The sequence below is a fragment of the Nomascus leucogenys genome, chromosome 19, assembly GCF_006542625.1.
Source record: "Nomascus leucogenys isolate Asia chromosome 19, Asia_NLE_v1, whole genome shotgun sequence".
Taxonomy (NCBI): Eukaryota; Metazoa; Chordata; class Mammalia; order Primates; family Hylobatidae; genus Nomascus; species Nomascus leucogenys.
Window position 1 is genome coordinate 39,908,027 of NC_044399.1, and position 121,896 is coordinate 40,029,922.

A 121,896-nucleotide genomic window follows, 5' to 3' on the forward strand; every position below is an offset into this window, starting at 1 on the left:
CTCCTCCATTCTCCACCCCCACCCCCACCCTCTCAATCTGTTGCATTCAGGGATCTGGGGCTCTGAGCATTTGCTTGAATTAAACAGATTCAATGGCATGTCAGGGTTGGGAGGAGAAACGGAGAAGGTGGAAGAATGAGATGGAGCGATTAGTTGGTAGTCAATGCACAGATGCCTCCTCCTGGAGAGGAGACGAGGTCAGACAGACAGACCTGGAATGTTCCCTTGGGAACAATCATATTATTAATAACTGTGATAACGATGCATGCTACTGAGTGCTTCCAGTGCCAGGCGCTGCTCTAAGCCTTCACATAGATGAGAGTATTTAATTCTCCCAATCCCCTAAGGAGGCAGCTTCTATCATAAACCCCATATTAGAGCCCAGAGGCTCAGCAGGGAGCAGTGACTTGACCAAGGGCACCACCGCCAAGAGGCAGCCTCCTGCCTGGAGCTTGCACTTGTCCTATGGTCTTCACACAGGTGCCTGTGACATTGTGAGACAGGTGAGGTCAGGGTGGGGTATACAATACCACTGCAGCCTAGTTGGAGTTTAGAGCAGAAAGCATGAGGTCGGACTGGTGGAGTTTGAATCCTGGCCCACCATGACCAACTCTGTGACCTTGGCCAATGTCTTTCTATGTCTCTGTTTTCTTATAAATGAAATGAAGATTTAGGATGGTGATGATGACACCACCTCCTGGAGTAGTTGTAAGGCTTTAACACAATTGTGCATACATAGGGTTTAGCAGGGCCTGCCCAGCAAGCAGGATACATGGCAGGCATCCCTGAGCTCATGATTTGTCCCTAGGAGAGCTCGCCCTGCCATCATCCAGGCAGATGAGCTCAGGCTTCCGGGCTTCTGCACTCACAGATGAGGGGGCCAGCTCAGGACAGGCAGTGGGAACCTCAGAGGGAGAAATGCTAATGAGAAGTGACCCCACCCATGGAGCCTGTCCCCAAACTGATGAGCGTGTTGGGAAATGTGCCCAAGTATGGCAGGACCTGGCCTGTGGAAATGAATTGGACAGGGGCAGCCGATGACTGGCCACGGGGACGCTGGAGGACATCGCCTGGCCTCTGCCTCCAAGCAGGGCACTGTCTGGCTGAGGACAGAAGACTCTTCACACGAACCAATGAGTGGCCCAGGTGGGGTCTTCCCAAGGGTCACCTGCAGCATGTGGTTCTGGCCATCAGAAAGCAGAGTGACCAGTGAGCCGTGGGCTGGGAGCAGGTATGGGCAGAAGGCCAAGGGGCTGTAGGAGGTGGTGTGTGTGTGGGATGCTGTGACTCAGCCACTCACCCCAAGGACTAGCTTCATGTCTGCCTGCCCCACCTTCACTTTTGACCAGGCATTTCTGATTTTCTCTCCTTTTCCTCTTTTTGATGAGGGGCAGCTCTGTTGTCATAAGTGAGGCACAGCCAAGGCCAAGGTCTTCCTTTCCAGAGCTGTTCTGGGCTGGGCCAACTCTGCTGTTTGAATGTACAGGGCTCATTCTACAGTATGCCAATAAATGTGCCCATGAAAAAGAAGACCTTTAGAGATGTGCTCATGCAGATGATTCTATCCCACCTGTCACAGAGGGAGGCACGGCAACCATCTGCTAGATTCTCTATTCCCACCCCACCCCTTACATTTTTAACCAAGGATTTTCACAGTTTGCCTTACTTATTTAAATCTGTTATTTAGAAAGACACATGTATTGCTAAGTAAGGAAACGGCAGCTTTTGCCCATTGAAGCCTGTTCTTCCCATATTCTGTAGCTGGCTGGGGTCTGCTGAGAGACCCTTATATGTGCAAGCCTGGGTGTCCTTTAACCAGGCTGGATTTAGGACTGAATCCACTCCAGATTATTGAGTGCTCTGTACTAGAGGGGGAGGAGAGCTGACACTTAATGTGACTTATCTTTCAGAGTAACAGTGAGACCCCAATCTCTTGGTCTCTACTGCAGGGGACGTGGATCCCTCCTTTAACCTGGAGACAATACTGTATGTCCAAATGCTATGCTCTTGAAGTCATGCTGCATTGGCTAGACCATTGATTCAGTTATTTGGCACCTACCGTATGCCACACATCATGTGCCAGGCACTGGCAATGCCTTGGGATGAGATGAAGTCCCCACCCTCATGGAACTGACACTTTTGTGGGGAGAGAAGAGCTAGAAAGCCCAACACGGACAAATTGTGTTAAGTGCCCTGAAAGGAACAAACTGTGATAGAGAATGGAGAACAGCAAAGAGGACCAGGGAGAAGGAGGGCCCGCAGAAGAGTGATGTGGAAGCCAGGCCCTAGCCGGGGAGAGACAGGAAGAACTCAACACGTGCAGAGGGAAGGCGAGTGCAGTCCGGGAGGAGAGAGAGCTTTACATTATCTGGGAAGCAGGAGAAGAATCTGGCCCTGGGCCTCCTCCCTACCTCCTACCTGCAAGCCCCGGGGTCCCCCTGGCCTTCTCTGTCTTTGCAGCTCCTTAGAGTGGGAAGGACCAGGCCCTGTGCTTCTGCCCATGGCCAACAGAGCTCCCTAGAGAGCCTGGGCTGCCCGCTCACCCAGTAGTTCCAGGCTATGCCAGAGCCTGCACCTGGCCAGAGGCCCAAGGAGTTCTGAAACCTCCCCCAGCCCACCACACCCCACTCGAGTAACAGGGCTTGCAGCCTCACAGCCACTGCTGCCATCTCTTTGGGCCTCTGGTCACCTCCACACAGCCTCATCACCCTGATCATTGCTGCTGCAGCTACAAGGCACCACTCACTGCCCTGCCACGCCTTCAGCCTTCAGCACGCTCTCAGGAATATGCTACTGCCTATTCCCCTTCTTTCTGGTGACATCTGGTGACTTCTTTGAGATCTCTTCAAATGCTGCTCCCTTCTGCACCCCTCTCCCACGCTTTCCTGCCTCCTTCCCCTCTGTTCCTGGCACTTCACTATAAGGCTTACTTACCGTATTGTTAGCTATTTGAGTCTCTCCCCAGCTTCCCAACGGCAAGGTCTGAATCACTTTTATACTTGCAATCCCAAGAGCTGATGCAGAGAGTAAATCATCAATACAGCTTTGTTGAATGAATTGTTCATGTACCCTTTAGAATAATAATCTCCTTCATGTATTCAGCATTTAACAAGCTCATCCAAAACTTTGTGCCATTGTATGCTTGCAACACCGTAAGACTAGGTGCTGACCTGCTGCACAGGTAGGGAAATGTGGAGAAAGGTTACATGATTTATGTTAGATCGCACACAAATTGGTGGCAGGGCTAGGGCATGGTCCTAATATCCTTACTCTTAGTTCACTGCTCTTCATTAACTTCAGAGCACTCAAGCCTGGAGTCAGGGAAAAAACACAATTCTCAGTAATACATCTTAAGATATAAGCTGAGTACATACCTGTTTTAACACAAACTTTAAAAAAAAACTACACTATATTTGATCTTAGACTTCCCAAGCCAAATAAATAAATTAATTAAATGTACACTATAAGATATGAGGTAAGCCTTTATTGAGCACCTATTATATACTGTTATATACGGAACTCAGTATTCTGGGAGACACAAAAGAATTACAAGACTCTCTTACATAGTACTCACAATTATTCAGGGAAAACAACCCAGGGACAAACACAGCAAATGGAGATAATGTATGGGTGGGTAAATGCAGAAGCTCTTGGAGCAGAGTTGTTCCTGAGGGGCCCATGGAGAAGGCTCTGGGAAGTCATTCCCATCCATGGGAGAAGAGAAGTGATAGCAGAGAGGAGACGTGGGGATGAGGAGCAGGGGTGGGAAGGTGCACTGGACAAGGGGGTGGCCCAGGGGCTGGCCACAGGGAGGGGCTTTATAGGAACACTTGTGAGAGTGCTCCTCTGAGGACCAGAGAGGACCTAGATGTGGTCTTCAGGGATGTCTCATCCACAAGTAAAGCATGACTCTTTCTCAGTTGCCAGAAACAGTTTTGAGAATAACAAACTCAATCTCTGGCATCAGAAAGGGTGCCTCACCCCCAGGGATTCTAAGAGGGTAGGATTTGTCTTTCCAACTCAGCTCAGCTTAACTCAACTCAGCTCAGCTCAACTCAACTCAGCTCAATTTGACTCAGCTCAGCTCAAGTCAGCTTGGCTCAGCTCAGCTCAACTCAGCTCAACTCAGCTCATTCGGCTCAGCTCAGCTCATTTCAGCTTGGCTCAGCTCAACTCAACTCAGCTCAGCTCAGCTCAACTCAGCTTGGCTCAGCTCAGCTCAACTCAGCTCAACTCAGCTTGGCTCAGCTCAGCTAAACTCAACTCAGCTCAGCTCAGCTCAGCTAAACTCAACTCAGCTCTTCACTCAACTCAGCTTGGCTCAGCTCAGCTAAACTCAACTCAGCTTGGCTCAGCTCAGCTAAACTCAACTCATCTTCACTCAGCTTGGCTCAACTCAGCTCAACTCAACTCAGCTCGACTCAGCTCAGCTCAACTCAGCTCAGCTTGGTTCAACTAAGCTCTACTCAACTCATTTTAGCTCAGTTCAGCTCAGTTTAACCCGGCTCTTCATATTACCTCTCAGTCATGGATCATCACTTCCTATCCCCAACTGCCACAGACAAAGCTAGCGAAGTAAGACACACGAACAGAGGTTCCTATCTCCTCTCTGTCTAAACCGCAATCATGACATCCACTCCCCATTACCTCCATCTACGCCCATTGCAGGTGCTCATGACAATGTCCAAGGACCCAACTTTGTTAGTGAATATGGAATTTGCGGGATGGTTGGCAAAGGCTCCAGCCCTGATGGAAAGCCCTGGAGGAAACTTGGCTCAGCTGAGAGTGTGATGACTCTCCTCCCATTGCAAACTGAGACCATAGTGAAATGGACAGAAGGAGAGAAGGGGTTGTTGTAGGCTGATGGCCCTGCCTGCCTGGCCCCAACTGACCTGGCCATTGAAGTTGTGCTGGAACCCAGACGAGTGTCCAATGTGTCCCTAGGTGAACTTCTAAGGTCGTAAGGAGGTTTCTGAAGGACACGTAGGGGACTCATGGAAAAGTAGGTTTGGTGGGGGCCCTTCTCTATTCTCTCTTTCAAAGCCATGCATTGGGCTGGTTCAGGGCACCAGGCAGGGCTCTGCTTCTTTCACGCTGTCCTCAGGCAACACTACTGCATTTCAGCAGCTCTTTAACCTCAAAGACCTGTGAGTCAGTGTAGAGCATGTCACACACAGAGCATCTCTAGCTGAGCCCGCTGGCCTCATCACAATGCCTGTGAGCCGTTCATGGGCCTGTAGAGTTCATGCCCCTCTTCATGTCCACGTTGAGGAAAACATTTATTGTATCTTTCCCCAATAGAGTTTCTGTGGAGAGATTCTCCACCTATTTTCATAACTTCTCTCAAAGTTTGACAGACTTTGTTCAGCTGTAACCTGGATCTAACCTTCTACTACAACACAAGCCAGTTCTCTTTGGTCTGATCCTCAGAGACAGACTCTTGAGTGAGAAACTCCAGGATGTACACCATCACATTGGGAGTGGGAATGTGGAAGAGAGAAGAGACAACAGAAAGGGGGAAATGCCTACAGCCACTGCAAAACCAACAAGCAGAATGGTGGTAAAGAGTAGCCTGGCCAACATGGTGAAACCCCATCTCTACCAAAAATACAAAAATTAGCCAGGCGTGCTGGTGTGCACCTGTAATCTCAGCTACTCGGGAGGCTGAGGCAGGAGAATCACTTGAACCCTGGAGGTGGAGGCTGCAGTGAGCAGAGGTCATACCTGGGTGACAGAGCAAGACTCTGCCTCAAAAAAAAAAAAAAAAAAAAAGAAAACCCAAAACCATTTGTGGAGTATGTATTACATGCCAAGCATTATTCTAGGCATCATGAACATACATGAATACAAACACGTGGACAAATATCTCTGCCTCACTCATTTCAGAGTTGTTCACAGAGTCACAGCTGCAGTGGAGAGAAGCAATTATGCACAGATGGATAAGAGAGCCCAGGGATGCTGAGTGACATGCTTTTGGTCACTCAGGAAGTTGAAAGGCAGAACCAGGTGTCTTGTCTCTTGACCTCTCCTTGTTATTCCTCTCATGGTTGGAATTGAGCATTTCGTAGGAAGACAAAAGAATCTTTTATTTTCTGGGTTCCTAGCCAGGAAGTCCTGTTCACTGCTTTGGAGGGGTTTTCCTTGCCCAGGGAGACCCTGGCAGGTCAGCCCTTGTGTTCATGGTGCCTGCTTCTTGCAGAGAAAGTTATGTTTCTGGACCTTCATCTTCTGGAAGTATGTAAATGCATGACATTACTTTTTTTTAATGCTTGGTATTTATGAGGTCTTTTCCCCCTGAGGCTGCCCCATGTTCTGAAATGTGAACATGGTAGGCAGGATGGATACATTTTTGGAGCAGTAAATACAACCAGATGTGTGGACAGGGCTGAAGAAACACACCAAGCTTTTGTGAGGGATGCAGAGCTCAGAGACCCAACCTGTTTCTCTCCTCTCAGGGGAAATTAGTTTAAAACTGGCAAAAAAAAAAAAAAAAAAAAAAAAAAAACACAGGTCAAGGTATTACCTGCATACCAGTTTCACATACCCCCTGCCAGACTGTGAACCTGGTCTTGCACCCATTCACCCAGCTCTCAGTGACGGCAGATGGCAGCCAGGTGCTGACACAATTCTCTCATTTCACTCCAACAATACCACCCAAGAAATGGATGAGGAAGCTGAGGATCAGTTTGGCTAGGTAACTTGGCCAGGGCCACACAGGTAGGCAGCAGGAAGGGCTGAGATGCAAACCAGGACAGCTAGGCTGCAAAGGCAACCACACTGTCTTTGCAGACCAGCCTCTTTCCCCCAGGGGCTCTCTGTCCAGTGGCAGAAGATCTACAGGGTTCTAGCAAAGATGGGAGGCTCCATCCCAGGCAATGAGAAACAACTCCTGGCAGTATTGTAGCAGCCAGTGGTGAGGTTTCAGTGGAGAAAAACTAGTACTCATCCTTGCAGAATTCAAAAGCAATGGTGAAGCAAGACGTAGATGCATCAAACGAGTTGTGAATGACACATGTCACTACACAACCATGCTTAATTTTGGAGAAGCAAGTGGTGGATGCTTTAAGAGTTCTGCACTGTGACCTGGAGTAACCTGGAAAACATTCAGGCTGGAAGGATTTAAGCTGTACCTTGAAGGATGGGAGGAATTTGGAGAGGCAGAGAGGTATGAGAAGCATATTATGCTGAGAGTGTGTGAAAAGAGCAGGAACACAGAGAGAAATTAAAGAGGTGGTGCTGGTGAGATGAGAAATAATATTTGCTAAGCACTTATTGTGTACCATGAATGGTGCTGGGGGCTTGAGCATATTATCTCACTTATTAAATCAACTATATTTTGTTTTAATTTACATATATAAGAAAATACACACATTTGAAGTGTACAGTACAATGAGTTTTGGTAAGTGTATATACCTGTGTAATCATCATTACAATCAACATACAAGACAACATTCTGTACCTGCAGCTCCCCTTGTATGAATTCAACCAACTGCAGATAGAAAATATTTGCAAAAAATCCACAGTAAAAAATAACAATACCACGCCTATAATGCCAGCTATTTGGGAGGCTGAGGCAGGAGAATCACCTTAACCTGGGAGGTGGAGGTTTCAGTGAGCCGAGATCGCACCAGTGCACCACTCCAGCCTGGGCTACAGAGTAAGACTCAGTCTCAAAAAAAAAAAACAAAAAAAACCCAAAAAAACAATAAACAACAATACAAATTTTAACAACATAGAGCATAACAACGATTTCCATAGCACTTACATTGTATTAGGTATTTTAAGTAATCTAGAGATGATTTAAGTATACAGAAGGATGTGGGTGGGTTATATGCAAATAGCACACAATTTTATATAAGGGACTTGAGGACCTGAATTTTGGCATTGGCTGGGTTCCTAGAAACAACCTCTTTGGTGGATATGAAAGGACAACTGTATGCATTTCCATCATTCTCAAATTCCATCATTCTCATTTTTTTTGTGTGTGCGTGTGATCAGTCACCAGCTCCCTCCCTCCAGCCAATCACTGATCTACTTTCCATCACTGTAGATGAGGTTTGCTTTTTCTAGAATTCACATAAATAGAATCCTACAGTAAGTGGTCTTTCATGTTTGGCAACTTTGGCTCAGCATATTTCTGAAATTCATCCATGTCGTTGCATGTATCAGTAGATGTTCCTTTGTAATACTGAGTAGTATTCCATTGCAAGGCTATCCTCCTGCCTATTCGTGAACATTTGAGTTGTTTCCAGTTTAGGCAGTTAATGAATAAAGTTTCTATGAACCTTTGTGTGCAAGCCTTTGTGTAGGCATGTTTTGATTTCTCCTGGATAAACATGAAAAGGTGGAACTGTTGAGTCATATGATGAGTGAAAAATTTTATAACAAACTGATGAATTGTTTTCCAAAGTTGATTAATCATTTTATATTCCCAACAGCAATGTATGAGACTTCAAGTTGCCCCACCTACTTGTCAACACTTGGTATTGTCAGTCTTTTTAAATTTAGCAATTCCAGTAAGTGTGTAGTCGTAGTTTGTTGTGGTTTTAATTTGCATTTCCCTGATGATTAATAATGTAGAGTATCTTCTCGTGCTTATTTGACATTTGAATATCTTCTATGAGAGTCTGGATTTAAATTAGTTAAAAATAATTAGCCCTCTTTAAAATTGGGTATTTGCCTTCCAATAATTGACTAGTAAGAGTTCTTTAGGTCTTCTAGATACAATTCCACTGTAAGATACATGTATTACCAATATTTTCTCCAAGTCTGTTGCTTTTTTATCTCCTTAATGGTGTTAAAGAGTAGAAAATTTTAATTTTTATGAAATCAAATTTATCAATTTTCCTTTTATAGTTTGTGTTTTTTGTGTCCTATCTAAGAAATCTGTATCCATCCAGAGATGGCTGAAGTTTTCTCCTGTGTTTTCATCTTGCTGTTTTACAGTGTTAGCTTTTACATTTAGGTCTATAATCCATTTCAATTTAACTTTTGTGTGGTGTGGGGTAAGGGTCAAAGTTTGTCTTCTTCTATATGATATCTTATTGTCCTGGAACCACTTCTTGAAAATAATATCCTTTCCTCATTAAATTGCCTTGGCAAGTTTGTTGAAAATCAATTGACCAAATAAGTATGGGTCTATATTTGGACTCTATTCTATTCTATTGATTTATATTTCTGTCCTTATGCCAATACCAATAGCTCCCTGACAGACTAAACAGACCCATTTTGGCCAAAGAGACCCCCAAGAACCTTAAAAACTAAGTTTTCTGGCCATGATGAGATGGGAGGTTGGTCATGCCTCATTTACCCTCTCCCTTGCTAACCACCATTAGACTTTTTCCCTAAGAGTTAAACAGAAACCAGCCCTGGAAAACAAAGAACAGAAGACTCACTCAACAACCTGGTACCTTGGCCAGACTTCCCTCCCCTTTCAGTTTCAACAGAACAATCAACCAGCATTCCTTCCTGATAAGAGACTGCTGACCACGGACTGGCTCTGGCGTGTCCACGGAGGCTGCACACAGAGCACCTGGGTGTCCTTCGTTTTAACTTTTGATGTGTAGAGCCTAATTTTAGCTGCATTTTAATGTTAAGTCTCCACCCCAAAGTGAACATGGGACATACATAACACGTTTGCTTACTATGCATGCATGCAACGTCCCCTCATGCATATTCATAGCCCCTCCTGTAACCTGTTAAATATGTATGTCTATCCAATTGGCCAAGCATGAGACTCCTGTAACACACTCCCTCCCTCGAAATGCCTGCTTTCAGTCTCTGCCAGAGGCTACACCTCCAAGTCTTCAGGTTGCAACCCTTTATAAGAAATAAAGTTATCCTTTCCAAACTTATAAATTTTGTGATTTTAAGTAAACACTACTATTAAGTCTTGAAATCAGGGCATCTAAATTATGTAATGGTATTTTCTTCTCATTTTTTTTCCGGCTAAGGTCTTTAGTATTTTCTTATAAATTTTAGAATAATTTCCATAAAATAATAATTTTGTAGAAATTTTATAAATTTCTATACAAAAGCCTGCTAGGATTTTGATTGGGATTGCATTGAATCTATAAAGCAATTTGAGAATAACTGACTTTTTTTCTGTTTTTGTTTTTCAGACAGGGTCTTACTCTGTCGCCCAGGCTGGAGTACAGTGGTGTGATTATGGTTCACTGCAGCCTCAACCTCTTGGGCTCAGGTGATTCTCCCACCTTAGCCTCCTGAATAGCTAGGACTACAGGAACATGCCACCATGCCCAGCTAACTTTTTGTATTTTTTTAGAGATGGGGTCTTGATATGTTGCCCAGGCTGGTCTTAAACTTCTGGGCTCAAGTGATCCACTCACCTCGACCTCCCAAAGTGCTGAGATTACAGATGTGAGCCACTGTGCTGAGCTGACACTTTAAACACTATTATTTGTATTCATCCAAGTCCTCCAGAGAAACAGAACCAAAAGGATGTGTGTGTGAGCACATGTGTATGTCTTAGTCCTTTCTAGCTGCTATAACAAAATAACTTAGACTGGATAGTTTATAAACAACATAGATTTATTGCTGGAGGCTGGGAAGTCCAAGATCAAGGTGCCAAAAGATTCAGTGTCTGGTGAGGGCTTGCTTTCTGCTTCAAAGATGGTGCCTTCTTGCTGCATCCTCACATGATGTAAGGGACAAAAAGGCTTCTCATAGCTTCTTCTATAAGGTAACTTTTTACCTTTTTCTGTAAGACCTCATAGCTTCTTCTATAAGGTCACTAATCCCATTCAAGAGGATGGAGCCCTCCTGACCTAATCACCTCCTAAAAGCCACATCTCTTAATACTACCACATTGAGGAGTAAATTCTAACATGATTTTTTTGGGGGAAATCAACATTTAGACAATAGCATATATATATTTATTTAGAGAGATTTATTTTAAGGAATTGACTTATGCAATTATGGGGGCTGGCAAGTCCAAAATCTGCAGAGTAGCTTGGTAGGCTGGAGTTCCCGAGAAGAGCCAATGTTGCAGTGCAAGTTCAAAGGCCATCTGCTGCCCAAATTCCTTCTTGCTTGGGGGAGGTTAGTCTTTGTTCCATTAAAGTCTTCAATTGGTAGTATTAGGCCCACCCACATTATAGCGTATAATCTACTTTACTCAAAGTCCACTGATTTAAATGTTAATCTCATCCAAAAAGAAATCTTCACAGAAACAGCCAGCCAGTACACTACTAGCCCTCCAGTACAATGTTGAATAGGAGTGGTGAGAATTGATACCCTTGCCTTGTTCTTATTCTTGGGAAGAAAGCATTCAGTCTTTACTATTATGGATGATATTAGTCATAGGTTTTCCCTAGATTTTCTTTATCAGGTTGAGGAGATTCCTTTTTATTTTCAGTTTGCTGAGAATTTTATAATAAATGATGCTGAAATTTGTCAAACATGTTCTCTGCATCTGAGATAACTGTTTTTTATTTTTTACTTTGTAAAGATGATGAACTACATTGATTAATTTCTGAATGTTAAATCAACTCTGCATTCTTTAGATAAGCCCAATTTGGTCATGATGTATTATTTATTTTATATATTGCTGGATTCTTTATGTCAATGTTTTGCAGGAAATTTTGTGTCTGTGTTTATCAGGAATATTGGTTGGTAATTATCTTACAATATATTTTCCTGGCTTCAGTATTGGTAATGCTGGACTCCTAAAATGAACTGAGAAGCATTCCTTTCTCCTATATTTTCTGAAAGAGTTTGTGTAGCATTTGTATTTCTTCCTTAAATGATGGATAGAATTTCACCAGTGAAGCTGCTAAGGGCTATATTTTTCTGTATGGAAAGTTGTAAATCAAAAATTGAATTTTTTTTTTTTTTGAGACAGAGTCTCGCTCTGTTGCCCAGGCTGGAGTGCAGTGGCGCAATCTCGGCTCACTGCAAGCTCCGCCTCCCGGGTTCACGCCATTCTCCTGCCTCAGCCTCTCCGAGTAGCTGGGACTACAGGCGCCCGCCACCACACCCGGCTAATTTTTTTGTATTTTTAGTAGAGACGGGGTTTCACCGTGGTCTCGATCTCCTGAGCTCGTGATCCGCCTGCCTCGGCCTCCCAAAGTGCTGGGATTACAAGCGTGAGCCACCACGCCTGGCCTGAATTTTTAATAAATATAGGGCTACTTAGATTTTCTATTTCTTCTTAATTCAATGTTGGTAATTTGTATCTTTCAAGAAATTTATTCATTTTCTCTGCATTGTCAAATTTATTTAAAATTATTCATAGTATTTCCTTATTATTCTGTTTATAAGATCTTTTAATTTATATAGAATTCCTGATACTGGTAATCTATATTTTCTCTCTTTTTTCCTTGATCAGTCTAGCTAGAAGTTTATTACTTTTATTGATATATATGAAGAAACAATTTTTTCATTGATTTTATTCTATTATTTGTTCATTTCATTGATTTCAATCCATTTCATTGATTTCTGCCTTTATTGTTTCTTTGTTCTACTTACTTTAGGTTAATGTACTCTTATTTTTCTACACTCTTAAGCTAGAAGTTTAGACCACTGACTTTAAAGCTATTTTCTTTTCTAATATAAGAATTTAAAGCTATAAATATCCTTCAAACACTGCTTAGCTGCATCTCACAAGCTTTGACATGTTGTATGGTCATTTTCATTAGGTTCAAATATGTTTCCAACCCCTTTGTGATTTCTTCTTTGACCCGTGGGTTATCAGAAGCGAGTTTTTCCATTTCTAAGCATTTGCATATTTTCCACATCTTTCTGTTACTGATTTATAATTTAATTTCAAATTAGTATGACCATTCATATTAGTATTAGTGCTCTGGATTATTTAAATTATTGTAAATTTTTTGAGACTTACTCTCCATCTCAGCATATAGTCTATTTTGGTAAATGTTCTATGTGCACTTGAAAAAGTGTGTCTTCTGTTATTGTCACGTGAAGTGTACTATATATGTCATTTCTGTCAAGTTAGTTGATAGTGTTAAGTCTTCTATATCTTTATTTGTTTTCTGATTATTTGTTCTATCAGTTACTGAGAGGAATTTTGGGGTCTCCAGCTACTTTTGTGGATTTGTCTATTTCTTCTTTCAGGTCTGTCATTTTTTTGCTTCATGTATTTTAAAGTTTTCATATTGGGTACATATACATTTTGGATTGCTTTGTCTTCTTGATCTATTGACCCCTTTATCATTATGAAATGTTTCTCTTTATCCTCAGTACTACAATATTCTTTGTTCTGAAGTGTACTTTGATATTAACATAGTTACACTGGCTTTTTAAATAATTAATGTTGTGCATGGTATTACTGCATGGTATATCTTTTCCCATCCCTTTCCCTTAATTTAACTGTATCTTTATATTTTAGGGTTTTTTTTTTTAAGAGTGTATAGTTGGGTCTTGCTTTTATATCCAGTCTGACAATCTATGTTTATGAATTATAGTGTTTAGATAATTTACACTTAATGTGATGATTAAGTCAGATATATATCTACCATCTTGCTACTTGTTTTCTATTTGTCCCATCTGTTCTTTGTTCCCTTTTTATTCCTTTTTGTCTTCTTTTGCATTCATTGTACATTTTTTAGTATTCTACTTTATCTGCGCTATTGACTTGCAAAATATATCACCTTGTTTTATTGTTTTTAGTAGTTGCAATAGGGTTTAAAATATACATAATTAATATATCACCTCTACCTTCAAATAATATTATACTAATTCACATATAATACAAAAACCTTCCAAAAATATACTTTCATTTTTATATTGTTGTCATATACTTACTTTACTGCTGTATGTTATTAACATCACAATATATTCTTTTGTTTTAAATCATTGTTTTAAAAACTAATTTTAAATAAAAGAAAAGGAAAAAGGCCTTCTCTTTTTATCTACATATTTGCCTTATCCTAGTCTCTCCAGTTCTTTGTGTTGATTCAAGTTTCCACTTGACACCATTTTCCTATTGCCTGAAGAACTTTCATACTTTTTTAAGTCCAGTACTACTGGAAATGAGTACTCTCATCTTTTGTCTATCTGAAAAAGTCATCACTTCACCTTCATTTTTAAATTGGGTTTGTGCCATAATCTTAAAAGACATAATCCTAAATGCCATAATCCTGTTAAAATTCCAAGAGATCAAAAGCCCTAAAGTCTTGAAAATCATAATGCTGAAAGATCAAAGTCTGAAAATCTAATTTTGGGAAAACTAATTTCAAAAAATTCTTTAAAGACATTTATTTACATTTTTAAAGAGAGATTTACTTGAGAAACATATAAAGACATAACAGAGCACTTCACACTTTACCCAATAAAATAGGCAATCATAACATACATATTTTTACGAGAATAAACACTCAGGTATACTAACAACACATGGATATAACAGTCATAAGCAGATGAATCATATTCATAAAGGAATAGGTGAAAAAGCAAAATGTATAAACGCATATCAGTATGGTCAGTAATTGTGTGCACCCAGCTTTATAACTGCTGTCATTTGAAATAACACGATAGGCAACCTAAGTCTTTTGATGGTATCAATCAAAAACCTCAGTGGGTCATCATTGTATATGAAGTGGCCCAAAGAGCTAAGATTTTGAGACATTTTATCTTTCTCAAGTGCAGATGTACAAAAAGAACACCTTTTCATTTACTGAGGAAGTTTCAATATTTTACATACATGGACAATGCTTATACAACAAAGTCAATGCTGTGATAATGCACTTTTGTGAAATTACATTTGCAAAAATTTCATAAAACAAATTAGAACTCACTAAAAGTCTTTATACAATTTATACTTAGTACTGGAAATGATGTGAAGATGAAATACGTAGCATAGCAAATTGGTGTTATGTGTGAAGGGGCAGAAATCACACACAACTGAATAACTTAGCAGGGGAGATTTCTTGTATTTTTTGCCTGCATTTTCACTTCTATGATCTTTGAAACACTCATTGAACTTGCATTTGGAGAGTGGTTGTGGTGCACAAATTTTGTAAGTATATGATGTCCTTTTGAAATTCTGGTTATTGCTTGGCTGTTGCAATTAAGCAATTTTCTGTTTTTGCAGCGTCAAAAATAATTGTCTCTCTTTTTTTTTTCTTTCTTTCCCCCTGAGACGGAGTTTCACTCAGTTGCCCAGGCTGGAGTGCAGTGGCACAATCTCGGCTCACTGCAACCTCCACCTCCTGGGTTCAAGCAATTCTCCTGCCTCAGCCTCTGGAGTAGCTGGGATTACAGGTGCCCACCACCATGCTCGGCTCATTTTTTGTATTTTTAGTAGAGATGGTTTCACCATTTTGGCCAGGTTGGTCTTGAACTCCTCACCTTGGATGATCCACCCACCTCAGCCTCCCAAAGTGTTGGGATTACAGGTGTGAGCCACCACATCCGGCCATAATTAGCTTGTTTTTTTTTTTTTTTTTTTTTTTAGATAGGGTCTCACTCTGTTACCCAGCACTGGAGTGCAGTGAAAGAATCTCAGCTTACTGCAGCCTCGACCTCTTGGGCTCAAGTGATCCTGCCACCTCAGTCTCCCAAGTAGCAGCTGGGACTACAGGCTTATGCCACCAGGTCCAGCTAATGTTTTAAGTTTTTTGTAGAGATGAGGTCTCTGCCATGTTGCTCAGGCTGGTCTCAAACTCCTGGATTCAGATGATCCTCATGCCTCAGCCTCCCAAAGTCCTGGGATTGCAGGTGGGATTGCAGGTGTGATCCACCATTCCTGGCCTAAAATTAGCTTTTAAATTTGTACCTTTCACCATTAAGTAGCCTTGTACACTGTTAACTTTTCACTTTTTTTTTTTTTTGTAAGGAAACAATTTCACAGCTCTTTTCCATTGTTCTGTAAGGAATACGGTAAGAAGGAATGATAATACCAAATCTGTATTAGGCAGTGTTCTCCAGAGAGATAGAAGCAATAGAATATGTACATAGGTATATGAGAGGAATTTATTAGGGGAATTGGCTCATGAGATTATAGTGGCTGAGAAGTCCTACAACAGGCTATCTGCCAGCTGGAGACTGGAATATGGGAAGTGTGGTTCAGTCCAAGTCTGAAGGCCTCAGAGCCAGGGAAGCCAATGGTGTAATTCTCAGTCCAAGGCTGAAAGCCTTGGGACGCAGGCGGAGGCTGCTGAGGTAAGGCCTGGAGTCTAGAGGCTGTCACGTCTGGATCTCTTATGTCCAAAGTGGTAGAAGAAAAGCCTATCCTAGCTCTCAGAGAGAGACTCACTCACCTTCTGTATCTGTTCTCTCTGGATCCCTGGATGACTGGATGGTGCATACCAACAATGAGGGCAGATCTTCCCCACCTAGTCCACTCAGACTCACACAGCAATCTCCTCTGGAAACACCCTCACAGACCCACCTGAAATCATGCTTTACCAGGTTTCTAGGTATTCCTTAATCCAGCTGAATTGACACCTAAAATTAAGTGCACAAGTCCCCTTGTCAATCTGGCGCATACATGCATCTCTTTAAACCAGACTTAATTTCCAAATAAAGACAATAACAAGGTAATAGTTCTGCCTAACATGCTGCAACCAACATGATGCAACTATCTTGTGTACAACTGAAGATGCATTAATCCCTTCTCCAGAATTTGGCTTTCAGAATTTCAGTTTGAGATTTTAATCTTTTAGGATTGTGATTTTTCAGGATTTTAGACATTAGGGATTTTAATCTGTTTTTTTTTGAGACGAAGTCTCACTCTGTCACCCAGGCTGGAGTGCAGTGGTGCAATTTCAGTTCACTGCAACCTCCGCCTCCTGGGTTCAAGGGATTATCCTGCCTCAGCCTCTGGAGTGGCTGGAGTAGCAAGTGCCACCACGCCCAATTTTTTGTTTTTGTTTTTGTTTCCTTGTATTTTTAATAGAGATGAAGTTTCACCATGTTGGCCAGGCTGGTCTTGAACTCCTGATCACAAGCGATCTGCCCGACTTGGCCTCCCAAAGTGCTGGGATTACAGGCATGAGCCACCATGCCAGGCCAGATTTTAATCTTTGGGATTTTGACATTCAGGATAATGGCATTCAGAATTATTATTGGCAAAATTTTAAATTACATTTTTGCTAGACTTAGAATTCTGGGTTGGCTTTTTTCCTTTGCATACTTTAAAATGCATTCCATTGTCATCTGAACTGCATTGTTTCTGATGAGAAGTCTGCATTAAGTTTTATCTTTTCTCCTTTGTACAAAATGTTTCTTTTGTCTCTGGATGCTTTAAAGATGTTTTCTTTGGAGCTGTTTTCAGAAATTTGGTCATATATTAATAACACATTTGTGTAAGACATTTGGCTCTATAGATTTATATTTCTCATCAAATTTAGGGGGAAATTCACTATAAAATTTTGAAGCTTTTTTCTATTTCTTCCTCTCTCTTATCTTTGTGGCACTCCAATTTCATGGGTACTGGACTGCTTGATATTGTCCCACAGGTCATTGAGGCTATGCTGTCTCCCCCTACTCCCCCCTCAAATTTTCTTTCTTTCTTTTCTTTGGTTTAGATAAGTTTATATTGCTATGTCCTCAAATTCACTGTTATTTTCTTCTGTAGTGTCAAATACGCTGCTGTTAGTCTCATCCAGTGAAATATTCATTTTATCTCTTGAAGTCCCATTTGGTTCCTTTTCATATCTTCCATTTCTTTCTCATTACATTTATTTTTCTTTGCCTACATAAACTTATTTATAATAGCTGTTTTAAAGTTTTTGTGTGCTAATTTCATCATCTCTGTCATTTCTTAATTAATTTTTATCTACTGATTTTCTTCCTGGTTGTGGGTCACATTTTCCTGCTTCCTTTCATGCCTTGTAATTTTCTTCTGGATGCTGGACATTGCGGATTTTATTTTGTTCTGTGTTGGATTTTGTTATGTTCTTTTAAAGAATGTTGATCTTTGCTCTGGCAGGCAGTTAAGTTACTTGCAGATTAGCTTGACCCTTTTGAGGACTGTTTCTCAGCTTTGGTAGCACTTCCGCTAAGGTGTGACTCTTTTGTAGTCTCTAACTGAATGACCCTGGAGTTCATTGTGGTCTTTCTATTCTGGCTGGTTGAATACAAGTATCTTGTAGCCCTGTGTGACTGCTGCGAATTGTTCAGCTTATATCTCCCTAGTAGTTCTTTATTTAGTCTCATGGAGTTTCATCGTACTCAAGTTCAGCTTAGTGTTCAGCAGCAGACTCAAGGGGACCCCTCTGCAGATTCTGAAAGCTTTCTCAGCATAACTCCCTTCTTCATGGTACTTTGTCACACAAATTCTGGCTGACTCAGCCTCCCTGAACTCTGGTCTCTGATAATTCAACTCAGTAAGACCACCATGCTCTCCCAGGATCCTACTCCCTGCAACATGGTCCCAGAAACTGTCCCCAGGCAGAAACCTGGGGCAATTAGAGGGTTCACCTCATTCGTTTTTCCTCTCTCATGTATCATAGTCCTGGGCTGACTGTTGTCTAATACCTGAACACAGTTGTGGTATATAATTTGTCCACTTTTGTAGTTGGTTATGGTAGGAGGCAAGTTTGGTCCCTGTTTCCCCAAAACAATATTTATCATTTTTAAGAAAATGAAAAATTACAAGCACATAGAAAAATATGGAGAAAATTTAACCAGTGAACATGTTAAAATTTGCCATATGTGCTTCAGAATTTCTTTTAAAGAACAAAAGTATTCCAGATACAGCTTAAGTGCTTTAAATCTTTTTTGATTTTTATAACAACCCCTGCCAGGTGGTGATAATTACTTGAATTTTATTCAAGGAAAAAGAAACTTTCCAAGGATGGCATAGCTGGTCACAGGCAGAGCTGGGTTTAGACCTTTTTAGGCCATCTTCAGGCTACAGAAATAGACTCTCAGGTGACCTGCGCATAGCATGTTCAGGAGCAAGATGGTGTCTGGGCTGACCGGGTGGCAGCGGAAGGGTCCATAGGGAGTAGTGGGTGAAATGACTTTAGGTTAGCTGGGTGTGCCCACTGACAGTCTTGGAAAGCACACAGGAAAGTGGCTTTCTTTCTATGAGTCAACGATATGTGAACCTCTTTAACAAGCATATGACTGGGCTTTTAAAATGAACTCCAAAGCAGTGTGACTTAGCCAGGGCCAGATGGCTGTGGGAGGACATGAATAGCCAGTAGGTACGGATGAACTCATTCCTGCACAGGATTTTTCCTCAGGTGCTGCCATGAATCAGGTTAAATAAGGCTCCCTGAAACATCCCTATCATCACCTAAAGTGACCATCTGTGGCATCACTGCCAAGGGGCTCCTCTCATTGTCTGTGATTTAATGGCTGCTTTCTTCCAAATGGCTGCCTTGCTGCTCATGTGACCCACCCACAGACGGCATGGCTCAGGTCCATGTTGAATTTCACAGATTGTTTCATTATCAAATTTTAGTAGTTGGAGAGGAGGTGAAAGTTTTCACGCAGGTGTGCAAAGTTCTAAGGAGGATATAGGAGTGGGAGGTGTCATCTGGAGCCCTCCGTGGATGGAAGAACAATTCTTTTTAACCAAAGAGCCAGATTAAGCAAACACTAATAACCATGGATATCATGGAAACATTTTGTTTTGTTTGGGGTCCCCTCCCTACTTTCTGGGAACCATCCCATCCTCTCACTACACAGCTTCGGGGGGAGGGGGACAGTCATATTCTTATGTGGCTTGGCTCCTGGCCATAGTGGTTCTCTCAAGCTGGGCCATGAATCCCTCCCCAGGACCTCTGGATGTGGGACCTAGAGTAGCATTGGTGTCTGTCTGTGAAAAAGGAGCTGTGGGCTGTCAACTCTGTCAAATGTGGGGCAGTCTCCACATTTCCCACCCTGGGGAAGCAGAGGCTGCTGGTCAGCAGAGAGAAAAACGGAGCAGGTGCTTTAAGAGGTACACAGATAAAAGATGGAGAGAGCCCCATCCCATGGCTGAGAGCCTGGTTGTGTCCTTGGATCTTATGACACATCCCAGGTTGTTTCTTTTTTTTAAATCTCCATGTTGTGTAAATTCAATGTGAGATTATTTAACAATAAAATCTGCGATGGGTCTTCATAATAATAAACATTACCTACTTAATCTCACCTAGGGCTAACAGCAACTATAACATGGCAGCTGCAACGGGCATTAAGAGAATTGTTGGGGGCAGGTGAGAGGGTTTCCCTGGGGTGGAGTGGGGGCTTTAGAAGAAGGTCCATTTTAGCTGGACTTGTTGAGGCTCAGCATGCCTGGAGGCAGGAGATTACGTGTGTTGATTCCTTGAGACTTCAGTTTCAGTATTGGAACTAATTAATGTGATTGCTAAAATATCTACAGTTCTTCTTTCTAGGGTATTTCAGTATAAGGCAGGGTATCCAATAGAAATATTTAATATAATGTGAACCACATATGTAACTGTAAATTTTCTAGTGGCCACATTAAAAATGTAAAACGATACAGGTGAAATTAACTTTAATAATATCTTTATTTAAACTGATATATCCAAAATATTCTCATTTTAATATAATCAATATATAAAAACTATTAGTGAGATATTTTACCTTCTTTTTTTGGCCTTAAGTCTTCAGGGTGCAGTGTGAATTTTAGACTCACAGCACATCTCAGTCTGGACCAGCCATAGTGCTACAAGTGCTTGAGAGCCACATGTAACTAGTGGCTACTGCATTGGACAAGGCAGGTTTCTAGCATTATCCTCAACTAGCCAGTAGACCTGCCCTTGATAAGCAGAGGTTCAGAAACAGAGACTTCTCCTTGGGCTGGCTCAGAAAAGAGGGGCTTTGTGCAGGGATCTATGTTGAAGAGATGGTGTCTCAGAACAGGGGCCTTGGCCTGGGTGGCTCTTGTGGGATCTGGGGCTGAGATGGCAAAGCTGTCCCAAGCTAGGGCCACATTCCCACCTTTCCAGGAACCTGTGGAGCATTGACCCTGCTCTCTGAGCATCTGCTCCATTCTCCTGACTCTGCTCCTGGCTCCCTCATGTCCTCGCCTGCACATGACCATCATGGAGATGACCTGTTTCTCTTTGCTTCCCCGCTTTCTGCACCACAATCCTTCTGCTTTGGCTCTCACTTCAAATGTCAACAGCCGCTCAGTTTCCCAAACTTACGTCCTGAAGGAGGAATCTTAAGAGGCCTGGATCATCTTGTTCACCAGGCCACAACTCAGTGGCCTTGGGAGAGGCTACCCTTAAGTCACAGCGCACCCTGATCTAGCTAGTTACAGCTAAGAGGGGAGGAGGGGCAGATTCCTATGGGGGTGGTCTCTGGGGAGGTGACACAAGATTGGCCTCTCATCTGACATCTTTCTCCTTGTGGGAACAAAGGAGACAAAAGCCACTCTTTTGAGGCTTCAAAGACAGCCTTCTCACAATACTCTATCCAAAGGGAAGAGAAATGTCCTTTCTACAGGCCAGGTCAATTCAGTGGCAAGTCTAGAGGCTTCACAGGGAAACAGTCTCTGTATTGCAGCAGCTAGACTCAGACTTGAGGGTTTAAAAGGAGCGAGAGACGTGAATTCCCAGTCATCTGTGCCCTTGTGGAGATCTAGGCACAACAGCACGACATTCACAATAGACTCTTATTAGAGAGCTTCCTTTTGGTCTGATTCCAGCGGAAGGGTTTCATAACTTGTATTGTTGAGGCCTCACTTCCCTGGGAGGAAGATGGAAAGGTTAGAGGAAAATGCTGGTCAAGAAAGGTCGTAATTCCCTGGAGTTGTTGGATGTGACAAAGAAGCAGATACTTCAGTAGAAAGGGCACCAATTTGCCTACTCCTTGCTCCCCAGTTGGGAGGCTTCAGGCCACTCTAGGATTTGGAGTTTTCCCTCCACATGGGACTAAGCAGGACTGATCAGTGGGGCCAGGCCTGGAAGGACTTGGAGTCTGTGGTGGATGGATGGGGAAGGGTCCCCACTTCCGGCTCCACAGCTAGCCTTACCAGGAAGGCTTGGAGCTGCCCCCTGGCCTTAACCACCCCTGGGGAGCAACAAGCAAAAGGTTCTGAGCCAGGGCATCGGTGCTGCCGGAAGGCCCCCAGCATCCTGCCAGAACTGAATCTGACATGGCCACCCAACAGCCCACCTCCCCAAGGTTGGGGAAAGCAGCCTCAGAGATCACATTCATTCAGCCTCATAGACTACACTTTATTAGTATTGCTTTCATCATATGAACACAAGCAGTAACAAGTGCTTTCAACATCCTAAACCACACATCTGGAAGCTGCTCTAGCCTATACAGATACAAACCCTTCAAAGAACTGGCCACTTGTCCAGGCTTTAAGAGGCTCTGATGGATTTCAGGCCTGTCTCATTTGATCCTGAGCCCAGCCCCACATCACCATGCTGCCCTGCCCATGCACGGCCAGGCCCCACGGTCACGACTGCCCAGGCACCAGCCGAGCTCTGATGTTCTATCCAAACGTTGCCATCCCCAGAATCAATGGAAAAAAAAACAGGACTTGGAAATCTCCTTGGTAAAAGAGCTTTCTGCTGTTAGAAAGCCCAGCCGGCTGCAGTGGGGGCTCGGGAGGACAGATGTGTAGAAGAGAGCTGCATCTATAGGCGCTGGCTTTCTGCCCCTGGTGGGGCCAGCCCAGCCCACTCCTGGAATAGCTCTGAGTACGCCAGCAGAGGGCCGGCACCCTTGGGGCCTGCCACAGGAGCGAAGCCACGTTGACAGGCTCTGTGCACTCCCCCAACCCATGCTACTCACAGCTGGGGCGCTGTGAGCACATTAGCCGGCATCTCAGAGGCGGGCATATAACCCTCGCCTTGCTCATTGCACAGGGTGATTTTATCAGGACAAAATGGAAGAGCTATGTAAGTGGCTGGGTGCTCAAAAATGTAATGATGGCACTTGCTGAAATGCCATTTAACCTGGAGAACATATTTTATTAGCTGCAAAAGTGTAGTCTCCTCTAAGGAGTAAGGACAATGGAAATTCCAGGGCAAAAATGTAAAACAATAAATACTGGGCCAAGAGCAAGCCAGTAAATGGCATTTCCCATTCCACTCCTGAAAAGACTTGGCTGAGCCGCTGGGTGAACGTGGCCTCCCTGGCATTGGTCCTGGGGCCCACTGGCACAGTTCCCTTTGCTGATAGAGGCGGGTTCCCAGCCCTGATTCCTTCCCCACCACCCCCAAGGATGTCCACTGTCCCCAACCTCCCTCTTCCTCTCACACCTTCCATGCTAGGCTCCTGCCAGAAACGCCATCTGCCAATCTCAAAGCCTCACCTCATCCCTCCTCAAGCCACACCCTGAGTGTCTCCCACTCCTCCAAAACTCAGCCGTGAGCCCCGGTTCCAGGGGGTCCCTCTGGCTCAGATGTGCAAAACCTTAGGATGGGATTGCTGTCTTCCTCGGTGTGCCCCCAGAAGCAGACCCTGAGACAAGGATTCGGGTGCAAGTCGTTTATTCGGAAGCTGATTCCTGGAATCACGGAGAGGTGGTGAGGAAGGCAGCCAGGGAAGGAGGAGAGCTGCTGAGGGCCACGCGAGTGAGCTCTGGCCAGGGAGCCACTGCGAATCGGTGTAGGATGCACCTCGGAATCACACCACTAAGGGCACAGAGGCTGTAGAGGTAAGGAAGCTGGGGTATTTCCACTCAATCTGGGCCCTTATTGTTAGAGAGGTGCCTCTGGAAGGCATCGACCCCCTGAAACTTTCAGTCTAACCTGCCCATGTGCAGATGGTGTCAGAGAAAGCCCTCAGGGAGAGAGTCACAGGTCCTTGGGGAAGGAAGTCACCTGCATGTACAGGAACTGTCCTCCAGTAGACCAAGGGAATGTGTGCTGGACGTAAACAACACCACACTGACCAAGGCCCCAGAGGAGCTCTGGATCCGGCAGGCAGGTGCTCAGTGCTCGTACAGGTGAAGGCCTGCAGGATTCAGGGTTGGAAGAGCTGAGTGGGAATCCTGGCTCTGTTCCAGAGCAAATCTTGAGCAACTTCCTTTCCCTCTAAGCCTCACCTTCTTTGTTGAAATGGGATACTCATACTTTCTCCACAGGATGGCTGTGAGCCCTGAAGCCAAGACACCAGGTACTATTAGAAACTGGCTTTCAACCTTTCAGATAATGTCTTTTTGAAGTTACAAGTTGAATGCTTCCCATTCTTACCAAGAATTACTCATATTTCTGACTAACATTACTAATGCCGAAGCAATAATGCTGGGAGTGGGGAGTCTGAAGTTGAGAATTAGTCTTGGAAGTCATGTTTTAAATAAGCATTATTCCATGTTATCCTACAAAGAACTGGCCACCTGAGAGCCTGGTACTAAAATGCGTAGCAGCATGACACGTCAGTTCAGCTAGTGCCCACAATTATCAGTAAATTAGCTGATTCTGTCTCACCTTACTGTTCTGAACATATGATTTTTGCCCATCTCAAAATGGGCAAAATTACATTGGGATTAGTGGGGAAAATGACTAATTTTGCCATTATAAAATTCTTTTGGCAACAAAGATTTCTCATTAGAGGAAAATGGCTATATTTAGAATAAATAAGCCAACAGGTTGAAAATACAATTTGCTAATAATTGATAGACAGTATACTATTGAATGGAGAAAAGTAATTAAAAATATACATACACATATACGTACACATAAACATATATAGAGAGAGAGCACGTGTGTGTGTGTGTGTGTGTGTGTGTGTATTCAGCCCTGGCTGGGAAAATGTTACAGGTTGGATTCTCCAGAAACAGATAATAAGGCAGAATTTTGGGTGCAAAATTTTATTAGGGCTCAACACCTGTGAAGGAAGGAGGGAGTGAGTAGAATGGGAAAGAAGTTGAATGGCAACAAGGTCTTGGCCAATCTAGCAGGAACTCTGGAGTGGATATTGTCCTGTAGAGCAAATGAGATGGCTGTGCTTTCAGACTCCTGCCTCTCCATAACAGGATGCAAGCTGCCACCAGAAGAGCATGACCTAGTGCAAGGCAGCTCTTTGAGCAAGGCAGCTCTTTGCAGGGAGGCAGCCCTTTGCAACAAGGCAGGCCCTGAAAGAGCTGATAGCTGGAGGCTGGCTGCTGACCAAGCTTTCAGTGGATGGGCAGCCAGTCCTTTAGAGGAAGGGGATCTAGGCTGTGCATCCCTGCATCTATAAAGGCATTAACTCTTGGTCATTTTATTTCAACAGCTTCTTTTGGCCGACCATAACTCATCCTGGAGTTTCCCTGCCACCTCCCTCTGCTGCCCCCCACCATTTCTCTTGGTTTACTTTCGATCCTCCTTGCTAAACCAAAGGCAAATAGGGTAGGAGAGTGAAAAAGAAAAGAACTATTCCAGTCTGTTCCTTCACCTCTCAGCTCTGGATATGGCTGTCTGCAAATATTCACAGCACCAGTGACCTCCATTCCCTCAAGCTAAGCTCCATCTTCCTGCCTCTGTGCCCTCATCCAAACTAATATTCTCTTGGAATAACCCTTCTACTCTGCTTCTATCTATTTCTATTTATCCTTCAAGGCCTTTTTAAGTCTCACCTCTGTGAAAAACGAAACTCTTTTCATGGGCCCTATTCTCATTGTTTATAACCTACATTCAAGCATTTGAGGCAATATTTACCTACACATTTTCTTAAATCCCAGTCTGGAGTGTAGTGGTGCAATCTCAGCTCACTGCCACCTCTGCCTTCTGGGTTCATGAGATTCTCCTGCCTCAGCCTCACCAGTAGCTGGGATTACAGGTGCATGCCACCACACCCGGCTAATTATTGTATTTTTAGTAGAGACAGAGTTTCACCATGCTGGCCAGGCTGGTCTCAAACTCCTGACCTCAGGTGATCTGCCCACTTCGGCCTCCCAAAGTGTTGAGATTACAGGTATGAACCACTGCATCCACCCGCAAAAATTAATAATTGAAGAGTAGGATATGCACCTTTTGTATTCCCTTTAGTACCTGGATAGTATGGGTGCCTGATATGTACTTATGACTTTTTACATTGAATCAAAAGAAATTGCTTTTAGAAGCAATGCACAAAATGTAAAGTGATTAAATTCCAACCATATGCAACACTTCTAATTGCTGCAGTTTCCGCTTGAATGATCATGAAATGATCTGGAGAAGCAACATGTGGGAATTTAAATCCATTCATTTATCAACAGCAAAACAGCTATTTCCAGCTTTTTTTTTTTTTTTTTTTTTTTTTTTTTTGAGATACAGTCTTGCTCTGTTGGCCAGGCTAGAGTGCAGTGGTACAGTCTCAGCTCACTGCAACCTCCGTCTCCCAGGCTCAAGCAATTCTCCTGCCACAGCCTCCTGAGTAGCTGGGATTCCAGGAGTATGCCACCATGCCCAGCTAATTTTTTTTTTTCTTAATTTTTAGTAGAGATGGGGTTTCACCATGTTGGCTAGGCTGGTCTCGAACTCCTGACCTCAGGTAATCTGCCTGCCTCGGCCTCCCAAAGTGTTGGAATTACACGTGTGAGCCACCACGCCCGGCCTATTTCCAGCTTTTTAACAAGGACTGAATCAGGGCTTCTAGACTCATGCTGCAAAGGTAGAAGGATTTAATGGATCAAAATGAGAATTCATGGCTTTTGAACTGTTAACCTCTGATGTCTCTTACTTCATTCAAAGCATCAGCAGCTCCTGAAATATAATTTTAGGTTCTACGAGGTGCATCAAATAAAGAAAGTGTAATAAGCATATTTAAGATAATTTAAACTCATTTAAAACTGATGGCTCCCTAGACCAGTGATTCATCAGATGTAGCCTGGGGACTCCAGGGGGCGCTAAGATCTTTTCAGGAGGACTGTGAGGTCAAAACTGTTTTACAATAATATGAAGACATCATTTGTTTTTCTTACTTTCATCCTTTCTCAAGAATATGGTAGAGCTTCCATAGGCTACATGACATAGGATACTTTGTTCTGGCAACAAGTGCCTTTCGTATTCTTGTGTTCTTTAGAATTTTCTAAGGTAGTAGATTTAGAATATATATATGTGCATTTTCGGAGATTAACTCAGTTTGTTCTTAATACTTTGACTGCAGTATCTATCTTTCATTATACCTGCTATAATTTCTGTAACCTCATTATTGTCCAATGTATTGTTGCTTTGAAATCCCGAATTTCCCTTGCATCTATTTGAAAACTCAACAACAAATAATATACTGTGTTGTTTTGCAATATTTTAAATTTTTTTCAAAACTTCATAAATTAAAAAAAAATCATCTAAAACTGTTACTGCTTTAGAGTTCAATATTCTACAATAAAAAGAAAAGTTATTTATAGAATATTTTTCTTATCATTAAGGATAGATCATTGGCTTAAAAACAAAAGATAAGAAGGCTTGCTTTCTCAATTCCCACATGTAGCATCTACATATAAGATGCTGACATACCTGAACCTGAAATATCAGAGTTCTCTGACTCATGGAAGGGCGGATCAACTTCAAAAAAAAAAACTGGATGAAGAAATGAAAACACAATGAAAGATATCTTCCCCTCCCTTTGTGGATGCTAATAATTCCCCTTATTGTGTCTTATGCAACAAAACAATTTCAAATTGTCATTTTGAGACTGATAAGAGTATAAAGGAAAAGAAATATTTTTAATGTACACAATATGAGCTTTTTAAAAGCTAAATATTTCTTCAGGTTTTCAAACTAGAAATGAAAAAGACACCAAAGCATCCTATAGGGTGACTTATCATATTGCATTGGCTGGAAAAGTACACATACTAGCTGAATGACGAAGCCTTACGCAGCTGACGTTGCTCAATGCCTGCTGAAGGACAAGTTGGTAAAAGAAACCAGTGCCACTTCCCCAAAACATGGTACCTTGTCAAATTTCAGATTTCACTATAAACATGAAGACTAGTATACCATCTGCAGAATTGCACTTGTACTTTCAAAATGGACACATCTACAGATATGACTGTATTTGTTATTTTTCTTATTTTTGTTCTTATCAGCCCCACTTAATGACTGAAGATATTTTATTACATAAATGCTTGGCGACAAACACATGTGCTGAAATAGTCAAAGTGTTGAATAACTTTTTGAATCTTATGATTTATCCTGATACAACTGTGTTGAAATGTGCATGGATGGTGCAAAAGCAATTGTCAGCAAAAGTCATGCCTTAGCATCAATGAAATCAGTATACTAGGAGTTAACTGACTGTTTACTGCTATGGCCTGGCAAAAGCAAAAGAAAGCCAGCTTCACTCAAGAATATCCTGGGGCCAGGCATGATGGTTCATGCCTGTAAACCCAGCACTTTGGGAGGCCAAGGCTGGAGGATTGCTTGAGGCCGGGAGTTTCAGATCAACGTGGGTAACATGGCGAGACTCTGTCTCTGCAAAAAATTTCAAAAATTAACTGGGGTTGGTGGCGCACACCTGTAGCCCCGGCTACTCAGGAGACTGAGGCTGATCATGCCACTGCACTCCAGCCACTCCATGTCAAGAAAAGCAACAGACAGTATTTGTTGCTAATGATAAAATCTGAGTTTTCAACCAAAAATTGGAATTTGGGGGAAATTTGTATCCAATATTATGAGTTTCCCAGTACTTAAGGATGAGATCAGTGGTGCTATTATTAAATAGGACTTAAAAAATATTGTATACTGAAATGACTAAAAATTTGGAAGAACTGTGTGACTCAGTGAACCAATATTTTCTAAATGATCAATGCAATGCATGATGCTACAAATCCACTCAGAGAACAAGATAGACCAGTGCATTTTAATGTAATACATTTTCACAGTTCAGTGATAGGGTTTCAGATTCTACTTTTCAACTGGCCTTTAAGAAACTATGATTTGTCAAGTTTTGCTCTAATATCACTGGAGAATACCCACAATTATTTGAAAAGGCTATCAAAATACGCCTCTCATTTTCCAACTACATATCTCTGTGAAGCCAAATTTTCTTCATAGTCTTTAACCAAAGCAATGTATTGGAACAAATTGAATGCAGAGGCAGATAAGAATATCCAGCTGTCTTCTATTGAGTCAGATGTGTGTGTGTGTGTGTGTGTGTGTGTGTCTATGTGACAGGGTCTCTGTTGCCCAGGCTGGAGTGCAGTGGTGCAATCATGGCTCACTGCAGCCTCAACCTCCCAGGCTCAAGCGATCCTCCCACTTCAGCCTCCCAAGTAGCAGCTGGGACTACAGCCTCATGCCACCATGCCCAGCTAATTTTTTAATTTTTTGTAGAGACTGGGTCTTGCCATGTTGCCCAGGCTGGTCTCCAACTTCTGGGCTCAAGTGATCCTCCCATTTCAGCTTCCCAAAGTGCTGGGATTACAGGCATAGGCCACTGCGCCCAGCCTAACCCAGATATTAAAGGGATGTGCAAAGATTAAAACAATGCTGTTTTTCTCATTTGTTTTACAAAATATTTATTTTCCAAAAACATGTTATTTATGTTAATGTATGTTGGGCTTATTGTTATTTATAACCAAATATATTTTTCTAATTTGTGTTTTAATTTTTAATATGGTAAATATTGGTAGGTAAATCCACAAATAAAAGTGTTCTGGGGTCATCAATAATTTTATGGCATGTAATGGGGTCTTGAAACCAAAGAGTTTGAGAAGCACTGTTCTAAACTGATGGGAACCTAGGATATGTTGAGAAGTGGGCTCAAGTGACTTGAGGTGTGTATCAGTTAGAGGAAAGAAGTGAGTCCTCCTAATTCCAGAAAGAGACAAGAGAAAAAAGGCACAGGCCAAAGACCACATAACTGCCACACCTGAATATGTTTCTTGTTACAAATGGTGGGGACTAGAGCAGAGCTTTCAAGGGTTGGGCCAAGTTCTTTCTTGGAGGAGTCATTTACTGGACATAGAGGTGGCAAGCATGAGATATCCTTTTCCTGAGATGTGAGGTTCAGAAATTCCAGATGGATGATATTTTTTTAGCCACTTAATATATTTAACCAAAAAATTCAAATTAAGTATATTTTGGGCCATTAGATTTTAGCCTTTCATTCGATAGCAGAATAAAATTACCACAGAATCAAAGACTATATAAAGTTTTTAAACCTAAAAGAACTAGTCACCCAAAGAGCCAGCGAATCAGAGATAAAGGGATTAAGATTATTTACTTCTTTCCTCAAAATTTTTCTGATTTGATTATGTAACTCACATGACATTAGTTTTCTTTCTTCTTCTTGTTGTTTTGAGATGGAGTCTCAGTCTGTCACCCAGGCTGGAGTGCAGTGGTGTGATCTCGGCTCTCTGCAACCTCTGCCTCCCAGGTTCAAGGGATTGTCCTGCCTCAGCCTCCCAAGTAGCTGGGATTACGGGCACACACCACTATGCCCGACTACTTTTTGTATTTTCAGTAGAGACGGGGTTTCACAAGGCTGGTCTTGAACTCCTGACCTCAGGTGATCTGCCCACCTAGGCCTCCCAAAGTGCTGGGATTACAGACGTGAACCACCGCAACTGGCCTTTTTTTTTTTTTGAATCGAAGTCTCACTTTGTCACCCGGGCTGGAGTGCAGTGGTGCGATCTTGGCTCACTGCAACTTCTGCCTCCCAGGTTCGAGCAATTCTCCTACCTCAGCCTCCCAAGTAGCTGGGACTATAGGCGTGCACCACCATGCCTGGCTGATTTTTGTATTTTTAATAGAGACAGGGTTTCGCTATGTTGGTCAGGCTGGTCTTGAACTCCTGACATCAAGTGATCTGCCGGCCTCAGCCTCCCTAAATTTGGGATTACAGGCATAAGCCCAGGAAGAAATATGTGCCTCTGCTGGAATAGCATGCACCTGTGACACACCAGGACCTAAGGACAAACATGCACTAGAAATCACAAACCATTAAGATCAAAAGACCACTTTCTTTCACTTGATCTGTTTGGGTGTTTGGAGGCATTTCTTATAAGTGTAATATAGTTTTCAGGACATCCTGTTAGAAGCCTCTCCATCTAGGTCCTAAGGACAATACTCCAATACTCTAAACGTGCTGCCTTAGAGAATGAAAGCATGATTCTGGTATCCATCCGGTGTAAACAGAAACATCCAGGAGTGACAGCTATGTGGCCTTTTACCTATGTCCCACTGTCTCTTTTTTGGGGGGAAACTTTGTTAATAGGTAGAACTACTTTTCTCCATTTCCTGATACACAACAGGTCCCACTTCTCAACAAATGGTAGGCATTTCAAAGTAAAACAGAGATCTTCTAACTTCTAGCAGTTATAGAATCAAAGGATGTGAATCCCGTTTCTTACGGTTTAAAGGGGGTGTATAACCAGTAGAATGAAGTAATAAGGCCTAAAAAGGATGGGTCTCAATTTCAAAATTAATAAGGTCAGAAAAGACTTTTAACTATAAGGTAGTCAGGTGATTGAATCTAGAGTTAGAATAAAAGAATAAAGCATTACTTTTTTTTTTTTTAATTTTTTGCAACAGAGTCTCACTGTTATCCAGGCTGGAGTACAGTGGGACAATCTCAGCTCACTGCAGCCTCTGCCTCCCAGGTTCAAGGATCCTTCTGCCTCAACCTCCTAAGTAGCTGGGATTACAGGCGAGTACCACCATGCCCGGCTAATTTTTTTGTATTTTTAGTAGAGGTGGGGTTTCCGCGTGTTTGCCAGGCTGGTCTTGAACTCCTGACCTCAAGTGATTTGGCCCCCCGAAGTGCTGGGATTACAGGCGTGAGCCACCACACCTGGCCAAAGCATTACTTTTAATTAAACTTTTTGACATGAGGCAAGGTAAAACTAGCAGACAATATTATCTTATTCTTTCAATTATTTTGAATTGAAGTGATTTAGTTTTAGGACAAAAGACCATGTTTTATGCCTTTAAAATATTTGTACAGTAGATAATTAAATATTACTTTTGAAAATTAATTCATTTTTCAACAAATATTTACTGAGGGCCTACCATAAGCCAAGCACTGGGCTGGGCTCTCAGGATGCAGCAAGGGCGAGGATGGTAAGGTCCCCGCCTTCAAGGAGCTCCCCGAACAACGAGCAAGCATGTAAAAGGAAGGAGGGACTAACAGAAATTAGATGAAAAGGGACACTTGGGAATCTTCCCAGAAATTTCTGTTGTAAAAGGAAGCACACTGGTTTTCAAAGTCTTAGGCAGCAGCTGAAGACAATGTAGATTTCCCAGAGATGACACACCTGTGATGATTAGTATTAGTGGGAGAAGATGGTAAAAGAGCTCTTAAGGCTACTGTAGCCATGCCCCAGGTCATGTCGTGTGTGTGTGTGTGTGTGTGTGTGTGTGTGTGTGTGTGTGTGTGTGTGTGTGTGTGTGCTCGTCCTATACTCATAACCAAGGTTACAAAATAGGATGGTGCATTTGGAGAAGAAAATCAATGAAACTTTTATTTTTATGTGTATTGCTACATTTCTACCAGGATGTAAAAGCATAAACTAAATTTATAATAACTATATTTCTATTCATTCCAAAGATAAATTCTTTCACTTGATGGAAAACTAAAACATTTTATGAGTATTAAAATAAAAATTTGAATAGAATTATGGTTTGCTTTTATCATATCTGCTTCCTAGTCATTTTCTAAGTAAGATGTTTTATAGATTTTTTTTTTCCTATGAAGATTTGGAGATAATGTTTCAACATTTTGCCTCCGTCCTTCAATAAAACTCCACAGTAAACCAATAGTACATGGGAGAATTACCTGCTGAATATATATTTTCGCCAAGCCTTAGGCAGAAAAAAGAAAGACTGCAATTTTGATCAGGACCCTTGGATTCCAGGACTGCATTTCCACGAATGGACTAGCATGCATAGATGGATGTAAGCACAAAGAAAACGGTAACATTTACCAAGCACATACGCTATGCCGGGCCCTGGGCTACGTATCTCTCAAAGATTATTCAGTTTACATTTCCACACCACGATGAGGTAGGTGATGAAGAATCCACGCCTGGGAAGAGTTAAGAAACCCACCAGTTAATAAGTAGCTGGGCTGAGCACAAGCCAGGCAGTCTGACAGCAGTTCCACAGCTACGGAAGAAATCTGAGCTCTTCAGAAGAAAAATGTTACCGAAAGAACAGCTTCTCAGCTCAAAAATTATTTTAAGTAAATCTGCTCTGTCTTATATTAATTCATATACATATGTTACAAAATGTCCATTCTTCCCAAGTGTTAGAGTTCTAAAAACTAATCACTGGTACTTTATCTGTCATTTCTTATCTGAGATGATTTCCAAATAGAATTCAGTGGTGTAGGCAGGTATTGTTTTCTTCATGAGAGGAAGAAACAAAGGTCATTGGAAACTGTGATCTGATCAAGATGATGGGGGTGACAGCGCCCAAACCTTGAGTCAGCCCAATTTGCCTAATCCCAACATACCTCGATTCCCAAAGATCTCATAAAACTTCATCCAAGGTTTATTCAAGGGTATTGTTTTTCATTAAAAAATAAATAAACGACTTTCAGTATCATATAACTTAGGACCTGTAGTTAGTTTCACAGATACGGTTACCTCTAATTACATGAGCCTTAGTGTTTTCCAGTGTTCATTTGTTCTGTGTATTATCCACAGGCTTCTCCATTCATCACAGGAAGATCAACATGTTAGTTATCTACTTGTCTCTTTTTTAAAGACAGTTTTGTGTCCATACTGCGAGAGGACACAATACCCATACCTACATTTCATCCATTCAGATGTGAACATAGGGTTAGGGTTCCCTTGAGCCTCATTTATTAAGACTGAACAAAGAGTAAGCCTGCACCCGTCCACTAGAGGTCAAGATCAACAAATTGAGACTATAATCACAATCCACTTGAAAACATCACACCATACTTTTGAATATTTCTCCATTTCCAAAACAGCACTTTTTCACGGTTTTACTGAAGTTCTAAATGGTTTTAAGGTGCTAGTATAAAAGCAATCACTTTTTATTTTTGTATTTATAATACACATACACCGCTCTTTGTGTTGGAAGTCACAAGAAATTACCCAAATAAATTTGAAAAAGAATATGTATACATAAAAAATCTCTTAATGTGTCCAGGCGCAGTGGCTCACGCTTGTAATCCCACCACTTTGGGAGGCCGAGGCGGGAGGATCACGAGGTCAGGAGATCGAGACCACGGTGAAACTCCGTCTTTAGTAAAAGTACAAAAAAATTAGCCGGGTGTGGTGGCGGGCGCCTGTAGTCTCAGCTACTCGGAGAGGCTGAGGCAGGAGAATGGCGTGAACCCGGGAGGCGGAGCTTGCAGCGAGCCGAGATCGAGCCACCGCACTCCAGCCTGGGTGAGAGAGTGAGACTCCATCTCAAAAAAAAAAAAAAAAAAAAAAAAAATTTCTTAATGTATAAAGGAGAAAAAATATGAGTGTGAAAACAAGATTGAGGAAACAGGTGAAGAAGGAAAAACAGATTTGTTCATTTAATTTTATCACTCATCAGGCCCTGTATTCTGGATATTCAGGTAGAGAACACAATCTAGATTTTTTTTTTTCATATGAAATCTCTTCCTAAACACTTTTTTTCTTTTTCTTTTCTTTTCTTTTTTTTTTTTTTTTTTGAGACAGTCTCGCTCTGTCGTCCAGGCTGGAGTGCAGTGGTGCAATCTCGGCTCACAGCAGACTCTGCCTCCCAGGTTCAAACAATTCTCCTGCCTCAGCCCCCCGAGTAGCTGGGATTACAGGCACCCACCACCATGTCCAGCTAATTTTTGTATTTTTAGTAGAGATGGGGTTTCACCATGTTGGCCAAGCTGGTCTTGAACTCCTGACCTCAGGTGATCCGCCTGCCTTGGCAGGTGGGATTACAGGTGTGAGGCACTGTGCCTGGCCTATTCCTAAACACTTTCTAAAGTTTCAGATGTGGCAAATTTTCGATTTTCTAACTTCAGTGAAAAATACCACTCTGCATTCTTTTAAATATCTAGTTGTACTTATAGCAGCTACTAAAGTGTATTTTATCTTAAAATGAAGGCTTTTCAAGAGGAACTATTTTAGAATTACCTGTTTTTGCTAGGCTGCTGTGGCACATTTTAAAATGCACTTATAAAGATATTTGATCTTATTACCTTTGGGAAGTATTTTGATTACACACACACACACACACACACACAGGGTTTTATTTATGTCTGAGACAGACTATAAAGGAAATGGTAAATGATATAATGTTGATGAATGATGGAAAGCTCAGCTATCCAATTCCTATTACACTTCTACTTTTTCTGGAAAAAGGCAGAACAAAAGCTGGCAAGAAGGAATCAATGGTCTGAATGGGTGAAAGGATTCTAGAAAAAAACACAGTTACTATAAATATGTTACAATATCCTGGCCTGGATTCGTTTCTTCCAGAGAACTAAGAATCTCCAAATGAAGTCTCTGCAGGTTGTCATCAGAGGTGCTGAGGCAAATGAAAGGCAGGCTGGAAGACCAGAGAGAGGTGATTCTTATCTTTAAATAAGGGGAGTCAGGTGGTTCCACAACCTGCAGACTGATGAACTTGACATCATCCTGGGCAGCATTCTGTGATGGATTATTAAAGGTAGGGCCTGTGAGTATTTAGGGGAAAAAGTGTAATCTCCAGGAACCAGCATGGGTTCACCAAGAATAATTCATGTCAGATTAATCTTTTTTTCATAGGATAAGTGGGAGATTGTGGAAATATGTGAAGCAATCTAGACTTTAGAAGGACAAGTAATAAGGGTTTCATGATTTTGTGGGTAGACAGGAGAAATAAATACAAATGAATTAATTATTCATTCATTTAACAAATATTGGGTTGGTGCAAAATTGTGTTTTTTGAAATTAAAAGTAATGGCCAAAACTGCAACGTTGCACCAATCTAATAAATACCTGCTCTGTATTAAGCACTATCCTAGGCATTGAGGATAAAACAGCAAATGATAGATAGGGTCTCTGTCCTCAGAGTTTCTCAAGAGGGACAGTCAAAACCCAAAGGGCCAAATAAATAACATATGCGCAAGTTTTTTGTAATACAGACTATAAAGAAAACAGCCAGGGCAGAGATAAGAGAATAGGGGGCAATCTCCTTTAAATGGCGTGAGCAGGTCTCTCTGAGAAGGTGGCACTTAAGCTTAGGTGTAAAGAATGAAAGGAATCTACCTTGCTACAAGAACAGTGGGAAGATGACAGTTTCAGGAGGGGTAGCATGTGCAAAGGCCCTGAGGTGGGAAAGATAATGGAATGAGGGAGGTTTGAAAGGCGGCCAGCATGTCAGGAGAGTGGTGAGTAAGGGGGATAGTTGTACTAGATGAAGGTTGGAGACATGGGCAGGGGCACTCCCCAAATAAACTGCAGAAGATGAATGAAGGAGATTCTAGTGGCCGGTTCTTTCAACTCTTTTACCAATGGTTTAGAATCCATTTTTATCAGTTATGTATAGCCTATTGTTTTGAAATACAATAAAAGAGAACAAAGCATTGAAAGAAATGTTAATTTGGTTGATAAAATTAGAATCCAAAGAGCAAAGTACAGTGATCAGCACTTAGGCTCTGGTCTCAGACCAGTGTTCGAAAACTAGCTCTAACATTCTCTCTACGGTCTTAGACAAGTTATCTAACCCCTCTAAGCCAGGTATCAAAGACAATATAAGGGCTGGCACAGTAGCTCACACCTGTAATCCCAGCACTTTGGGAGGCCAAGGTGGGCAGATCACCTGAGGTCAGGAGTTCGAGACCAGCCTGGCCAACATAGCGAAACCCCGTTTCTACTAAAAATACGAAAGCCGGGCGTGGTGGTGCATGCCTGTAATCCCAGCTACTTGGGAGGCTGAGGCACGAGAACTGCTTGAACCCGGGAGGCAGAGGTTGCAGTGAGCCAAGATCATGCCACTGTGCTCCAGTGTGGGTGACAGAGGGAGACTCTGTCTCCAAAAAAAACAAAAATAAAAATAAATTAAAAAAAATTCAAAGCAGTTTTCATACTTAGTAAAATTGAGAAATGAGAAAAACTACAGTTATAATAGTGTTTTGGGGATTAAATTCAGTCACTCCCTCTTAAGATTTAAGATTGTGCCACCCTTTCTCAGCACTTTTGTCAAGTAAGTTTTTTTGATGTTGGTTTAACTTTTTTTCATGTTCCTATTTTCTCACGTAAACATAGTTAGCAGTGATAGTTTTCCTTATCTGATCAAATCTTATATTAATTTTTTGCATTAAAATGTGCCTTTTAAAATATCCATAATTAAAATGTTATCCATAGAAAAGTCATTCTATTTTCTCTATGTAAGCATAGTTAGTAGTGATGAAGTTTTCCTTATTTGATCAAATATTTTTTGCATTAAAATGTCTTCTAAAATGTTATCCATAATTGGATATCTATAATATCCAATACACGTCTTACTTTACTGTAAGCTTATGATTTACTTTACTGTTGGCTTATGATTTGCTTAAATTTGGAGAAACTATGACATATTTAACTAGAAGTCTCCTAGGCAAGCAAACTGCTTGTTTTTCCTTACTGAAAATTATGCTAATTTTTCTTCTGCATGTGCTCCTGTTTGATTCCAGTGCTAGCGACCTGATCTAGGCAAATTTCACAGGACTTCCTAACTCCAATCCCTCTTGGTTATAGGCTATCTTACACCTGCTGCCATAATTTCTAATTCTTCCTTGCTGCAGAGCCTAGATAATTTCAGACTGTTCAGTCCAGTGTATGCTACAATCACCTGATTCCTCCACCTCAATTCTGCTCCTCTTCTGTTGCCACCTGCCACTCTACTTCTGCACCTGGCCTCTCCATCATCTTCTGCTAAATGAAATTCTCATTCTTGTGATAAAAGAAACCCAATACCTTCCCAATCATCCGTACTCCACTTGGGTCACTTTTCTGTTTTTCCTTATCACCAGTGAAACCAGTTTTTACTTAATTACTTTATTTCCATATATTCTCATAACTATACATTTATATAATTGCCTACATCCCCACCAGTTTATAAACTTAGTAAAATAAGGGTCTTAATCTTCTACTGAAATCCTATTTCAAAAAAACCCTTCAGTAACTGATTCAAGATGTACAACTTTATCTTTCATGTGATTTTTTTAAACTGTTAAAAATACATGAAAAAATATGAAAGAGAATGTACCAAACATTAATAGCAGTTACCTCTGGAAAATTTCAAAACGGGAGTTGGAAGGGGAAGGGGTAGGGTTGGTAGTAGTAATGTACCTCAATATTTACCCATTACCTAAAATTGTGACTGGCACATGGGTCTTCAATTAATATTTGTGGAATGAATGAATGGTCAGAGTCTAAATATTCAGTCAACAGTATGAACTTTTTTTGGTAGGTTCTTTTATAATCTTTAGTACTTCTTGAATATTCCATAATGAACTTGGATTTATCATATAAAAACTCAAACTAAAAAAGACACACAAGCAAATTTGACATGGAAAGCATGACAACCAAATTTGACATGGATAAAGTTTTAAGATTCAGCGCAAGGTTTGATTCCAGTATCTTAAAAGTTTTTGGAAGACAAGTCCTCTATTGAAAGCAGATGGCTTTTAAAAACAACTAATGATACAGAATCTTGAACTGACAAACTAAGAGAAATGTTGTCATAATTATTTCCTCCAAAGAAATTCTTAATCCCATGCAAAATCCCTAGCTGTTGCATCCTGTTCTGTGGCTTCAAATACTATCAATATAGTGACTCCCCATTTCATTTTTAATATTTTTTTAGAGACAGGAACTGGCTCTGTCTCAAGTGATCCTCCTGCCTCAGCCTCTCAAGTAGCTGAGACTACAGGTGCATGCCAACCCACCCAGCTAATTTTTATTTTGTACGGATGGGGTCTTGCTACATTGCCCCAGCTTGTCTCAAAATCCGGGGCTCAAGTGATTCTTCTGCCTTGGCCTCCCAAAAGTGCTGGGACTACAGGTGTGAGCCACCATGCCTGGCCTAGTGATTCCACATCTTAATTTTCTCCCCTTAACTCTACACTCATATATCCAACTGCCTACTATGCAATGTCTCTGCTAGAATTAATAGGAATCTCAAAACTCAATCACCCTTCTCACACCAAAAATTGGAGTCATCTTTTGATCTTTTTCTTCTTGTTCACATCTAATCCATTGCCAAGTCTTATCAGCTCTACCACTAAAACATACCCCAATTCTGACTTCTCCCGATGACTATCACCCCAGTCCAAGGTCCCACCATCTCTCACCTGGATGACTGTAAAAGTCTTCCTTACCTTGTTCCACTAGCCTTTTCTCAACTGACCAGAAAAATTTACAACACACCACACATCTACTTTGCTTAAAACTCTCCAATGGCTTCCCATCACACTCAAAACAACATCCTAAATCCCTCACTATAGGCTTATAGCCCTAAATGATCAGGCCCTTGCCAATCTCTAAAACCTCATCACCTAATATTCTCCACACTCAAGGGACTTACCTTACTGGCATTCTTTCTTTCTCAGCAAGTAATTCCATATGTGCTTTGGGGACTAGTTTTATTGTTCTCTTCATCTCGAACGTTTGTTCTTTGGTCTTGGTCTAGTTTTCTTATATCATTCAAGGTTACGACCCTATAAAATTGTGCCCCAGTCCCTCCACCACCATATTCTGCCTCATTTTACTCATAGCTTTGGAAATTACCATTTCATTGCTGTCTTATCTACTAGAATTCAATAAACTCCGGAAGGCAGTAAAGCTTTGTCTTATACCCCAATGTACACCCATTACTTAAAATAGTGAGTGGCACACGGGTCTTCAATACATATTTGTTGACTGCATGGCTGAAGAGAGTCTTAATGTTTAATCAAGCGTCCAGGGCATGAAAACAAAACAGTTGCTCCAACTCATCTATACTTTGCAATAGCAACCTCTCTTCCCGTCCCCCACAAATAACCAGTTACCTCCCACAAAAATTCCACCCCAAACCTCTTTAGAATATACTATTTTAAAAGCCTATGTTCTGGATCAGCTGTTGCAAAATTATAAAACAAAACCAGAGCCTCAAAAATATGTAGCTTTTATGCACATGGGCCAAGCAGCATTGCCCTCTTTGGAAACTTTCTCACCCTTGAGTCAGCCCTTGGTATGCATTTCTATCTAATTTCATCAAAGTAAAACTGTATGTGCTGGGGTACAGGTAAGCAAACAAATTGGTGCTATTTGCTCTATGTTAACACTCTGAAAGACAGACCTAGCTCTGTATCCTTCTTAGGAGGGTCCTATGGCCAGGCGCGGTGGCTCACGCCTGTAATCCTAGCACTTTGGGAGGCTGAGGTAGGCGGATCACCTGTGGTCAGGAGTTCGAGACCAGCCTGGCCAACATGGTGAAACCCCATCACTACTAAAAATACAAAAATTAGCCGGGCGTGATGGTGGGCGCCTGTAATCCCAGCTACTCAGGAGGCTGAGGCAGAATCACTTGAACCTGGGAGGCAGAGGTTGCAGTAAGCCAAGACTGGGCCACTGCACTCCAGCCTGGTGACAAGAGTGAGACTCTTGTCGCAAAAAAAAAAAAAAAAAAAAAAGAGGGTCCTGATTCACTCACAGGCTCTTTGGCGCTACCAAAAAACAGTATTTGCTATAAAAATAAGAGATCTAAGACCAGTCTCAATAAAACTTACCAAATTAGTGTTTAGTGCCAGAGAGAAAAGAAAGCTTTGAAATAAATAGCAACCAGATCAAAATGTGAAATAAATTCTTAAGCTTTGGATTTTTGTCAAATGAAGCTTAAAATTCAAGTATCAGTTCTTATGGTTCTAGCCATTATAAATCTTATGTAAACATAAGAGCTAAAAACAGATTGGCGTGTGGAGAATGATTATTTGGGCTCGAGTTTTGTCTAAGAAACATAAATTTAATTATAACTCTTAGTAACTACTTAATCCAAGCTGTTTTTCTTCAAATACTTTGTACTGTGTTTAGCCAGAAAACGAAATACAGATGAACTCTTTCTCTTTGTAAGGTGACTGTATTATAAACAAGGCTAAAGTAGCAAGGCTAAACTTTTAGTGCAGATAATAAAATTTGAATAGTACAAGAATACTCTTTAGGTAATACCTATAGAATAAGATCTCTAAATGTTTTTGTATCAGGTGGAAATGCCATCTAAAGTAATATTAACAACATAAATGTATATATGTGCATACATAAATATATAATACACACTTATACATATGGGGAAGGGAGAGGTGTGTGTGTGTGTAAGGGAATGAAGAGAATGAATGAGAATGGGTACAAATCAAAGCAACCTTTTCTTGGGTTAATTATTTCAACTATAAAGATGTATCTCAACTTCTAAAGAAATTCCTGGTTTGTATTTAAATGCACTTTAAAAAGACTGTAACACTCAAATTTAGTTGACAGGCTACAATGGGATTCAGAAAAGGACACAGTGAATATAGACTTAGGTGCAAGTTCATGCTGGTGATTTTTCTTTTTTAAAATGTAAGCCACTAATATTTTAAGAAAAAAATTTAAACCAAAAATTGCATATTAATATTATACACAAACTGAAACATGTGACTTTTAGCACAGTGTATACATGCTTACATAAACTCAAACACATTTAAAACAACTTCCATTTAACATATGAAAGTTTTAAAATACATAAAAGCATTAATACTTTCTATAAAACTACAGTTAGAACATCAATCTGCTACAAGCATATAAAAACATCAAGTGCTTTCTTGGAGTTTCAAGTTTCCTCTCTAAAACACAATCTTGCTCACATATATAGTCCTTTTCCAATAATCAGTATGAACTTTTTTTTTTCTCAAGAGGTTTATTTTCCAGGTACATTATAAGCTCAAGAAAACAGACCCAACAATTACGCAATATAATTATGTCATAACAACTTAATTGCACATAATGCTTTAAAGTAGGTTTGGATGAAGTTCTCAAACACTTTGGTATATGATCTTCAGGGACTTTAATTAGAAATGACAGAAATTATAAGTCCCTTCAATCCCCATTTTGCTTTAAAATGGACAAGTCTTTGGTTAAAGTTCTACATTTTGGGCATTTATTTTTAATTAAGATGGTCCCCAAACCAATAAATGGTACTGATCTATTACAAATTCACAAGACTTCATTTAACCTGCTTCTGATGCAGTGGGAGGTTACAGATACTCGTTTACTACAGTATGTCATTGGATAGTTTCAATCTTTCACTTATAAGCAGAGAAATCAATAGGTTTATTACTTCTCTGTCAGTTTTCTGTTATAACCTAAACTGTACAGTAATTTGCAGTAACTACAGATACTGTTCCACAGTATATATAATTATGACTGATAAGATGTAGAGCATTAAATTTAGAGTTAGCTTATTCTGATAAGTCAATATTAGACTGTTCAGTAACTCTGCATTAACTAGAGAAAGGTTGTTAGTTAATGCTTATTTAAAAACCCCAAACCATTCCATTTACAAGAGAAATTGTTGCAAATGTATAAAACAGCAGATATACAAGGAGAACACCAAACATACTTTATTAGCACAAAAAAAGCAGCCATAACAAGGCACAGCAAGCAGAAACATTAGCAGTCAAAAGGTTAGTGTTGCATACAAATATAGCTTTTCTTTTTTGTAGCCTTGGCAATAGCCATAGGGATGCAAAATAACATCTGTAGCAGCAGGTAAGGAAACTATGGAGCACTCACCAGTGGTACAGAGCACATTAACGAAAAGACACGAGAGTGGATTCGGCTACTTTAGTGCAAAATGTCTAGGACGGAACTGTAAATACAGTTCAGTTACTAAGAAGCAAACACTAGAACTTGATATAACTTCCAAAAGAGCTCACTCAAGTAGTAGTACATATTATTCTAAGTGACAAAAAGGTGCTAAGTAAAGTTATTTACAGATATAATGGTTGTACAGTACCTTTTAAATCTGCAATTTAGGTTTCAGATTTTCCATCAAGAATTAACTGCACTGAAATTCTATAAATTATACTTAAGCAATTCAGCTATGAGAGTTTACAAAAAAAGATAAATTCTGCCGTCCAAATTATTAATTATAGTTCAACAATAATCTCAACATCAGCAACCATTGTAGTTACTATTATCTGACTTGTTTGGGCGTCTTCTAGTCTCATGTACTTCATGGTTCACAAAATCATCCTGGGCATAGGAACAGATCCAACTTTTATGAAACAACAATTAGACTGCACATCAACTTAAAAAAAAAATCACACGCAAGACTACATTGCAGCAGCTATTCCAAACGCCTGTTTTAAGTTAAAGCACTCATTTAAAATTTAGTACCTAGCGGCTTTCAATAAAATTCTACTACTAGCTTTGTGAGTCTGAAATTTTAAGAATGCCTATTTAGAAAATCTGGTTTACTTAACAGTACCTTTTGCAGAAGAGAAAAGGCATCTGATTATAAACTACATCAACACGTAAGTGAACTGCACTATGCCCTTGTGGCCAGAAAATTGCATTTTTTTTCTAAAAGGAAGGCAGTCTTTTATTCTTTTTGGACTTCCAAAGCTTGATTTATAGTAACTACAAACATCACGACTTTTGGAAGGTTATAGAAAAACTCTTAGAAAAAATAATTTCAAACATTAGTCACACTGTTGAAATACTCATCCAATATTAATAATTTGTTCTTCAGTAAGAAATAGAATTCTTCATAACAAATGCCCCAGAGTTGCCTCACTCAAATACTACAGCCATTAAAAACCAAACTGTTAGCGAAATCGGCAAAATGTTTTTGTAGTCTTACTGAACACCTGTAGCTCTATCCTCTGTTGTTCCAATAGGCACCATGTTTATCTGAATAAGTAACAGCAGGTAGCATCTGACAGATACTAACACTAAGCTTACATACTGTATGAAAAAGCCTAACACTGCTACGTGTGCTTGCTATAGGTGTACTGTCTGATGCACATGAAAGCGGACCTAGTTAACACCCTTTGGGGACCGGAAAGTTTACTTTGCCTTGACTGGTTCTCGTTCTAACCAGCGAACTCTAACTTTTTGTTTATAATGATACTCTTTTAAAAAATCCTGTAACATTGAGGGTAGAGGGAGCCCATCAATTCCATCATACGTAGTGCACCTGCAGATCACCGCGCGACAGATATACTGCAGGCTAAAAGGGAAAGTCCTGTTTAGTGATATAGTAAGCAATGGTTCAAAAAACATGCACGAACTGGGATCTTTATAATGTTCTAAAAGTCCTGTTACAGTGGAGGAGTGAAATACACACGGGTCATGGGCGTCGAAACTAAAGTTGTGATTCCACTGCTCAATTCGGGCATGCAGGGATCTGTTGTAGCGGCGGAAGCTCACAGAGAAGAGGTAGTCCTCTTGCGCAGAGTCCCTGAGCAAAAACGTGCCTTCAGGTTTCCCTTCGAGAAGGGCTTCTGCTTCATAACGGTCCATCACTCCCCAGTAACAGGGATTCCCTGTAATTTGAAGCAAATCAGGCACGAGGCAGTGTATGTAATCAATCTGTGTGTGGACTTTCCAAGCTCCCTGTCTGCTAACATGGGTATGGCTGTCTCCAGATATCTGACGCTGCTTCTGCCTCCGTGATTGCAGACACAGGGTGGTTGTATCCTCTTCCGAGTCACAATTAGCTTGTGGAATTGCAGAACTGTCCCCACTTATTTCAGTCATTCCAGGAGCTAACTTTGGTCCCAGTTTATATAATGGATTAACCTGTGCAGTAGCTTCAAATGTATGTATTTGTGCATTGGGAGGGGGATCAACCCCTTCTTCAATACTAAGCCGCCTTCTCTCTCTAAGCCTATCTTCTTCATCTTCTGTAGAAACCAAAGATGGATCAAATGTATCAAAAAATGTTGAATGTGGGCTCACAGGAGCTGTATGCTGTTTAATCAAATGCCATTTTTGGGCTAAATCTGAGCCAGCAGGAAAAGGGCATTTCTCAAGCATTAATTCAGAGAGATGGATTTTTCTTTTATTGGAAAAGAGAGGCTTTGACTGCTTGCTGTAAGTTCTCATGGGAAAACACAAGCCCACAGTATCCTGCAACCTCTGTCTTAGAGAGCGACTTCCTACAGTTCTGCTGGGAACACTGTCCATGTCGTGTACAGAACTTACGCCGTAGCGCCTCTCTCTCCTTTGAAGTCCACTTCGAGTTCTACCAAACTTTTTATCAGCATCCAATGAACTCTGGGTCTTTGTAGAACAGGAATGTTTTTTCTTCCCACCCCATGGAGCATGTCGAGAGTAGGAATCTCTTCGTGCAAGTCTTGTTCCTGGGGTAACACAAGAATCATTATCCTTTTCGATGCTTATTTCAACAATTTGAGGGATTTCTGTGGCACAATTTTGATTTCTCCTTGAAGAATTCTTTGAAGGGCTTAATCCCAGTTGTAAGGCAACATTTTCTCTTAAGGGACTGCTTTGTTGCTGAGGAGTTGAGTCTCCTATGCTGATGTTTTTCTCTTTGACAGACAAACATCTGTTGGAGTTCATGTCCACATTTTCACTACGGCTTCCTCCCTCATGACCGAAGAGATTCTGACACCTGTATTTGAAGTTATTCCACATTTTTCCCACTTTATCCATTGATTATAAAATCTAAAGACAAAACAGCAAAAAAAGAAAAATAAATTAATCAAAGTAGCATGTGAAGGTAGCTAAGGCAGTGCCCACACCCCTTCCCATTGGGAATTTCAGTGATACTGGCCAAGAGTTCACCTACACTGCCCTGCTGAAGTGATGAGGCCGTGTGTTCTGTTGGGCAGCAGGAAGGCCACCGGGCCTTTTAGGCACTGACCTTGTTCAAGCCAGTCCTTGCTTCCCAAGTCCTTTCAGGTAGAATATTCTGAACTCAGGTGAAAGGAAATAAACGCTCTTAAACTCTGGTTTCTTTTTCCCGTGCTTCAACCTGTCTCCTTAATTTGAATATTACAAAGGCAAAATATGTTCCATATTGTTGGAACACATTTGTATTCAACTTTTCAAAAGTTATAACTAGAACCACATTTGTGTAACACATTAAAATTAGTTCAAAAACCTTTCATTAGTAGCAATCTTCCCAATTTTACTTAACTGGTTCCTTGCAATTCTAAGGTTTACAGGTTTATCACTTGTAAAAACCCGTATCTTCCCTCCCACCCTATAATGTATCAAATTTATCCATGATTTTGAAGAAGCAGTTTGAGTAGAAAAGAAAGAAAAAGAATGTAATATTTAGGAAAGGTGTCTTTTTTCTTTTTTCCTTTTTTTTTGAGACGGAGTCTTGCTCTGTTGTTCATGCTGGAGTGCAATGGTGAGATCTTGGCTCACTGCAACCTCCACATCCCAGGTTCAAATGATTCTCCTGCCTCAGCTTCCCAAGTAGCTGGGATTACAGGTGCGCACTACCACGCCTGGCTAATTTTTGTATTTTTAGTAGAGACGGGGTTTCACCACGTTGGTCAGGTTGGTCTCGAACTCCTGACCTCAGGTGATCCACCGGCCTCGGCCTCCCAAAGTGCTGGGATTACAGGTGTGAGCCACCACGCCCGGCCAGGAAAGGTGTCTTTAAACTTCCCAATTCTTTAATCCTGGAAGAGTTGGGAAATTATAATAAAGTAATAGAGAAAGGCTATGATACTGTAGTACTCGCAAAAACAAAAACCAAAAACATACAATTTGGCATCTTTATTCTTGTTCCTTAAAAAAAAAAAAACTAAAGCAGTTTATGATACTTTACAAATAAATTCTTTTAAGACTACAATATCAACAGGCACACTGTCTAGTTCAGTAACTAAAAGTCAACATTAGAAGAAATGGAAAAACCTAAACTTAAAATTCAATTGGTTTTGTCACATTATGATGCAGAAAACTTTAGCTGATCTTGCCATAACTTCAACTAATTATTTTTGTCATAAACGCTTGTATTTTCAAGAAGTTAACTAGGAATAAGAGAATAACAGAGAATAAACATTCTTAGAATGAATTATAGGTCTTCCCATTAGTTTCTCACAGAAAAGGCTCTTGGACTAATGGAAACACAACACAGAAAATTAATGTCCATGATATTATAAAATATACTTTCAGATGATTTAATTCTTTATTAAAAGCACACTGTCAGGCACATAGGAAGTTTGCACAGTAGTTGGTATATATTAGAATAAAATGTATTAGAACTGTTAAATCTCAGTAAAGTCTATTTTAGAACACGGTCTCCTCTGTCGTGCAAAAATCTTTCTCGTAAGCATTTTTATGAGGTGTACGCCATTTGAACTTCACATGCCTTGTTATCATTTATTCTTCTTCTTAAATTAAGATTTCAGTTCCTTGCCCATAGTCCTGTTAATACAGCCGAATTCCTGCCATATTCTTGGTGACTCCATTATCTTTGTAGATGTTCTCTTCCAATATCCTAGCCCCTTTCTAGCCTAGTTTCTTCTCATTTATTTTAAAGTTAGTTTTTATTTTTACCTAATTCATATATTTGTAGTTTCAAGGTCAAATGCCACTACAAGACTCTTAACAAAAAATAGCACCACCCACCATGTGGCTACTAGAAAATTTAAAAGTAACATATGTGATTCAGGTTATATTTGTATTGAACATTACTGATGTAGAGCAAGGGCCAGCAAACCAAAGCCTGAAGGCCAAATCTGGCCCACGGCCTGTTTTTTGAAGGGATCCCAGCTCAGAAAAATTTTTACATTTAAACACACACACACAAAGAACATTTGACAGAGACCACATGTAGTCTGCAAAGCCTAAAATATTTTCTATCTAGCCCCTTTCAGAAAAAGTTTACTGACCCTAATCCACCTATTTAAGATAAACCATGTCACTCTAGACACTAGAAGAGCCATATTCAAGAAGTCCAAGAATTTAACTCTCTTCTCCGTGTTTATAAATTTTGTAGCTATCTAAAGATACTTCTCTGACAAGCAAATTATACCCAAAAAATAACTTTTAAAAAGTGACCTAACCTAAAACCACTCATCTCCTTATATAGTTCTTTATAAGTTGTATGAATTAGTATGATATGCAGAAAACATTTGTACTTGCCAGGGCACAAAAGGCAGTTTCTAACACTGAACCCCCTGGTTCAGTTTCACTGAGCATGAAATTTAGTTATTTCTCTATTCTTATTCTGGAGCATGTTATCGGACTGCATCTTACTCCATGCAGAAAGACAGTTGATTTTTCTTGACATGTGAAATGTGATATGGGCAGCTTTAATATTAGGAAGGAAAAAATACGGACAGTAATTCATAGACTAGTCGACATAACAATCAGGAAGGCATTTCAACTATCTTGGTATTAACAATGTCAGATTTGAAGTTCTTTTGTTTGTTTTGTTAAATTTTTAGAAATGTGTTTAAGATAGAGCTGAAACCCTTTGAGATCTAAATTACAACTCTACTACTTTATGGTTTTATATGAAATTATACAGGGCTAAAAAAGTGTTAAATTTTAATTGCATTGATTCTAGAATAAAAGTTTATCATCCATTACAATCTCTTACATTTCTACACATGCTTAGCTATTCTTAAAACTATCCAAAGCAAATTTCTAAAAAGTCATTATTTCTCCGAAGGAATAATAATTTAAAACTGATTTTACAATGCTTTTGGAAGTTAAAAATAGCTTTTGTTGAAAATTATATTTAACTGGATAAGCTACAAATTAGAATTATGGAAAATTAGGTCAAATTCTATTACTACATAAGTTTACATATATAAAAATGAAATAGTACAGTCAATGGCCCTTCTTAATGCCAAGTAGTATCTATTACAAAATTTACACAAAACAAAATAATTGAAATAGCTCCCAGGAGTTTATTTCAATGGGACTTAACCCATGCTTTATGAGAAATAAATTAAGTTTAACATGTTTTAAGAATACATTGAGAGAGAACTATTATACTTACATAATTATGTTATATTGTTAAAATATACAGTTATAACATAACAGTTATATTCTTAATGCTGAATGCCATAAAGAGGAAGAATGTGACAACTCAAATCCTTCCTCTTCTTCAGTCTATCTAGACTTCTTAGCCATAACACCTTTCCAATAAAAGTCCTTCAGTTACAGTAACAAAAATTGGGACAGGTAGACTGATTAAAAGTACCTCTGTATCAAATTCAGGTGCAAGAGGCAGTTTGGGAGACAAGTTTTGATTGATATTTTGGTGGCATTTCAATAATTTTTAGAAAAAGATAATACAACATTTGACAGTAAAACTGACCCAGAATTTCAGGAATGTGTGGCTGTCATAACTACAGCTTCTTAAAAGAATCTAAGAATCCCCTGGCCTTTTAAAAATGATTTATTTTTAATTGTTATTTACACATCATATTGTGACATGATCTATTATTATCTAATTGGATGGCCATTTATCCTTTATACTGTTATTTAATATTAGGTTGAACCATATAAAATTGCTATTTTGTGGGTAAAAAATAAACACATAATTCAACCTTAGAGTTACACTATTACAGTGTACATAATACATTAATACAGTAGACCATGTACACTCAAAAAAAGGTGCAGCCCTCTAATCTAGTATACCCAGACACTTCTGGTTCCCAGCAGTGAGTTACACTTTTAGTTATCTTAGGTTCCAAACCTGTTCATGCGATTTATATTAGTGTAACTATGTGATTTAATTAAATGTCAACTAACCTATGAAGTATGGAAGAGTGGGGAGTTTTATAAAGTTGAATGACTCTGAAATACTCAATAAAAGTGAAATACTTCTGCTGCTGAATTAGGTACAGGCCAAGAAAATAGTTCAAAGAAATGGAAAAAATATTGCAAAGATCTATAAGGATTTTAAACTAAGAATTCATCTGAAGAGCCTAAATTCTTGTTCTACGTAAAAAAACCCAAACTGGAATCTTACATGATACATTATGGGCATGGCTTCCCCAATACAGACAATATGGATCTATGACTAGTAGACCTACTCTGAAAGAAAAGGCCTTGGCTCTTTCGGAGGTGTTTGAACCAGAGCAACCCCATCTTGAATAGGGGCTGGGTAAAATAAGGCTGAGACCTACCGGGCTGCATTCCTAGGGGGTTAGGCATTCTAAGTCACAGGATAAGACAGGAGGTTGGCACAAGATACAGGTCACAAAGACCCTTGATAAAACACAGATTGTGGTAAAGAAGCCAGCTAAAACCCACCAAAACCAGATGACAACCAAAGTGACCTCTGGTTGTCCTCACTGCTCATTATACATTAATTATAATGCATTAACATGTTAAAAGACATTCCCACCAGCACCATGACAGTTTATAAACGCCACGGCAATGTCAGGAAGTTACCTTACATGGTCTGAAAAGGGGAGGAACCTTCAGTTCCAGGAATTGCCCACCCCTTTCCTGGAAAACTCATGAATAACCCACCCCTTGTTTAGCAGATAATCAAGAAATACCATAAGTATACTTAGTCAAGCAGCCCATGCTGCTGCTCTGGCTATAGAGTAACCATTATTTTATTCCTTTGCTTTCTTAATAAATTTGCTTTCTCTTTTCTGTATTGACTCACCCTGAATTCTTTCTTGCGCAAGAAAGAACCCTCTCTTGGGGTCTGGATCGAACCCCTTTCCGATAACAGCTCCTTAATCAAAAGACTGGCAAATGAACATAGTTATATTCTTAAAATTAGAATAAACTACTTCAGGTATATATCCCTTCTATGATTTATTGCTTTATTAGACTTTACAGACAACTGGTTCTGACTGAATCAGATAAGCCTTCCTCAACAATCATAATTAAAATTTATAGTAGTACCAGGATTGAGTAGCAAGTAACAAAGTCCTAAAGATAACAGGGAAACGTGACCTAGTTTCGGGGTTGGGGAGCAAGTAAGACTTTTCTGAGGAGGTGATGTTTCAAAATTTTATCCTGAAGGATAAGAAGAAATGAATCAGGACAATGTTCTATAGGCAGAGGGAACAGCATTTGCAAAGGTCCTGAAGCAGAAATGAGCATGACATGAACAATGGCTGAAGTTAACACAACCCAGTGAGTGAGGGGAAGAGTGTCAAGATGAAGTTGGAGAGGTAAGCCTCATAATCCATAAGAGAGCAAGGGTGGATGCTGATATGGCACTGAAGACTACCGCAGGAGTCCAAGTAAGTACCCGACTAGGATGGTGACAGTAGAGATGGCTATGAGATGTTCAGATGTCAAATCTACAGGATTGAAGATCAACTGAAAATGGGAAATGAGGAGAGAGTGGTGTTGAAAATGACACTAGGAGTCTAGCTTAGGCAAATGCATGAATAGAGATGCTGTTTCAGAGAGAGAAAACATGAAAAAAAAACAGGTTTTGTCAGGTAGGGGTTTGAAGACAGTCAACAAATTGAATTTTTAAATGTTGCTGTTGTGGCTGTCATGGAGATATGTAAGTAAATGATAATTAGTCCATTAGTATACATTCATACAATGGAGCACTATATAGCAGAAATGATCAACTATAGCTACTTGCATCAATATAAAACGTAACACTCAAAACATAATGCTTAGAGAAATAAATTATAAGAGATGAATATATCCATTATGAAACAATTTACCTTTTAAACAAGCAAACCCTCAAATATATTGTTTAGGTATACATACATATATAATAAAGATACAAAAGCAAGGGGATGTCAGCAAAGTTAGAATAATGGTTGCCTATTATGGGGAAGGGTAGAGAATTAGAAGAGGCACTCAGAGACTTCTAAAACAGCAGTCCCCAACCTTTTTGGCACCAGGGACTGGTTTCATGGAAGGTTTTAGGATGAAACTGTTCCACCTTATATCATCAGGCATTAGTTAAGATTCTCATAAGGAACACGCAACCTAGATCCCCTGTGTGCAGTTCACAACGGGGCTGAATCCTATGAGCATCTAATGCTGCCGCTGACTGGACAGGAGGTAGAGCTCAGGTGGTAATGCTCGCTCGCCGAAAAAAAAAAAAAAGAACAAAACACTGAACTAAATAGGTTTCTCTAATGTGGTACAGGGCTCAGCAAACATTTTCTCTAAAAGGCCAGGCAGTACATGTTTTAGGTTTTGTGGGCCGTACAGTCTCTATGGCAACTACTGAACTCTGCCACTAGCCTGAATGCAGCCATAGGCAACATGCAAGTAAATAAGCATAGCTGCATGCCAATATAACCTTATTTATGGTCAGTGACACTTAAATTTCATATAATTTTCTGCTGTCACAAAATATTATTCTTCTGATTTTCATTAACCGTGTAAAAACGTAAAATCCATTCTTAGTTCATGGTGGGCTGTACAAAAACAAGTGGTGGGCCAGATTTTGCCCATACGCCATAGTTTGCCAACCTCTGATGTACTACATAAAACATTTAAGATTATGTTTACCAAATCTAACAGTCATTCTACGGAAGAGTCTGAAGATCAATACTCTAAGAAGATTATCTTTTTTTTATTTTATTTTATTATTATTATACTTTAAGTTTTAGGGTACATGAAGTGCATAAAGTAAATGGATGATCACTAGAGCATAAAGTGATAAAACAAAACTTTCTTAGAAAAATAATATACACACAAAATAATTAAAATACTCTAGAAATATTTTTAAAAATCTAACCCTCACTTGAAGTCCCACCACCTAGAGATAATCACTGTTAATATTCTGGTGAGTATCTTTCCACATGTTCTCTTTTATGCAAAACCTGTACATAACCTTCTCTTATAATAAAAAAAAAAATGCATGTCTGTGTCTACATTCCTTTTTATTTCTTATAAAGTGTATTTTTTTTAAGTAAACTATGTCAGAGATGGAATCAGACTAGGAAAAGAGAAAAACCTCTGGCAATTACATTTTTTAACGGTAAATCTAAGATTCTTTGAAGTGAGTAATCAAAGAAATAAAACTCTGGAAAAAAGCTGAATCTTGAAAAAAGAGTAATAATCTGGACAGTAATGGCTGTGATGACAATTTACATTATTGGAGGCTAACAATGTACCAGGCTCTGACATAAGCATTTTACTTCTCCCAACAACCCTACGAGTAATAATTATCTTAATTTTATAGATGTAGAAACCGATATAGCTGAGAGATTAATAACAGCTTGGACTTCAATTTCTTCTATTATTAGTCTATTCAGCTTCTCTACCTCTTCTTGAGTCAATTTTAGAAAAGTATATTAATTATTCTAAGTCCAAGTACAATAGTGTCATTAATAAGTTCTTTAAACCTTCAGAGAATACATCATATCCATATTTTGAATTATTGGAGAGCATAAAAAGACGGAATATATCTCAAATTATTATACAAACTCAGCATCACTCCAACATGAAAATTTGACAGAGGTAGCACATGTATACTCAAAAGAAAATTTCTAGCCTATTCTATTTTAATTGTAATGAAACAATACTCTGACCAAAAGAATCTCAAGTATATTCATGGGCCTACCAACAATGTTTCAGTATCTGTACTTTATATGCCTATCAACTATTAAACCCATGACCCTTGTGTAGGCCTGTATACCGCTCAGAAATGTTCTGGTATTATTGTAACAAATGGTTCTATATTAGTAAGTTCTACTGCTTCTCTGAATACTACTTTTAATTATACGGTCAGTTAAGAATGTATTTTGTAATCAGATGCCTAATTTCAAGGGGATGGAGTTTAATAAGTTCTTGTATTTTTCTCTGTACATTAATATAGTGGTCCAGTTTTAAAAAGAAGAAAAAAGAAGACACAGAACCAAATTAAGAGTCATGTGTTATATAGTCCCTGCAATCCTACTCTCCAAAAAAGACAATTTTAGGGCTATTTCTTTTTCTAATTAAAAAAAAAAGTAAGTATTTAATTTTACATTTCCAATTCCTAAGTTTTATCCACACAATTCTAACTTCTAGTATCTTGTAGGAGGGCATGCCAAGCCTAGCAGAAATCCTATTCTTAAGCCCAAATCTCACGTACAGATACTGCCTATGCTTTGCTTAGGGCACCTGAATGAAAAGCAGATAGGCAATAAAATAATCAAACATTTGGGAGGCAGGAGCAGAAAGGATGAATTCCAGCATTACCATTTAAGAATGCTATAACCTTGAATGTCTTTCTTCATATTTCTGAACCTAAATTAGCCCCTTGGTACAATGATGATAATATCTACCTTATGGGTTGGATGTGATGATAGAAATAATATACATAAAATGGCTCATAGGAGACATTCAAAAGACAGAGAAGTTTTAAAAATGTTGCCAGCATTATCTAGCATCTTTAGCTTTTCTCTCTTTTAAAAAATACTTCTCTCTTTCAGTTCTTCTGGGTCATGCCACAAATGTCATTTTCCTATGTACAGTATCTGCCAGAGTGAAAGTTCTATCCATGACTCCAACTTCCATATTATATCCTAAGAAACACTATGGACATTTCAATGTTCCTAAGCCATTGACTCTACAGCTCATCTACAAAAACTAAGGATAGCTAATCTGTACAGTACTGGGTAAGGTCCAGGAACACAGTCCTTATTCATTTGGAGGGGCTTCTGATTCCTTTTTAGTCTATAAAACACTACCACAATTTAAATTTTGCTCTATAGATACCGAACACTAGAGAAGCCTAAAATCCTAAGAAGTTATGCTTCATTTTCTTATGGGGAAAATATCTTATGTAATATACTAACAAATACACCATTCATTGAAATGTTTCTTATTTGGCCAGCATTATTGGCAGACTGTGGTATAACATAAATAACATAAGCCTTAGATTTATGCAGGACCTAAAATCAAATTCAAGCTCCCACTAGCTGTGTAAGAGACCTAAGTCTCGGCCTTCCCAGGATAACATGACATAAGGTAAGAACAACTAAGTATATAACAGGGCCTCAAAAATGATAGCTTCTGATATACAACCAATCCAAAGCATGTTAGTTCATGTTAGTGACAGTAACAAAAAGTAAGGCTGTTTTATGTCTAGGGAGAGATTATTGCTGAGTCAGTTCTGCATTGATATCCCATCTCCAGGGAGACTACTTGTGTTAGGCAAACCAACTTAGTAAAGTAAATAACATTTTACTCAGCATTATAACCACATGTGACTAGTACTGTCAGCACTGCCTCTACTGATCACGCTTCCTAGAGCACAGGGCATCAATGCTTCCCACAAATCTCCCTTAATATAAAAGGTGGTTAAATATAAACAAAAAAACCAACAAAGTAAAACAACTCTCAGTTGAGGAATTTAGCAGACAGCTTAATCCAGAAAAGAGTCTCTGATTGGGGGAACTACTTAACAGTGAGCTCATTCTGATCCTGCTAATAATTTACAAATAACGTTCAGTTACCAATGGTAAGTGAGCAAATGGAATCTGCACCATTTCCTTCTCTAGGGAGGATAATCAATTTATAACCCCAGCAGTTTAAATCAAGTATCACAAGAAATACAAAGACTCTAAGGACTAAAACAAAATAAAATAATGTTTTGATAATAACAACTTTTTTACTTTTTATCTAAAACTGCTTAGACTACATTTACTAATCTTTAACAAACTTAAAAGATACTACTGTCTCCTATGCCAAATTTTAGCTCTAAAAAAAACTAATGGAAAATAATTTGACAACTTGTAATGAATCTAAGAAAGAAAGAAAGAAACCGATCAGGACAATGTGTGCCCCTTCCTGACACCATAAGAAAAAGGAAAATTTGTCCAGACACAGTGGCTCATGCTTATAATCTCAACACTTTTGGAGGCTGAGGCAGGAGGATCGCTTGAGCCCAGGAGTTTGAGACCAGCCTGAGCAACAGGACCCTGTCTCTACAAAAAGATTTTCTAAAATTAGCCAGGCCAAGTGGCATGCATCTGTGGTCCCAGCGACTCACGAGGCTGAGGTGGGAGGATCGCTGGAACCTGGGAGGCTGAGGCTGCAGTGAGCCAAGATCGTACCACTGCACTCCAGCCTGGGTGACAGAGTGAGACTGTGTCAAAAAAAAAAAAAAAAAAAAAGAGAAAAGACAATGGAAACATCTTAAAATTAGTCTTTAGCAGGATATTTGAGAAGGGTATCAGGAGAAGAGGCAAATAAGGATAACTTTTAATCACATAAGAAAACAAATGTAGAGAAGCATATTGAACAAAATCATCAACTAGAAACTCCAAGTAATACAGCTTAGTTTTGGTTTTACCAATTAGCATGTAACATACAAATTTAGTTTTTAGAAATCGGACAATCAAGAAATCTTTAGTTTATTAACAACTAAAATTAAACCTAACCTATCAAAAGCTGAGAAGCTGAAAATATTTTTTAAATATTCATTTTAACATTTGCTGAGTACCACATGTGGGCAATATGACGATAAAGTTCAAGCTCTCAGATGTAAATATTTAAAGCTCTTTCTCTATGCCTACTTACTCTAAATTGACCTTCAATTTAAGCAAACTTTATTTGCTAGACACCAAGTGCACAGTAGCTTAGAAACTGCAAATTAGAAGGGTTGGCATTGTGGTTATAGAGGAGTACTACGTGTAAGTACAATGACCACAGGAAGAGAAGAACAAAGAAACCTTAAAAAGTGTAACAGCCCAGGGCCACAGACTACATGGACACATTATGCAAGACATAAAAAAGGGAACACATGGAGATATAAAACAGAATTAAAAGAGACCAGCTGGGCATAGTGGCTCATGCCTGTAATCTCAGCACTTTGGGAGGCCAAGGCAGGCAGACTGCTTGAGCCCAGGAGTTTGAGACTAGCCTGGGCAACAAGGCAAAACCCTGCCTCTATATACAAAAGTTAGCCAGGTATGGTGGTGTGCGCCTGTGGTCCCAGTTACTCTGGAGGCTGAGGTGGGAGGATCACTTGAGCCCTGGAGGTCAAGGCTGCAGTGAGCTGTGACTGCACCATCACACTCCAGCCTGGCCAACAGAGCAAAATGCTGTCTCAAAAAAAAGTAAGAGACCACTATGAACAACTGTAAGCAAATAAATTTAAAAACTAAGAAGAAATGACTAGATTTTTAGAAAAACATAAATTACCAAAACTGACTCAAGAAAAAATTAAAAATCAATAGCCATTAAAGACTTTGAATCAGTAATTAAAATCTTTGCTCAAGGAAAACACCAGCCCATGCAAAGTGTTCTTCTAGGCAGAAGAAACAAATCTGTCTAGCAACCTTGATGTGTAATCACTGATGGCCAGAACAAGAGATCAAAAGAGATGCAACAGCCAGCTCAATAAGGCAAAAAAAAAAAAAAAGAAAGAAAGAAAGTCATGCAAATTGGAAAAGAGAAAATAAAACTCCATTTTCTGATGATGTGATTGTCTACATAGCAAACCCTAAGGAATCTTAGAAAAGAAAGAAAAGTAAACTAAGTAAGTGAGTTTAGCAGGGTCACAGGATACAAGATCAACACACAAAAATCAATTACATAACTATATACCATACTAACAACAAACATGTAGAAACCAAAATTAAAAGAGATGTAACAAAAAAATACAACCTTAAAGGAGACAGGCTGATGGGATCTTTTTTTTTTTTTTTTTTTTTTTTTGAGATGGAGTCTCTGTCGCCCAGGCTGGAGTACAGTGGCGCAATCTCGGCTCACTGCAACCTCCGCCTCTCAGGTTCACACCATTCTACTGCCTCAGCCTCCCGAGTAGCTGGGACTACAGGCGTCTGCCACCACGCCTGGCTAATTTTTTGTATTTTTAGTAGAGACGGGGTTTCACCGTGTTAGCCAGGATGGTCTCAATCTCCTGACCTTGTGATCCGCCCACCTCGGCCTCCCAAAGTGCTGGGATTACAGGCGTGAGCCACCCGGCCCTGATGGAATATTTCTACTCCAAAGGAGAAGATTCAAATGGCAGGAGAGAAAACATGCTAGATATTCTAGAGTTACCACTGCCTTTGTACTTACTCTGGGGAGTGGTGAATAATAAGAATGTGAGTCTATAGTCTACTTCACAACCATATCAGGCCTATCCCTCCTCTCCATCTCCACTGCCCCCTAACAGGTTCAGTCTTCATCATTTGCATGGATGAATCAGATGCCTAAACAGTCTACCTTTCGCCACTCTCACTCTCTTCTGGAGCATCCTTCATAATATTGATCCCAGGATTTTAAGCATCAAAGAAAAAAAAAAACGCAAAGGGCTCCGTGTCTGGCTACTTCCTCCACCCTTTAAAAACTGGGAAGAAAAAGTACAGCAAAACAACAGTTAATGGTATTATAATTTAGGAATATTGAGATAATATAGCTGGAATTATGCCATCTGGAGAATGAAGGTGATCAAATGTTTGTTTTTACATTACAGAGACTCTTTCTTTAAAAATGGGAATTCTGACTGGCCACTCTTCAATCCTTCTAAAGACCAAGACAAAGAAACTCTCAGGAAAAAATTAAATTTCAAATGGTTAAAAAGGTAAATAAACAACCGAAAGAGATTTGTGCAGAGTCTTTCATGGGAAATGTTAGAGAGGATAAACAACCCTCTGTCTCTAGCCAGCCCAAGTAGTCCTTCCTCTACAAGCAACTCAATTAGCTAACCTCAAAGATCTGTGATTTTTCTTTTAATATTAGAATTTTTAAAATAAGCAGAGCACTCCACAAATGGAATCAAGTTATTTAAGGTCTAACATAGCACAACAGTTACAACTAATTCTGATCATACTACTCTCCAATTAAATTAAAGAAAAATCCTAATGTAAAATACTGAGTTATTTAAATAGTCTCATACTCCATAGCTAGACATGTTTTCGATCAGATACAATTTTATGTTCAATTTAAACAATGTAAATGTAGTGTCAGCTACAAAAATATGTAATCGAAGAAATGCTATTCTTCCAACACAAACTTTCCTTTTCCTGTCTCCCCCTAAAAGAACTTCCTACACAGTTCAAGGTATAGTCATTTCCCATAAACATGGCTTAAAATTGAGACTTCTTTTGCAGATAAAGAAACGCAGGTTTAAACAGTCTCAAAGATGAACTGGTAGTTTAAAGCAGAATTCTCAGTATTCTTTGACAAGGATGTAGTGCTACATTAATATCCCCAAAATTCTTAGACATTCTCTGAGATCTGAAATGAATTAAGACTTACTATTAAACAGTTCGCATCATAATTGTTTGAAGTACAGTGGGTAAAAATCCTTTGTTATTGCTTGCAGGTCAATCCTGGAAATCCACTTAAATGGGATAATTCTACACCTTGTTATATAGATTTTCTAATTTTCACAATAAAATGTAAAACTTTCCAGGGGAAATACTTAGGTCTAGTATGGATGAACCATTCCACAACTATTTCCCAAGCACTAAATAGAAACCACAAATAGACGTAAAATAAAATCAGGTCAAAAATCTTGATTACGGCCGGGCGCGGTGGCTCACGCATGTAATCCCTGCACTTTGGGAGGCCAAGGTGGGCGGATCACCTGAGGTCAGGAGTTCGAAACCAGCCTGGCTAACAGGGTAAAACCCCGTTTCTACTAAAAATACAAAAAATTAGCGGGCATGGGGGCATGCGCCTGTAATCCCAGCTACTCAGGAGGCTGAGGCAGGAGAATCACTTGAACCTGGGAGGCAGAGGTTGCAGTGAGCCAAGATCATGCCATTGCACTCCAGCTTGGGCAACAAGAGCAAAACTCCATCTCAAGAAAAAAAAAAAAGCCTTGATTATTATTTTGAAAGAACTAGTTTGGAAATATCTCACCACCCACACTGATTTGCTATGTTCTAACTGTCATCAAATTACTTCACCAGAAAGATATATATGTGGTTTGTATTATTTTGGCTCCCTACACAAATACTTTACCAGAATTACAACTTAATGTTATGCTCTCAACTTCTTAAGAGTTTATCAAATAAGTGGTCTTGTATTATTCCATGTTCTATAAAAACAGTATCAAAGGGCTGGGTGTGGTGGCTCATGCCTGTAATCCCAGAACTTTGGGAGGCCAAGGCAGGCAGATCACTTGAGGTCAAGAGTTCACGACTGGCCTGACCAACATGGTGAAACCCCATCTCTACTGAAAATACAAAAATTAGCCAGGTGTGGTGGTACATGCCTGTAATCCCAGCTACTCGGGAGGCTGAGGGAGGAGAATCGCTTGAACCCGGGAGGGGAAGGTTGCAGTGAGCTGAGATTGCACCACTGCACTCTGGCCTGGTGGACAGAGTGAGACTCCTTCTCAAAAAAAAAAAAAAAAAAAAAAAAGGTGTAAAAGACATCACCACCCCTGATATAAAGACCCACACAAAAAAATTCCTCTTTGACTTTACTGCCAAGGTTTCTCTTTAAAAAACTGATATGCTTCCTTTATGCAGAAAATGAGAAAAACATAACTCATTGTGTTTCTCCTTTTTTCCTATTACCAACAGAAAATACAAATGGAAGGCCTTTGTTTAAATTTCGGATATATTTGGAGATGCCCCCCAGTCCCTTGTATGACGCTTAATCAATTATAATTATACTAAATGTTCAAGTATACACATGTTTGCCAGAGGCATGTGAACCATCCTGAGTAGCAGTTGGGTAAAATGAGGCTGAGACCTACTGGGCTGTATTCCTAAATGGTTAAGGCATTCTAAGTCACAAAATGAGATAGGAGGTCAGCAAAAAATACAGGTCATAATGATCTTGCTGATAAAACAGGCTGCATGAGAGAAGCCAACCAAAACCCACCAAAACCAAGAAGGCCACAAGAGTGATCTCTGGTCATCCTCACTGTTACACTCCCACCAGTGCCATGACAGGTTACAAATGCCATGGCAATGTCAGGAAGTTACCCCATATCGTCTAAAAAGGGGAGGCATGAATAATCCACCCCTTATTTAGCATACCATTAAGAAATAACCATAAAAATGGGCAACCAGCAGCTCACGGGGCCGCTCTACGGAATAGCCATTCTTTTATTCCTTTAACTTATTAATAAACTTGCTTTCACTTTACTCTATGGACTCGCTCTGAATTCTTTCTTGCGCAAGATCCAAGAACTTTCTCTTGGGGGTCTGGATCGGGACCCCTTTCCTGTAACATGTTGAATATAATATATATACATAGTGGAAAGAGGGAGGGAGTAGATGTAAAACTCATAAAAAGTTAACAGTCAAGTTTTCTGAAACTAAAAAACCATACTTTGGGGCCTAAAATTGAGTAATCTCAAATGTTCCCATAAGATGAATAGGTAAGAATTTCAACGGATTGTAAGAACATAAACCTTCCATTAAAAAAAGTAGTAAGCAGGCCAGGCGTGGTACATCACGCCTGTAATCCCAGCACTTTGGGAGGCTGAGGTGGGCGGATCACAAGGTCAGGAGTTCTAGACTAGCCTGGTCATCATGGTGAAACCCCGTCTCTACTAAAAATACAAAAATTAGTCAGGTATAGTGGTGTGTGCCTGTAATGTGAGCTACTCGGGAGGTTGAGGCAGGAGGATCGCTTAAACCTGGGAGGCAGAGGATGCAGTGAGCCGAGATCGTGCCATTGCACTCCAGCCTGGGTGACAGAGCAAGACTCCATCTCAAAAAAAAAAAAAAAGTAGTAAACATAAAAAAACTTATGACTTCTCAAATAAGAGATGAGAAGGTGTACTTAAGCAAAATGCTGAAGCAATAAACCAAAAGGCAATGATCAAAAGACTAAATGACATAAAATTTAAGACTTCTGTATATCAAAAAATGTCATAAACAAAGGTAAATGATAAGCTGAATAAAACATTTTCAACATATGACAGACATATGGAGACATGATATATGACAATGTTGTCATATGTTGAAAATTAATATATATAATTTTAATATATAATATATAACTTATAAGAAAAAGATATGCCAGACACAGTGGTGTGCGCCTACAGACCAGCTACTAAGAAGGTGGGGGTGGGAGCCTACAGACCAGCTACTAAGAAGGCGGGGGTAGGAGTATGGAGAGGATGCTTGCTTGAGCCCAGGACCTCAAAGTCCAGCCTGGGCAACAAAGCAAGACCTGTCTCTATTTAAAAAAAGAAAACAAGACAAAGAAAATGGTAAAACACAACAACTCAATTAAAAAACAGCAAAGGATATCTCTAGAATAATCACAAATCAGATGTATACTTGGCCAATAAAGGTCATTCTTGGAATTTGTCAAAGACATCCAAATTAAAATGTGATACAAATTTATCACGTATCAACCTGGCAAAGTTTGCTTTTATTTCTTTTACTTTTTAATGGTACTATCTAGTATGGGTATTGAGAAAGTAGCATTGTCACACACTAATGTGAGAACATAGATCCACATGACATTTCAAAAAGGAAATTGTATATTATGTACTAAAGCTTTAAAATTATGCACATCTTTCTATCCAAGGCTTCACAATTAGAAATTTATTCCAAGAACATAATCAGATAAGGATGGAGATTTATATGCAGGAAATTAGGAAATATTTTTCCTAATATAACTAATAGCATTAGTTATATTAGGAAAAAACGCAATAATCATATTGCTCAGTGCATAGAAGACTGGTTAAATAAATTCTGGTGCCTTTACATGCTGAAATAATAGACATAAAAAACCATGTTTCTGGAGCATTTAATATTCTGGTAATGTTCATGATATTAAATAAAAATGGTTATAAAATAGTACAGCTAAATAGACCTCAACACACATATATATCACAAACATTTTAAAAAATATATAGCTAGGAAATACCACTGTGATTATCTCTGGATAGATTCTATTTATTGTAATTTCATTTTTTTTTCTTTGTTGTACTTTCCAAAATATTAGATTCAATATTGTTAAAATGTTATTTAAAAAGGAAGTAGATCTTGGGGCCAGGTGCAGTGGCTCACGCCTATAATCCCAACACTTCGGGATTTGTAAAAATACAAAAATTAGCCCAGCATGGTGGCGCACGCCTGTAATCCCAGCTACTCAGACACTGACGTAAAAGAATCACTTGAACCTGGGAGGCGGAGGTTGCAGTGAGCTGAGATCGCGCCACTGCACTCCAGCCTGAGTGGTAGAGTGAGACTCCGTTTCAAATAAATAAAAGAAAAAGGAAGTCGATGTTGAAAAACATCAATCTAATTTCATATTATAAACTCAAAGATATATGCAAAATGCAGAAGAAATGAATAATGAAATATTTTAAAAACTTTGCAAAGATGAAGCAACGGTGAGGAAGGAAAGCGACACAAATAAATGGGTTAGAGGGGCAGAGAACACAATCCATGGAGAAAGGAATCGCAAATACAGGTCTCCACTCAAGCCAGCGTGACTTTCTCAAACAGTATTAGGAATTAGTGGTAAGTAATATCACTAATGAATTTCAACTCATTTATGAGTCTCTTCTGGTTGCAAGGTTCTGACATACTCAAATGTAGGTGTGTATGGCTGAGGAAGGATCCTGATTAATAAGCATGGATTTGATAAGGAAAACATGTCAGAAGTCCAAGAACAAAATCAGTAACACAACTGGGTCTGGGCCTCAAGGATACTGGAACTGAGAATGGGTCTGGTTCCAGGGCTGCCCTAGGAAGCAGCAAGAGGAGCAGTAGGCAGTGGCAGATCCTCATTCTAGAACTCTGGTTCTTACTGGGACCCAGCAACTCCCTGGGTATCAGCTTTAGATATGTGCTTTGCCCCCAGCCACCAGCTGGTATCTCTGCTTCTAGACTCTGTATTCTTCTTCTTCCTCATAGGTGCCACTTTCTCATACTTTTTGCTAATTCTTGGTCTGTCACAGGCCCCTCCTATCTCTCTCTTGATTTTTCAAATTCTGCTTCCAAAACTTAACTACCAATCTCTATTTCTTTTTGTGAGTTTTATGATACACATCATGTGTATCCTTACAGTAACCAGCACTCCACCGTGTCTATCTGGAGTACATCCAGACAGAAAATTAGAAGCAAAAGCTATATTTCTGTAACCAAATATAGCCAATTGTAAGGCCTGTCAGAACCTGATTGGTTAAGCTCATTCCCATGTGAAGACAACTTTCTGTGCTTCCACCTGGTTGGGCAGTGGCTGACCAATCACTGGTGACTTTAATTTGGATACCCATGCCAGTCCAATCACCTATGGCCAGGTAAGGTAACGTCATTCATGATCGAAAGCACAGCTACCTTGGTTTACTCCCTCAGTGAATGTTCTCCTTAGACATGATTGTAGGAATAGCAGGCACTGAAATTACTCAGTGACAAAATGTAATAACAAAAGGTCTTATCCAGTATTTCATAACTCATGTTCCCTAGAATTCTAGTATACCACATGATATTAACAAGTATTCTACAAATAAAGGTTTCCATTTGAATACGTTAATACCTTAGTTCTCTGAGAGAGGAGATCCTCCTGGGCATTATTTCCTAAACTGGTCACAGCTGCGTTTTTCAATATTATAAAGTAGAGCAGAATACATATCTTACAGTATATTGATACAATGGAATAATATATGCACAATGGATTAGAGAAATAAAAATATATACACAAATACTGTCATGTACACGTATGTGTGTAGACATGTGTACAAAAGAGGCAAAACTAAACTATACCATTTAGGGATGCACATATAGATGGTAAAAGTTTAAAGAGAAAAAATGATGTTCACAAAAGTAAGAATATGGTTACCTCTGGGGGATGAGATGGGGTGGGGACAGATGGAGTTTGCCTGGGAAAGGGCACACAGCAGGCTTCTGGTTCACTGGCAATATTCTATTTCTTAATCTGGGTAGCAAATATGCTTTATAATTACTCATTAAACTGTACCTTTATAATATATTCATTCTTTTATATATGGGTTACATTTTACTACAGAAAAGGAGAATAACCAAAAAGCAGCATATGCAAGAGACAACGAAGAAAGCAGAAAGCAGTACTGTACTTGTACTTGGAGGCACTTACAAAGTGCTACTAACAACCACCTCAGGTATCCTTCAGTGAAACCCCAATAATAGTTCACCCCTACACAAGACTATTATTTCTCTAATTATATTACCTTTTGAACTATCATTCCTGTAAGATATTACATCTTAGGACAATTTACAATCCAATAACAACGGATATAGTCTTCTGCCAAGTTTTTTTTCTCTTTGACTCCATATGGTTATGTATGTTTTGCTAATTACAAAAAGAGCCATTCTGAGAGAGATAGCCACACATAAAATTGGCACAGTTGACCCAATTAAATATTCCACCAAAGAAAAACATGAAGCACCCACTTTCTACTGGTACATACTTCAAATGTTGTAAAAATTAAATGTTAACTAATTCAATAATTTACAATATTTAAGAATATAATGCTCCTTGATATAACATTATTCTGCCACAATGTTTATTCTAAGATGTTCCTTAAAGAATCTGAGTTCTTATCCTGGTTCTGCATCTTACTTACTGCTAGCAAGATGCGGCTTACTAGCTTTCTTATTTCACTGTATGGGAAAAAACTTCAGTTTCCTGGATGTGATTGATGAACTTCATCTACTTAACCAACCTAGTTCCTTCAAGTGAAATGATGCTAATGGGAAAAAAATTTTATTTGACTTAAAGATTTTTTAACATATACATAGAAGCTATGAGAACATATGTTCCTGCCTTTACAGTTATAAACAAATATTCTCTAGGACCAATTTTCACCTCCTCAAATACAACTGGATGTGTATGGGAAACACACTTGAGTCCACACATTCAACACACTCTTCAGTCCACTAACAGCCTAAAAGTCTGTCCCGATCTGGCTATTCTCCATCGCACCTCAAATTAACTATATCCAAAATTAACAATATGTCTCCCCAGGTTTGTACTTGAAATGTTATTTACCAGGTTTGTACTTGATTTCTTGGGAAAATCTTAGAGTATCTTGCTCTTCCTCCACTTAATACCACCATATTTAATGTTACCTAGTTCAACAGTTTCTTTTTTCAAGATGTCCCTCCAACGTACCTTTTCTGTCTACTTTCACTGCCAGTAACTTTGTCCAGATTTCTTTTGTCTCATTCCTAGATTTCTACAACATCTTAGTCTCTCTACTGTCTTTCTGGACTCATAATACTGCCAGATTCTGTTTCTTTTAGGAACATTCAACAGTTAGAGCATCTTGCGCCACACATTCACTCATTGCTACCCATTATCAGGCCCTGCTTTATCCAAACTAATTTCTCCTTACTCTGAAATACCTCCCTTAGTTGGCCCTCTACCATTCAATTCTATTTTTAACATCTACATCAAGTTCAAATGTCTCCCTGTTGATTTCTCTAAAAGGGTTTATAGTTAACACCACAATTTGTTCTCATCTTTTCAGATCATTTCAAGCACATCAATTTTATCTCTACAATTGTTAAGATTCTAAAGATAAAAAATGGTCTTATATTGCTTCTTAAAACCCAAAGCACATAGGAGAGGGATGGAAATTTACATCCCAATTTTTTTTTTAGAAAAGACAGAAAGGTATCAGAGCCAAGGTACTATCTTCTATTCTGCTGCTTTGATCTTGGCTCAGGTAACTGATTATATCAACAGCTGGTGTGTGAGTTGGCCAGTAAAGCATGACTCACCATTTTGCCAAACAATCAGCTTCAATGGGAAAGCTTCTATGAAATTCTGTTTAAGCCACTGGATATATATTCTATGTAAATGCATGAATTATTTGAAAGCTTGATCAGATAATTTTAGTAGAAGAATCTGATTGCTAATTTGGGCTATGTGCCCACTAGAATACAGACCCCAAATCAGAATTTTCTAGGCATCAGGCAAATTATTAGCAACCAAGCATCCAAAAGTAATTATTGTCACCAAACTGATAATAATCAGTTATCAGATTGCTATCTGATAATAAAAGTCACGCAGTAGGAATGGAGTTAATTTTTCTTACTTTACCCATTAATAATCTTTTTCTCTTCAATAACAGAAGAATTTTATAAAAGCAAAACCATCAAGCTACAGCTATAATATTTCTTCTCATTGTCCAGTCATGATAAAATCTCCATAGTTCAAAAGAATAGAAATTCACAGATTGTATTGTCCTGTGTCTCTCACCAAATAATTAGGAGACTCTTAAAATCTAGTCTTTTATTGTGAAAGGCCGCTGTATTTCTCTAATTCCACTCTTGGATCTACTTTTAAGATTTAACACCTGGATAATGTTCTTCATAACTTTCTTAGTTTACATTTCAGAAGCTAAGATTGGGAGAGGTGATAAATTACTTGCTAGAAAAATAAGTTCTTAATATAGGTGAGTGTACTTTTCTTAAATTTCCTTTCAAGAAGCTATGTGAGTACAGGTTGGGCATCCCTAAATCCAAAAATCTGAAATCCAAAATGGTCCCAACTCTGAAACTTTTTGAGTGCCTACAAAATGCTCAAAGGAAATGTTCATTAGAACAGTTCGAATTTCCACATTAGGGATGCTCAACTGGTAAACATAATGCAAATATTCAAAAAAAAAATCTGAGATCCAAAACACTTCTGGTCCCAAGCATTTCAGGTAAGGGATACCAACCTGTATGTGGCTTGTGTTTGTGGGTAATAGGTGTTTGGGGGTAGCACAACAACCCAAGCATCCATCAACATATGCATGGACAAACCAAATGTGCTACATACATAATGGAATATTATTCAGCCTTAAATAGGAAGGATATTCTAACACATGCTACAACATGGATGAACCTTGAAGACATTGTGCTAAGTGGAATAAACCAGTCACAAAAGGGCAAATACCGATGATTCTTCTCATGAGGTTCCTAGAGTAATAAATTCATAGAGACAGAAAGTAGAATGGTAGTATCCAGGGGCTGGGGAGAGGAGGAAATGAGGTTAGTTTTTAATGAGTACAGAGTCTCAATTGGGGAAGATGAAAAAGTTCTGCAGATAGATGGTGGTGATGGTTGCACAATAATGTGAATGTGCTTAATGCCACTGAACTATACACTTAAAATGGTTAAAATGAGCCAGGTGTGGTAACTCACATTTGTCATCCCAGCATTTTGGGAGGCCACAGCAGGAGGATCGCTTGGGCCCAGGAGTTCAAGGCCAGCCTGGGTAATATAGTGAAGCCTCATCTTTACAAAAAAAGTTAAACATCAGCTGGGCATGGTGGCACACACCTACAATCCCAGCTACTTGGGAAGTCGAGGCAGGAGGACAAATTGGGCCCAGAAAGTCAAGGCTGCAGTGAGCTATGATGGCACCACTGCACTTCAGCCTGAGCCAGAGAGAGAGACTGTGTCTCAAAAGAGGGAGGGAGAGAGGGGGAAAGAGAGGTAGAGAAGGGGAGAGAAGGGAAGGGGGTTGGGGAAGAGAGAAAAATGGTTAAAATGGCAAATTTTGTGTTTTGTATATTTTACTACAATAATAAAAAAAGTATAACACAGAGAATCATATTACCTTTTAAATAACTCTATGTTCTGTGTGGTCAATTTTGAGGCATGCCCTCTACTATTGACTGTGTCTATTCTTTTCACATAATGGAGAAAATAGGAAAAAAATTAAGTATAAGACAAGACATCAATGTCTACATAAGCAATTATCTTTGTACACATGGGTATTTAAATACTGCCATCTGCTTATGTCTGATATTTTTGCTGTACTCTTCCCAAATGTCTTTATCCACTCATTCAACAAGTATGAACATGGACTATGTGCTAAACTTTATGTAAAGTGCTAGAGATAAAAAGATGAAAACACAGTCTCTGATAAGTCAGAATCCAGCAGAGAAAGCAAATGACAATATAGCCTAAATGTGAAATAATTAGAGTGCTCTGGGAACACAAAGCGCAAAGCAACTACCTCTAGTTGGAGTAATGTGGCAGACTACCAATTGTCCCCATACCTGTTCTCTTTTCTTCCATAATAATATAATCTTCCTTGTGGCCATGGACTAAGTTCTGGCCAATGAGATGCAACCAGATACATGGTGTTGGAGGCTTTAGGGAAGCTTTTTAAAGAAATAGCTGGTGTATGCCCTTTGTCTCTTTTTTCTTCCATACTGCTGCTTAAAACAAAGATACTTCAATTTTGAACCATGAGGAAAAGGGTCAAATCTGAGAGCTTCCAAAGCCACGAGCTGAAAATTACTTCGTGGAGTAGAGCTGTCATGTTAGCCCTACACTGCAAACTCTGAACTTTGACAGGAAATAAATTCTCATTTTTAGGCCATCCTTATTTTGGAGTTTCTGTTACTTGCTACCGTACCCAACTAATCCTAACTAATGCAGGGGGTCAGGAAAGGCTTTGCAGAAAAGGTGATCATGAGCTAGGTTTTAATGACTGAATAGCTATGTGCCAAGTGGAAAATGGAATTTCAGGCAGATATCGCAAAGGCATGGACTCAGGAAAGGGCCTGGCTCTCCAAAAGATGGAAAATGATTCAGATGGCTGATGTATGGGGTGGATGATGTCAAGTAAAAGAGAAAGCAACCTGAAAAGTGGGGAAGAGAGAGACTCTCAAGGGTCTTCCATGCCATGTTTAAAAGGTGCTTTTATTCCTGGATGTGGTCTTATTAAATGACTAAGACTTCATTTCTCTGCATATGCTAGAAGAACCAAACGGCTCAGCTGGAAGACAATCAAAGCAGTATGGATTAGGTATGATGAGGACAGGGGTTCAGGAAAAAAAAAATCTTATTCCTATAAGAGAAGGGTACATTATTATTTTAGTAAATATTGAGGACTAGAAGAAATATTATATGACATGAAGAAAGATGATGACTCTGAGAGTTAAGGGAGAAGAATATGGATAAATGTATACTTTGGTAATGGCTAGATTAAGTAAAGATTCAAATATCTGCCTATTAAAATGAACTAAGGCCAATGAATTATGGTATAACTGTAACCATCTGTCAATAATAAAACTCCTTTTTATTATATGCCTATACCTATATGCAGGTTTCCTTCCACAAATGGCTGTCATAGGTTAGTAAGTGATAGCTGAATAGTACCAGAAACTTGGTGTTTGATGATCTGACCCCTATCAAAGAGTTATAAAGAAAGAGCTTTAATTTTTATTCATACAAGTGGCATTCTTTTATTTTCCACAATGATTGTATATTATTTTTGTAAATTTTAGTTTTCTAATAAAAAAAAACCCCACCAGTGTCCTATTAAGAAAATAAAAAACAGCACCAACTATTGCTCCACAGAAGTATCAGAGACAAACTACTGAAAGGGTATATGGCCTCTGTGAATCCATAATCCATTAATTATACTCTCCAAAGTGTCAAAGATCAGAAAATTTGAAAAAGTCCCACAATGTTTCCATTATTTCTTTCTAACTCTCCCTTAAGTACTACATTTCAGTCTTTTAATAAATAGTTACTGCATACTGATTACATCCTAAATAGAGTGTGGGATAGTTTATTAACTAGAAAACTGTAGGACATGGTTTTTATGTTTTAACCTGATATTCCTGCTTTCAATTACTTCTGGTGTGTCATTAGTATCTTCAACCAGATTATGAGTTTTCTCAGCACCTTACTCTGTAATAGGCACCAAAACACTTGCTAAGGAGCACTGTGGGAAAATACTGATTTTTTAAAGAGTGAGATATATGGCTTTCTTCATTTAGATGTGTTATTCAAATCATTTGTATCTAACTGTAACTTTTGCTTGAAAGAATGTTATAGCTTTTTTTAACCTTGAATTTTACTTGCTTATTATTTATTCATCCCATACAATGGTTATTCTTTTTTTTTTTTTTTTTTTGAGACAGGGTCTCAGTTTCACTCTATCATCTAGGCTGGTGCAATCCAGGATCACCGCAGCCTCGACCTCCTGGACTCATGCGATCCCCCCATTTCAGTTTCCCACAGTGTTGGAATTACAGGCATGGGCCCCACACCCAACTAGTTATTCTTTATTATAAAATAATCTGGGATTGGGCATGGTGGCTCACGCCTGTAATACCAACACTTTAGGAGGCTGAGATGGGTGGATCACCTGAAGCCAGGAATTCAAGACCAGGATGGCTAACATGGTGAAACTCTGTCTCTACTAAAAATGTAAAACTTAGCTGGGCATAGTGGCATGCGCCTGTAATCCCAGCTACTCAGGAGGCTGAGGCAGGAGAATCACTTGAACCCAGGAGGCGGAGATGGCAGTGAGCTGAGCTCGCGCCACTGCACTACAGGCTGGGCAACAGAACGAGACTCTGCCTCAAAAAACAAATAAAATAAAAATAATTTGGGCAAAAATAGGAATCTAGTACATAAAGAGGCCTTTGACCCATGTAATTATTTGCCAGTGGATACACATTAAGATGTTAAAATCTCTCCAATTATGATTCACCACACGATTTTTAAACATTGTAAGAATAAAGCTAACAGTGAATAAAGCTATTGTGAAAGCTGATTATAAATTCACCTGACTCATCACCATATAAAAGGCTAACTCGCATGGCCCTGGCCCTTAATATCAAAAGATGAAATTACAGTGATACTGATTTCTAGGAACAAAGAAAGGACACAGTTGCCAGTGAGCATCTATAGCTTTTATAATATTCTCAAAGGGGTCAAGCCTATTAAAGATACACATTAGTTCTTCCTTACCTCCAGATTCTCAGAGCCCAGCTGGGCCTGCTTCAAACTATCTTCCATACTGTCTCCAGGAGTGCCACATTAATCAGCACTGGGAAATAGTTTCTGTTCAAAATTCCTCAGTGGTCTCTACCCCTTGAAGGATAAAATGTAAATTCTTTCAAGTGGCACATTGGGCCATGATGAATTTGGCTCCTGCCTAACCACTAAGTTTCATTAACAGTGTTTCTTTTTCTTTCCAAGTTCAAACTACATAGGAGTTTTCTGGAGACACCAGGCTTCCTTCTGCACGCTATTCCACAAGCTGCTGTTCCCTCTGCTTGGAATGCCCTCCCTCTACTTACACTATACCTGGCAAAAACATTACTACACTCATTCGGCAAGTCTCATCATCTTCCCTGTAAAGGCATCCAAGACTCCTCCAGGCTGACTGACAGCTCCTTCCAGTGGTGTGCTCTCGGAATGGAATAAAAGCCCTGATACAGTCAGTTCCACTATAACGTTTGTTTTGAAAACTACAATTTGTTTCAATGTGCTGGTTACACTAGGGCACAACATGAGCACATGAATCCCATTTGCTTATGTGCCATTTAACACTAGACGGATGAAATAAAACCGCATCCAGCCACAGAGCCTGAACATAGGAATACACAACACATATACTTCAAACATCTCCAGCTACCTCAGTACATCTCTTATGTTACCAGCCACAGCCATCCACATCTGGTGTTAACTTTTCCTCAGATTTCAGGCAACTGTCCTTCCACCATTTCATAGTAACTCACAAGAGGCAACTTTTCCCATGACTACCTTCACAAGCAAACTTCAGGTCTTTTTTAAGGTAAAGTGCCATATTTATTGTAGTTTTTATGTTTCTCTTATGTAAAACTGTTAAAATGGTGCTATCATTTTTATTAGGTTCCTACTTCTTTTAAAAATGTGTTACTGATTAAACTTTTATGTGTTGTGCCCCAGTCTTATTTCTCCCTACACTTGGTGATTTTTAAGAATGTATACATCTCATTACAGCAGAACTGACTGCACGCAGTATTTTGCTGTTTCTGTGGTATATGTACCACCAACAGTTCAGTTCTACTGGCCAAACCTGGCTCCAACATACCACATCCACAGTCCTTTGTACATACCTGTGTCATAACAATCACATTTTTGCATAAGTCCTTTCCTGTTTATTTCAAGACAGTAAACTCCTTGAGGGCAGGGTCCTTGTCTTAGTATTAGTATTTTCTGGCTGTCATAACGAAAACACCATAAACAGGGTGGCTTATACACAAAAGAAATGTATTTCTCATAGTTTTGGAGGCTGAAAGTCTAAGATCATCATAGCACTGGCAGATTTGGTGTCTGGTGAGGACCTGCTTCCTGGTTCAGAGATGGCCATCTTCTCACTGTAATCTCGCATGGTGGAAGGAGAACTCTCATCTTTTCAGCTCCGTACAAAGGCACGAATCCCATTCATGAGGGTACCACCCTCATAACTTAATCACCTCTCAAAGGCTCCACCTCCTTATACAATCACACTGGGGATTAGGTTTCAACATATGAATTTTGGGGGGAATACAAACATTCAGTCTATAGCAGCCCTTTCCACCTTAGTACTGATACTCCTTGAAGAGTATCCAGCAGATAGTATGCATCTTGCTAATGCAGACACAATGGAGTAATGGACTTGAAATCGAATACAAAAAGAATGGCTATAAAGCCTATTTCTACAATGGAGAATTAATAACATCTGCTCTGCTCCAAACCCCCACCAACCTTATTAGTAAAAGGAGAGCTCGGATTTAAACAGAAGTGTTTCTGACCCCAAAATTTAACACAAAAGAGACAATGGTCCATAATTAACCTTTGTATCTGAATATACCTACTAATGCAATATACTAGCCTACATATACTTCAACGTAAATGAGAATTATAGACTAATTAATAAAGCAGACTCTGGAAATGTGGTTGACAGATTTTTTCCCATCAATTGGCAAGTGTATATACAATGTCTTATAAGAATATGCAAATTAAATTTAGTTATACATTAAATATTTTGTGGGAAAAAACTGTATGAAATAGGACCCATTCTCCAAATATGGGCCATTTAATCTTTTTGAGACAGTCTCACTCTGTCGCCCAGGCTGGACTGCAGTGGCACAATCTTGGCTCACTGCAACCTCCACCTCCTGAGTTCAAGCGATTCTCCTGCCTCAGCCTCCCAAGTGGCTGGGATTACAGGCGCCCACCACCATGCCTGGCTAATTTTGTATTTTTAGTAGAGACGGGGTTTCACCATGTTGGCCAGGCTGGGCTCAAACTCCTGGCCTCAAGCAATCCACCCACCTCGGCCTCCCAAAGTGCTGGGATTACAGACGTGAGCCACCATGCCTGGACAACCTAATCTTAATCTGAGCCAATCTCAAAAGTTACCCTGAAATCTAGGACAAACAGTATTAATATCCTGAAACTTAAAATACAGGGCATTACATGGCATAGAAGTTACTAGACGTGAAGTGATTTGTCGGCCAAAATCCGTATCTAAGATTGATTTCTTCACATATACAGTCATGTGCTGCATAATGATGTTTGGGTCAATGAGAGATGGCATATATGATGGTGGTCCTTTAAGATCATAACAGAGCTGAAAAACTCCTATTCTAGTGATGTCTAGGTGATCCTAACCAAGTGTATGCTCAGGACAATGTGTGTGTTTGTATCTTAGTCTTTAACAAAAAAGCTAAAAATTTAAAAACAGAAAAAAGCTTATAGAATACGGATATAAAGAAAAAACATTTTTGTACAACTGTATATGTTTGTGTTTTAAAACAAGTACTACTACAAAAGAGGCAAAAAGTTATAAAGAATTAAGAAGTCTACAAAGTAAAAAAGTTACAGGAAGCTAAAGGTCAATTTGTTATTGAAGAAAGAGATTTTTAAGTAAATTTAGTGTAGACTAAGTGTACAGTGTTTATAAGATCTACAATAAAGTAATGTTCTAGGCCTTCACATTCACACATCACTCATTCACTTACTCACCCAGGGCAACTTCCAGTCCTGCAAGCTCCATTCAAAATAAGTGCCCTATACAGGTGTGCCATTTTTAAATATTTTATACCGTATTTTTACTGTACCCTTTCTGTGTATAGATGTTTAGATACATAAATACTTACCATTGTGTTACAACTGTCTAGAGTATTCAGTACAGTAACATGCTATACAGGTTTGTAGCCTAGGAGCAACAGGCTACGCTATACAGCCTAGGTGTATAGTACGCTATACCATCTAGGTTTGCGTAAGTCTTGTCTATGATGGTCGAACAATGAAATCGCTTAATGACATATTTCCCAGAACGTATCCCTGTTGTTAAGCAACATATGACTACTTTTGGATCCCCTATTATATGCATACATTTAAATTTTTTAAGTCACAGTATTTATATTTTAACTACTGTTGTCTTGAGTAACAGAAAAGTGTGAATTTCAAGCTGTATGTCAGTGATGTTAGTAAAAAATTAGATTTTAGCATACTAGCATATGTCTCAAACAATAGTGAAAAACTAGTTTCTTATATTAAGGTTTTGCTAAGAAACTAAACCACACATAGTGCTTGTGAAGTTATACAGCATGGAGAAATGTTTCTCAAATTAAGCATGTATCAGGATAACAGAGGGCTTGTCAAAACAAATTACTGGGTCCCACTCCCAGAATTTCTGATTCAGTAGATCTGAGGTAGAGCCAGAAATTTTGTGTGTCTAACAAGTTCCCAGGTTGATTCTGATGATGCTAGCCCTGGTACCACACTTTGAGAACCACTGGCATAGAGGCAAATGGCAAAGCTTTGGGGGTCAGAAATACAAATCCCTGGCCAGCGCGGTGGCTCATGCCTGTAATCCCAGCACTTCGGGAGGCCGAGATGGATGAATCACTTTGAGGTCAGGAGTTCAAGACCAGTCTGGCCAACATGGAGAAGCCCTATCTCTACTAAGAACACAAAAATTAGCCGGGCATGGTGGGACACACTTGTAGTCCCAGCTGTTCGGGAGGCTGAGGCAAGAGAATGGTTTGAACCCAGAGGTGGAGGTCGCAGTGACTGAGATAGCAGCACAGCACTCCAGCCTAGGCGACAGAGCAAGATTCTATCTCGAAAAGGAAGAAATAAAAATCCCTGCTTGTATTTAACATCTATGGACACAGGTTAACAGTTTTACCCTTAAATTTCCTAATGCCTAAAATGAGGAAAATTATTGGAGAATTAAACAAATAATATATGTAATAAGTGCCCAATACATAGTAAGCACTCAAATGATAGCTACGTGTGTTGGCTTATGAATAAATGAATGTCATACTTAACAGTACACATTGCTCCAATGCAAACCAAGATAGAGTAAAAACACTCCATCCTGTCTCTCCTACTGAATATAGCTATAAAACCCCAGAATGCTTGGAGCAGCTATTTAAAGATTCTGAAAAGTAAATGGTGGGAGGTAGATGGCAAAATATCAAAATTCAGTGGTAGCATGGAACCAGTGGTAAGTTTACTTTTTTCTCCTCTTGTATCCTGCCACCTGGACTTGAGGGAAACCTGGAAGTGGAAATCAATGCAGAGATCCAGGAGAAGCCCTCCAGTTCAGGCTTAAGAAACTGGGAAAAGGATCCTGGCAGTTAACAGTTGGGCGCCCACAGGTACCTAAAACTCTGAGGGAGAGAAACATTCCTCCACAATCCCAGAAGCTGTCGTTTCAAGAGAGTAGGCAACCTCTTTCCATCAACTTTTTTTCCTCTCTGTACTCCTACCACTTAGCCCTGGATGTGGGTGCAAACACAGGAAGTGAGCAGAGTAGAAAAAGACCCAGCTTTTCCTCTCAAGGACTGAAAAGAGGTCGGGAGCAGAAAGTATAAAGGAAATTGCTGAAAGGGAGGAACTCACAGAAAATTGAATCCATAAAGTTGATTATAAACTCCTGGCTTCATCCCAGAGCTGAACATGGCATGGATCTCAACCTAAACAGCAAACCAAAAACTATGAGAACTGAACTAAGACAGAGATTACCACCTATCTCAAACTGGAACAGTATCAAACTGATACTGCATATAGGACAGACCCAAACAGCGAAGCACTACAGGCTTTGAAAACAAACTGATATTGAAATCACCACCCACAGAGAGCTGGCTGCAACTTGAAGGTTGAACCCAACAGACTCAACTGACTGCTAAAACACAAATAGCAACATTCTCCATGGAATTTAAGTAAGATCCAGAGTCTTATAATGTAATATTGAAAATGCCCAGGATGCAATCTAAAATTACTTAGAATATGAAGGACCCAGAAAATATCAACTTGCATAGGACAATAAACAGACACCAACGCTGAGATGACACAGTATTTGAATTATCTGACGAAGACTTTAAAGCAGCTATTATAAAAATGCTCTGCTACTTGGGAGGCTGAGGCAGGAGAATGGCGTGAACCTGGGAGGCGGAGCTTGCAGTGAGCTGAGATCATGCCACTGCACTCCAGCCTGGGCTACAGAGCAAGACTCCGTCTCAAAAAAAAAAAAATGCTCCAACAAGGGAAAACACTCTTGAAACAAATAGGTCTCAACAAATAAATAGAAGCCATTAAATAGAACAGAATGAAAATTTTAGGCTGGGCACGATGGCTCATGCCTGTAATCCCAGCACTTTAGGAGGCTGAGGTGGGCAGATCACCTGAGATCGGGAGTTCGAGACCAGCCTGATCAACATGGAGAAACCCCGTCTCTAATAAAAATATAAAATTAGCCAGGCATGGTGGCAGGTGCCTGTAATTCCAGCTATTCGGGAGGCTGAGGCAGGAGAATTGCTTGAACCCAGAAGGCAGAGGTTACGGTGAGTCGAGATCACGCCATTGCACTCCAGCCTGGGCAACAAGAGTGAAACTCCATCGCAAAAAAAAAAAAAAAAAAAAAAAAAAAAATTTAGAACTGAAAAATACTGTAACTGAAATTAATCACTAGATGGGCTTAATAAGAAAAATGGAGATGACACAGGAAAGTCAGTGAACTTGAAGACAGACTGGTAGAAACGATCTAGTCTGAACAACAAAGAGAAAAATAGTGAACAGAGAGCCATAAGGACCTTTGGGATATCAAAAGGTCTGACATTCATGTCATTGGTATCCTGAAAGGAGATTGAAAGACAGCAATGGAGAAAAATATTTGAGGAAATAATGGCTGAAAACTTTAACAAACTTGGTAAAAGATACAGTGTATATCAGATTCTAGAAGCACAGAGAAACCAAGCAGAATAAACCCAAAGAGGGCCAGGCGCAGTGGCTCATGCCTTGTAATCCCAGCACTTTGGGAGGCCACGGGGGGTGGATCACAAGGTCAGGAGTTTGAGATCAGTCTGGCCAGTATGGTGAAACCACATCCCTACTAAAAATACAAAAAATTAGCTGAGCATGGTGGTGCACGCCTGTAATCCCAACTACTCAAGAGGCTGAGGCAGAAGAATTGCTTGAACCAGAGAGGCAGAGGTTGCAGTGAGCTGAGACTGCACCATTGCACTCCAGCCTGGGCGACAGAGTGAGACTCCGTCTCCAAAAAAAAAAAATAAATAAATTTTTAAATAAACCCAAAAAATCCATGCCCAGACATATCATAGTCAAACGGGTAAAAAATAAAAACAAAAAATTTTGACAGTAGCAAGAAAAAAAAAGTGATGCATTACTTATAGGGGAATAGTAATTTGACTGCCTATAAATTTCTAACCAGAAACAATGCAGTTTGAAAGGAAATAGCACATTTTTAAAGGGTTGAAAGAAAATAATTGTAAACTCAGACTCTAGGGAAGTAAAATGAGGACACTTTTGAATAAAGGTAAAATTATGAGAATTCATTACCAGCAGATCCACTCTGAAAGAGTTACTAAAGGATAGAAGAGAAATGATATCAAGGGAAAAAAATGTATTATCTATAATTAAGGAAGAACAAAGAAATGGTAACCATCCAATGGATGCTGAGGTTTAAAAAAACAAAAAACAAAAAAACAGTAACCATTGGGTTCAAAGCAGAAACTATGTAATTGTCTGATGGGGTTTTATATGTATATAGATGTAATATAAAAGACAATACAACAAACAAGGAAGAAGGCAGAGAAATACATATGGTGTTAAGATTTCTACAACCTACTTAGGTGGAAAAATACTTATTTTAAAATAGAATACTAAAAACTGTTTAAATAACTCAAAAGACAGCAGGAAGGGGGAAAAGAGGAACAATAAACAAAGAACAAACAGAAAGCAAATAAAGCAGCAGAGCTAAATCTAAACGTATCAGTAATTATATTAAATGTAAATAATCTAAAAATACCAATAAAAGACAGAATTGTTAGATTTTTTTGAAAAGGATGACCCAATTGTATGCCACCTACAAGAAATTTATTTCAAATATGATGAGATAAGTAGGTTAGAAGTAAAAGGATGAAAAAAGATATACCATAGAACTATTAATAAGAAGAAACCTGAACTGGCTATATCATTATCAAATAGGTACATTTCAAAGCAAAGAAAATTACCAGGAATAAAAAGAGCCACAACATAATAATGAAAAGGCCAATTCACCAAGAAAATATAATCCTAAATGTGTATGTACCTAACAACAGAACTTCAAAATATATGAAGCAAAAACAGACAGAACTGGAAGGAGAAACAGACAGATCTACAATGATAGTTGCAGATTTCAACACCCTCCTCTCAAAAAACTATGCAACAAAAATCTAATAGACAAAAATGTCAACCAGAAGATAGAACACCATCAACCAACTGTATCTAGTTGACATCTACAAAACATTCTACCCAGCAAGAGCAAACAAAATACACTTTCTTTTCAAGTACACGCAAAATGTTCACCAAGACAGATCACATCCTAGGCCATAAAACAAATCTTAACAAATTTAAAAGAACTGAAGCAACATAAAATATGTTGTTTGACCATAATGAACCTAAACTACAAATAAATAACAGAAATAATCTCCAAAAATTTAGATATTAAGTGATGTACTTATAAGTAATCCACAAGTCAAAAAGGAAGTCTCAAATGCAGTTACAAAATATCTTGAACTGAAAAGGAAATAAAAATACATCATTTGTATGATGTAGTTAAGCAATGCTCAGAGCAAAATGTATGGCATTAAATACTTATATTAACGAAAAAGAAACTTATCAAATCAGTAATCTAACTGTCCACCTTAAGAAGCTAGAAGAAAAAAAGAGCAAAACAAACCCAAACCAGGTAAAAGGACATGCCTACAGCTAGCGTCATGCTTAATGGTGAAAGCCTGAATGCTTTCACTCTATAATTGGGAAAAATGCTTTCCCCTCTATAATTGGAATCAATGATATTTACTCTTGTCACTTCTAGTCAACATTGTATTTGACGTCCTAGCCAGTGAAAGGAAGCAAGAAGAAAAAAAAAAAAGCATACAGATTAGAAAGAAATAAAATTATCTCCATTTGCAGACATATTTATTTACACAGAAATCCCAAAGACTCTACCAAGCAAACCTCTTAGAACTAAAGAGTAAGATTACAAGGTCACAGGATACAGGTCAACACACAAAAGTCAATCATATTTTTATATATTACCAATGAACAGTCAGAAACTAAAAATTTGAAAAACCAATCATAATAGCTCTGAAATACTGAAATATTAAATCTAACAAAACATGTACAAGAGCTTGTTTGCTAAAACTAATAACACTATGAAAGAAATAAGAAAAGATGTAAATAAGCAGAGAGAGATACCACATTCAAGGGCTGGAAGACTCAACACAGTAAAGATGTCAATTCTTCCCATCTGATCTACAGATTTAACACAATTCTAATCAACCCCTCCCCAGGACATTTTTCACTGATACAGACAAACTGATTCTGAAACCAAAGGCAAAGGAACTAGAATAGCCAAATAATTTTGAAGAGGAATAAAACTGAAAGAATCATAAATCATAAGGTTTAAAAACATAATAAAAACCAACGGTAATTAAAACATTCTGTAGTATAGGGAAAGGACAGATACATGAAACAGAATAGAGCTGAGAAAGAGACCCACACAAATGCGACCAATTGATTTCTGACAACAGTGCAAGATGACTCAAGGGAGAAAGGGTAGTCTTTCCCTAAACAATAGGTGTTGTAACAATTGGACACCCATATACCAAAATACATGAACCTTAACCTAAACTTCACACCTTATACAATAACTCAAAATGGATCATAGATCTAATGTTTTGTAAAATGCAAACCTATAAAACTTTCAGAACATGAGATAAAATCATTGTGACATGGAGTGAAGCAAAGAATTTTTAGACATGACACTGAAAGTAACATCCATAAAAGAAAAAAAAATTATGAACTGGACTTCATCAAATTAAAAACTTTTGTTCCATGAAAGATAATGTGAAGAGTATGAAAAGCAAAGTATAGACTGGGAAAAAATGTTGGCAAATGACATATCTGACACAGGATTTGTATCCTGGATATGTAAGGAACTCTCAAAATTCAACATTAAGAAAGCATATAACAGCCATTAAAAAATGGGCAAAAGACTTGAACAGAGTTCACTGAAAAGAACAGATGGAAGGCAACTGAGTACATAAAAATATTCAACGTTATTAGACATTAGAGAAATCCAAATTAAAGCCAAAATGACATAAGAACAAATAAAATAAAAAGTGGTGATAACACAAAATGCTGGCAAGGATGCAAAGCAACTAGAACTCTCATAACATTGTGAGTGGGGCTGTTTTCAGCTATTCTTAAAAACAGTTTGGCAACTTTTGGTAAAGTTAAACATATATATGCCATATGACCCAGCAATCCCAACCGTTGGTATTTATCCTAGAGAAATGACAACTGTGTTCACACAAAAACCCATATATAAATGTTTATAACAGTTCTATTCACAATTGCTCCAAACTGGAAATAACCCGTATGTCCTTCAACAGGTGAATGGATAAACAAACTGTTAGTGCAGCTATACAAAGGAATACTCTTGAGCAACAAAATGGAATCAACCATTGATACATGCAACAACCTGGCTGATTTTCAAAGACATTATGATGAATAAAAGAAGCCAGCTTGAATATACCCGCTAATCTAACCTACTGGCCTACATATACCTCAAGTTAAATGTGAATGACAGACTAATTGAAAAAGCAGACTCTGGAGACGTGGTTGACAGATTTTTTTCCCCCTTGACTGGCAAATGTATACAAAATGTCCTAAATCTTTTGAGTATGTGTGCATCAGTGAAACAGGAGAATGAAGACAGCTGGAAGGAGACTTTAAAAAATTACTTACAAAGATATGACATGGGTATAAACTCTAGACTGAGAAACAAGTATATCTTTCAACCACCCACAGAGGCTATTAATATCAACTAAACACAAATATTTAATATCACCATGTAAAAAAGAGAATTTAAGACAAAGCAAACAGTATATACAATCAAATAGAAGTTTAAATAAAGATTATATATTCATACTAGATATTCATTGGGTCCTTGAAATAGAAATGACAATACTGTCCATTATTAATATGGAATGTGCCTGTTTTTTCTAATAGTAGTTACAGATTTATACTAATCTATCCATATTTTTTTCACCCAATTCCCTCTGACACCAAAAACATGCACTTTGAATGCGGACTGCGATCAAGTACTAAGACTGGTCACAGTTGCACCCCTCTGTAAAACCATCCTAAGAAGGCATGAAATATTTCTTTTTCCTCCAAGATAAACCCACAGCAAATCAGTAAAACAAAACACACAGAGGATTATAATTCAAAGACAGCTATTCGTTATTTGTAACTATATATATTTTGGGATGATGCCATAAAAGTTAGTAGACTAACCAGATGACTAAAAACTATTTAAATAAGTGACCTATCTCACTCTTCCTAATTTTAATTCTTAACGTATTAAATATAAGTCTAATGTGGAAGCACTAGGCTCCTTTTAAATGACAACAGCACTAGATAACTTCTCTATCTTAAACCTTCTGAGGATATGAGCTTTAAGTAGCAAATCCAGCTCTTCATATGTTTTCCATTATGCTAAAATGTAAAATTTGGTGCAATTAAAAAACTGATAACAAATATTTACCTACTAATCAAGTTAATTATTGAATGTTTAAAATATCCCATGCCCTAAGGGTCATACAAAAGAGAGATCAAAATGATACAGGGCCTCAGGGACTTGGCTAAGGAGACAATGCAGATCTGAGATAATTAGACACCAGGACTGTGCATAATAAAGTACTATGGAGTACAGTCAGGGAATAACATCTAAATAGATGTCAAAACATTCTTTAGTAAGTCTCCCATATAAATCTCTTCCATGGAAGAGAAAATAAATTCATTTAAAGTAGAGAGGCACTGCGATACAAAGGAGTCTCAGCTCTGCCATGAAAATGCTCTTAGATAAGTCTCAACTGCTGTAGTGTCTAGGTAGTAGACATGACACCTGACACAAAAAGGACATTTGTTCATTCACCTCTGATTTGGATTTGGCTAATCAAGAAAGCAGGGGCAGGCAGGGGTTCCCCGTAGAACGGACTCACTCAGGATGTCTGCACCTCGGGACAGCAAGCTCGCTGCTTAATTCAATACTGCTTTCTCAGAACCGTGTGAAAGAAAGGATGCTGACACCCAAAAGGAGGACTTGGCTCCTCTCCTTGCCTCCTCCAGAGTACACACACTTATATTAAGGGCTTCACTGTCCTAGGCCCAGCTGCACTGGCACCTCACAGTCCCAGGGACCCCCTATGATGCATCGGCTGTCTAGCTTAGTTACAGAGAACTCTGGTTCTCTGTAAACTCATCTGAAAAACAGGGAATTGGACCAGATCTCTTACAATACCACAATCTACAAATACAATGAATTAGAAACACTAACCACAGAACACTAATCTTACAAATTTGTCAGCTATTAGTAAAAACAGCTTATTAAATTTGCTACCTGGATTTTACTTCTGGTTTTATAAGAAATATCAAGCTGTTTTAGAAATGCCAAATTGGAAAAGCAAATACTGCTGAATTCTTTAAAAGAGATTCTTACCATAGACACAAAGTAGTAAAATAGCCAGCTCTCACAGTAGGACATAATCTATGCAAAAACTCATCATAGTTTATTATTAAAGTTTTACCATTCAGAACAAGGAATGTACTAATCACTTTACTTGGATTATCTTTAGTTCTCACAATAATCCTATGAGGTACAAGTTTTTATCACAGTTTTAATGATGAGAACATTGAGGCTCAGGTTAAATAAGACTTCAGAACAACATGCTCTGATCAGTGAACCCAATCACTCACATCCTTTCAGCAGATATAACCCTACAATGAAAAGATGGGCCATCAGACTATCATAGCTTGATATTGTTTCTTAATATAAATTTTTAAAATTAGCTTTGCTTTATCAGTTTTCCATAAATCTGCTTAGAATAGAATCAGTTCCCTGACCAAACTGAATTTCTGGATCTGCGACTGCTGAGGAATAGACTCTAGGCCACTTAGGTTAAGGTCATTCTTCTTTGAGGTCTGGTATGAATGATGCTTCCCTGAAGGATGCACCTATTTCTTTGTTCATTCACCACAACAATGCTTTGAGTTTTAATCATCAATTTTCTGCTATGGATTTCCAACAAGTTCTATATATAGCAAAATATGTGGAGCTGAGTCACTACAGTGAGTTCCTAAAGAGCACCAGGTCCATATGCTTAAGATGCCAGGGATACAGACAGCAAACATAATATTTTACTGAGAAAACGAAGACCATGACGTCCATTCTTTCTTTAACATAAGGACATCCACACCTGCAAGGAAGTGGGCAGGAACACTGGCTGAGAAAGCAAGATCAAAACTTCTTTAAAAGCAGCTCTAGAAAAAAGAAAAAAGGAACGATAGCAATATTAAATTTATTCAAGTGCATAAAGAACTGTTTGATAGAAACTCATAATTTTAAACTATGAAACATGAGAGACTGCCTTAGTTTGGAAAAAGTTTAGGATACATATTACATGTACAGTGTAAGAATAAGTGTTCCTTTCATTAAATCTGGTTATAAAGCTCAATAAAGCTCAAGCTAAAGTATCTGCAAAAATGGAAAAAAGGATCGGACATGTATCATCCTGCTTTTATCATTCACTATATTGTGAACAGTTTCTTATAACCCTCAAAATCCAAAAGCTCATAATTTTTCATCTCCTGCCAGTTATTTTTATTATAATCAGTATAGTACACTAAATAAAAATTTTAAAGAACATATTTGTAATAGTTTTATGGTATTTGGTTACACAACTATAGCATAACCTAATCATTTGAGGCTTCTAATTTTTTCAACACTATAAATACCATTGTAATGAATAAGTAACATACACATTTGTGTGCATCTCTTATTTCCTTATAATAAATTCCTAAAAATTAAACTTGGGCAAAGGGTATGAACATTTTAAGGATTCTGAATATTGCCAAACTGCCATTTAGAAAGCTGTATCACTGTATGTTCCTACCAGCAACAGATATTTGCCAATACTTTATTCTTTTCTATGTGAGAGACCTATTGGAGCACACAATTATTGATATCTAACTCTAAGCTCTTTGGCTTTTTCTGTAATCTTATTTCTTAAGCCTAGAGAAAAATCTTTTAGAAAGTATTATCTCTGGTAGTAAATATTTATCTGTGGTTGAGCAGTTTTTCCCGTATTGTTTTCATTTAACAAATTTAGCTCTGTTAATTAAACTTAAATGCCTTATATCAGAAATAGTATGAATGGCATTTTAAAAATAAAATAATTATCCTTCTATGAGTAGATGTGCAATAAAAGATGCCCAAAATGATGTTCATATAACTGGTAAACTTTGGGTTTGGGGATATTGAGTTATTTTTCCTTTTTTAAAAAATTTCTGTAACTCTCTGTATCACTTGAAAATTAAAATATGAGCTGACATGATTTTTAAAAATAAGGCCATAGTCTAAAAAGTATAATATACCAAAAACTGTAAAGAGTTTTTAAAAAGAAGAAAAAGTAAGCTCCTAAACTTCCACTTTCAATTATGATAGAGTAAACTGTATTGGGCTAGATCTTCTGTAAACAACTATAAAGCTCAGCAATATACATGAAATATTATTTTCAGATGTTGGACAATAGGCAGCACAGGACTGTGATTCCTGAGAAAAGAGAAATAAAGACTCACAAATGCCCTGGCTTTCTGCTTATACCCCATACAGGGGAAACACACACACACACACACACACACAAAAACAAGAATCTCACTGAGTTGAGGAAATAGAGCTTGAAGTTTGAGGCTACTGAGGTTGCTGGAATTTGAGCAGCAAAACTAGAAGAAGGGAGCCGTGGAGACAAAGTTTCAGAAATCTTTAGAGAGGTCTCCTGAATCTTTGCCTAGAGACTAAGTTGCACATGTGCAGGCAATACTCCATCAGACCAGTGAAAGAATAACATCTAGGGAAAGAGCAACTAAACAGTATGAACCAAACAACTACCGAAGCTTGTAAGCACAGGTCCGGGAGACATTAAAATTCCTAGCAGCTAAGCTAGAGTGAAAAGACCTTGTTGAATACCCCATGCTTTCCACACAGACTCAGAAAAGGCATGCCTCTATATTAGAGGTAACCTAACCCTAAAATTTACAAAATTGCATAAAACCAAAGATAAAAAGAGAAATCTTTAGAGCAGTGGGATGAGAAAAAAATACATACTGCATTAAGTGAGCAATTATAAGAAATGCCACTAACTTCTCATCAGAAATAATATAAGCTGGAAGATTATGAAATGATGACCTTAAAATGTTGAAAGAAAAAAAGAACTGTTAACCCAAAATTCTATATCTGGCATGAATATCCTTAAAAAATGAAGGCAGAAGACTTCCGACTTCTAATCATGAGCTAGAGGCAAAGTCCAGAATTGTCCTGCTGTTATAAACAAGTAGAAAACTAAACAAAATATCAAACAATAGTTTTCACACGAGATAAGAGGCAATATGAAAATATGATCCCCTAAAGAAGGAAAACAAGTAAGGGGAAACCTATGATTGCTCCAGCTTTCTACCTAGAACCAAAACACAGGGAAAGGAAGCCAAATAGTCAGTAGTCTCACTAAGTTGACGTGACAGAGTTCAGAATTTGTAAAGTCTGAGGCAGCTAGAATTTGCAGGGCATCTAACCACAAAGGAAGAAGTTACACAGAGAAAGTGCTCCAAAAACATGCAAAAGGGGTCTTCTTGAGTTTTTGGCCAAATACCAATCTGCATACATGTGGTGTGTAACTCCATGAGGCTACACAAAGAAAAACGTCCAAGAAAATAAATACTGGGACACTCTCCAACAATTTAGAGTTCACACAGGGCCCGGATCAATAACCAGCTGGGATGAATAAACCTTGATGAATACATGGGGAAATTAAAGGAGACACAAAAAAGTGCACAACTCAGTGGTGGGCCCAAATAGGCCCTAAACTAAAAGCTATTCCATATCTGTCCAAAAACAAACAAAAATTCCCCAAACAAAAAACCCTGAAAACAAAACTTGAAAGTTCAAGTTGATCCATAAAATTGGCCAAGCGCAGTAGCTCACGCCTGTAATCCCAGCATTTGGGGAGGCTGGGGCAGAAGGACTGCTTGATAAAAGTTCAAGACTAGCCTGAGCAACGCAGAGAGGCCCTATCTGCACAAAAAAGTCAAAATATTAGCTGGGTGTGGTGGTGTGCACCTATGGTTCCAGCTACACAGCACGCTAAGGCAGGAGGATGTCTTGAGCCCAGGAATTCAAGGGTGCAGTGAGCCATGTTTGCACCACTGCACTCCAGCCAGGGTGAAAAAGTGAGACCCTGTCTTAATTAATTAAATTTACTAGTTAATTAAATAAAAATGTTTAAAAGTTGATCCATAAATAAACTGCCTGCCAGGACAAAACTCAACAATCAAGAAACACCATACGCAAAAAAAAAAAAAAAAAAAAAAAAAAATCAAGACACTCAACATCATGAAATCCATTAAAAATTACCAGGTCTATGACAAAGAAATAATAAACTATAATAGGGACCAAGAAATGGCTGGGGTAAGTAAAGGACATTTGAGTAAAAGACCTTATAACAGCTATTAGAAAAGAGTTCAAGGACATAAAGAAAAACATCAACACAATGAAGAAAAAAGGAAATACTTCATAGAGAAGTGGAAACCATATATATGTAAGAGGACTTCTAGAACTAAAAAAAAAAAAAAAAGGGGGTGTCTGATATGAAAAACTGACTGGACAGACATAACAGCAAATTAGACAAAGAAGCTATTAACAAAAAAATCAGTTACCCTGAAGGCAGGGCAGCAGAAAATTTCCAACTAAAGGAAAAAGAAACAGATTGGAAGAAAAATGGACAGGGCCTCAGTAACCTGTGAGTTAATATTAAGTGGTTGAACATATGTGGGATTAGAGTCTGTGGGAGAAAGACACCTAAGAAGAAAAAAAACTTCAAGATAGATGGCTAAAAATTTTACAAATGTGATGAATACAATACACCCACAGATCCACGAAACTCAGTAAACTTCTAAAAAGCCACACCAAGGCTCAACATAATAAAGTTGCTGTCAATCAGTGATACAAACAAAATCTTTAAAGCAGCCAAAGGAAAAAAACATATTATATACAGAGAAACAAACACAAGAATTACAACAAACTTCTTGTCAGAAACTATACAAACAAGAAGATAGTGGAACAAATCTTTAAGATGGTGGGTGGGAGGGGGATCCTAAAAACCTAGAATTCTATATCCACACCAACAACTTTCAAAACTGAAAACAAAATGAGAGGAATGTTGAACTACAGGAAATGTAACAGGAAGTTTTTTAAGCAAAGGGAATATACTAGACACAAACTTGGATGGATACAAAGAAATAAAGATCTAAAAAAATGGTTAAATGAAGGTAAATATTAAAGATATTTTTCTTTTTTTCTTTTTTTTGACAGGGTGTTATTCTCTGTCACCCAGGCTTGAGTGCAGTGGCATGATCTAGGCTCACTGCAGCCTCGACAGCCCAGGCTCAAGCAATCCTCCCACCTAAGCTTCCAGAGTAGCTGGAATTACAGGCACGAGCCACCATGTCTGGCTAATTTTTGTTATTTTTTTATAGATACTGTGTCCTACTATGTTGCTCAGGCTGGTCTTGAACTCCTGGGTTCAAGCAATCCGTGCACCTCAGCCTCCCAAAGTGCTGGGATTACAGTATTTTTGTCACTTTTAATTGCTTGAAAAGGTAACTGCCTGACAAAGCAAAAAGAACACTTAAGCTCAAAATGCATGACAACAAAAGCACAAAATATGGAAAAGAAGAAATGGAAATAACTATTATGATTCTTGAACTACACATTAAGTGGTAAAATATTAGTTGAAGGCAAATCACGATTAACTAATTAAGGCTGCCAATAAAAAAAATTGAAAGAGATATAAGTTACAAACTAACAGGAAAGATAAAATAGAATCATAAAAAATAATCCATCCAAAAACAGGTAGAAAATCAAGGAAAAAAGAAACAACACCAACCAACAGAAAACAAATAGTAAGATGGCACATTTTCATTCAACTATATCAAAATTACATTAAGTGCAAATGGTCTAAACCACTGGTTGGCATGGGGGCATGGCTGTGTTCCAATAAAATTTTATCTACATAAACAGGTGGCAGGCCAGATTTAACCTGCCAGCCATAGTTTGCCAACCCTGTTCTAAACACATCAATTAAAGGAGAGATTATCAGACTAGATAAAAAAAAGTGAGACCCAACTACATATTCCCTACAAGAAATCCACTTTAAGTATAATGATATAAATAGGTTAAAAGTAAAAGGATGAAAAAGATATATCATGTAAATACTAATCAAAAGAAAAGCTTGTATCAGACAGAGACTTCAGAACAACGAAAACTACCTGGGATAAAGAGGACCATTTCATGATGACAGAGGGGTCAATTCATCAACAACACTTAATCTTCAATGTGCATGCACTCAACAGTGCTGTAAACTATGCTTGCAATAGGAAACAAAACTTAATAGAACTGAAAGAAGAAACAGACAAATCCAAAACTGCAGTTGGAAACTTCAACCCTCCTCTCACAATAGTTGACAGAACCCTAGACAGAAAATCAATAAAGATGTAAGATATAAGAAGATCAGACTAAACCTAATTGGCATTTATAGAACACCCCACCTAGTAACAGGAAAATAAACATTCTTTTCAAGTATACATTGAACATTCACCCAGACATACCATATGTTGGGCCATAAAACAATCAAAAAGTTTATATTGGTTGAAGTTGTTAAGAGTATGTATGCTCTCTGATCACCATGGCATTAAATGAAAACATAGTAACAAAAGGATACCTGAAAAATACCAAATATTTGAAAATTATTTGGAAACATTCTTTCAAACAACCCATGGGTCAAATAAATTACAAGAGGAATTTAAAAATATTTTGAATGGAATAAAAATTAAATCATATCAATATCTGTGGGATGCATCTAAAGAATGCTTACAGGGAAACTTATAGCTTTAAATGTTAATAATTGTTTTTTAAAAGGAGTTTCGAAAATCAATGATCTAAGCTTTCACTTAAAACTGGAGAAAAAAGAGCAAATTAAACCCGAAGTAAGGAGAAGGGAAGGAATTAAAGAGCTCAAATCATGAAACAGAAAACTGATAAATCACAAAGAAAAAGCAATGTCAAAAGTTGGTTCTTTGAAAGGATTTATGAAATTGATATTCCTTTCTCAAGTTAGATTAATCAAGGGGAAAAAAGGAGAAAAGGCATCCAATCTCAAGAATAAAAGAAGGAATAGATCCTACTGACATAAAAAGGAAATACTGTTTCATAAAATTTATAATTTATTTTCATGCTGATAAATTCAACAGATTCTCCAAAACACAAATTACCAAAACAGACATAAAAAAGAAAAAAAAAATCTGAGTAGTCTTATATTTGTTTTAGACCCAGAGACTCACTCTGTCACCCACCCTGGAGTGCAATGGCGTGATCACAGCTCACTGCAGCCTCGACCTCCCAGGTTCAAAGGATCTTCCTGCCTCAACCTCCTGAGTAGCTGAAACAACAGGTGTGCGCCACCACGCCTGGCTAATTTTTAAATTTTTGGTAGAGATGGGGTCCGCCTATGTTGCCCAAGCTGGTCTCAAACTTCTGGGCTCAAGTGATCCTCCTGCCTCAGTCTCCCAAAATGCTGGGATTACAGGCATAAGCCACCATGCTGGGCCTATATTCATTCTTTTATAAATTAAATTCCTTAATTAAGAACTTTCCACAAAGAAAACTACAGGTCCAGATGGCTTCATTGATAAATTCCATCAAACATTTAAGGAAGAACATCAATTTTACCCAAACTCTTCCACAAAAAAAGAGGAAACACCTCCTAATTCATAATAAAAAGTCAGCATAACTCTGATACCAAAACAACAACAAAAAAACTATAGACCAAGAATAATCCCTCATTGAATCTAGAGGAAACAAAACAAAAAACAAAAACAAAAAAATGACAATACATCTCAACCAAGTTTATCTCAAGAATGCAAGGTTGGTTTAACAATCAAATACTAATCAATGTAATTCACCATCTTAATAGAATAAAGAAGAAATACCACATAAGCATCTCAACAGTGCAGACTCGTTTTTTAAGAAAGCTGAATAGGCCGGGTGCGATGGCTCACGCCTGTAATCCCAGCACTTTGGGAGGCCAGGCAGGCGGATCATGAGGTCAGGAATTCGAGACTAGCCCGGCCAATATGGAGAAACCCTGTCTCTACTAAAAATACAAAAATTAGCTGGGCGTGGTGGCACGTGCCTATAGTCCCAGCTACTCGGGAGGCTGAGGCAGAAGAATCGCTTGAACCCAGGAGGCGGGGGTTGCAGTGAGCCAAGATTGCGTGCCACTGCACTCCAGCCTGGGTGACAGAGCGAGACTGTGTCTCAAAAAAAAAAAAAAAAAGAAAGCTAAACATCCACTTGTGGGGAAAAAAAAAGCTCTAAGCAAAGAGAACTTCTTCAATCTGATAAAGGGCATCTATGAAAAATGTATAGCTAACATATACAATGGTGAAAGAGTTCTCTCTACACTAAAAAAGATCATCTAAATAGAGCTATATTATGTTCATGTTAAGATGTTAATTCTCTCCAATTCATAGATTCAAATGCAACCCTAATAAAAATTCCAAAAGGCTTTTTTGTAGATATTGATAAGCTGATTACAAAATTTATGTGGAAATGTACAATACCTAAAAAAAAGTCCAAACAATCTCGAAAAATAAGAACTAAACTGGAGAAGTTCTATTACCTTATTTCAAGACTTAATGCTATGGTAAATCAAGACAGTGTCATAGTGGCAAAAAGACAGATGAACAGAATAGAGTTTAGAGACAGATCCACACTTACTCCATTAACTAAGCTTTAACAAGGTGCCAAAGCAATTAATGGGGAAAGGAAAGTATACTGTGTTGGAACAATTAGCTATCTACACAGGGGCAAAAATCAAATCTTAACCAATAACTCAGCCTCAATACACAAAAATTATCACTATAAAGCATCTGGAAGAAAACACAGGATAATATCTTCACAACTGTGGGGGTGGCAAAGATTCTTAGACAGGACCCAGAAAAACACTAGCATAAGAGGAAATATTGATAAAATAGACCACTAAATTCAAAACTTTTGTTCATCGAAAGATGCCACCAAGACAATGAACAGTCAAGCCACAGATTGGGAGAAAAATCTCTAACACATTTATGTGACAAAGAAGTTGTATCCAATTAGTATACAAATCCTAAAACTTAACAGTAAAATGACATAAAATTGGTAACTGGTTAATGTCTTGAACAGACATATCACTAAGGATGATATGCAAAATAGCCTATAAGCACATGACAAAATGCATGACATCAATAGTCACAAGGAAAATGCAAATTCAAACCACAATGAGATCTCCCAGTAAGATGACTAAACCAAATATTGATGATAATAAGAAACAGAACTCTCACAGATTGCTAGTAGGAATGTAAAATGGTAAAACTATCTCAGAAATTAAATTGTTCTGCAGGTTTCTCATAATGATAAACATAGACCTATTTTAAAACCCAGCAATTCCACTTCATGTATTGACCGAAGAGAAAAGAAAACGTGTCACAAAAAGACTTAAACAAGAATGTGCATGGTAGCTTTATTCATAACAGTTGAAAACTGGAAACAATTTTTTCCACAATAACAATATTCATATAATGGAATACTACTCTACAACTAAAAGGAACAATTATTATATGTAACATGGATGAACCTCAAAAACATGCTGATAAAAAGAAGTGAGACTCAAAAGAGTATATACTGCATGACTCCATTTATAAAAAATTCTAGAACAAAGTTAATCTTCAGTGAAATAAGTCAGAACAGTGACTGCAGCCATGGAAAAGGAGAAACAGCAAGGACTCAATGGGAAGGGAGCCCAGGGGCTCTTTCTGGATGACAGAAATCATAAATTACAAAGATGTATTAATTGTCAAAACTAATCTTGAACTTAGGTATATCTTGAACCTGGTATATCCCTATTTAGATCTTTAAATTTTCTTTTTTAGTGTAGAAAGAAGTCAGTCTTTCACCACTGAATATGATGTTAGCTATAGGTTTTTAATAGATGTCCTTTATCAGACTGAAGACTGAAGAAGTTCTCTTCTATATTTAGTTTGCTTAGAGTTTTTTTTCACAAGTGGACATTTAACTTTCTTAAGGTTATTAAAGATATTTGGTGTATGGAACTGTACATACACTTAATATCTGTGTATTTCACTATATGTAAATTATGCTTCCACTTTTTAAAAAAATTACAGGAGGCCAGGCACTGTGGCTCACACCTGTAATCCTAACACTTTGGGAAGCTGAGGTGGGTGGATGACGAGGTCAGCAGTTCGAGACCAGCCTGATCAACATGGTGAAACCCCGTCTCTACTAAAAATACAAAAATTAGCTGGGAGTGGTGGCACACACCTGTAATCCCAGCTACTCAGGAGGCTGAGGCAGGAGAATTGCTTGAACCTGGGAGGTGGAGGTTGCAGTGAGCCGAGATTGCGCCACTGCACTCCAGCCTGGGCAACAGAGCGAGATGCTTTCTAAAAAATAAATAAATAAATAAAATAAAGGAAAACAACAACCAAAAACTGAAATTCTATCTTCTTACTCTTTGCCCACCCTCTAGAACAGTATCTCCTAAACTCTGGTCTGAGGACCATATATATCAGAATCACTTGAACCCTTGCCTTAACTTTTACTGAACCAGAATTCAAGCATGGGGGTTGGAGACTGGAAATCTGTATTTTAAAAAAGAGCCCCAGGTAATTTTCATGTCCAGGAAAGTTTAAGAATTGCTGTTATAGAAGTATGTAAGGAGAAAACAAAAAGATACAAGGGATTTAAAAATAGTATGTAAATTAAGTAATCAGTGCTACAAACAGCATAAACTATAACAGTTGTCACTGAAGTCCTAAACTGCTATTTAAATTATGATATAGTATCCTCTGTTCACGTTCAATTTTCTACTTAGCGCTTTAGGGAGTTGCAATTCCAAATTTTAGTCTTCAATCATCTAACTACCCAAATTTCTCATTAATCCCAACTCAAAATATGCATTTTAGATAAGAAATCTTGTTCACCAGGTCCTTCACTTCCCCCTGCTGCCCCACCTTAATGTTCTATTGCTTTCTTGGTACTGTTTTTCCCAACTGTTAATAGTGTTATTCCTACTTTTCTCTGCACAGCCTTGTCTTTCTACCTCCTTTAAAACCGAACCCAAAACTCATCTTTTCCACTAAGTGCTAAACACCACCTAAGTCAGATTCTTTCCAAATTCCCTTCAGCACTTGAAGATCTTCCTCCTAACAGACATATTTATTTTACTGAAATTGGACACCTCATCTTTATGACAAATTAACTCCATCCCTTGCTTAGAAAGTAGAACCTTTGGGGGAGAACTGAAAAGATTACAGCCTTTTCTCTCAAGCTGTTTTTATTTTTCCCTCTTTGAGTTGCTCTAAGAGGCTGGAGAGGTAAAGAGGCAAAGTGCTAGTTGCTTAGGGATGCTCTGGAATAGATACTAAAGAAGGTGAAAGCCTGTAATAGGAGCACTTTGGGAGGCCAAGGCGGGTGGATCGCGAGGTCAAGAAATTGAGACCATCTGGCCAACATGGTGAAACCCCGTCTCTACTAAAAATACAAAAATTACCCGGGCGTGGTGGTGCATGCCTGTAGTCCCTGCCGCTACTTGGGAGGCTGAGGCAGGAGAATCTATTGAACCCAGGAGGTGGAGGTTGCCATGAGTTGAGATGGCACCACTACATACCAGCCTGGCAACAGAGTGAGACTCCGTCTCAAAAAAAAAAAAAAAAAAAAAAAAAAGACTTCAGGATTCAGTATCTGTTCAGAGACCACTTCACCAGCCCAAAGAAGCAAACACGGATTCCGAAAAGAAACTCTAGTTGAGGGATAAGGAAGTGCATTTGTCTAAGAATCCTGTGTTGTACTGGATGGCTAGCCAGGATTCTGAAGGCAGGAAGAAAGATCCCAACTGGTACAGTGTTTCAAGGACACTCAAATATTTCTGGCTTTCTGGCAGCAAATATTTTTCTATATTTTTTGTAACAGAGTTTGGGGTGGCAATGGGTAATAGGTAAATATTATGAAATGTCTACACACTCTTGAACTAAGTACCAGTAATGGCAGTTACTTTTTGTTCTGAACGCATTATCATTTAGATATTATGGGCATTACTCATCTATTTTCATAATTTTCAGCTACAAAGTATATGCCTTCAAAATCATATCTATAAACCTGACCACACTCCTGATCCAGACCCGTATTTCCAACTGATATTGTGGTATCATTACTTACCTTAAAAAGCATTATTACTTATCTGAAATTAAACTCAGTATTCTCTCTCTCCCAAACTTGCATATATTAGTCTATTGCCAAGCCGGGAAACTTAGACTCATAGTTAACTTCTAACACCTTCTAACATTAACAAAATCTGGAGGACTCAAACTTTTAAGTATCTCCAAAATCAGCAGTGCTCTTGTTTCCAACCCCACTACAAATTCCTTAATTCAGACCATCATATAATTAGTCTCTTTCTTGAACTAGAGCAGAGCCTTAAATGTCATCCTTGACTGTCATCTATCTACCACAAGCCAAAGAGAATTGCTTCATTCACTCACCTTGCCATGTGTATTACAGTCTCTGACTTACAATTTGGTTAAACTCACAACCATTCTGTTTTTCATTTTCAGTACAGTATTCATTAAATTATATAAGATATTCAACACTTTATTATAAAACAGACTTCGTATTAGATGATTTTGCCCAACTATAGGATAATGTTAAGTGCTCTGAGCACATTTAAGGTAGGCTATATTATAAAACAGACTTCGTGTTAGACGATTTTGCCCAACTATAGGATAATGTAAGTGCTCTGAGCACATTTAAGGTAGGCTAGGCTTAGCTATGGTGTTTGGTAGGTTAGGCATATTAAATGCATTTCCGACCTAATGATATTTTCAACTTAGGATGGGTTTATCAGGACTAACTCCATTGTAAGTCGAGAAGCATTTGTATTTGCTCAGTAATTATTTGGTAAATGTCTCCAATCTTTTCTCCTCCAGACTATTCTCTTTATGACTGCTATGATCAATTTTCTAAAACACAAAACTGTTTGTGTTACTTCCCATCTATAAAACTAAATAAAAATCCAAACTCCTATATGGCTACATACAAAACCCTTCACAATTTGTTCCCCTCCTACCTTGGTCCTAGTCTGATTTCCTAATTTTCTTTTGCACTAGTTTAGAAAAATCAAACAGCATCTTCCTCCTTAAACACTCTATGTCCTTTCATTTCTAATAATCTACAATAAATAGTAACTCAGTCCAGCTTATTTCGTTTTCATGAGCGCTCTTATACTATTTACAATCATTAGCTAAACCTATACAGAAGGAATGAGTGAAGAAACAATCAGACAACACGCCAACTCTCAATTAGCTTATTTTCATAGCCTTATTAACATGGTCAATATAGACTAAATGAAAGTGATTAAAACGTTTCAACTATCTCCTGAGCTTCCACTTTATAGTAAATTGATGTTAAAATTCTTCCGTTATAGATGTAATACCTACCTTTTGATTGACAGGCACAAAGAGAACTATAATTCAACTTTCTCCACATTTGTCCTTTTCCTCTCATCTTTAACACCTCCGTTCCCCACTTCTCCTCCTCTACCTTCTGTGCTAGTCCTGCCACCTAAATTTTCACTGCATCCTCTTTGTCCACTCTTCAAAGGAACATCAATATTCCTCTATCCTCATTTGTACAGCATTTAAAATTTGTAAAGCATTTTTACATATACTTACTCACTTGATCCTTACAATCTTACTTTTTGAGATTCCAAAATCAAATGCTGCCCTTGGTACTTTCTTATATTTTATCTCAATTTTGAGGAAACTGAAGCTCAAAGAAGTTCAGTGACTCATCTAATATACTGCTATTCCCTCTGCCTGCAACTCCACAACCCCTCTTCACCAGCTGATCTCTCAAGACAGTTCAAGCTTTCCTCTACCTCCAGGGCAAGAAGAATGTTATGCTTATTTCCATGCCATCCTAATGTTTTTCACATCACTACTTTATACCACTAGAACAATCCAGGTCTCTGGACTCCTATTCTGTTGACTTTTCTATTAAACAGTATTTTCCTTGTTAATTAATGTTCCTTTTATTAATGTAACCATTCAGCATTTTATAAAGTCAAGCGGAGAAATGTCAGGGGTCATCAGAGGTGACTAAAACTGTACACCAAGACATTCCTAGCTTTCCTTAAAAATCAAGAATTTAAGGAATGTCTCTAAATCCTCTCAAAAGTATTTAGATACCATCCTTGTGGTAAAATGACATCCAAAGCCGACCATAGCAAAGAGTAAAAGAGCACTTCACAAACCTTAAATTAAATTATTACAAGTTTTAAGTGCTGCCTCCTAATATTCTGGGAAATGTCTAGGATTAACAATCAAAAGACTAGCACATTCGTCCCAACTCTACCACACATGGGCTGACTTGGGAAAGTCACTTAACCTTCCTGTGTCAAACTTGCTCTTCTATAAAATGGGATAATGCCACCTACCTTTCTGAACTAAGAGAATTAAATGAAACAACGGTCATAATAAATCACTTAGCCTGGAACATAATAAACAGTCAAAATATGATAACCCCTTTATTATTTTTATATAACATCATTTTGGTTTTCAGAACCATGCCCAACAATGTTTAACATATTCTTAGACTTTCTGGCCCAGCAACAACCACAATAAATGCCTTCAAGGAAGTCATCTACATAACTTCTGGATCCCCTTCCTGGGTCACAATTCAGGTCCTATAAATATAATTTGGAGTATCTTCCCCTAAATGCATTATCTTGTTCTGTGCCACATGAAAACTCATCAGAGGATATTCCTGTAGCTTCTCCTTGCTGGCTTGGCTTTTAACTACCTGGAACGGCACATGGAGTCAGCTGCAAATCTGGCAACTGTCACTGCCAGTCTGTCTTTTAAATCATTTATAAAAATGTTAAATAAACTCATCCCAGTACTGATCACCTGAAGGATAATGGGGTTGGACTGCTGTTCTCATGTAAATAGCCAATGTCAAAAACTAAATAATTAGATAAATGAGCTCCCCTTTGGTCACATGCATATTTTAACCCATAAGAAAGTGCTTGAGCTTCTCCTTAACAGATTATATTTAACATTCAGTGGGTTTATCCTTTAGCGTTAAGTATATTTCAGACGCTTTCCTGTCTGGTAATCTGTAGGAAAAAACAAACTCAGTTTCTTCACACTGTCCTTCAACAGTCAACACAGAAGACTTTTGTGACCTCAAAACGTATGTGTAGGGATTTCTCTACCGAAAAGCAAGTAATCAATTCTAAAGCAGCTACCAACTGGCTGTCCTCTAATTCAAACCAATTCTGACACCAGCTATACCTAGAGATAGCGTGAGATTGCACAGGTTGAGGACCCAGACCCAAAAGACTGAGCCCCACTTCCAATGCCAATCCCAAGCTCCATTATTTTATCTGTGCTTCTGACCAACCGGCTATAAACTAGGGTTCCCTACAACCCTCTCCTTGAGTTTGATTAATTTGCTAGAGCAGCTCACAGAACTCAGGGAAACACTGTAAAGTAAGTAAAAGTTGCTGGTTATTACAAAACATATTTTAAGGATACAAATAAACAGCCAGAAGTAGTGACAAATACAGCAGGGTCGGGAGTGCAGGAGCTTCTATCCCCATGGGGTTGGAGTGTGCCATCTTCCCAGCACATGGATGTGTTCTTGTTCACCTTCCTGGAAGCCCCCACATGTCTGGCCCTTCTCTTCTCCCCAGTGGTTGGGAGAAGGAGTTGAAAGTGCCAACCCTCAGAGCCCAAGGCTGATTTCCCTGGAGGATCAACACCTCCAACCAGTGCTTACCTAGGGACTTTCCAAAAATAGCCTCATTAACATATGCCCAGGTGTGTTTGAAAGGGCTTGTTGTAAATAACAAAAGACTATCTTTCACCTTCATTGCTCAGAAGCTGTTTCAGAGCTGCTTCAGGAACCAAGGATAAGAGGCCAACTACTTTAACAAAAGATATTCTTACTGCTCTAGTCACTTAGGAAATGACGAGGCTTACAGGAGCTGTGTTGAGCCAGGAACCACCGCGGAAAAGCAAACTGTATACAGTACATAATAATATTACATCCTGATACAAAGACGTGCCAACCTGCGGGATTCAGGATTTACACTAGGGCTAAATTCCTACAAAATCCAGTTTACCTCAACACTTTTCTCTACCCAACCTCCGATTCTTATCCTAACTCCCCTTCCTCCAACTACCTACCATATACGCAGGTCTAACCTGCAGTTTCTGTACCATTTCCATTCCATCATTCTAGTTCTCATTGTTCCATTTTCCCTATATCTATTATTTAAATAAGCTTCCACCCTTTTAAATTGCTTGAAATACTTCTAACTCAAGGATACTGCTCAGAATAGGAAGACTGGACATTGTTCCTGTTTATGGTCATCTTCAAATAAAATAAGGAAGTCAATTTAAAGACAATCCCAGAGCACATAAGCCCATTTCAAATACAATTTTAAAAATATTATCTTCATTACTGCTTCCTCTTACTAGCTTTGATAAAAAGATTACTGTATGAAAGCTCATCAAAGTAAGGTAAATTTAATTTTGGTGTTAAGCAGCATATGAATCTGTGAAAATATATTCTTGCTATATTATATTTCATAATACAGTATGGTCTCTCTGAAATCATTCCCTACAATTTTTCACCTACATGTAAAGGCAGGCAACTAATTTTCAGGTCACTAAGATGCAAATTTATCCAATATTAACACGAGTCAACAATCCAGCCTAATTACCCTTTCAAGATTACTTCTGCTCTAACCAGATTCAAAAGCCCTCCTCGCTCCCCTTAAAAGTATGATAGCTGGCTGACTCAGATGAGGAATTTGTTAACATGGACAATGAAAATAATTCATATTTTCCCTCTTTCATTCTCTAACAACTGCACTGAAGCTAGGAAAGTAATTTGTACAGTCTACACCTACTCAGTTCACATAACCATGAATTTTAAATATGAATAACAGTCCATTCACAATGGCATAATTATCTTTAAATGTATAAAGAAAACTCCAACCTAATGAAAAAATGAGCAATGGTTGGTTATATTTTAACATGACATGCCTTCTAAAACCATATTTAACTAGTTTATTCACATGATTAGATTATGTAATAGACTTGAAGAAAGTACCTACGAAATTCCTAAAAGTATGTCATGAATGCAATAAATGTCCAATAAATTGTGGTAACTTCATAATCCTTATTATGAGAGTTAACCAGAAGAATATTAGAAATTGGTCACTCTTCAAACACTAAAATTCTGTATCAGTGAAGAAAAAAAATAACTGTGGAAACTTGTGATGGCTACATGTGACTTTCTTAGCCCTGCTAGCATCACTTTGGACTAAAGAGTTGGCCCAGGTATTTATCATCTGAAGTACCACCAACAGCATGCCTGCCTGAGATCTAAAACAATAGCAAGACTATTACTAGTACAATAACATTGCTTTTGAGCTATAGCTTGTTTCTAATTTTAATCCCTCACCTGTAAAATACTCACTTCAATGAAACTCTACAAATAAGGGCAATTAAAAGACATTATGTGAGATACATTGAAAAAATAATGAAAATGAATGTTAAAACATAGTCATTAAAGAAGAGCTCTTGCATGACAGATAAGAAGTTACACATTGTGACAGAAGGCAAAGATGCTGTAAGGAAAGACCACAAAGATGCATGAGAATCAAAGTTAAAAGGACTACAAATGGAAGAAGGGCTGTTACAAAAGCAACAGAAAAACCTGAGAAGGCAGAACCACAGAACACTAGAGAAATTCACCATTCTTTAAGTGATACACCATTAAGGATTCTGAGATAACTTATGACTCAAAACTGTCACCGTCAAAAACGTTTGCTAAAACACATGGTCATGACACTAGCTGGACCTGGGTTACAGCAAATTAAAAAGAACCATATGTTATAAAATTGGAGTCACACACATTTTATCACTAAAATCTCACAGCTTAATGAATGAAGTCATCAAAATATTCGCTTAATAGAAAACAGGGTTCAATGATTTTCCCATGGTTCCACTGGCAGAGAAGAGCTAAGATCAATAATAGACCTTATAAATTCCTGACTTCCTCACCTAAGTGTACCCAGCAGGTCTCTAGTACTCTAGTACTGTATTTTCACTAGAAACCTGCAAATCAATTATTAATATTTTTGTTCTAGAATAATGAAACTGCAACAAGGATCTCCCAATGACATTCAGAAACACTAACACATTCACTCCAATTTGATATGCAGACCTAATTAAAGGTCCAAGGTAAGCAGAGGAAGGAGAGTAATACCAAAAATCAGAGCATCATTTGTACCAAGTACCCCCTTACCGAAGAGTATGATTTGATCGTGCATTTTTCTAGGAATTTTTGTAACTTGAAAGTGTGTGTACAGCAAGGAAATAAACGGGCACACAACTGCCTGCTTACATCTAACGAACCACAGAGAATAATGTCTAATATTTGCTGTACCCTTTCTAGGTAGTAGGTAGGCACGGTTAAACCTCACCACTATGCTGTGAGGTAGGTACTTTTAACACCCTTCCTTTACAAATGAGTAAACTCAGGTACATAGTGGTTAAATCACTTGCCTAAGATCATGTGAAGGGGCTGGGATACAAATCCTGTCTTTCTCTATTACAACTATGATAGGAATGATGTATTCATAATGATCATGTAATTCTACTCTCTTTTTAAAGGTACTAAACACATTTTAACAAAACCCCCACACTAACTGAAAATAATAATTTTCATATAATTTACTTTCAAAATATAAAAGCCTTCTGAATTTTGAAAATCTTTTAAGCAATTAATTTTAGCATAAAAATTATAGAAAGCTAAACTACTCTAGGGCATTCATTTAATATTTTCATCTAAATGACAGTTTGTTTTTTTCCAATGACAGGGAACTATCAGCATTAACAATGCAGCATATTGTTTTAAACTTTTAAATAAAAGCTCACCCAGTTTTATAAAATTTCATGGATAAAAGTAGTCAACTCAAACTTCTTCATCCTTAGAAGGGAACAATATCACAAATAATCCAAAAACCATTAACAGTTGGCACGAGAATGCTTTAGAAATAAACAATGTGAAAGTGATAAAGAAATCTCTGGACTGGAGTTCACAGACCTGCCCACCAATCCTGGCCCCACCATTAAATAGCAATTTAATCCCTTCAACTGCTCTGGGCCTTGGTTTCCTAATCTGCAAAATATCATCTCCATGGTCTACCCTTCCAGCTCTAGAAGAAATGTGACTCATACACATACATCTTTTTTCCAAACCTCCCATTCTCATTCTGTTTAGTTATTACTAGTACTTCACAGCCAGTAAGTCTTACTTTTCCTTAGTTCTACAAAAGGAGAGAACAGCCCAATCTAAACAACGGTGATAGGGGAAAGCTTTCCTAACCACTGGTTTGCCATAGATGATTCTCAAGGTGAATAATGTAGAAACTATTATAATGTTAAAAGGTGTTAGGTTTCAATATTTTAGGCTACTGTTTTGTAAGCCAGTACATTCTCCCTGAGGACGAACAGTAAAATTCAAGGACAATAGGGAGAAAATATATATAATTATCCATTAGTTATTCAAGAACTAAGAAGGTGCCAACTGAAAATATTAACACCTTTTTGCAGAAATGTTTTCTCTGATGGATAAAAGGGACAAAATATGATATACAAATTTTTCCAAAATATGTTTAAGTACTAATCAGCTTTCATTTTGTAAACTGTAAAGTACTCTACAAATGTAAAAAATTACTAACATATATAAAATTAAGAAAATATTCATAAGATTAAAGAACTCTTCTCAGTGAAATGAAGAACCGCCACGGACTGCCACAGAGGTGCACTCTGGGGACCACCACTGCCTAAACCCGGAGTGCATTTTCTATGTTCTCAAGAGTGCTATATAAATGAAAAATTATTAAAATTAAACTAAACAACTGACATTAAGATTACCAATTGTTAGGAAACTCAACCTGATTTTAGTATTGCTTAATAGAGCTGCTAGCTTACCACCTTCTTCCCAGTCAACACAAGTTAAAATATTTTAAAACTTATATAGAATCCGTAGTACAATTTGGCATGATCTTGTAGAGAAACGAAAGTAAGGAAAAGAAAGAATGTGAATTACTTATGAGTCTTCTAGAATAAAAGTCAGTAGTACATAATAGCACAATCCATTCTAAATGTTAAACAGGGAAGAAGTAAGCCACCACTATGGATAGAGAGGTTGCTACAAGAATTTCAAGGTGTAGTTATGAGAATTTCCAGAAAAACTTGTGACTGACAGAATACCATCAAACATACACATACATTTTTCAATAAAAGATAATTGACAAAGTCCAGCAGCCAGGCACCCTTTAGTTGGAATGCCACAAAAAAACGTCAAAATTTCCTTGTGACTCCAATCCCTCAAGCCTTTCAAAGTTCGGAACCAAACCAAGATGTACCTACACGGTGTTTTAGCATCCTTCTTTAAATGCAATTCCCTCTCCACAAAAATCACTCCGCTTCTGCTACTCGGATGCCTAAACCCCACATCAAAGACTCTTACGAGCCCAAGTAGTTGCAGAGGGGTCTTCCAGCTCCCGCCTCCGCATCCCTTACCCACCTTGGTTAGTTAAACCTCCCGGGGCACTCAATTCATTTCCCACATCTGTACTCGTTGGTTCCCTCCCTCATCCCCAAGAGGATCTTTTCTCCTCGACCTTGAAGACCCCCAGATCGGGCTCTTGGAGCCCCAAGTGACTTGGTCGGTGCTCCCTTCCCTGCAGCCTGCGTTAACTGCTTCAGTCTCCGGTAGCCTCCCCGCGACCCACCACGACCCGGATCACGAATGCCCTCCTACTGGCCCCAGACGACCCCCTTCCCCTTAGGAACCCCACGTTCCTCCAACCAGAAAAACAGTTCCACAGAAATGCATCGAGAGCCTACTAAGCTCAGGCTCCCACTGTGAGCGGCGTGGTCTGCACGGGGCTCATGGCCCGGGCTAGCAGTCCTTTTCCTGGCCAGCCCATCCCAGCCCGAGGCCGGCGCTGCCTCCGCCGGGGTGCGGGGGCGACAGGCGGGGGCGGAATGCGCCGGGCGCGGGCACTGGGGCACCGAGAGGCGGCCGCGGACGACGGCGCGGGGGCCGGGGAGCAGGCGGTGGGCCGGGCGCGACCGCGGGGACACTCACCGTTCGGGGCGCGCGGGGCGGCCTCATCCAGGGCACCTGCGGCCAGGCAGGACGGGCCCGGACGGCCCAGTCACCGACAGGGCGAGTCCGCCTGCCCTCCGGTGCGTCCCGTCCCCTCTGACTGCCCAGCGAGCGCAGCGTCGCTTCCTCCGGACGGAGCCCGGGGACCCCAGCTCTGCCGGATGCCCCCGCCAGGCCCCCACCCCCTTCCCTGCCGCCTCCCCCTCTTCACCCGTTTCCCCTCCCCCCTCCCCCCAACCCCCACCAGAATGGAAAATACCTCCCGGGGCGGGGGCGGGCAGGGGCACGCCTCTCTGAAGGGCAGCCTACCGTGACCAATAGCAGGCGGGGCTTTAGAGGGGCGGGATTCCTAGCGGCCAATCCGGAGGCGGGTAGGTGAAGGCCGAAGGAGGGAGGCAGGGCGCGAGACCGGGGCGGCCCGGGAGTCAGGGAGGTCCGGCCGCTTGGGTGCGCGCTGTGCGCGGCTGCCATTTTGGAGTCGGGCAGCTGCGACGGCGGCCGTGTCCGGCCGGGGAAAGGGAGGAGCCAGTCAGGTGGGAGAGAGGCGGTCACGTGGACTTGAGAGGCGGGGTAAAGCGGGCTGCGGCCCGAAGGGAGGGGTCGACGGCGGGGAGTCTCGGGGGTTGGGGGGAAATGTCACGTGGTCGGAGAAGGGCCAGCGATGGGCTTGTGGGTGGAGGGTGAACCTGAAGTAGGAGTTGGGGGAAAGCTTTGTGCCTGGTTTCAAGTCTTAGGGAGAAGGAGAGGAAAGTGCTGAATGGAAGGCGTGAGTGCCGAGTAGGAAAATGTGAATGAGTCTCCCTAGCGCCCTTCAGCATGGAGCCACCCAGTTAGCAAGTTCCAAGATCCACGGGAAACCGGGCACCTCCTGCAATTCAAGTATTCCCATCCCCGCCCCCAGCTGCCACAAAAATGACTCACAAATCGGAGGGAGGGGTGTCGGTCTCCCTCGTTTTGTCTGTATTTTATATGGAAGGGCCCCCTCCCTGGAAATGGCTGAAAGGGTGGAGGAAGAGAAGCATAGTTCACGCCTGCAAGGGCTCTTCCCGCTGGCTTTTTTTTTGGTAGACAGTGTCTTCCTGTGTTGCCCAAGCTAATCTCGAACTCCTGGGTTCCAGGGATCCTCCTACCCCGGCCTCCCAAAGTGCTGGGGTTACAGGCGTGAACCATCGTGCCCGACCCCACTAGCCTTTTAGAAACCTTGTCGTCGTTCACAAACTTACCGGTCACTTCTTAAGTGTTAGACATAACCTTGATCATGTTCCAACGCCTCAACTTAATAAACCAAAAAGCTCTCCTGTGAGACTGTCTGGCTCTCATCCTTTATTTCAATTCATCCCTCAAGTACTGGCTAAGTTATTCTCCAAACTAATCCACTAAAAAGTGCTTCTGTTAAGGCTTGCAGTGACACCCGTATGACCGGGTTCAAAGGTGGATTTTTAGTCATCCTGCTTGGTCTCCTGCAGTGGATTTTGTGGACTACATGAAGCCTTTTTCTCTTCCCTGATGCACCCCTCACCCCACTTTTCCTAACACCCTAAACCCTCAGATTGTCTTTCTGTTCAGTTAGCCTTTCTAAATCTGTTCTCTGTTGACTCTACACCCAAGGATCTGACCCTCAGTCCTCTACTTAGTGGGCATGCAGTCGTTTCTCTCTCTGCCCACTGGGTCATCTGACCATTCTGATGGCTCAACAGCTGAATGTATGTTTAATGACGTCCAGATCTGCAGGTATAAGGGCCTCTTGGGCATCTGCACTTCCAAGCCATGATGTCTCCACGTGGGACCTCATATACCCTCTGAGGTTCACAAAACCTGCTCCTCCTTCTCATCCGTTCCTTATCTTTTTTTGTTGATAACAACCATCCACTTACTTGCCCACGCCAGGAACCTGGGAGTAACCTTTCATGCCACTTCCTCACTGCTCTAACATCTCCCTACCTCTTCTAACTTTATTGTGTTGGTAATATTTGCTAAATGCTTTCTCCTGTTCACTTCTACTGCCACTGCCACTGCCTCACCTGCATCATTTGTTTATTAGGCCAGTACTTAACTGAGCACCTTACATGCACCAGGCATTGTTTGAGATGCTCAGGATGTAGTGGTGAACAAAACCGAGAAAGTTCCTGAGTGGGACAAGACAAATGGTAAGAGTAAATTAGTAAACAAATGAGATAATTCAGGGAATGATAAGTATTATGACGACAATAAAGCAGGGAAACCGATAAGAACTTCCCAAGTTGTTGCTCAGCTCTTCACTGATGTCCATTCCCCCTTCCTTCTGCTTTCTTCTTACTCTCCAAGAAGAAATTGCCTTGATCCTTTCACTTAGTGTGTTGATTCCATGCCCTTTCATCAGCCAGGACTTTCCTCTATCTTTGTATTTTTATATTACAGCTACCTGAATACAAATCCCTCAACTAGATGATAAGCTATTTGAGGTCAAGGATCATATCTTACACATCTTTGTGCCCCCACAGTGCCTTAGCTCAGAATAGGTGCTCACAAAATGAGTGTTGAATGAATTGGTGAGTCCCCTGACACCTGAAACAGGCTACCACAAAAGTATCTCCAGCCCAAATCAGAATGAAAAGGTCAGTGAACTCGCCTACTTGAGTGTAGTGGCGGTGATGCCTGAGGGCAGGGGACAGAATTATGAATGATATCACCTGTTTTGGTCCCTTCCGGGCCTGGGACTCCATGATCCTGTGCCCCATGTGTGGCAGTAGTTGCTTCATAAACGCTACTTTACTTGACAGTGCCAAGGACATGCAAGCAATTTAAAAGTACTCTTTGTTTCTGATGATGAGCTTCAAACCCAGAGAACCCTGGGTGAACTGCCAGGATAGGCCCTGCAGGAGAAGGCTGCAGTTGCCACTTCATTTTGTATTTCCAGGCCCTTGGGTATTGCACCCCAATAGGGAGCAAGATGTTGCCAGTTCTGTCATAGTCATTGTAATTAAATCCAAGTTCTGGCAAAGGGCAGTACGTAATTATGAAGTATTATTATGGATTTTATCATTATTAGGCACCCAGCTGCCCAGCCCAGGAAACCACAGTAGTAAAACACTGAGAAGCCAAGCTCCTTTCCCAGCTGGCATGAACCAATACCAGGTGTACTGGCACATCATCCTGCAGCTTCACACTCATCAAGATGAGACTTTCTGTCCCCTCTTTTTGGCAAAATAAAATTGTAAATGAATGGAAAGAGGAAATGTAAAGAAAGACCTTTGCCACCGCCTCTGAGTCAAATTCCTTTTTTTCATCCCCTAAGAATGTTCTCTCCTCATCCACCTATTTATTGCATAAATCTTTTTCAATTTTATCCTTGACCTGCTAGCTTTGTAAACATCATTCCACAATTACTAATGAGAATATACTCCACTGCATTAGGGTGAGAGTACAAAGCACAGGAAAGAGTGCTTTCACGTTCAAGAAACTTAGAGACTAAATATTTAGGAAAGGATAGTCAGGTTTGACAAGAAATTTGCCATGTATTGAGCACCTACTCAATGCCGCCATTGGCATTTTCACATATACTATCTGACTTAATTCATACCACTCTGCAAGGTAGGTTTCATTATCCCTATTTTCTTCAAGGTCACAAAGACTTATTAAGTGATGGAACCAAGATACCGACATACTTATATAAGTTTGATGATTGTATACTCACAGTGGATTTGTCCATACTGGTAGCTGAATAGAGGTAACAGATTTCTGTTACCTCTTTCTATCAAAGTAAAAATGGTTTCTTGTACAAAATAGATTTTAAGCTGAGCACTGAAAGGACAGTTCATAAGTGATGCTGAGGGAATTATGCCAAATGAGGAGGCCAAATTGGCCATAAGCCTAAAATTAATCAATAAGGAAAGATTTCTTGTTCAGCGATGAGTCACACTGTATTCTTCAAGTACCTTTGTTGTCTCAACCACACCAAATGGGGAAGTCAACCCATGTGGCACTGAGTTGGCAGGCATAGGCTGAGGAAGAGTGTGCTCAGGGTGGAGGCAGGTGGTTTGGGGAGGGAATAGGTCTTTGAATGGAGGGATCCCCCAATGGCCAATAAACTGGCACATCTAGCATGGCTTCTGAAACAACTGAAACCATGGCAACTTTCTTTGCTGCCAATCACTTGTTTTTAACTGATGTGTGTAGAACAATTTCCCCTTAAATAGTTATATAGTTAATTTAAACTTAGTTAACTATATAACTTCAGTAGTTAATTTCATCTTTAAATAGTTTAATGTTTGTCAATTTTTTAACTATTCAGTACTTATATGTTGTACAAGGCAGTTTACTTCTACTAATTTTAGTGGGGTTTTCTAAGGAATTTAATTTAAGTTTCAGTAAAATAGACACGTTCTAAGTGTACCAGTTTAATCTGTTTTGAGACATACATAACCCTGTAACTACTACCATAATCAAGAAATAGAACATTTGCATTACACCAAAAAGTTTCCTTGTGCCCGTTTACAGTAGAAATTTTAATAAAACTTGTATTTTGATGACTCTAAAATTTAGATCTCTAGCTTAAACCTTGTTTTCGAAGTCTAGAACCATATTTTTAGCTACCTGATCGACATACCTACTTACCTATTACAAACAAGCATCTCAAACCAAACATGGCTAATGGTAAATGCTTTAACTACAAGAAAACTCCCATCCCCCACCTACCATTTCCTTCTCAAACCACTTTTTCTGTACTCTCCGATATGGTTGAGCTAATCATCATTTATCAAAGTCACATATGCTAGAAGTTGTCTAAAATAATCTTCTCTTCCCTCTCTTCCACCTCCCAAGGTCAATAAGTGACTAACTCACACATACATGTTTTAGTAAGTATTTTCCATTTTCACTATCCTCATTCAGACACTTACCTCGCTTGCAAGATCGCAAAAACTCCTAACTTGTTTCTTCATGCTCCAATTCATCTACCAATCTGCCACTCTAATTTTCTTTTGAAAGCCGAGATCTGACTGTTTCAGTCCCCTGCTTTCATGGACTACCCAACTGCATACAAAATGGCACAAAATTGCCCCAACCTTCCCTACTGGACCTCTCTGCTACCCACTATATAGAATGTGCTGTTCATTTTCATCTTTCTGTGCTTTTTCATCAAATCTTTGCTTAAAATGTGACTCTTTCTTTACCTGAAAAACTCCTGTCTGTCCTTCACAGTCCCATTTAAATGACTTTTCCTCAGCAAAGTCTTCCCAGACTTTTCCAATAAAAATAGTCCTCTCAGTTATACTTAACCTCCTATAACAGGTTGCACATACATTTATCATACTAAATAGACATGGTGATGAAGTAGAACAGGAGACCTGCGTCAGAAGATCTGGGCTTAAATTTAAAATCTCAGTTATTTGCTATGTCATCCAAGACAAATCACATAACCTCTCTAAGCCTTGGTTATTTCACATATAAAATTGTAATAAAACCATAGTAATACCTTACCTCATGGGACCCTTGTGATCAAATAATTATAAATATGAACATGATTTGCTCTATGCAGATATTAGATATTATAATTACAGAACTATATCTCCTGATAGATTTTGAGTGCCTTCAGTAAAAAACCAGTGTCCAATTATCTTTGCTTTTTGTTTGTTTGTTTGTTTGTTTGCTTTGTTTTTGCTTTTCTGTTTTTTGAGCTGGCGTTTCACTCTTGTTGCCCAGGCTGGAGTGCAATGGCACAATCTCAGTTCACTGCAATCTCCGTCTCCCAGGTTCAGGTGATTTTCGTGCCTCAGCCTCCCGAGTAGCTGGGATTACAGGCACCCGCCACCATGCTCAGCTAATTTTTTGTATTTTTAGTAGAGACGGGGTTTCACCATGTTGGCCAGGCTGGTCTCGGACTCTTGACCTCAGGTGATCCACCTGCCTCGGCCTCCCAAAGGCTGGGATTACAGGGGTGAGCCACTGCACCCGGCCTGTCCAGTCATCTTTACATGCCTTCTACCTGACATAGTGCCTGGGCCTCCGTAGATTGGTTTATGACATAAATTATTGTTTTTTGTAGAATCATATTCTCCCAATTAGTCCCTCAATTAACTCTCTTAGCCTACTTTCTTTTTTTTATTTTTTGAGACGGTCTCACTCTGTCACCCAGGCTGGAGTGCAGTGGTGCAGTCACGGGTCACTGCAGCCTCAACCTGCCAGGCTCAAGCATTCCTATCTGCCTCAGCCTCCCGAGTAGCTGGTACTATAGGCACATACCATCATGCTCAGCTAATTTTGGTATTTTTTATAGAGACAGGGTCTCCCTATGTTGTCCAACCTGGTCTCCACCTCCTGGACTCAAGTGATCCTACCGCCTCAGCCTCCCAAAAGTGTTGGGATTACAGGCATGAGCCACCATGCCCAGCTTCTTAGCTTACTTTCTACAGTGCTTCTTCAAAAACCAATCATGACATCCTCATTTATTTTAATAATTGTTTATTGCCTTTATAATTAAATAGTGACATAAAAAGGTCTCTAAAGAAATGAAATAAATATTCTATCCATGTTTAATTTTAAAGGCCTTTATTTACTCAACAAAAACTTTTTAGAGCATTATATACCCGGCCCTATTCTAGGCATCAGGCATGCAAAGATGACCATGAGTCTTCAACAAACTTACAAGATAGTGGGGGCAATAAGCACAAACCAACTAAGATTTTCATCTATATAGTTAAAGGTGCTACAAATAGCACAGAACAATAATGTAACTGGAGTGGTCATGGTGGGCTTCGCTAAGGAAGTGGTGTTTGAGCATCGATGACTAGAAGGAAGCAACTATACGAAAATCAAGAGGAGGGCATTTTAGGCAAAGGGAAGAGTGCAGAGACCCTGAGACAGGAGCGCGCAAAGTAGATTTGAGAAACTGAAAGAAGATCTTTGTGGCATGACAGAAGCAAGGGGCAGTGGTAGGAATTGAAATCAAAGAAGCAAGTGGGGCCAGATCATGCAGAACTTTGAAGGTCAGGGTGGATAGTTTAAATTTTAGTCTAATTGTAACAGGAAACCATTGAAGGGTTTTAAGCAGAGATGTGATATGACTTATTTTTTAAAAGAGTGCTCTGGGCTAAATAATTCCAACACTTTGGGAGGCCTAGATGGGAGGATCCCTTGAGCCCAAGAGTTTGAGGCTGCAGTGAGCTGTGATCACACCACTGCACTCCTCCCTGGGTGATGGAGCAAGACCCTGTCTCTAAAACAACAATAAAGATTGCTCCATCTGCATATGGAGAATGCATCCTGGGATCTTTGGGAGTGAGGATCAGAAGGAAGATTAGTTGTTTTGGTTCAGACTACAGATGTCAGTGGTCTGGATTGGGTGGTAACACTGAAAATGGTGAAGAGAAGTGGGTTTTAATGTATGTTTTGCAGGTAGAACCGAAAAGTCTTATTTAATGCGGTGAGTGAGGGAAAGACATTCAATATGGCTCTTAGGACTTTGGCCTAAGCAATTCAGTGGATGAAATATCAGTTTGTAGAGTGCCAATCTTGTGGCAGGCACTGTGATAGGTTCTGAGAATACAAAACTCAATGAATAAGACACATTGCTTGCCCTCAAAAAACTCAGTCTAGTGGAAAAGACTGCCTCATACCCCAGTGATTCCCCTGGAATGTTTTAAGCTCAGTAACAAAGCTACACACAGGTGACCATGAGGGCATGGAGAAGGAACCCAGTGCAGATATGTGAACCGGGAGTCTCACCGTCTTGGGAAGATAACTAGGGAACTTTCTTGGCATTTATGAATATATGCAATAACCCACATTCTTAGTAAAGCTTTAACTTAACTCTTTATTATATTAATAAAAGTATAATCATTGTCATCAGCATCTTCCAGAATCTCTGATTTCTTAGAGGAAAGAAAGCTATGAAAAGATAGCCAAGCGCACTGAAGATATTAGGCCAGGTGCTCAGTGAATGGGACACTCAGAGAATGGGAATCAGTATGGTCTGGGTTTCTGCTGCAGCCCCCAACTTGACCCCTACCGACAGAATGCCTTTTGTTGTGGAGGGTGGATTCAGGTTTTTTGTTGTGGTTTTAAAAGCAACTACAGCTTTTGTGAAATTTCCCTCTGACTCCTTTAATGACTTCTCTCAAGCATTTTCCTTTTTAATATTTATTTATATTTAACCAGCTGATACATTCACATTTTACAAATCAAAACCCCATCCATGGTTTTGCTTTCTGTGATTTGTTACCTCTAGTCAACCGTGGTCTGAAAACATTCGATGGAAAATTCCAGGAATAAACAATTCAAAAGTTTTACATTTCACGTCGTTCTGAGTAGCATGATAAAATTTCCCATCATCCCACTCTGTCCCATCCAGCAGGATGTGAATCATCCCTGTACCCACCCATTAGTCACTTAGTAGCATCTCGCTTATCAGATTGACCGTTGCTGTATTGCAGTGTTTCTCTTCAAAGAACCCTTATTTTACTCAAAAATGGCCCCAAAGCATAAGAGTAGGGAAGCTGGAAATTCAGATATGTCAAAAGAGAAGCTGAAAAATGCTCTCTTTAAGTAAAAAAGGTGAAAGTTCTCAAAGAAAGAAAACAAAATAGAAGGCTGAGGTTGCTCAAATCTGCAGTACAATAAGGTATTTTGAGAGAAAAAGAGAGACCATTCACATAACTTGTATCACAGCATATTGTAATTGTCGTTTTATTATTAGTTGTTCAAATCTCTTACTTTGCCTAATTTATAAATTATAGTTTATCATAGGTATGCATTTATATGAAAAAACATAGTATATATAGGGTTCAGTATCATTTGCAGTTTCGGGCATCTACGGGGGGTCTTGAAACACATCCCCAAGGCGGATCAGGGAGACTACTGTAAAAAGGTGGAGTGGAAAGTCTCTCTCCTTCTTTGTAAGAGCTGGCCATGAAAAATAAAAAACGTCTCTCTCCTACCCTGCCCCTTTCACTCTGTTCTCCCCTTTAACACACTTTCATAGGTAGAGCTATCTATTTATATTGGTTTATCTGTATATCCTTTCGGTGTTTCTTCATACAAGTAAGTACAAGCAATTCTTACATTTCTTCTCTTCCCCTCTTCTTACATAGGAGGTGGCATATCGTATCCCTGATCTGTATCTTGCTTTTCTAACAGTGTTCCCTGGGGATCTTTTATATCAATACTAAGAGAGCTTCCTCATTCTTTCAACATCTGCATGGTGTTACACTGCATGATATGCCATAGTTTATTTAATCGTTCCCCTCTTGACGAACACTTGGGTTGTTTCCAGTCGTTGCTATTTCTTACAAACAATTGTGTAGTGAATAACCTGGCACATCTCTGTGCAAATATATCCTTATGATAAATCCCCAGAGGTCTCCCAAACTTTAATAAACTGATAACATCTTCCAAAGGAATGTTCTAAGATGTTGGGACTCCAAATTAGAACTTCAGTTTTCCAAGAATTAACTTTCTCATTTCATTAAGAGTACCCTGTACAGGCTGGCGCGGTGGCTCACACCTGTAATCCCAGCACTTTGGGAGGCTGAGGCAGGCGGATCACGAGGTCAGGAGTACGAGACCAGCCTGACCAATGTGGTGAAACCCTGTCTCTACTAAAAATAACAAAAATTAGCTGGGCGTGGTGGCGTGTGCCTGTAATCCCAGCTACTTGGGAGGGTGAGGCAGAAGAATTGCTTGAACCCGGGAGGCAGAGGTTGCAATGAGCCGAGATTGCGCCACTGCACTCCAGCCTGGGTGACAGAGTGAGACTCCATCAAAAAAAAAAGAGTACCCTGTGCATTCTTTGTGGGTTTTGTTTTGATTTTGTTTTGTTTTGTTTCTGAGACAAGAGTCTTGCTCTGTCATCCAGGTTGGAGTGCAGTGGCACCATCTCAGCTCACTGCAACCTCTGTCTCCCAGGTTAAAGTGATTCTCATGCCTCAGCTTCCTGAGTAGCTGCAATTACAGGCGCCCACCACCATGCCCAGCTAATTTTTGAATTTTTAGTAGAGATAGGGTTTTGCCATGTTGGCCAAGCTGTTCTCAAGCTCCTGGCCTCAAGTGATCCACCAGCCTTGGCCTCCCAAAGTGCTGGGATTACAGGCGTGAGCCACCGCATCCAGCCATATTTTTTCTAATAAGGAACGTTTAAAAATATTTAATCTGCCTCTCCTGCAACCAATAATAGTTGGAATGATGCTTTAAAAGGGAAGAAAAAAAATACTCAAAGAGAATAAAATTCAATTTGATTATGCCCCAGCTAATGAATTGCATCCTCTAGAAAACTTGCATTTTCTTAATTCAACATATAGAAGCATCTCTGGAATGAAGTCTCAAATAGGATTGACGGGTTTGGAATTGTAAAGTATTCCCCGCCCGAAACAGCTCTAGTGCTACCCTAGCCCCAGGGCCAAATACCCTTTGACCATTTTTCATTAGCATTGCTTCTCATTTCCCTTAGTAATTTTTCACTTTCCCATAGTTGCTTTTGGAAAATAGATTCTAGGGCTTGGTGAATGGGTAGACTTTTGTAAATGTGCTTTATAACTGGGCCATGTAGAGCAGGTGTCTATCTTTACATTAGTTCCCCCCTCTACTCCCAAAAGACCTTTTCTTATCAGATTCCAGATACACAAGATGAGGATAGAAGGATCCTAAACTTACATGAGTTCTTTGCGAGAATATATACAGATGTAGAAATGTGTATGAGTGATGTGGTAGCGTGAGCTGCCATTTAAAAAATATATACATCTTAAGAAGCTAGCCCAGCCACATCACTATGATTTTTATTTTATTTTTTATTTTCTATTTTTTTTGAGACAGAGGCTCACTCTGTCACCAAGGCTGGAGTGCAGTGGTGCAATCATGGCTTACTGCAGCCTCAACCTCCTGAGCTCAGGAGGTTCCCTCCCTCCTCAGCCTCCCAATAGCTGGGACTATAGGCACGTGCCTCCACATCCGGCTAAATTTTTGTATTTTTGGTAGAGGCAGGGTTTCACCATGTTGTGCAGGCTAGTCTTGAACTCCTGGGCACAAGTGATCCACTCACCTTGGCCTCCCAAAGTGCTGGGATTACAGGCGTGAGCCAACACGCCTGGCCACTATCATTATTAGAAAATAAAGTTATCTTTCCACATAGAATTTCTCTTTGGTTCTGTTTCATGTGTATGGAGGTTTTTTTGTTTTTGTTTTTTCTTGTTTAATTATAGCATAAGAGAAAGTATTTAAAAATAGAACATGAAGTTAACAAGATACAGCAAGTAACCATCCAGAAAGTTTTTCTTAGCTCCAGTGCACATCAGGAATCACAAAATCTACAAACTGTAGAACTGTCCAAACTCTCTGAAGAGTATCTAGTCCAACTCTAGTTGAAACTGTCTTCCATTTTTTAAACGGTACAGTCTCTCCTTTAGCTATTACCTTTTTTTCTTCCTCAGCTGGTAAGACTTGGACTTTATCTATCCAGAATTCCCTCTTATGTGAAAAATAATATTTTCTGAAATTATTTGTGCACATGGTCCCAATGTCTGTTGAGAACATCAGTTCTACTGACCACACTCTCATGGTCTTCAGGGAACTATGGTCCTCCCTTACTCTCAGTCCATGGGATTGACAAGGGGAATGATGTCCCCACATCTAATGCTTCCCTGCCTGCCTTAGGGGTGAAGCATGTGACTTTGGCCTATACCATCTAGTGTGTCCTATTCCCCCAGTCACAATAATCCATTCTGGACTCACAAGAAAAAGTCAACTTGGATCTGAGCCTAGGTGCAAGTAGTCCCTGGAGTAGCTTGCATCCATATTGGGCGTACAAAGGGTGAACTTGCCCAAGGATGGAACCAATATTGAAGATGCTGAATTAAGAATGGAGAGAGAGAAGTCAGGTCCTGGGTCACACTGTTGGAGCCCTAGATCAAGCTTCACCTCAATCAGATGCCCTAAATTGTTCAGTTACAAGAACCAATAAATTAACCTTTTTGAACTTTTTTTCTTTTTAAATTTTTATTTATTTTTCTTTCTTTTTTTTTTTTTTTGAGATGGACATCTTGCTATGTGGCCCAGGCTGGTCTCGAGCTCCTGAGCTCAAGTGATTCCCCAGTTCTTGGCCTCCCAAAGTGCTAGGATAACAGGCACGAGCCACTGTGCCCGGCCAAATTCACCTTTTTCATTAAGTTAGTTTGGATTACGTTTTTAAATCTCTGGCAGAGGATTTTTAGTTGATGTAATATCTTCAAGCAAAATTAGACAAACTAAACTCATGGTGTTCCCATGGTTTGACAAATGATTTCTCTAGTTAATTCCCAGAGTCTGCTTTTCATGGTAGGAATAATGCTACTATTGCAGCCCTACCCAAGGACCGAACACTAACCCAAGCCAGAATTCCTTCCCCTTCCGCCAAGGACTCCTCCAGGTCTATGATTAAACTCAGCCCACTGGTGAAGTTAAAGAAGGAAGGGAACAGATGGTAACCTGAGGGAATTAAGCCAATTTACTTTAGGGGTCAGTTGCAGTTCACATTCAGCAGTGAATGAAGTTGTTTGAATCAGTTTCTGGTTCAGGCCTGTAATCATCTGGACAGATCCAAAATTCTTCATGTGGGACAAATATTTGGAGGGTTAAAATGTTATTCCAATTTGAGAGAACTATGAAACATGGAATCAGGTAGCACCTGTCTTACCAGGTCTTTAGTACTGAAAGAGGTAGCATATGAGCAGGGTAGAGGGACATTGAGAATATAGTTAACACTTTAAAAAGTGAGTCTAGACTGCATCCAAAATAAGCAGTGTCATAAAGCCTACCCTTTGGATTTACTTTTAATATTTCTAATCCACATGAGAGCATACTTTGAAATATATCCTATAGTGACCACTAAGTTACTAAAATATAGATTAAAACATCTTTTGTCATTTTTGCCTCTTTTAGAGGAACAAGAATTTTATAGGTGAAACATTTATAGCCTATATTTGAAAATTATTTCTAGTTAGAGTGATATTTCTTATCTTAAGGCCTTAAGACCTAGTGAGCAGTCTTGGGACAGAATTATTCTCTGGAAAATGTCATTAAAAACATAGGCTCAGAATATCAAATAGACCACTTTAAACTACTTCAGGTAATCTATTGAATATGCTCTGATATGAAGGATCATTTGTTCCATTGCTTCCATAATTTTTTTAAAATTTCAAGACACTTACAAAATGCTCAGCTTTTTCCAGCATATATTTTGTGAGTGGGTGGTATGCAAACAAAAGATAGAATGACAGATGCCATCTATATATTTTATAAAAACACCTCTTGCTTATGCATGTGTAAGCAGAAGTTGGATTTGACAAGATGCAAAAAGATGTCTTACAGATGGTACATGTGAGCAGGACAGGTCTTCCCAAACTGATGGAGCCATCAAAAGTTGTCATGAATATGTGGACGTCTGTCACACCTGTTCTTCTACAAAGAAATGCCCTCTTGTAAATATGACCAGATTTTCAGAGGGGCCCAAGGTTAGCTAAGCTTAGTTCACTTTTCCATTAGCTCAAGAGAGACTATGGCTACCAAAGTGGATTGCACGTCTTTCTGTGGTTCTGAGATTCTTATGTGTTCCTTGGTTTTGTATTATTTACAGTTAAAGTTTAAGATTTAAATTCTTTTACTTGGCCCTCAAAAGAGTAACCATAATTAATCTTATAGCATTAAATTCATTGGAAATCTGCTTTGGAGGGAATAAACTCACGTTCTGCAAAAGGGCTTGGATATACAGAATTTCAATGCTTCAAATGATGTAATTGTCTATAATATTTAGCCTGCCATTTTTAGTTTGGTATTCGTATAATATGAGATTTCGAAGAAAAAGCTAAAGAGAGGCTAATTTGCTTGGTAGTGCTTCTGTTCTTTTGTTCTTTTAGAATCTAAAATTAACCAACATCTGCAGTGTCAACAAGGACTCCATATGGCATTCAAGTTTGTACTTTTCCTAAATAATGCATTTGAGGCAATGTAATCTGAGAGGAATTCTGAGGTAATAATGAGCAGAATGTGTTATATTGTATAGCACTTTATAGTTTCAAAGTGATTTAACAACTAGGACCTTATTTGATCCTCACAACAACATTAAGAGGCAAGGAGGTGTAGGATATTTATTATTTCTGTTGAACAGATGAGAAGGCAGAGATCCAAAGTATTGAAGAGACATGACCATAGTCACAAACCTGATAAATAGCAGGGTGAAAATAAAACCCAGGTTATCTGATTCCTAATTCAATGCTCTTTCTACCATATTACTAGAATCAAGTTATTGACAACCCATGTTATGATAGCATGCTTTGAAAATAATAGATTCCACAAACAACTCTGCAGGTAAATAAAAAGAACTCAATCATGCATGTTTGATTTTCGAAAGTTTAATGGATTTCATTTGCTCAATTAAGTTAGTAGATGATTTCTATAGGAGTTCATCTATAGTTACACTTGTGATTTTCTATTTTACCTCCAAAAAAAGTTTTCACTCAAATCCTTTTTCTCCTTGTGAAGTTGTACCTCCTAAATTGTTATTAGTCATATCTAAAAAATTCAAAAACTTTCCTGTAAGAGATGTTACAACTAAGTATTTTCCTCACAGTAATAAATATAATTTATGTCCAGCTGAGTTTTGAAACTTTTTGTTTCAGTTCAAACTTATGTAAATTTCTGTATCACAGCAATCAGAATTTCTGGGACAAAAAGAAAGTTGTTTGAAGCTAAAGAACGTTCTAGAAACATAACTTGTGACTGGCATACAAATGTAAATTTAGAAGGACTCATTTTTTTAAAGCATAAATAATGTTACTGCCAATACATACCTGATAGAAATTTCTAGCTATGTAATAGTACCATTTCTACTTTTAAATGCAGCGAAATTCAATTGCTTCCATTTCTTGAAAGTTTGAGGCTTAAAAATTATGAATGCTGGCATTCTGGAAGAGGAGCACTGTGAGTTCGTAACATCAAAAAGGTGCTGGCGTTCTCAAACATTGACAGGCAGATGTATTTCCAACAAGTGGAAACACAGAACTGCACTGGCAGAAGGAGCAGACAACAAGAATTTTCATCATGATTTGGCTTGGTCTATGCTGGTTCTGCAGAGACTTCACAAAGTGCATCTTTAGGAAGCATCTTCTACCAAGTGGAAAGCTGGCAAGAGGCAGCAGTAGAGGCTGCTGACACCAAAGCAACAGAGCTTACTTAAAACTTAGAAAAAAAATTGTTTCCATTAGTTGTTTGGATATGTCTCAAAGAACCACAAACAGAAAAGCAATATTTAAAGTTGCTACTGTCCAAACATTCTTGCAACTCTAATATCCTACCTACTCAGTGTCAATACACTCCACATTTTTGAAAAGGAGATCATCTAACCTAAGTAGAAAGTTGTCTCTCCACACATGAGCATACCTAGACATGGGAGTGGTAAAAAAGAGAGAAAGAAAGTGACAAAGAGAACAATATGGAATGTACAAGGGAGTGAGAGGAATTGAGGGGAGGTGGAGAATTTGGGGAGGAAAGCCTTGAGAGAGGAGGTTTAAATCATTTGAAAAGGCAATAATTCTGTCTGGCGAGTCCTGGGAATCTGTGAGGAGGGAGCGAAGGGTGACAGAAGAGAGTGGCTGCGGCGGTAGCATTCAGAGGGACTCCAGTTGCAGAGAGACGGCAGGGGCAGAGGCGGGGCATGAGGAAGTACCCGAGCCACCATGAGAACCTCCACTGTGGCTGTTTGGTCTTCACTTATTTGGTTAGGTCTAGTTTTGGCTTCCCTTCCCACCACACCTCTGCCCCCGACTGCAAGAAAAAATTGTGTTCAGTAGGCTCAACTTTGTTTAACTTCGTTTTAATTGTCCAGCGAGTGATTTGTGGAGATGGGGACTGGTAGTAACTTAGCAATGACTTCAGAATCCAGAATCAGAATTGGAGTGATAGAACTTTGTTCCCAGTCAACCCACTCACAACCACAGACCTCTCTGTTCTACAGCAAAGTAATGTGGTCCCTTGACTATTCTGCTGCTGATGAATGGATTGGACAGAAAAGCAATGGAAGGGCCGATGCAACTCTCACAACAGTCTAACTCTTTTCTGCCAGATTGGCTTAAAAAAAAAAAAAAGGCAGTTGATCATGGCAAATCAAGTTAGCCAATACCTGTATTGTCTGCCTGAATTATAAAGCATAACAGTACATCCTGTTCTCTTGCAGTCCTTTATTAAAAGAAAGAGGAAGAGGAAGTATTGGACCATGCCTATAATAGACAAAATAACTAGAAAACCTCCTACACTACCCACTGGAACTTGTCATTTGCACACTGACACAGTAATGATTACTCTCAGAGTTAGACACAATATCACCCCCTCTTCCCCTCGTTGCTTAGACACAGCTAAGCAGTGACTCTCAGAGGCAGTGGGATGAGGACATGGCCTTGCCAGCTGATGCTGAGAAAGACTAAACACTTAACTACACAGAAATAGGTCATGAACCTGCCTTTCCCAAAACTCCCAGGCCACATGCATCATTGCCACAGGAAAAATCAGGTCCCCAAAGTCATCCTAGAGATGTCTGTGGTGGGTGGCTGGACCCATAAGACTTTGCCTTCATCCCTTAGGATGGCCTTTTGGAGCCTGGAGACTCTCAGGAAACTGATTTCTTATGTGGGAAGATATTGAGAGCCAGGAAGAATGGAGCACAATGCAATTTATTTCTGAATCTTTCATCTTGTTGGATATGCCCCAGGGTGGAGTAATTCTTTCGATCACGGATAATTCAGCCCTGGATGGATCAACATGCTTAAGAGAAGTTTCCAAATATGTCTAAGACTCTAGTTGCAGAGACTTAAGTGCCTATTAACAAGGGCAGTTTAGAATAGAACAGAGGTTGGAAATTAGAAAAAATGAAGAGGCACCATGGTATAATAGAAAGAGCCAGCTATTGTTGGCTGTTAGTATCTGTCAGTAACTAGTAGCTGTCAGTAACTGGTTGTGTCACTGTACGTAACTAGTTGTGTGCCTTTGGTCATTATGCCCATGTCTCAGTTGCCTCAACTCTAAAATAAACACTAAAATGAAAGGAATTTCATTTTAGAAAAAACTTTAGAGGAAAACCTTTGAGATACTGATTTAATTTCTCTCTCTGTATTTTCCCCTTTCCCTTTTTCATTCTGGCTGGCTCTGTGTCTCAGCCTCAGGAGAGACTTGTGGCTGGACTTCCAGGCTTTCATTTCAAATAAACCTGCTGAGAAGAATAGGGTTTGAGGAGGGCTGTATTTTCCTAAACTAAAAAGGTCTGTGAATCCAGAAGCCTCAAGGATGTCACCTGCTTCTTGGCGGTACCCCCTTGCTGTATGTGCCTCAGGGAGGCTGGGTCTTTGCCAAAGAGTCTTTTTTTTTTTTTCCAGAAAATATTTAATAGCAGAGGGGTAACCCCAAGGAGACCATGCAGACTGGGACGTGCTCATGTGAACTAATGATGGGAAGGGCCTCCGGATGACCTAGTGCTTCTTAAGATGCCTGGTTCCTAGCAGGGCCCTCAGCAAGTGTGTGAAAGATGCTCCAGGGGTGACCTGGACAGCTGTACTTCATACACGGGAGTCATAACCTGGACAGTTCAATTTCCTGTCAGTCCAGCAGGGACT

The 121,896-nt window shown here is 39.2% G+C and overlaps 1 protein-coding gene across 3 annotated transcripts; it reads right to left on the minus strand.

Annotated features, from left to right (window-relative positions):
• Window positions 1-40,816: 40,816 nt before the first annotated feature.
• Window positions 40,817-104,814, minus strand: SOCS5 (suppressor of cytokine signaling 5). 3 transcript variants are annotated; one of them, XM_004091468.3, is made up of 2 exons: window positions 104,606-104,768; window positions 40,817-45,368 (listed from the first exon to the last, which is right to left on the minus strand). In XM_004091468.3, exon 2 carries the CDS (start codon window positions 45,314-45,316, stop codon window positions 43,799-43,801), a length of 1,518 nt encoding a protein of 505 aa, XP_004091516.1. In that variant the 5' UTR covers window positions 45,317-45,368; window positions 104,606-104,768; the 3' UTR covers window positions 40,817-43,798. The 3 variants fall into 3 exon arrangements, with proteins under 3 accessions (XP_004091516.1, XP_003262861.1, XP_003262862.1); XM_003262813.4 differs by having other exon boundaries at window positions 41,273-45,421; window positions 104,606-104,814; XM_003262814.4 differs by lacking the exon at window positions 104,606-104,768 and adding an exon at window positions 104,276-104,545 and having other exon boundaries at window positions 41,273-45,421.
• Window positions 104,815-121,896: the final 17,082 nt, after the last annotated feature.

Excerpts from the sequence above, each read along its gene's own strand:
- SOCS5 (XM_003262813.4), bottom strand. The coding sequence starts at position 45,409 with ATGGATAAAGTGGGAAAAATGTGGAATAACTTCAAATACAGGTGTCAG.